This window comes from Aythya marila, assembly GCF_965140915.1.
Source record: "Aythya marila genome assembly, chromosome: 3".
Classification (NCBI taxonomy): Eukaryota; Metazoa; Chordata; class Aves; order Anseriformes; family Anatidae; genus Aythya; species Aythya marila.
The window spans coordinates 51,343,255-51,481,783 of NC_139044.1; the positions used below are offsets into that span (position 1 = coordinate 51,343,255).

Genomic DNA, 138,529 nt, shown 5'->3' on the forward strand with positions numbered 1-138,529 from the left:
TATGCATCAGTGCACAATCCATACAAGAGAATTAGCTGGCTGACATTTATTGTATATATGCGATTATATGATTTATTTGTTGTGTAAATCTTTTGAATGAGCAAATTCAGGTGCATGCCTGTAACGAAGCTCAGTGTTTAGAAAGCTTGGCCTCCTGTCTGCCTGTCTCCTTCTCTGGGGAATGCAGAGGTATCTCTGGAGCAGCCAGGCTGTTATGAAGCACTGGGATAATTGCTTTCGAAGCTCGTGCTTGGAAAACTTTTCTTCCTTGATGTGGAGTTTAATTTGCTTTTAGGGATGCAAAGATGCAAGAAATGTTTTTCATCAAATTAAGAAAAATGAAGGTGCTTCTGTAGCAGGCTAATTAGATAGCTATCTAAAATAAATGTTTTGTTTAACGCCTGATTTCTTCTTTAAATACATAAATACCAGCCAGTGTTTTAAAGCTCCTGTAGCCGTGAATAGCTCTGCTGTCCCTCACTGCAAGCTACGGTTTTATTACTTCTCCCCAAGAAATTTATTTTGCTGACATGGGCCTTAATCCAGTAAAGTGTTAAAACACATGCTTAATTTTAAGCATGCGAGGAAAGCCAGGAGAACTGTTCCTATGCCTAAATTTAAGCACAACTTTGTCTTTGGCCTAGCTGGGGCTATAGTTTTTTGGTTATGTTCTTGAGGATTGCGTGCTTTTCTCAGAACGGGCACCCTCCTGATGGAAAAACAGACTGTCATGAATTTTTAAGGTATTTTGCTATTTATCGGAAAATCTTGCGAAGAAAAATGAACCAACAAGGAAATGCTGAAAATTTTTGGACTTCAATTCATTCTTTTAAATATGTAAGTTATGCAATTTTCCTAAGAAAATTCTCACAACTCTCCTCTTCAACCTCTGCGTGACATTGTAGTAGCTGAACACAGCTGAGGCACTAGCTGATTGTTTTCATGAATGACCAGCCAACTCAGGAATTCCTCCTGATACTTTCACAGGTAGAAAGCTTTATTTTCTGTATTGTTTTTTCTACCTGTTTTGAGTGTTTTAGTTTGAAGAAGGAATGACCTTCCTTATTTCTAGTGAGCTAATGAGTTAGAACTTCATTGTTTCTTAATATCTTGCCCTGTGATACCGAAAGGTTTTTAACTGTGAATACATACAAGTGATCTTTTCCAATAGGAAAGGTAGAAGCTTGGGAGATGATGACTGAAACGCAGCTCGACTTGGAACTTGAAAGTCACACAGGTCAGAGAGGAATCTGGTGACACTGATGCAGTGAGCAGAGGGTGGCTGGTTACACGGTGAAACGTGTTCCAGCAATTTTCACTCCTGCTGGCAATCTCGGGCAGACCTAGGACAGAGTGGACCTGCAATCTGAGCTGCCTTCTCCTTACAAGGGCTTGCAGGAGATCTGGGATGAAACAAACCGGTACAGTTTGTATATAAGCTTACATGACTGATTCTGTTTCGTTACACTGGTGAGTTTTCCACCAAAACGGTGAATCCACTACCACTCTACATCAACATGAACTGTTTCTAATGCATATCAGCGTTAGAAAGCTCCAAGTTACTTTTTCTTTTAATACAGGATGGCTTAAAGGCTTTGTGCGTTTCATCTGTACCATGCAAGTTGTCAAGCACCACAGCTGAACAGAAGAAAGAATGCGGGGAATCTCCTCTGAGCTTTAATTTCACTTAATAACAGGCACAGGATTTGCTCGGAGAGTTTTATTATTGGGTGAGGAGTTAAGGTAATTACAGGAGAAGGCAGAAGGCCAGAAGATGATGGAGAAATCTAATACCAGCAACCATTTAGGTTTAGGGAGTACTGCAGGTAATTTTTTAAAATATACTAACCACCTACCAATGCCCCCCTCCTGGGGGAATTTATACACAATATAATTATTGCACCTTGTATGTTGACATTTACAATAAGATTAAGTGTATTGCAGCTTGCACTCTGGTGCTCACATTTACAAAGTGTGTAAAGGAGAAGGATTTGGCTCAAGCCGATCAGACAGAAGAGGTTAAAATCAGTAGCTGGGAAATGAAAGAGCTTTAAGGCATTCTGCACATGTTTTTACTACAAAAACATTCATGACTGATTCGAATCTGGAACAGGAAAGTTATTTGTTTGGACTTCAAGGTAGGTTTCCTGTCTCAGACCAGCAAGTTATACCTGTCCAGAAAAAAACTTAAGCCCATTCTTTGCCTCAGGTTTCAGCACAGTGTAAAATTTAAGCAAGTGGTTGAGGGGTATCCTGAAAAAAGATGGACCATAGCAAGAGACTGGATGTTTTGCTGAACCAAGACCCTAAAGAAAAGCAGAAATGTATTGTTATCATTACTTTCTACTGAACTTCCCACAAATTATAGTAAATGGTGGATTCAGGATGAAAAATAACTGATATTTCTTCTTACGTGCCTTGGAGCCTCAGATGATCTTGGCTTTCTATATTTTATGTGAGCCATCAAAAAATATTTTCATAAAAGAGTCATTTGATGGTAGCATCAAATAATACTAAATGTGTCCCACCAGTAGGTAGTGTCTCAGCCATATGTCATGTGAACCTAGATGGCTTTTTATTCATTTTGTATTCTCTTATTCAGAGCACTGAAAGATCCATAAATTGTTTATTTATCAATGATGTGCTTTTTCCAGCTTAGTCAAAAGATTGATTTAACACAGCACTCTTTCCCAGTTTTAAAACAACACTTCTAAAAAACTTCAAAATTGTTCTGGCCAGGCTAAGATATTTTCATTCAAGTGTAAACATTCTTCTAAGACACTCAGGATCGATATAAATGAATGCTTTTATTTCAAGCTATTGCTAAAAAAAAAAAAAAAAAAAAAAAAAAAAAAAGCCTTACCAAGTCTCCAAAACTGTTATTGTTTTATGTTTGTGTGTCAGATTAATACGTAGCCTACAATAATGCTTCACTTGTACCACATAAGCCTTAAAATCGAAATGCCAAGGTAGACTGCCTCTCTCAGTGGATTTCCCTCATGCCTTATCCAAATCTTGTGAGGCTGCGAGAACTCATGAACCACTAAGGCACCTCTTAATCACATCCTTATCTCGAATGTCATGTTTGCTCTCTACTCCTAAATAGATGAGCTGCGAGGAAGTAAAAAAGCTGGTGCTATCTTGAAGAAAGGAAGGGAGCAACCTGGAAAACCAGGGGAGCCTCAACAGCGATAGTGCAGCTGTTTGTGTGCTGCAGATCAACAAGGAAAATGTCAGGGCACAACAGCCTTTCCCAACTGCTCGTGTGTGCAACCCAAGCATCCAGAGTTCAAGATAATCTTTGAATAACTCGAGCTGAAACCCATTTCTTTACCAAAACATTTTCTCCTACTTGAGTGATTATACTTGTTTGTTATTTTAGGGTTGTTCATAAATTCTGAGCTCCTAGAACTGTTTCTGATTAAAGAATAAAGTGTTTTGGGTTTGGTTTTTGTTTTGTTTTGTTTCTAAACCAGACTCAGGATTACTCTGACATTTATAACAGAAGGAGAAGAAAGTAGACTATTGACATTACAGTTTCCAACACACTCTTCCAAATAAACATCAATAACTGGACTAGTGCAATACTGAAAAGAAAAAAGGTGTGTGTCTTTTAAGCTATTTCACAGAATAAGCACCCAAAGGGGGAGTGGGAAGGACAAGCTCTGAGAACCTTCCTTCCCTTCAGCAAACCTGTCCTGTGTATTGATCACAGCTTTGGTTTTGTGCTGATGCTCTGCAGCTGAATTTTCTCTCAAATCCAGCAATGTCCACTTCTGTACATTAGACCAGGCAAGTTCTTGTACTGTGGCACACGGCTGATAACTGCTAGGTAGAACAGGAAAAGCACAACGCATGAGTTCTGTGAAATAAGGTGAATTTCTGTATTCCCTTGTCACATTATTAAAAAAAAATAAATCTAATTGTTTTTACAGAGAAAGCTGTGGGTGTAACCTCAGACTGGGAGCTTTCAAAGGCTCTCCTTTGTTGTCCTCTTTTTGTCAGCCTGAAGATTGACAGACTTTCTGTCTAGAAGAATGGAAAAGAAATTGTCAGGTGACTGTTTAAGTGAAAAGTGGTGTTTTTAAAGCTGTCAATGCCACCATTTTCCATTGCAGAAAACCAAATTTAAACTCAATTTCAGGCATAATTATGACAATTGTTGTGCATTGGGTTTAACTGCACTGGTTCTCTTTTCATTTGTAAAAAGCTTTCTCAGGAGATTTGAGCACCAGAAATGTCAGTACTGGACTCACAGAATTCACTGTACTTTTGCAGAAACAGGTTTCCTGTACAAAATATTCAGAATAATTCCCCAATCTAATTTATAATTTTATTCCCTAGCTGTGAAGAATATGAACTCTGGTGAAGGTTTGAAAAACATGAACTTGTAACCTGTAAGGCCAAAAAAAAGGTAATATTTAAAATCTGCAGCAAAAGAGGTAAGGCTCTGAATCTACCGGACTGCTGGGCAGGCAGCTGCCTGTGCCTCGGTGATGACTGAAGCTTTGATTTGCATCATCTCAGGAATTACACCCAGATTTTAATATTAGATATATCCTCCTACTTCTTGTTACAGATACATAGGAGAATAGTTCTTTTCTGAATATCAGTATACAGAACAATTTTCTTAAATACTGCATTCTTTGCCTTTGGGAAGGTGATAAAAATGATTTCAAATTAGCTGCTATAGAGGAGAGAAGGGCAGTTTTAGGAACGGGCTCAGACATAGGTGCAGTGTGAACAGAGCCTGGGAAGAGAAGGAAAAGAACTGAGCAGCTCGGTCCCATGTCCCGTCGCTTAAGCACTGCAGTAAATATTGCTGATGGAGGCTGTAGCAAGGAGGCTCAGGGGCAACTTTATCGCTCTCTACAGGTACCCTAAAGGAGGCTGTAGCGAGGTGGGGGTTGGTCTGTTCTCCCACGTGCCTAGTGACAGGACAAGGGGAAATGGGCTAAAGTTGCGCCAGGGGAGTTTTAGGTTGGATGTTAGGAAGAACTTCTTTACCGAAAGGGTTGTTAGGCATTGGAACAGGCTGCCCAGGGAAGTGGTGGAGTCACCATCCCTGGAAGTCTTCAAAAGACGTTTAGATGTAGAGCTTAGGGATATGGTTTAGTGGGGACTGTTAGTGTTAGGTCAGAGGTTGGACTCGATGATCTTGAGGTCTCTTCCAACCTAGAAATTCTGTGATTCTGTGGAGCAGTGAGAGATGGGCTTTCACTTTCCTGTGGCAAATCCCTGTTTTAGCAACTGCAGGCAAAAAGAGTCAAATATTTAACTTGGTATTTAACTTAACAAAATAAACTCAGTTTCTAATGCACAAGATTTATTCATTTAAGTATACTATCACATCTGTCTGAAAGGTCAGGTACTGCTTAGCGACATTTGAAACAGTTGTGTTGGAAGAGTTGAACAGCAGTGTGCTTGGGCAGATGATGGGTAGGTCATGAATTGTCTACAGCACAGGTTTCAAAAGAAGAAGATTTGATTAATTCATCTGCACAATTACAGTGGACCAAGCCAGCTATGGCTCTCTGTGATCTGATGTTTCCATTGTGTCTTCTTTCTCGATGCCCCAGTGCCCATTTTTGCAAGAGACTACCTTCCTTTCTGGCTGTTTTGGGGCAGATACTGTTTTATTTACAATTAACAAACAAATTCCAGCAGATTCTCCACCCTCTATAACCTTGACTCAAGACAGGCTTGGTAATAAACTTTGGGCGCATGCACTTCATGTGCCATACTGCTGATGTGCAGAAGAACTGCAAACTTCTCTGTTGCAGCATATGAAAATGACTAATTCTTACTGGAATGTATATGCACGCCTATATTTCTATATTTTAGATGGGGGGAAAAAATGTCTTCCTTTTTTTCCCTTTTTTTTCCCTTCTCACTATCAGGCACGTTGGTGTTGTGTTTTCTCTCTTCCCTGCCTACTCCAAACAAAACTCGTCTCTGCTATTGCTTACTCTGTTTGACAATTTGAATGTGGTTCAGAGGGTTGTTTTTTTTTACAAGTTAGTACTTTCATTTGGAAAACATGTTTTAACCATTTCTGAAAATATCCATTGTTGTGATGTCAGAGAATATCGTTTCTTGTAACAGAACACTTAGCCTAAATTATGTCACAAATAATTTAATTCCTGTCTAATGCATGTTTGTTTTTTGTTAGTTTATGCAATTTTATATCACAAGTGTCAATTGGCCAATCTCTCAGCTAATGTCCTGTGAAGAAACTAGAGCCCTCTCATCACACCACTGTGAAGGATATTGCAACTTTTTAGGGTTTTATAGAATGACTACGGCCTAGCAGTTTTGTGGTTCCTTTCATATGCTGGAAGGCACTGGAAACCTCTGGTACCTTTGAGAATTAAGGTTGGGGACAAAAAAGTTTCTCTTAACCAATTTCTGCACAGTACCGCTGTTGTACAGGGAAATCTGAAAGTCATATAGTCGTATAGTTTCTACTTGTATAGTCATGTCTGAAAGCTGAGAGTCGTAGAGTTTCATTCTGCTACCAGTGATGAAGATTCGTTTTACAGCATTTCTGTTTCTAGCTGTACTTTGCTGACTAGTATAATGCAAGAACGAGCGTACAGACTGTCCGCTGCTGGACTGCATGGGTCAGCACCTGCTAAGAGCTGTGGGGATGAAGAGACCAAGGCAGCAGGAAGAAAGGAAATAAAGCAAGAGCGGGGAAGAGTCAGTGGTGGGACGTAACACTCCTCCAACACAAAAAACAATTGGGATGATTCTAGAAGCTCATCTGAAAGTTGTTGTAAAATGAAATGTAAGGACCGACTTGAATGTCCCACTAAAACCAAGGATGCCTATATTTCTGTCAGAGGAAAGATTTGGTCCATTTTGAGCTCTGCACGAGGACCTACAGGGCCTGCTGCTCGAAGGCCGGTGGGGCTCCTGGCCAGGTCAGGGGTCCCTTCTGTGGGTGCTGGTGACCACCGAGCTGGGCATGGAGGGGGGCTTTGGGCTGGGCACGAAGGAGGGTTTTGGGCTGGGCATGGAGGGCTTTGCCAGCCTCCATACTGAGTTGCTCTTGCTGATTTGGCATTTCGGAAAGAGGATTTTGGTGAGCGATGATGTGCGCAGTGATGGCAATCAGGCACCCTGCATGAAGCACGACGGCATTCAGAAACAGCACCGGCATTTCTGACAGAAACCCGCTCCCAGCGCAACAGCTCCGAGTCACGGCGCTGTTTGTGTTTGTGTGTGTGTGTGTGTGTGTGCGGTGTTGTTTTTTAACACAACTTTCGCGGGCACGGCACAGGGGGGGACAAGAGGCGTAGAGGGGAGGTAGCGGCACAGAGGCGGGCGGGCAGAGCCCCGCACCCACGTCCCCCGCCCCCTTCCTCCTCCTCCTCCTCCTCCTCCTCCTCCTCCTCCTGCTGCTGCTGCTGCTCCTCCTCCCGCCGCCGCTCCCGTTAGCCCCCGGGGCCGGCTCTCGCGATGCCGTGCGGCCGCCGCCATGTTGTGACACTATTTTGATTCGGAGCGCAGCAGCCGCGGGGGAAGGGACGGGAAGGGAAGGAAGGGACGGGAAGGGGAGGGGGGGCCGGGCCGGGCCGGGCCGGGCGCGACGCGGAGCGGAGCGGAGGAGCCGCGGCGGTGCCAGCAGGAGGACGGCGGCGGCGGCGCCGCAGCCACCCAGCAGCCACCCAGCCAGGACCCAGCCACCCAGCCAGCCGCAGCCCGGCCGCCCCGCTAGTCCCGCCCGCCGCGGCAGCAGCACGGACCCCGCTGCTCTCCCTCCTCCTCCTCCTCCTTCTCCTCCTCCTCCTCCTCCTTCCCCCCCGGAGCGGGACGGCGGCGGCGGGAGGCTGCGGAGCGGCTCGGGGCGGCGGGGTCCCCCCTGCCGGGCGGCGGCGCTGGTGGCGGTAGTGGCGGCGGCGGCGGAGGAGGAGGAGGAGGAGGAGGAGGAAGGCGGAGGCGAGGCGGCAGCAGCAGGGTAAGGCTCCCCCCGCCCAGGCGGGCCTGGCGGCGGCTCCCGGGGCCGGGCTGCCCCGCTCCCGTCCCGGGGCCTGGCGGAGGGGGCAGGGGGAGGCCTCGGGGCGGCTCCGCAGCCTCCGGCCCCGCCGCTCCCGGCCCCGCTGCCCCCCCGGGGCCCGGCAGGTGACAGGTGTGCGGCCGCCGGGCGCGGCTCCGCCATTTGGGGCCGAGGTGCGGTGCCGGGGGCTGCCCGGCGGGGGCTGCCCGGCGCCGAGGCCATATATAGCCTGTGTGGGGCCGGGGTGCGGGGCGGGCAGGGGCTGGGTGTAGCCGGCCGTGGGGTTTGGTGGCCTTCTCTATCGGTTTGGCCCCCCTGCGGGAGCCGGGAGCGCGGTGGGGAGGTGTGTGGGGCTTTGTCTCATTCATTGGAAGGCTTGCTGGGAAAGCCCGAGCCCTGCACGGTGCCCTGAGCTGCTGCAGGCCGGGCCTCGTGTGCTTTGTCCTGTGCTGGGCAGCACGGCGGTCCCTGCGCTGTGCCCAGGACCTGTAGGCACTTCCATCCTAGTGGCACCGAGTGTAGGGCTTTAAAAAAGGAGAGTAATCCCAAAAAAACACCTCCTTGCAAGGAGTGGGTTTCAGGCGTGCTTCTCTCGTCACCTTTAGTTTAAGGTGTTGACACAGGTTGAAATTCAGGAACCGCTTTTTTCATTTATAGAGGGCTGAAGATGGCATTGCACCTAATTTTCAGTGCTCTGACCTATATAGGTACTGGAAAGATAAACACGAAAAGTCTTTCTCTTCAACTGCTGCAACTATTTTCCATTATAACCGTAGACACTAAAATTGTACCAGCGTGTGCACTACAGTAAGGTGAGTTAGTGGCCCTATGGCAGTAGCATTTGCTGAAATCAAGAATAATTTTCGGTTTAGCCAGTGACTTAGCAGATAGCTAGGCATTTGCATTTCATCTAAATATTTCGATTTTGTTCTCTATCTGTATTGTTGTAATTAGGTTTTGTCAAAACTCACAGTTCTGATCTTGTCTATGTCTCTTGGCAAGAGGGAAGTTCCCCTGACAGATTAGGAGACCTGTATGTCGTCAGCTTCAGTAAGTTCTGCCCTCAGTTTAACAGAAAGCTTCAGTCACTTCTGAGCTCATTGAAGTTACTCATCTGTTGGACTTATAAAGGCTCATTTGCAGATTGTACCTTGACTTGGGCTGTAGCAGAAGGCTCACTGAGCTGTCAGTTAAGAGCTGGGAGGACCTGGGTCATTGCTCCTCTTGCTGCTTTGCAGGAGAGCCTGCAGAAGGGAGTGGGTGGAGCTGTTGGAGGAGGTGTTGCGACTGAGAGATGTCTGATAAAGCGTCCTCCATACCATTATCTGTGTGGGCAGTGCCATCTTCCTGATACGCTGCCCTCACGCATACCAGCTCTCAAAATCTTTCTGAAACGTAAACCATTTTCATCTAAACATCAAGAGAAGTCAAATGGGTTCTTCCTTTAAGTTTGTTGGAACGAATATAGATTTCGTGAAAATGGGCACTCTTCCTATGATGGTGTCCTGGTTGAACCTTCTCATCCAGTGACAGGATGAAAGAAGGCAGTAGTTTTTGTCACCGTTGCATTGCTTTGAGGGCTGAGGTTGTGTTGTTTCATAATGGTCTTTAGTTTTATGAATAACTGGTATGCTTTTTAAGCATTATAGAATTAAACCTGTCATCTGTTGAAGAGATTATTTTCAGCAAACTTATATTTTTTTTGCTAGGGAGCTTAAAGTGCTTTTGGCAAACTTTCTTTGGGAGTAAGTACTTTGAAACATAAAACTAGATTGCTCTTCATCCTATTGCAAGTTCCTCCCTCTGACTGCGATCTCCTTGGTTGGAAACAGTGGAAGAAATAAGTTGGTCAGATGTGACCTCGAGTTTATGAAGTGACTGTAAATTTAGGACTGAGGGATCAGGCTGATCTTTTCTGAACTGTTGCAAGCGGAATGCCGAATGATGTTGCTGTTGGTGCTTTTACAGGAAATAGAACAAAAATTCCACTGATTCAGAACTGGATTTTTTAAAGCTATACTCAAAACTCAAATATTTAAATGATTGAAGCAAAAGTTAACTTTTTTCCACCAATGTGTACAATGATTCGAGTTTTGCATTTTTTTTCCTCCTCAATTGCGTAGTAGGTTATCTCAACTCTAAAAGTATACACTCTGTATTTCAAACAGGAAAAATGCTGGTGGATGCTCTAAAACATCTGGAACCCTGATTAGCAAACTGGTCTTGATTGGATTCCGCATGCATACATGCAGCTGGGAGAGCGAGAAAGCGGTCGGTTTCACAGTTGGATAAAAGTTTTGATAAACTGGTAATTGCACTTAGAGGTTACAGTATAAGAGTTGTTTCAGTTTCACCTTCTCTTAAGAATGCCTACCAGAAAAATCACTGTGACAGTATTAATGCTGTCTCTGACATAAGGCTTTTTAGATCGTTTTTGTATGACTCTAGAATTAAGAATTTATTTTTATTGAACTGATCAGCAAGCTCAAGGTATTCCAAAGAGTGTACAGATGATTACTGCATTCTTTCTAGCTTTGTGTTGTGCTGCCTTTGGATTTTGGTGTTCCTCAGTTAGTAATCTGGTTCTAGTAAAGCCAAGTGGAATAGTTGCACATAATTAAAGTGGAGAGTTTGGTGTTGTGTGTATGTGATATCCTGATGTAACTGGAGCACATCGGTTGTTGAATGAAAGGCATCATTAAAGATGATCTTGTTGTAGGTGCAGCCAAGGTGGAGTTAAATAGTTAATATCTTTAGAGCGTCTTGGGTATCTTTGGCGGCAAGAAGTTGAGCATTACCTACGGTAGTGTGCTGAATAGTTTTGTTCAATATCTGGCCGCAGAACTTCAGTTAAAAAAAAAATCGTTAAAAATAAAGCATTTTGCTAAGAATATAATAGATGTATAATCAGTTTTTATGGCAGTATGGAAAATGTATAGCTCTTTACTATGCTGAACAGAGATGAAGATCAAATTTCACTGTGTTTAATGATGAGTGGTTTAAAACTCATTCACATCCTGGTTGTACTATGAGCAGAACCTAGTTTTTCCTTTCTTTAATTGCTAGCATTTCAGAAGGGATGTAAAACTTGTGCTCCCTTTGATATTTAGAGAAGTGTTGACTTAGCAATGTGGAATGGTTTAAAAAATAAAAACTAGCACGTCTGAAGGTTGCATGTACTTTTTTGAAAACACTTTTAAGAACTGTACGCCCATTAGTCGTGATATGGTTAGGCTTGCTAGAATTTCCAAAGACAAAACTACGAGATATTTATGATTTTCTGAAGTTAGTATTTGCGTGTTAAGTATTTAAGCTTGTGTCAGATCTAATGAAATCTGGTGTTATCTGCATGCTGACTGCTTGGCATGCTGGTGCTGCCAGCAGAGCAGGCAGATTGCCGCCTGCTTTTCCCCGTCGTTGAAGGCTCTGATTTGAGGTTCTCTTCTCTACGTAGCCGTCAGTCTTCACAAAACTTGCAGAGGCCTTTTTTTAATCTTTGAGACTTTTACACCACCTTGAAAATGTGTTTGAAATGGTCAAAGGATGCAAATAGTTATTAAAAGGAACATGGAAGTGCAGTTTAAGAAACCTTAATTATACCTAGTAGAAAATAAATTTTGGAACTTGGAAATTCAGAATGAACCGATCTCACGTGGATAAGATGCTGAGATGAGCTGGTTTTCTGTGTAACTTTTTAAAAGAAATAGTTACCTTTGAAGAGGTTGGACTTCAGTTTGTTCACTGGCTTTTACATGCGGACCTAAAAATTGAATAGAATTGGTGTTTTTGAGGATTGTGTGAGATGTTAAAATGTTGCTCCAGACAGGTCTTTGACACCTTGGTCTTCTGTTTGTGTAGATTGTCTTCAGAAAGGCAAATTAAATATGAAGATACAAGTCTCAAGCAATTATGTTTTCTTTAATCCCGTGCCTCAATAAATTTTGAGCTCATCAGCTAACTTCATTGAAGACACAATTAGCCAAGAGGCAAGGTCTCAGATTTTTGCATTTTAATATTTAACAAGCTTTCCTAAAATGGATGTCTTCACTGAGTAGAGGATCTCTTTGGGGGAAAAGTCTTGCATGAGCATATTGGTTACCTGTGTTGAGCATGCCAGTTGGCCAGTCTTTGGGGTAAGAACTAGATATGACGGGCAGTACTCCTCTTTTCAGCTGGTAGTTAGAGGGCAGGATAAGTTAGGTACGCTGTGGGTAGGGCTTGGAAAAAGGGGGCAAGATAAAGGGCATCTGGGACAGGGGTGGAAGGCGATTCCTTGGGACTTGGGAGCACGGCTAGAGCAGCGCATACCTGTGGGGAGTGAGGCTGTGCTAGCCCTGCTGCTCATGGGACAGTTCCTTGGAGAGCAGCAGCTGCCAGCCTGGGTTTACTGAACAAAAATGATGCTACAAAGGATTCTTAAGAAGATGAAGACTGAAGGGGGAGAAAAAGTATGGTACATAAGGTAGCTAGGTGGACTGCCACGCTGCTGAGGTGCCTGTTGGGTGTCTGCTGGTGCTTCCACGCATGAAACCTCTTCTGTGCCCCCGGGTCTGGCTCACTGCAGGGCTGTGATTACACTTAACCCCACCTGCAGCAGCACAGGGCAAGAATGTCCATGAGGGAGGAGTTGCTTCAGCTGCATAAGAAATACATGTTGCTCTCAAAATACTTGATAGCCAACGTGTTATTTAATTGTTACATCCGTTTTCCAAGTTTAAATGACCTGACTAGCTGCCTCATGTCAGTGTAACTCAGTCACGCCTATGTGGGCTGTCGCGTGCAGCGGTGTAGTGAATGTGCTCCCGGGTCTAACAGGTTCATCCATGACAATGAGCCATGGTAGCATCAAACTGTTTTAATGTCTGAAATAATTTGTTACTACCCTTCCAAGTGAAGATTTTGGTCTAGTTCATTGAATCTTGAAGTAGGTATTTATCTTGTAGACCTCTGTTGCACAAATGATGCTAGCCAAAATGGAAGGGAACTCACTGGCAGGCAGGTGAAATGCTTAACAGCAAACTTTCAATTCTATTTACTGCAGTGTATGTTCTTTAACTATTGGGCAAGAAGAGGCTTTGCTGTTTTCGTAGGTGACTGGTACAAAGATCAAGTGTGAACATATGGCCAGGGAGTAATTGTTAGGAAAATTCCTAAAAGCTATCACACTTAGGGCTTTAGAATGCATTTTGTTATATGTTGTGTTTTTTGTTGTTTTTTTTTTTTTTTTATATATATAAACTCATTTGTTGATCACTGTGTTTTCAGCATGTTTTACTTTTTCAGCAGTGTAAACTAACTGGAAAAAAAAATATAGGCTTCAATATCTAGCCACCCCACCAGATGTTAGTCCTTGTTACTGATCTGATGTTTCAGAAGCTGTGAGTAACGTATACATCGAGATACATGGATACATCCATCACCTATTTTCCTGCATCTATTTAGGAAAAAAAATGGGCTTTTGCTTCGTACTGAAGGTTAGAAATACAGAAAATACTTTTCCTGCGGAAGTCCTAAGTCTGATTTCCTCAGGTGGAAAAAATTATGAACGGTTTCACCTTTGTAGGAAAAAACTCACACTTCAAAGAAATGAAGTTGTATAGTGTGGCATGGAATTGCATCCTTTGTCAATTCAGGTTGTCTTCAAATCCTTCACAAGGTCCATGCCCTTGCTGTGCTAGGTATCTATTTTTGCAGTACTGTGCTGTCTTTTTGCAATGTTGATAATTTTCTTCCTGACTTTTTAAGAATCTGTCTCTGCAGACGTAGATTTTGCAGAACACAGAATTAGTCTCCTCTCGCCACCTCTTTATTGCCATCCTTTCATAATTGTAGGTGACCTAGAAAAGAGTAGATCTGTTTGTTTGTATCGTTCTTCACTCTCCCTTTCCCTTTGCAAATCTGTGGTATATACTTCACAATTCAGATGCTGGTGCCCTCTTGTTTGTGTTTGTTTTTACTTTGTTTGCATTTTTTCCTCACCTGTTCCAACCGTTCTTCTCGGAAACTCCTCTTCCTTCTTCAGAAAACAGTTCAGCACTTGTCATTCCCTTTTCAATTCTGTTTCCTCTTCAGAGTATCTGTTGCTAAGTTTGCCCCTGCTCTGGTCAGGCTTTCCTGGGAGACAAAGAAAGTGTCATGAGCTCTGTGCTTGGATTTCTTTCAATTCATTCATCTGCTTCAAATTGCTACTTTCCCTTTGTTGGACAAAGCATTTTTTTTGAAAGGGAATGGTAGGTTATTTTTGTTAGAGCCTTCTTTAATCTAACAGGTTTAAGCCGGTTGTGAACAGCAGTGGGAATCTCCTTGGGCTCAGCAAAAGTGAGCTTAAAAGGCATTTTAGGTTGATACGTACTAGTTAAATGGATTTAGTGAAAGGTGCTCGTTCTGGAAGCAGTAAGTTTCACATTTGCTTATGAAAAAGCTGCTTCGGTTTTTTTAAAATAAATGGTACCTCATTCTCCCTTTAAAAAAAAAAAAAGTGTATTTGTCAGGTCTGTGGTAAATGAGTGTTTTTTTACTTTTATTTTTTTGGTCTGAGACTGTAGTTTAAACTGTGTTGCTGGAATAATTGCCAATACTAGATTATTGTATTTTATTTATGCTTTGGTATTGGCTGGAGAACTTGACTTGGATTAGGCTCTATTGTGCAGAGCACTATATAAATATTTATTAAGGCAGTCCCAGAAGAGTTTGCAGTCCCATGAATAATAAAAAGTTTACTAAGATACATATATTGGATTAGACAGAGACGTTTAGCAAAGTGTTCATGTTAGCTTTCATTTCTTATATGCCTATTGTTAGTTTTTCAGTGATTTTAAGCAGTGCCTATCTTAAAGGAAAAAAAAAAAAGTTAAAATTGCCTGCCTGCTGCAGCATTGTCTTGAACGGCAGTAATTCATGTAGCTGTTTTGACACAAGACTTTTAAGATTTGTCTGAATGATTCATGCAAAAGCTATGAAATTACTTAAGTGGGAACTTCACCAGCCTGGGTTTGGTGGTGGCTGCTGAGGGCAGAGGTAGGTGCATCAGAGCTGGGAAGGCTGCTCCAGTTGTGACGGTGGCGTGCGTTTGTGGTACAGCACTCGAGGCCAGTCAGAATGAGAGAGCTTTTGTCTTAAATGGGTTGAATGCAAGTAGAAATTTGACAACTAAGCATTTTTTAAGCAATGTAACTGAAGTTGTGTTTGAGTTAGGACTTAACGTGAAAGTATGAATGAAAGGGGTTGATAAAGAATTGGTTCCAGCTCTTCCCCAAGAAGCACATTTCAATCTTCCTTTCCCAGCCCTAAAGAAGTACACCGCTTTTGGGGTTCCTCTTCCACAGTATCTGGTGAAAGAGATTAAAAAATAAACTGTAAGCAGCCCGAGAGCAACTGTCCTTTGGATTGGGGAATTTTCTGTTTTCTCCAGCCTCTTGTTTCAAGCAGGTAATGTGTTGAGCAGTATGGTTCAGAGAAAATACCCATTATTTGTTTCTTTTTCCTCTACAAAGGCTTGAAAACCCCTGTGGTTTCCAGGCTGAAGGGAAAATATCACTTCTCCCAGTAGTGCTTTCATACACATAACTGCAAAGGGGGAAAATATCAATATGCTAATCTGTTATCTTCACGCTTTTGGTGAAAACAGGTCTCGTCGAGGCTGTGAACACTACCAACATACTTGCATTATTTTGGATGCATGCAAGTGTGAGATCCTTCTGTAATGCAGTTGTATGTCTGCAGAGATACAGTGCGGTTATACAGGTAAAATGGTGGTAGAACTTCCTTCACTGGGGTGAGGCGTTTTATGGATGTGAAATACACCGGGTGCTCTGACTCTTGTTGGTATTTCTATGTAAATGAGTATGCTTGGAGTGTAGGTAAAAGTGCCCCTGAGGCTGCACCTTCACAGAAATAAATGGAAGAACGCAAATGGCTGTGAGCATCTGGGCCGGTCTGAGAGCTTGCTGTGACCGAGGGCTGAAAGCTTCTTTTGCTGCCACAAGTGGCTGGTCTTTGGTTTCCGCTGTCCATGAGCCAGGTCAGTCTATGAACGGGGAGATAGAAAACGAACCAGAAAAAGTGGATTGCTGTTCACATTTCTTAGGTGATCTTGTGGAAGGAGAGTCCCTCCTTGGTGCTGGCGAGCCGCTAGATCAGTTCAGCAGTGTCCTGCAACTTCATGCTGGGGGTGATGTTTCTCGCGTCAGCAGTTCTAGCATATGGATTTGCTGTCCTTTCCCTTTAGTTCACTGATGTGGTTTGTAGTTTGATCCCACAAATAACTTTTTCTGCACAGCTGAGGCAAGGAGGAAGGGATAGAGTTCTTTAAGCTTGTGTTGCTGATGAAGAAAGCCTCTCATGAAAATGCAGTCCTGAGAGCGGTGATAGCCAAGCAGCAAGGGCAGTTCAAGAAGTCACCTCTGCCAGCCTGTGGCTGTGCTGCTGTTTGCATGCTCCCTAACAGAATCACAGAAATAACACAGGTTAAAAGCTAGCCACTGGAAAAAGTGGGACAGGAACTGCTTGAACCGACTTCCCCGACAGAACAGGCGAGTGGGTTCTGACAGGGAAATCTTCACCAGTGGCCTGTGTGGGCGAAAGATGGATGCAGTAATTTCTTCTTGAGTTATCTGGAGGTAGGCAAAGAATCTCAAGTGCTTTAAACAGGCATGTTTTAATTACTGGGCTGTAAGTGATGGTGCCTGTAAGAATCCTAGCAGTCTCCTCTGTCTCAGTAAGAACGGCTGGGTTTTTCTAAAGCGTTTAGTCTGGAAATGCTGTAGCCTGGTGTTGCAATATAGAAGGACGTGCAGGTCCCACTGAAGCTGGTGAAAGCGTGGCAAATGGCTAAGCCTAACCGCAGTGAGGTATGTGAAGTATGGAGGGAGAGAGAGATGGAGAGTCACTTAGAAAAGGGATGCAATGTTGTTGATGCTTGAGGAAGGAGGTGGTTAAGATGGGATAGCAAAACAGATGTTTTGTAAATACAGTCCTGTTTCACCAGCACACTACAGAGGAGTCTTACTTGAGCTGGGTTTGAGTTAGAGCCTTCTGTAATCTCTAATGGTTATGAGAGGAAACTGGTGAACCTATTAAATTACAGTCTGCTATTCAGCTGCACTAGCGAATGTGAAACCTCAGCTGAAGATCAGTGCATTAAAATCAGTGTGTAGCTGTTCTTTCTTCAAGTTGCAGGTTTGGGATGGACTTTGGAACATCATAGGATAGTTACCAATATGGCCTGTGTGTGCAGATTTCGGGCTGGCAGATACTGAACAACTTTCTGAAACTGAAGCTTAATGTAAGTGTCCACCTGCATACAAAATGCTGTCCGAACCACAAGCATTTGAGCCTTATTTAGGTGCTGAAGTTTGCCATCACCTCTTTGTTGTTTGATTTTTTATTCTTTTGCTTTTGATTAAATTTTTGTTGCGGGCTTCAGTTTCGAGTAAATTCCCAGCGACGGAGAGTATCTGAAAGTCCAAGTACCACCTAATGGTGTTAGCAGAGTTGATGGAGCTACAGGCTTCCTTCCTGTCGAAACTGGCCAAAAGACCAGGCCAAACTGTAGCTTGTGTTTCTGCGCTGCGGAGCCAGTGGCAGCCCTGCCGAATGTTTTTTCCACTCCCCATCAATGAGCAGGGAGCTTCTTGCCAACGCAAATGAGATCTTGAGACCTGCAGCTTGACTCAACATAATATAGCTCGTGCTGAAAAAGAATGCTTCAGCTGAAAAAAAAGTCAGTGTTACACTAGCATGAGATCTTGTTAATTAAACTCCAAACCTTTTTTTTTTTTTTTTTTTTTTTTAGTATTACAGGAAAATAGTGTTTCAGCTCTGGATGTGCGACTTCAGGCTGTTGCCGGTGTGTGATAAGGGCAAGTCATCACCTCGCGCTGTCGCGTCAGTGAATGTGGCAGAATGTGTGCGGTGGCTTCTCGGGCTGTCAAAATTCACTGGTTTCAGAAGCACTTTCTTATTTCACATTTTATCATCGCACCTAGAGCTCCCAACTTTTAGTTGTGTTTTCTGATGTGAATGCATCGACCAGCTAAGGTTGGAAATCGATTTAGGAGGAGCCTGCAGCATGGCTTTGTGCACCTTTGGAATTCAAGAATTTATTGTCGCTGCCTCACTTCTGAATCTATAGCTACATGTAACTAGAAGGAACAATACTTACTTTGCTATTCATCGACGGAGGAAAAAATGCACTTTTATCACAAAACTAAAGCACAGAGGTTTTCTTCATACCTTTCTTCTTGCCAGCTCTTGTGAAAAGTCCACATCTGTGTTTTTCAATTATCCCTGCCTGTAGCCCACAGCTTAGTGTTTTTGCAGGACAAACATCAGAAAACTGGAATGGGTGAAAAATTGAATTCTTCTCAAATACAAAGCTAAGCACAAGAGTAACAAATCCTTTACCACTTAGTCTGCATTTGTTAATCTCATCTTTCAGTAGTTGGTCTACCTCTATTAGCAAGCCTCTTATCTTTGATGCAAATGAAATAAATAGATTGTTACTTCGGTGTTGTGAATAGCTATCCATACAGCCTCACTTCTTTCCCCCCATGCAGTTGTTTAATATATTTTTATAAAATGGGATCCCGGCACTCTGTAGTTTCCTGGAAACACCTGGTATCTGGTTATGCCTGTGGTCAGAAGGATACACATAGGCACCGAAGCTCAATAGCTTGGAAGCTCCGACTTGCATGCGCTTTCATATTTTCAGTGTTTAACTCGGTTGTGAAGAGATGCAGCTAATTTCTTAGTTAAGGGCTACGTGGTGGTATATCTAGAAAGCACAAAAACATTAAATAAGAGAGGGAGAATAAGAGATTAATAAAGGGAGTGGGAAATTCATTCAGAATTACTGACAAGTTAATAACATGCTACTTTAATCTGTGAAACATACTAGCTTTTTTCCACTTTTGGCACATGCTAATATGTATAAAAATTGTTGTTTCTACAATTAAAAAAGTTGGTTAGGTTTCACAGTTTAATAGTAGGTTTGTCAGTTTCAGGAAGCAGCTCTTCTTTTTGTGCTGCTAGATGATAGTGTAATCTTGATATCTAGCTGCTTAAATAATGGTTCATCTCTATGCTTTCCCTCAGCCCCTCGTCCCCTGTTTTGGTCTGTGGGTTTTTTCAGTTGTTTGGTGTTCTACCTTATTTTTGAGGGGGTGATCTTTAAATCTTGCCTCTGTTGCAGGAGTTTGTCTTCATGTATGGCATGGCAATACCTATCGGGAGACCTCAAATACTGGAGGCATTTCTGCCCTTCCCAACATACATTTCCTCATCCCTTGTTAATCTCCTCTTCCCAAATCCTGTTTGCAATGAGGTACAGAAAAAAAGTCATTGTTGTTAGTCCCTTACATAGCAGGAAGCACAGTGATGATCACATCTTGCTTTTAGAGATGCTTGGAGAAAAAGTGGCATCTTTCTCTTCTTTGAAGAAGGTTCATAGTGAAGCATGGGAAATGCTTGGGGCAGAGGGGCTGGTTTTAAAGTGGTGTATTACCAGTTCCTGGGCAGGAGATCTGTATCTTATTCTCTAAAGGAGGTAAATATGGGAAAGTGGGAGCTAGAGGTACGACTGTTTAGAGATGTCTGTTGCTTTTGGTGTGTGTGCTTTTGGTGTGTATGCTCCCTGAAGAAATGCCACAGGAACAATTAGTTGTTGGCACAGACGTGAATATTTCTAGTTGACTTTTCCTTGCTAGTGCCTGTTACCTCATTTTGTATAAGGTTGGGTTTTGCAGTGGGGGCCTTGGTTTTGTCCTTCCATGTGTTAGTTTGGGAACTAGCAGAGGAGAAAGTGCAAACAGTTTGCAGTTTTGATGACCGCCTTTCTTCCTTTCTCTCCCCTGGTCCTTGGCAGCCGTTCTGTGAAGGAAGGCTTCTGCTACCCGAGGACCTGCTGCTCGTGTGGCTGTGCAGGTGAAGCTGGCCACGTGTAAATACAGCTTGAGCTCTGGTAGCCCAGAACTGTGGCAGCCTGGCTGTAGGCCTTTTCCTGGTATAAGCTCCCTTCCTACCCAAGGGCTTTAATTCCTCTCCTAGAGAAGAGGAGAGATGGAAAAGAGGACTCGTGTCTGTACTTTTCTTTGTGGTACTGTGTTTGATAGCTGAAGAGCTTTCTTCCCTATCTGCCACCTGGAGCTTAGCTCTTGAAGGTGTCATGCCAGTCTTTGTGAGGCTTCTCCACCTGCTCCTGCTTTCTGGCTGTGTCTCAACAACTGTGTTAAAAGACAGCACAGTATTGTGTAGCTGTACTAGATGTTTTACTTCCTAAATGCTTGTTCTAGTGGTAAGGCAACGTAAAATCAGAGAAGTCTCTTCTAGTGTTGAACACAACACTACAATGCTAACACAGGGCTTTTTCTCCCTCCTCTAAAATTACCCTCAGGAAAACCAAAGGGTGTGATTTATAAATCCAAGTTGGCTCAGCCCCTTTCCCTGTGTTGGCACTGGCATTTGTCTGAGTCAAAGCTAATCTAGCAGAAAATTAACCCTACTTTTTTCCCCTCTGTTTTTGCTCCCTGAACTGGCTTGCTGCAGGATCAGATGTGTGCCAGCACTGGCTCATATCATGGGAGGGAGAGGGGATATGTTTGCTTGGGAGCAGGGGGGATGGCAGTGCAATACTGAGTTGTGTTGGAGATGTGTTCCCAGGAGTGGCTGGAGTATCTAGCCTTCCTGACACTGAAACATCTCGAGAAAATGGTGGATTAGCCAGGGACTTGGCTTGCTTACTAAGATGCAAAAAGCAATTTGATGAAGTCTGGCTTTCAATAAGTTTCTACCCAAATGCTGGATTTCCACTTTGCACTTCTCCCATCGACTAAAGAAATGATTTTGTTTTGTAAAGAGGGAAAAAGAAAATACTCGACCAGCCCAGAAGTCAAAGTGTGTTTGTGAGGTTATCCTCTGTACTCCTTGACCAGGAGAGAGTGGTGTAAGAGGTTGTTGGGAAAAGAAACCTCAAAGTTCGTGGAAGAAACCAAGATGATGCTCAAGGTGGGTCTCCAGGGTCAATGAGAAGGGAGCAGAAGTCGCTTAGTTAGTGGACTCCATGCCCACTGCTGCAGTTGCTTCAGACCTTTCCTTCTGCGTGCATCTATTTCTGTGGGAAACAGGGCATGGGAAGGCCTCGTTGATACCAAAGTGTCCTACAATGATCATATGTTTTACCCTTCTTAGTATTCAGTAGTGATGAATGATACTGTCATTTATTACGAAAGGTGGAAGTGTTTTGAAAATGTACTTACAAGCAGTGGGTGGATTTTTTTCCCTTGCTCATTAGCCTCCTTCTGCCTACCCACCTCTCAGCTGATCAAATCACTGTGGAAAGGGAGTTAACCGTGGGAGACTTCACTGCTGTGGAGGCTGCAGGACAAGGTATCGCTGGTCGTGCCTGAAGAGAGTGAGAGAATTGTTTAGATACTGCCGGGAAGCCTATAAGCTTAGCAAGGTAATGTCAAGCATTTTTCTTTAGTAATAGCAGTCTCTTTCTCGGGAAAGTATGGGTAAAACAAAGGACAGCAAAGCACAAAACGTAAGACGTGTTCTATTATTAGATCTTTGGACTTAACTCTTAATAACTCTTAATCTTGTGTTTCATTATTCCATTATATCTAAGTCTGCTGTTCTGAAAATGTGATGTCTTTGAGTAAATGCATGAAAATTTTCTCCAAATGCTTAAAATAACCAAGAATGTTTGCTCTCGTTAGAGCAATTCTGCTTTCACTTAGCTGTAATAAGAGAAACTTAGAACTGATTGCTTTTGCTATAGTCATCCTTAAACTTGAAAAAACACTTCCTATCTTAAGAAGAAAAGCACTTTACATTTTGAAAAGAAATATTTTTCTCTGATTTCTGCTCTTCTGTTTGATAGGGCTTTAGTCTGTAATGTAATTATTTTGCACAGTATATGTTAATAGATATGTGAAACACTTTATACTGACAATGTTTATTTTCTGTTTTGAAGAAATGGTGAAGCTCTTTTCAAGTAGTAAGAAATACTCTGCTTGTGAAAGGTGTGAAGGAAGGAGAGTGCTTTCCTTGAAAAGCTGGAGATCCTAATTTCGAGCTCAGAGCAAATGAGTCTTGGTTAGGTTTGAACTGCTCATTTAATTTCTTCTTTAAGAAATTAGATTTGGATCTCATGACAGTTCAGAATCCAGGTTCTTCCTTCACTTTTTTAACTGAGGGAAAGGAACTGGTTTTTCTGTTGTTTGTTTTTTTTTTTTATCATCAATATCTTTTTTTAAAAAAGAAGCCTAGGATTACAGATGTTAGTAAGAGTAGTTCTTAAATTTCTTGCCTTTATCTTCAGCAGTTAGGGGCAGTGATGCTCTAAGTATCTGTGGTCTGTTAAGGGATCATGATGATAGCTTTCAGATATTTCCTGTATAACTAGATAAATATGTTGGTAACAAATTATTTGGTTGTTCCATACATGTTAGTTTTTACCTTTAATGCCATGCATGTCGAACAGATCTCCTTTTGTTGGTATTTGAGGAAATGGCAAGTAGGGACATCAAGCTTTGTGACCGGGGGTGCTGGGAAGGTCTTCTCTGATCTGTTTGGAGCTCTGGCCGCCTCTTCTCTCAGTTATTATCGTGTACACTTTTCTTTTTTAGTTTTCCTTTTGTATCTCAGTCACCTCTTTCCTGAGCTGAGAGAATGAAACGTAATACTTCGTAGGCTGCTGGAATTCAAGTATGAGAGACTAGGTTTTGGGTCTTAAAGTCACGCTGATGTCTTATGTTTTGATGTAGATAAGAGTTTTATCAGAGAAGCCAGTAAAATTATCTTTCGAGAGCAGATGCCGTTTCCAAGGAGAACGGGATCAACAAGTCATGTAGGCACACAGAGCTGTCTGTATGGAGGACCTTGTGTTTGTGAGTAGTGCTGCTCCCAGCTGACAACAGGAATTTTTAGGCACTATACAGATTTTGTCGCTCTTGCTAGTGGCTATTTCTGACGGCCTTTCTCCTCTGTTCATTTTCCTGGGTATCCTACAAGGGGTTATGTACTTTAATCTTTCCAAACACATTTTTTAACCTGTTCCTCCAGCCTATAGTGACAGCTCTATTTCAGACTACATCTGTAACTGGTTTTGTTTTGCTGATTGCAGCGAGTGGAGCTTGTTGAAATCTGTGAAGATCTGAAAGTGAAATTTCTACTTGTGGTTACTGTTCAGGAGATGAGTGAGTGGAGAAAAGGGGATGTAGGGTAATTGAAGCGTTGGTTTCTGCATATGTTTATTCTGTGATTATTCTCGGCGTATTCTTGCTCACTAGTAGGATATGTGTGAAGAGATGAGAGGAACAAGTAGCAAAGGAAACATAGAGCCAAGCCGAGTCGTTTCTCAACAATTTGCTCATAATGTTTGGTGTTCATGGAGCTCTGGCTCCTGAAGTCAGATCACCATCTCGGAACTTGATTGTTCTTAAAACACAAAATTCTGTCCTTCCAGGCTAAAGAGCAAAGCTTGCTCATATAATTCATGGTTATAAATTTGGGTTGAGATGTCTTTTTTCTTTGTTATAAGAACCAAAAGATGTTGAAGGTTGGTCTGTCTTTTTTTAATCTTTGGAATTGGTGCAGTCTGGGTGACAGAAATGAAAGGGAAAAGCAAAAGAAATTAGGATAGGGCAGCTGGAGTAAGACTCTAGAGTGAGGTTCCTTCCCTTCTGAGCCTTTGTCTGACAAAATTCTTCGAATAGGTAGACTAATGTTACAGCTGGACATAAAACTGAAGGTCTGTGCTGAGTTTTCAACTGCTTCTAGGGTGGTTTTTACTCTCTTCCTTTCACGCTGTCAGGCAGAGGCTGTGTGGAGCCTAGGCTCTTGCTGTATACCACAGAATTTCTCAAAACTTTGACTCATGCTTTATCTGCTCCATTAAAGAGCATAACTGCTGCTTGTTTTGAATGAGAGAGAGAAAGGAATTATACTGGTGAGAATTTCTTCACTCTTTCTTTCTTGTCTGAAGCCTTTCAGAAAAAGAAGGCTCATTTCTGTTTCCACAGCAATCAGGTTTTTTTGGCTACAGTTTCATGCTTTTAAATCTGAAATTGCGAACGCTTCTGGTCAGCTTCATTCTGGTGATGACTTTGGATTAACTGTAATTTGTAAAGTTTTAGTTGTAAAATTGCAATTGTGCAACCATCTAGGTGAAAAACTATTATTCCGAAGGGTTTTCATAACTGAGTGGTAAAATACTGATCTAAGCAGAAGTGTCATGGTTGTGTTTCTGGTGCTTGAGACTTATTTGTAAATTACCATCTAACCATACAACTTGAGTTATACTGTATGCTTTGTACTTGCTTCTTGATGTGGATATTTATGATGTGGAAGCACAGAAGTGCTTCCTGATGCTCAGAGGGAACCTCCTGTGTTCCAGTTTTTGCCCCTTGCCTCTTCTGTCCAGAGCACCGCAGAAAAGACCCTGGCTCCATCCTCTTCGCACTCTTCCTTCAGGTATTCATGTACACTGATGAGATGCCCCCGAGTCCCCTCTTCTCCAGGCTGAGCAGTCCCAGCTCTCTCAGCCTTCTCATAGGAGAGGTGCCCCAGTCCCTCCATTATCCCTGTGGAGTCTCCCCAGTATGTCCATGCTCCCGTTGAGCTGGGGGCCCAGAACTGGGTGCAGAACTCCAGGTGTGGCCTCCCCAGCGCTGTGTGGAGGGGAAGGATCACCTCTCCATCTGCTGGCCACACTTTGCCTGATGCAGCTGGGAATGCTGTTAGCCATCAGCTGCCTCTGTGCAGGGGCACCCTGCTGATGATGTGTGTTCAACCTGGTGTCCACCAGGACTCCTGGGTACTTTTCTGCAAAGCTGTTTTCCACCGGGGTGGCCCCCAGCACGTACAAGTCCCTCAGGTTGTTCCTCCCCATACGATGGACTTTTCCTCATTGGAATTTATGGGGTTGTCGTTAGCCCATTTCTCCAACCTGCTGTCCCTGTGGATGGCAGCATGAGCCTCAGGTGAATCTGCCACTGTCCCCAGATTTCTGTCATTTGCAAGCTTATGAGGATGTAGAACAGGACATTTTAGTCAAAAAGGATGCAAAACCAAGAATTACAAAAGGTGCCAAAAGTCAGTTAAATGTTTGTTTTTAGAGGCTTAAGTGTCTTTAAGTGTGTATATATAAAAGCAGTAGGCTTGTGAAACCAACTTTGTTCACAGTTTATTTAAGCAGAAATGGTATGGTAAGATATTTGTTGAAGATAGCAGTAGAAGTGGTCACTTCATTTATAACTGGCAACGTGTTATTTGGCTGTTAACTCTAGTGGTCTGTGATTGTTGTTGTTCGTATAACTGGAAGAAAGAGTTCCCTCCTTTTAACAAGGGAAATGCATTCCCAACCCGTACTCTTCCTCTGCATGTGTGCTCGTATTGACATTTCCTGGTCCCTTTTCTAGACAGCTAAATTTCTTAGACAATGATACAGCCCACCCCAAAGAATAGCTTTCTGCTCTACTAGCAAATGCAATTGCCTCTGAAGCATCCTGTGAGCAGTGAACCAGAGAAAAGGTAGCGTAGAAGAGAAAGAAGAGTCAGGCCTCTTCCGATAGGTGGCAGCAGCAACCTGTGCAACTGGGTTGAGTTGGCTGGGACAGAAACATGGGGACAGGTAGGTGATAAACAGGTGAAGACATTTCACTCAGAGTAATTCGTTGGCTTTTAATGATTGATGTACTGTTAAACAATGTACAACAAAACTCTGCCTGCAAACCTGTTGTGATGCAGGACGCTGACCCTGATGACATTTAGCAAAAGAGCTTGGTAAAGGTATTTAGAAAGGAATTTCTGCAAGTGACAGTGAGCTGTTTGCTCAGCTCCCTGCTGTAGGATCTTCTGAGAAGGCATATAAATTTAGGTGCATCTAGATTACCATAATAAGATGGTAGGACTTACGTAAAAGGAAATGCGTATTTTTTGATGATGTGTGTGTGCATAAACAGGTAATACTTGTGTTGAGTATTTGGCCACATCAAAATTCATGATTATTACCTGGTCTGCTGCCAAACAAGATCGGTTGCTCGTGAGCTGTCTTGAGGAATTGCTACTGCCCAATGATGAAGAGAGAGTGCAATCTTTTTCTGGCAATTACTGATTTCAAATAATTTTTATAACACTAATTTTGGTATACTCGTCTTGAAATTCTACATTGCAGTTTGAATTAAATTTGATTACAAACATCTAAACGTAACAGGTGAAAAACATGCATTGACTCCCTGATTCTCTGAGTAGATAGCATTCAAGTATCCCATGACGGCTGTGGCACAAATTCAGTGAGAGAAGTCATAAAAGCCCTGACTTGGCTGTTTGAAATCTCAAATTGAAAGTGCATCAGTGTTGTTTGAAAAGGCACGTTTCTAGGATCATAGAAGCATTTAGGTTGGAGAAGACCTCTAAGATCTAGTCCAACCTTTAGCCTAGCGCTGCCTAGTCTACCGGTAAACCATGTCACTGAGCTTTCTTTAATTGGAGTGATCGATTTTTGTGAGAGGTGTTGGGAAACTTGCCTGAGCGTGAAGCATGTGTGTGATAAGGTACGAACTTGCATTATTGACTGTTCCCAAAATTTTTATTTTTTTTAATAAAAGTAAGCATTCGCTTTCAGGCATTAACAGCAATCCTTTCAAAAATCTGCGTGCTGTGTTTACAGGCAGGAGGAGGAAAAAGATCACATGCCAGGGATGCTCCTTTTGAACATGGTTGAGACACCTTGCACGCACCTCAACATGATATAAAGCTACTTCTGTCTGAAAGACCTCTTCATACAATGATAAACTCGAGCAGTTTGTCTTCCATGCTGTCCCCCGGAGCTGAAATCATGTCAGTGGTGCACAACCAGCAGGGATTCGTACCTCATTGTGACCTTGAGTTTGTCCAATACTTCCTTTGGACTGAAAAACTTGAGAAATGATGCAGATCACTAAAAGAAAGCCTTACTGAGGGGATGTGGTGTAGCCCTTATTGTAAACAGGGTACCTAATATTGAGAGAATAGTCAGATTATTTTTAGTCTTCCTGTTACTTTATTTATAGCACAAAAATATGCTTGCATATAAAGGTCCTGCAAATTGATGTTATTGTCTTAGCTTACAGCTGATTTTCCTCTTCTGTTGTGATTTTGTTGTTTTAACTTCTATTTTTGAAAATTTGTAGCTTCTATGAGAATTCCCAACCCCCTAAACAGTGTTTCCTGAAAAGTAGGTGGGAGCCTCCTGCTATTTCTTTATCCATTTGTGAGGTGGTATTCTTCTCCTTTGGATAATGTTTGGGTAATGCGCCTACTCGGGGATTGCCAAAACGTTTGAAGACCAAGAATGTAGTTTCATGAGCATTTCTTTCCATGTCAGCACTGGCATGAGCCGCCCTGACCTTACTGCTTATTCCTGCCTTGCCCCTGCGTTGCTCTGGGGTAACTGTTCCAGGTGGCTGTGCAGCAAAGCAGGTTGTGGAATTTACCATCAGAAAAATATTATTTTTAACCTGGATCGATTCCCTGACCGGTCTCGCTGCTCAGCTGCACAAACAGTTGTGCCAGCACAGCTGAGGGATGAGGACTGCTTAAGCTGGTACTGCAGGGGGGAAAAAAAGTGCTTGTGAAACTGCAGCCCATGGCTTAATCTGTGTTTGTAGGTGCTCGTCAAGTACAGTTAGACTACGTTGGCAAAATACTCCTCGTACAGATGCAGCTTTCATCAGTACAGTTTGTTTTGATTGTGGCATGGAGAAAAGGATAATTGTGCTTTCTTGCTTTTTTTCTCTGATTTTTCTATGTTGTCGAATTATGTATACACCACTTCAGAACATGTCAGTTCTGTTGAACATGCCTCTTGTAAACTGATTTGAGCTACTATGGATATCTAGAAGATGACAGAACTAAGTCAAGGCTTAGTTTTTTTATTTTCTTCTTTGTGTTGCCTACTTGGAATACATCTACCACAGAAGTAGTTGCTTCCATCTTTAACTGCACTGTTACTCTTCCAGATGATGACAGATTAGCAACAAGCCTTATTTTTGGAGGTGAGGGGAACAGAAAATCTTAGAAGAAATGATTATCACAGTTCTTGAGTAGATACAATGAGAAGCTAAAACCTGAAGAAGTTCAAGATTTCTGGAGATAAAGAATGGAGTTGTTGTCACTAAGCATTTACAAAGGTGGCTATGTAGTTGCGGGCTTCTTTCAACCATATTTGACTAATTGTGTAATTAATTAGCTTGTTGCCCTGTAAATACAGTATTTCATCTGTTTTATTCTCTTAAGTTGATAAATATTTAAGCTCACATGTGGCTGTAACACGGTTTTATTGTTCTTATTTGGTAATTAGTTTTTGGAATGCCTTCTGCCCAAATTTGCTTCCAATTATTGGCCTGGAATAGGCTCTAATACTTATATGACAGTGAGAAATCTTAGATTTTGAAACAAACTTCTATAAAATGTTAATTATAATCGTGTTATGTTGAACAACGACAAATCAATTGGTAAATATAAATTAGTATTACAGTAGAAATCTGTGCTTTGCGTATTCCTTTAAGAGTTTATTATCCTATGGCAGCAACTGGAAAGAGCTTTTTCTAATTATGCAAAGTTTAAGGTTTCGTTAAAATGGAGGGGGAAAAAGCAGTTTCTAACCTTCTACATTTTGTGGCTTGGAGAGGAAATACAAATCTGTTCTTTGTAGGCAGTGTTTTTGCTGATTCTTTGTAGCTTTCCTAAGCACTGAAGCAAAATTGTAATATGTGGGTAAGCTTACTGATCTGCACAAGAGTGAAATTGCTAAAATCACTGATATTTGAGAAAGTTATGCAATAGTTCAGAAGCTATAAAGAAAACTCAAGCAGAATTTCTTTTGAAGTTGGAAAAAAAGGCATCTTGAATCTATAATAACGTTTCTAAATTCCAGTGTTGTTTGGAAGAGAGTCATCTTTATAGAGTTTTAACAGTTAATAAGAACTGGCTTTTGTCTCTTTTCTGGTATAAATTAATAGACTGTGCTGCTTATTAATTTCAGTATTAATCCAGGCCTAGAAGCATTTCGTAGTTCTTCATTCTAAATTGATATAACTGAAGTGGCTTTCCATCATGATGGATTTTTGTTGTTCTTGAGTACGTTGCTTTGTTCTGTTCCCGAAAGGTGTGGGTCTGCAGCTTGCCTCTCAGGCTGGTGGTGTTACTGGCATTTATTTTTCATTTGGCTGGAGCAATCGATCCTGTTGTGACTCACTGATGGTAAAAGGGCTTGAATTTACTGTAACTGAAACAGTGAAACAAGTGTGAGTATTTCAGAATACGTTTTAATATTGTTGAATTGAATGTCTTCAGGTCTGTTAATTTCATTATCTGTGATAATCTGTTTTACGTTATGATGAATTCAGTGGATTCAGTGGAAGGCTTGCTTTGCATTTTACTTGCTTCCTTGAATGCTGCCTGTGGCCACTGTCACTAAGCCTCTATTTTAGGCAATAAAATTAGTCATGTCTTTTAAGCCTATATAGCTCTAGCTCTCATTGACGCAAACGGGTGCAGTGTGGTCAAAATTCATGCTGCAATGCCTTGAAAATTGCTCCAGATGTGATTTTCTCCCTTACTGTTAACTCAGCTAATGTGCAGGAGCTGCTGCTTCCTGCTATTTATGGAGTCTTATTTCAAGCTAATTTAAAAAATAAATAAAAAAGAGAGAGAAAACATCAAGCAGCTGTATTGGTCCCCTGTGGCTCCCAATAAAGCTGTTAAGATGTCTTGGTCAGTGTCATTAATGCTCTTATTACATAAGGGAGGGTGAGAACCCTGACTGTCTGCAGACTGGGCAAGATTTCAGAGGTGCCTTGAATTTTCTGCTGTTTGATTCCCCTCTAGGACCTAATCATTAGGACTGTTACTTCTTTTAAAAGCATGCAATGTGCCCTGATGATACCGGCATGAGGAGGAGGTGGCATTTCCATTGATTGTACACGTGGACAGGGTGCTGTTCTTTGCTGCTGAACATACATGTAGCTGTAAGGGTAAGGTAGAAAACCATCAAAGCTCAAAGAAAATAGATTCTTCCAACTTTGTTTCATAGGCTTTTGCTCTGAGGATTTCTCACGTAACGACCAGAAGTGATTGCGTGTCTATTTGTTTCAAGACTCATCAGTAGGCTTGCTGGAGTCTGTAGGATAAGAGGAAGCCACAGCATTTCAAAATGTTTTTAATCGTTTCTTTCCACATAAGGAATTAACTATACCACCTCATTTAAAATAACCAACTATTCATTTGCAACATGGTGGTAACTTTTATTTCACGGAAAGTATAGCAGTTTCCATTCCTTATTGGAAAGAAGCTGCTTTTCAAGGCAGTCAGGGGCTGGGGGGGTGAAGTTAAAAAGCCCGTCTGAAACTGTTTTTGTCTTTTCTTAGTTTCATAACAGCCAGTGCCAGTAACAACTCCTAGTAGCCCTTCTGATACCGAAATGTTCCTTCTCTGATGAGGTTTACTGTTCTCTTAACTAACTAACAGATGGCCATCCTGCCTCTATTCACAAAGGCCGAGCAAGATCCAGCCGGCTGCTATGACCTGGGGAGCTGTGGCTCCCACACTGATGGTCTTGATAGTTTCTCTGAACTTAAATATATGATATTGAAAAGTTTTTTCCACTGTCTATACTGGCATCTAAAACTTTCCTACTGTGAAAAACATTGTTAGCCATGGCTTTGATTTTTGGCATTTAGAAGTTGAGCATTTTTTAAATTTGAATTTCAAATATTTAAATGGGATCTCTGTGATGCCTACAGAGGACATTTGTCTGGGCTAGAAAGAAATTGGTCTTATTCAAATGGAACTAAATTCCACTGAGACGTGCCATGCCAATGGAGAGGGACCTAAAGGTCTCAGGAGAAAAAAATAGTTGGGGTTCACATAAGTTACTTATTAAGGATCTGCATACAGCTCAACAGTAGCAGATAAATAGTTGGCACAGAGGTTTGGATTGAATCTGGCTGCAGTGTCACAAAACACACGCAGGCCCATAGCTTTTCTCCATAGCATACTCGGTCCCACAGCTTTCATTTTTCTGTGTGTTTATTCCCATTTCAGGTTCTTAAGTATGCAACTGTGAAACTGCAAGCTTTTCTCTAGGTTCTGCACGTTGTCCATGTGTTCCCAAAATAATCAGAAATGGATTCACATGTTGAAGGTATTGCACACATAAAAGTAGAGAACAGTATTTCTATCCTAATTGTTATAGTTCTTTAGATGGCCATTTTTACTTTGTTTAGAATATAGTTGCTGATGCAAGAGCACTATAAAAGCCTCAAGTTACTTAACCTTATAAATAGGCACATTTCAAGCAGTAGCTGTGATCGAAATTGACTTCTAAGTACCTCCCATGTGTTGGTTTTCTCAAAGCACAGGCAAAAAGGACTTTGCAGACTGTACGTACGCAAGAGCACATCCGGCAGGTTGTAGATGTGATTATTCCTTTTAACCAGTGTTTGAAGATTCAGTCTCTTAAGTGTGATGGCTAAAGGTTTATGTATAGCGTTAGGATAACGTAATGGGACTTACAGGGAAGAATGGGAAAGAAAGACCCTTCTCAGAGGTGGTGAGCAGAAGGACAAGAGCCGTCATTGATTGCAACAAGAGAAATCCCAGTTACATGTAAGGAAAAAAACTGTGTCAGTGGAGGAACACTAGAGGAAGTTTCCCAGAGACCCAGTAGAATTTCCATCCTTAGGGATTTCCAGAACTGGGCTCACCAAGGTGCTGTGCACCTAATTTAAACTTCAGGTTAGCCTTGCTTGGAATGGATGTTTGGATCCATCCATTCACGTCCTTCATTTCAGAATAACACACTTAGAGGCTTTTTGCATGCCAGGTCTTCCAGTGTGCCCTAGTATGTGCTGGATGTGATAAAGGCAGATGTACCCAAGACATTTTGAGCTTATTCCGTAGCTCACTGCTGCTGAAGCGTAAAGAATAATCCAGCAAAAGAAGGATATTGTCTTCGAATAAGCTCAACATGGAAGAGGCCAGCAAGTATCATGGCTAGAGCAAGAGAGACAGGAGAATTGCAATGTCTGGGAGCAGGATGGAGAAAGAAGGAAAGTGATGTTCTCTTGCTGAAGCTTTCAGTTGTCTTGGCCTTCTGTAGTTTTATTGGAAGTCTCTAAGCGATTCATTAGTAAAGGGGTGTGTAAAGTTGGCTATTACTGCCAGGCAACTAACTCACAGTGCAGATCCCATACATCTTAAGAGACCTGAAGTCTTTTCTTAGAGGAAAGTCCAGCTCATCTTTGCAGTGCATTACGATGGTGGGCTTGAGGATTCCTCATAAGCCGTCTGGAACTTGAAGCTAGAAAGAGCAAAATCACCTAAAGATGGTTCTGTCCTTTCCTGGTTGAGGTACCTTGCACTCTGGACTCGTGGCTCAAAAGGAGGCAGCTGGCAAGCCTAGTAATGTGGGCGTTGGAGCTTCATTGCTTGCACCTCCAACCATGAGGGCGTTCTGGACTTGTTTTGAACAGTTCGTGGAGCTTTTGGGCCTGTATCATTCAGTGGATTTACTCTGCTTCCTTCCACAGAAGCAAAGTAAGCTAAATTGTTAATTCTGGAATTACTTTCAAGAGTTGAAAATCAGAAAATGTTAGGAGGTTGACTAGTCAGCTTTCATTTGTGTCAAAGCCAGTACATCTTAGCTAAAACATTTTGTAGCAGTATGTCCCTTAGGGGGGAGAGGAATTAATAAAAGACCTTAAAAATAATTTGTTTTGGTAAAAATTTGAGATTAATACCTAGAAATACGTCATTATTTTGTTAATGAAGAACAAGAAAGCTATGAATCTTAAGGAATGAACGTTACCTGTGGAGTCTTTAATCTGGGTAAGCACAACTCTGACTTTAGCAACTATTTTTTTTCTCATTCCACATACATTTTTGACATAAATCGCTCTTGGTTTGGCAGTCTGAATTGAAGGAGGAGTCCTGCTTCCTTGACACATTAAAATCAGTGTCACTACCATACTGGGCAGATGATTTGCAGTAGTGTTTTTTTTTTAATTAATCTGATTGAAAAGATATGTTCTTGAAATATGAATGCATAAAACAAGTAACTTGCTTTCTGCATGTGGAGTGGGAGTGCTTTCTGAAAGGAGTGTGTGGAAAGTAGAGGGAATACTTTAGAGTTCCTATAAACTTTTTGGATTCTTTGTGGCTTTTTGTGACATATGCATTCGCTACTTGGTGAACGCCAGAGAAGGTGTAATTTGATCATCGAGCCACGTTTGGTAAATACTAGTTTTGTGGGGACAGCTTGTTCTGTCCATAAGGGAAAAGTACACTGCCAAAATCTAAAAGCTTTCACTTTTATTTGGTTATATATTCTTTTGCTTTGGACTGCTGAAACACAGATACATGCTACTTGTGACACTAATAGCATTCGTGTTTGCTTTAACTGCAATAGTGTCTGCTCAGTAAGTTTTCAAACTATACTTGAAATCTGGCTAAATAGTTACTTTGGAAAAATGAATTTTGCAACGTTCTCTCTAGCATACGGTCAGTGAAACATTAAAATCTGAAGCGATACCCATAGCCTGATGCTTTTTAGCAACTCTTTGAATACTCTCTGGTCTGGCATCTGTGAAGTAGAATAGAAGTGCTTGTTTTCTGTTGTTGGAAGTAGTTTGAGACCTTTAAAGTTAAAGAAAGGCACCAGTTTCTCTGTAAATGGCATGCTAAAAATGATTGGCTGATTTCTGCACAAAATTTACACTGCAGGTAAGGTTGAAAACGCTAGCTGAAAGCTCTTGAAGTGCTAAATTTTGTGTTCCTTCCATCTGGATTGTAAGTGAGAATAAAGTACCTGTCTTGCTAGATGTACTTTTGAAAAAACATTCCCCAAGCTTTTTTTCTTTGGCATCAAATAATGTATATATTTTTTCTTTAGGGAAGAACATCAGGGAACAGGGCAAGCATTAGTATTCTGGGAAGTAGTTTTTCATCTTCACATCGTGGTTCTGAGAAGGGTTTTAGCTGACACTGCTTCTGCCAGCCCGGATTGCTCCTGTTGGCACAAGCATTTGACTGGCAGAGTGGTGAACAAGACTGGGAAACTGATCTAGGTTAAAATTAACATAGCCCCCCCCCCCCCCAAAAAAAAAAAAAGGAGGGTGTTACTAAGTAGACTAAGATCTATTTTTTGTAAGTAATTTAACTTCTTCATACTTCACACAAGTGTGCTTGTGCGAGGGAGGAAGTGGTATTGCCTGGTCGAGGAGAGAAAAATGGGATCTTACCCACGAGAGAAAATGGACCTTAGACTGTCCTAAACACCACTCGTCTGAACCTTGACACCATGTCTGGTATAAATCCACTTAATACACACGAGTGACTTTGATGTCAGTCACTACTGTCTCGTACTGAAATTTTTGAAATACAGGGAGTGCTAGTTTTATAGGGTTATCTGAATTGACAGGTTGATTAGCAGGACTGAGCTACAAATGAAAGCCAAGCAGTTTAAACTTTGTTTACATTTGCACTGAGATGGGAGTGGAAGGATTTGGCTTGTGGTACTGAATGCGTATGCTTTGGATGGGACTTCAGTGTCTTAAAAAGCAGAACGTGTAGTGAGGAAGAGTGTGGCTGTGACAGCTAGGAGGAAGTAACGCAGCTTGTCCTTTAACTCTTCTGATGCAGCATGCTGGCAGTTCAACACGCAGGTATGGGTTGCTGATGATCCATTTTAACACCTTGATTAATGGCTTTCATGTAAACAGGATCGCAAATTCCACCGCTGGAATTTCAAAGCACACTTGTACATGGCATTGAATGTATGTTTTTACATTCAGGTAACTGAATTTTTATGCTGCATAGGAAAGAATATGAAAGATGATATGTGAGGAGTTTATTTTGCTCCTAAATCATACAGCTCTTCACTTGTAACAGCTTGCAGACCTGCTCAGAACGGTATTGCTTAAGCTATCCTTTGTGGCTTTGGGCTTCGCTGCAAGCAGATGGTAACTGCTCTAAAGCCAGTGATACCGGTCAGACATTTTCACTTCCAACACTCTCCTTTTGGGTGGTGTTTTCTATAAACCAGGCGTTCCCAACATGGTCTGTGAATCACAGTGAAGGGTACATAACCATAACTTGTGCAAATTCAATTTGTGTGGGAGGGTTTTGTGTACATTGTATACAACCAGAAGTTGTTAGCACTGGTATGACCACAACAGATTTGAGAGCCCTTGCTAGAAAACTTTGCAGAGTGTTAGTGTTCTCTGCTTGCTTAGGTTGTGGGGTATCAGAGGTTTTGTCTCCGTGACTTGGGAAAGGTGTTGTTTCACAGGTTGGAACTGCTGCCATCCTGGAAAATGAGATCACCAAAGGGTCTGTGTTGGTAAGGCTGTTTGCAAGACGTCACCGTTCTGAAGCACAGTGTTTTGCCCAGTGAGTTACCAATTAATGCTGATGAATGAGCTGGAGTATGGTATAAAGAGAGAAATTGTCTGTGGTTTTGTTCCACTGTGTTAAAATCAGAGAGTGCAGTTCTGTGCCTGGCGTTTCTGTGGAGTTACTGCATGAGGTTGGACAGGAGCTCAGTGATGCACGTACAATCACATGTCACGTGGCTGCATTGAAATTTAATTTTTTTACTTAACTTCCTAGTACTTAAAAGGCTTATGGTTACTTGATTTGGAAGTCAGTGACTTGCAATTGGGAAGTAGCTTTGCCCGCTGAATATTTAAGTTCTGTGATATTGCTGTAGTTTTTAGGAGTGACTCTTTGTAATCTTGGAAGAAGGGCTGAAGTGTTAATTGTCACAATTGTCACTGAGAACCAACTTCACCTAGTAGGATTTAGAGTCAGTCATCTTGTTTAATGGGGTTATCTTTTAGTTTGTGAGTTAAATGCCCTCCTAGTCGTCAGCACTGTAAGACTGGGTTTCACAGTGGAAGCTGTGAGATTTGCAGTGCTGTCACTGGCTTCTGTATTGAACGGCTCAGTTAAATATTTGTCTGGGTACTGAGACACTCCAGAGCTTCCTGCTGTGAACTGAACAATTCAAAATGCACATCAGAAATGGAAATACCTGGCAAGCACTGAAAATATGGTACAACTGTTCTTGTTCATGTTCACATCTTAATTTTGAAGAAATATGATGACGACTGCAGATGGGAACAAACTGGAAAGGGCACGAAGTTCATTCTCAGACTTTCTGAATTCTGGAAACGTGGCAGTGGGATAATTTTACATTCAACAGTTGTAGGCCGCTATAAAGGAGAGCAAAATCATTGTATGTGGTGCATGTACGTTAGCACTTCAGTTTTTGGTGTACTTTCATCTTCGAATTGGAGATACAGGAAAAACAGTGATGTACTTTCAGTGATTTTTTTTCAAAGCATTTTTCATGGATAAATCTGACAGTTATTTCAGCAATACACCACTTAGGTTTGAAGTGCCTCTCTGACACTCTTCCTACTAGAAGGCTGAAATAAGTGCTTTTATTTACTGCTGAATCGATGACAGGTCCTGCTGCTCTATATAGGGTGAGAGCTGGGGTGTGCTAAGTTAGAGCTAACTGTGCCTAAGTGATCGGTGAGAAACTTTACAGCAATGCTGTAGTAATGGGTCATCTCTACAAGGGTTGTGTGGTAAGGCATAAATACATAGTTTCACAAAACCTGTCAGCTCATCAGCTGAAACCCTGCAATTGTTCTTCAGTTGAGTATTTCAGCATGGATTTGATTCTCTTAGTTGTGCTTTTATAAATACAACCTGTTTGCATCTGAGTTTATTTCTGAGAAATCATATATCTGTCTTATAAAAATAAACTGTTTATGTGTAATTTTGAAGAGGGCCTTCTTTACATTGAGAGAGCCTAAGATATTCCAGGTAGCTTTTAAAAGCGAAAAGCATCACGCTTGTTCTGTGTGCTTGCTTCCACATGGTGATGTCCCTTGGTGGCTCCTCTGATGGTAAGCAGGTGCCTCTGTCCTTGGTAAAGGTTTGAAAACTAGTTTGGGTTTGTTCTTGTTTAGTTTTTAAACTGGACAAACGCTATCAAAAAGTATTGGGAAATGTCTAGAGTTATGGTGACCTAGAAATCACAATTCTTGCTTGATCAGATGGCTGCCTCATGTAGCAAAAGAGTTTTGAAGAAAAGATCGCGTGGCCTTCGCAAGCGTAAGCTGAATCTTACCTGGTAAGGAACTATGGTGGGACTGGGGACTCCAGGGTTGGGGCTGACAGCTCCGAAGCAGCCAGCCATGCCAGGCTGCAGTTCGTGGTGGTGGGGCTAGCAGTCGGAAAGCTGTGCAGTTCTGGTTGTAATGGGAGTGTGGTTTCATGATACTGAGCGTGTTTGGAGCCAAGAGGTTTTGAGATGGACTTCTGTGCGCTTGGGCTGCAGGGTAGTCCCATTTGGCCCACAGTCAACTATTGTAGAGGTTCCTGAAGCTATTGAATGAACTTGTCACTCGCCTCCGCTTTATTGCTGCCGTTGGCAGTGGATTACTGGCAACTTCCCCAAATATCTACATCATTTTAGGGGGCAACTTGTTCAAGGAAAACTTTGATGTGATTTGGAATGAGGTCAGGTATAAAAACTAGAAATCTTACAAACTGCTCTGGAGCCAGCGCCTTTTAGAAGTGTTTTGTGTGTAATGATTTAAAATTTATGAAAGTGAGAGGATAAAAATAAACCAAACAACACTTCCATGCTTGTTACCCTACTTGTTACTGTGATCATAAGCAGCATGAACAACAGGCTTTGCACCACAAACTTAACACTTTTTTTCTGACTTTGAGGTTAAAAAAAAAAAAAAAAGCATAGGTGGGAAGGAGGGGTGGCAATAGGGGCTTAAAGTTGCAGCATGTGGTTCTGCGGTGTGCAGCAGGTCTGGTGATGCTTACAGCCACTGTGTTCAGAACTGGCATTACAATTTAGGGGTAGAGCTCCTGTAATTATGGTCGACTCAGTGTTCAGCAGCAGCCAGAAAAGCCTACAGAGGTGTTGGGCATCGTCAGTAAGGACTTGAGCAGTGTCTGTCTTGCTCCGGCATAAAGCCCTGGTGAACCTCTTGAGTACTGGGTGCTATGATCCGTGTCTCTGAGGGAGGGTATACTGGTCAACAGGTCTGTAAAGGGAATAGATGGGCTCTGCTCTCTAATTCCCTTAATCAAACAGCTGTATGGACTTGTTGAATGTGAGATTACTGTAGCAAAAAGGCTCAGGCTTTTTCCTGCTTTTTGTTGCCACTGTTGGGAGACAGCACCGGGCTAAAATGACTGTCTGACTCATGGGAATATTTCTTATGTTGTTGCGTTAGTGTGCACTGGGACCAGAGAATCTGTAAGAGACTGTAGCATCTAGTTCCATTTTAAATTTGTTGCCTAAAAACCACATTTTAGGAAGCTTTTGAATTTTCCATTTCCAAAGCATCTATAAAAAAAAAAAAAAAAAAAAAAAAAAAAAAAAAAAAACAACTAAAATGTTAAAGGAAATCTAGTGAAGTGAGTTGGAGAGAAAAACAAGCTTAATTAACCAAATATTGCTTGTGTGTAGGCTGTCATTGTTTTCAGACTACCTTAAATAAAAGTTAATCATGTCAGTGTGCATTTTCCTGCTTCTTTCTCTGATTCTTCATTTTTGCACACAGTGGTGGTCTTTCATCTTTTCTTCTCTCCTTTTAATGTCAGTGCTAGAAATAATAGGTAGTCTTCAAAATATCAATACCTGCACTTGACAGTAGAATCCTGTGGATTTGTATAGGATTTTCTTTATGAAAGCTGTGCTCGTCATAGAGGAAACTCTATGAAGGAAAAAAATGTGGAATATACTTTGTAGCTTTCTGATACTGTTAATTTGTAAAAGAAACCTGATAAAAACCACAGTTAAGGATAGGTGAATATTTGCTGCTTGAACTTCTCCTGAATCAATGAGGGATTTTTTTGTGCGTAGGGAAGCTAAGGAATGGAAGCAAATACATGGATGCATAAAAAGGGGAATAAATTTGATCAAAGGTGAAGATAATTGATTATTTGTGTAGAACTGACCTGAAAGATGTTAAGATTGAAATCTTAATGCAGGCAGGCAGCATTTAGAGGTTTTAATTGACAAAACTCCACTGCTTGGGTTATGTAATGCAATTCTTACCTTGTCTACTTCACTTCCATATGGCATCCTATGTTAAGTACTGTATTTAAGATACATATAGTGTTCAGTATTTGTTGCAGTGCGAAGCTCGTAATGGTTTTGGAAGAACAGAGCAGACAGGACAGCAAATGCAAAGTGCTGCTCTTAAATCGATGGGTATATCCTTGAGAGTAATTGCAGAATTTAAAATACCTTCTCAGCCCTCTTTGAGATACTTTTCTTTCTTCACATCTATGTCTACGGTAAAAAATTGAAACTTTTTTTTTTTTAAACAAATTTCAGAACTCTCAGATCCAGATTTTTGTTTAATATGCTGTGTGGAAAATACAGATCAGTTTTCAACCTGTTACAATACCTGCTAACAATAGGTTAAAGCAAGCGTGATAACTGTTGTGAAAGATTTTACTTTAATGAAGCCACACTCCTGATGAATTAGTTATATTTATCTGAGAAACCTCATTTCTAAGGTGCTTGTGGGTAAGGTTCGTTAATATTGCTGAGCTATAGCAAAAGCTGTGCTTTGTTAGAATCCACAGAGTGACCCTCAGTAAAGTGCCCTTGTTCTCAATTAGCTGTGTAGGCATCCACCCTCAAAAGTATGTTTATAAAGTTCCTGTAAAATCCATTAATAGAAACCTTAATGGGCATGTTAATGTGGCCAACATGGCAAAAATTAAAAGAATTCAGTTAAAAAAAAAAAAGTAATTTTTATTTGACTAACATAAGTACAACCCCCACTAACTAATTTTCCTTGAAAAATAATTGGTAATTATATCAACTGCTCATAGTTTCCAAGGAAATACCTGACAGATTAAAGCTCTAAGTATTGTATATGTGCATGTATAAAATCTTGTGGTGGGACTTATTATAGCAGATTATTGTTTAGAACAGGAGTTAAAAAGACATTATGAAATGTGTTAATATTCATTCACAGAAATAAATATTTAATAATGAGTTCTGGGGGGAAAATACCACAGTTGGAAGAGAAGCACAAGTTGGTCACTTAAAGTAGTTTTTCCAAAGGAACAGATTGTCTCTTTGAACCATAGCAGAGTTCTCCACCTTCCTCTGATTGTACTCATCATTATTTGATACATGTCTGCTGTACTGTTAAATCCAGTATGTGGAGGTGAACTCTTAGCCACGCTGTGTTTGCAATTCTGATATTTGTTTTATGGCCATGTGGCTGAATCGGTTTTGTATCCTGTATTGTACTCTGGCTTGGCTTGAGAAAGTGCAGAGCAGACATTCGGTGAATAACTGAATAAAAGTATCACTGATTGGTACGTTGGGGATGGGACTCGGAACTGTAATTGTGATAAGCTGATTTTTTTGTCTTTGTTTAGGAGATGAATGGTAAGGAGTGGAAGGTAGCTTGGATTTGTGATAGGAGAATTATTCTATTTCAAGTAGAGATACTATAAAGACTGTTGAAATGACTTAAATAACCACAGAAAAGCTGAATAGTGTGTTTATAAAAATGGAAATTCATAGAATCATAGGATATCCTGAGCTGGAAGGGACTCACCAGGATCATTGAGTCCAACTCTTGGTCCCACACAAGACCACCCAAAATTCAGACCCTGGGTCTGTGAGCATTGTCCTAACACTTCTTGAACTCTGTCAGGCGTGGTGCCCTGACCACTGCCCTGGGGAGCCTGTCCCAGTGCCTGACCCCTCTCTGGGTGCAGACCCTTTCCCTAACCCCCAGCCTGACCCTCCCCTGTCCCAGCTCCATGCCGTCCCCTCGGGTCCTGTCGCTGTCCCCAGAGAGCAGAGCTCAGCGCCTGCCCCTCCGCTCCCCTCGTGAGGGAGCTGCAGGCCGCCACGAGGCCTCCCCTCAGCCTGCTCTGCTCGGGGCTGAACAAACCAGGGGACCTCAGCTGCTCCTCATACATCTTCCCCTCCAGGCCCTTCACCATCTTTGTACCCCTCCTTTGGACACTCGCTAACAGCTTTATATCCATCTTACATTGTGGTGCCCCAAACCACACACAGTACTTCTTTCCCTCAGCCAGCTAGCAGTGCCCTGCCTGATGTGCCCCGGGACAGGGCTGACCCTTCTGGCTGCCAGGGCCCACTGCTGGCTCATGTTCAACGTGTTGTCAATCCGAACTCCCAGATCCTTTTCCACAGGGCTCTCTATTTAAATATATGTATTTAAAGTGATATTAGTGTAAGCTCTTATATTCTGTTGTTCCTCATAATCCCTTTTGCAGAGAGAATATGGGAGTCTTCTTCTCCTTCCCCATTTCCTTGGCACACATGGCAGGAGTTTCTAGTCTTCCATTTGGCAAGGGCTTGCAGGTAGAGATTAGAAAGAAAAGAAAGGAAAAGTAAGTGTGGAAGTCGATATGTAAGAGGTTGGGGAGGCAAGTTGCAAGCACTTAAGTTGTGGCACTTAGCTAATAATTTTTTTCAGGCAATGAGGATACAAAAATGTAATTCATGGGGAAAGTACTGATGCATAACAATTGTACACTGGTGATTAACTTAGGCTGCTTGTTACTGCCAGAGGAATGAGATCCCATTTAGGGGTGTTTTGTGGGTAGAGATTCGTAAGTTTATGATGTGATTACCAGTTCTAAGTGTAGACCAGAGACCTCTGTTTTCATGAAAGAAATGATAGCAATATCTATATCTGCCGTACTTTATGATTCCTGCAGTTTGGTGTAAGGAAGTCCTTGATGGAAAGTGGACTCCAGTTGGTCTGCAATTGAACTAGCAACTTGGAGTGATGCATCAGAATTGGGAAAGCAGGGTTAACAGAGAGGTTTTTTATATCTGTTATTGACCTGGTGCTGGGATAGGTGTTCAGGTGAAATAACAGGAAAAAAGCAACTCAGTATGTGGGGGAAGGTACTGCTCAAGAAGGCATGGAGGTGGAGCACAGGGAAGAAGCTGGTTGTTTTCTATTTTGAGGTAGGCATTAGGTAGGTGAATAGTTTAGGAGAGTTGGGGGGCTCACTGATTCTACTGAAGGAACAGGAGATAGAAGGTTGTTTTTATTCTTTGTTGTCTTTACGATTGCTTATCTGTTTCTGCTGTCTTTCTGCACCTCCTAGACCCATGAAAAGAAATGCCCGAAGTCCCTTGGCTGCTGTCTCAACAGGCACTTTAGCAACCTCTACTGGCCTCACATTGCAGCTTGGTGCGTTGAATTTGCTGTCATTAGAGCAGTCTCATATGTGCGGATCTGTAATCTGCATCCTTAATGCGAGGAAGTGTGCTCTTGTTCTTGCATTCATAGCTCCCTCTTAATATATATTTACAGCCAGGTTCCCAATATAATTGATTATTTTTCCAGCATTTTTATCTGTGTGATTAACACAACGTGATTCAGAGCAATTAGTTGTCTTTTAGAACCCAGTAAAACACAGATCATATGTGATCAGATTAAAACTATGGGATAGCAAGAGCAATTTACTTGGATGTAGCTGAAATATAAAGCCCAGTGTATCTTCCTTTCTGCTGTTTCTACTGACAATTTCATGAATAGATTTTTCAGTTTACTTTTGAAGTTTTGGCTCATTCAGATGGGCAATACACAGTGTTGCTTATTAATAATCTTTAAATACTCAAGTTATGCAGTAGGTTTTCCTTCAGGTAAGGATTGGAGTAGGACTTTAATGCTCATATGACGCAAGTGCACTTTTTATATGCTAAACTGCCAGTGAAGCCATATGTGGACGTTGGGCATTTTATCAAGACACCAGACACTGAGATAGAATACAAAGTGATTTGTTCTGCTGGTTTTAAAGGTTCTAGATAAACAACAAAAAAAAAGTTTTTCATGAAAGCAGTTGATGTGTGACTTTTTTTCCATGCAGTTTTTGTGGTAAGAGCTGGGAAAGTGTGTATTAATCTTCTTGAAGACAGCAGAAAATGATGTTTAGCCAATTGATCCATCAGGCAAAAGATGGAAATTATATAAATAGTAGATGCAATTTTTTTAGTACTTTACAGAGGGAATGAGAAGTGTAGAAGTTACAGATAACGATACAGTGTGTTGTGGGTTAGTTTTACATAGGTTAGAGGAACTGGGGGCTGAAATTAAGAGGTTTTAGGAAGGCGCATGTGAGGGTTTCTTTAACTGTTTCTTCTGCAGTTTAATGGATTACTCCGTCAAGGAGTGATTGGAAAAAATGGCACTTGGTATTGAACAAGTTAAATCAATTTTCTTGTGAACAAAATTCTTCATTGTTCTGGACTTGCTGTGATTTTGCCAGCTTTGGCAGTTAATTAGAGAAGCACTGCAATGCAGTTAGCGCTGATTACAAGGGAATTCTTCAGTTGCTTTTCGTTTCTTTCTGCAGAATAGTATTTTTCTTAACAGTTCCTTAAAGAAAGTGTGTCAATAGTGTTGCTTTTGTCACCACCCAGAGCTGCTTACCACTCCAAACCATTGAAGAAATAACAAGAATGTCTCACTGAGAGATTCTTGCAGTCTTTTTTTTATTTTTATTTTTTTTTTTAACTCTAAGGTATGTGCACTGCTTGTTTTGTATATCCATGCTACCCTTAAGTGGTTGATCTTAAGGACTGGTGGCAGCTGCCATAGGGTGCCTTGTGTAGTAGCAGTCTCTTGAAGTGTTTCTCTATGGCTCTGAGGTGGCACTCTTGGGTTACACAGTAAATTTGTGCAGTATTAGTGCAGGTGCATCTGTCCTAGGTGAACCATAGTCGTTCTGTGGCTGGTAGTGTTGAAAGTGTCTTTCTGCTTCTAGTTGGCTTGTGTAGGACTCTCCCAGAACCACCTTGCACTCTCTTTTCCCATATCTTCATATTGATCGTCCCTTTCCACATAGGTTTTTTAATTGCACAGGTCTGATTGGAACCAGATCTTAGAGTTGTGCTGCTCTGTCTCCATTAATGAAGTGCATGAAGAGAAGGGAAGCTGCACTTGCACAGTCAGATGAACAGAATGTGTGTGCTGGGGAGGAGTTGTATAATCTGAGTTTCCAGTTCTCACAGTCTTGGTTGGTACTAATCGTGTGTTAAGGCCTTTTGAAGTTGTATTGCCTTCAGTAGTAGAATATTGCGTTGTTACGTACACTAAAAACTGTGGGTAGGTTTGTGGTCTCTTCTCAGAGCATCTCTGAGCATTCCAACAAAAATTCCTCTCCTTTCCCGTACTTTTAATTAAATATGTATTGTGACTGTATCATAGAGGATGGGATTTATTGGGCTGAAATAATGAGCAGATGTTTCCTGGAGTATTCTTAGGACCTTCAGTCTTTGCTGTTTTATTAGCTAATGAGGTTTTTTTCCAAGTGCAGCGCATGTAGACAGTCCTCAGAGTAACATATATTTTGATGATTTTTTTCTTCCCTAGAGCTATTCTTGAATTGTTGGCAGCCAGTTGAAGGGTAACGCGTTGCAGTTTCAGACCATGTTCAGCTATTATTGGAAGTGTCCTGGTGCAGGCCAGTTACCAGCTGACTGGTGCTTCACCAGTTCGGGCCAGAGACGGCAGAAGAGTTGAAGAGGTCTTAGAGTGGAGTGATTCAGGCCTTCCGTCCTGGAAGGGCTTTGTGCCTGTCTTGTGATCCCTGCTGGAAATCACGTGCTTCCTGCTTCATCACCAGTTCTTTGCACTTTGTCTCTATCTTTCCAGTCTTAGAAAAGCCATGGCATTGCAATACATTGCACTTCATTACAAGGGGAGTGTGCCAGTGGGATTGTTGGGATTGTTGGGAAGAGCTTGGGCTGCTGGATCCAGGGGCAGCTCCTGCAGGCAGCAGCTGCGTGCTTTAGCAGGTTGGTTAGAGCTTCCTTGGTCAGGTAGGAGAAATCCTTGGCAGAGGTGGAGAGAGGGAAGGGATATGAAGAGAGAAGCTCCGCTGGGGATGCAAATGTGAGGAGTTGAGGAATGTCTTTTATGTTTGGGGCTCCAGTCACATGCATCAACTTTTTCCATAGCTACTAGTCTTCATAACTGGAAATGCAGTTTGTTTGTTTTTTTCACTGGGCTCAGCAAGATATCAAAATACTGATACTGCTTCAAGAAAAATAATAAAAGCTGATTCCCGTATTCAGGTTTGACTCACTGGTTGCTTTTGTAGAGGAAGATGGTTTCAGTGAATATATAGGGCAGATTGGTGTGGATTTTATGGTATTTTAAATCTCAAAGGAATTAAATAGCCTTGGTCCCAAAAGATAGACATTGAGCGAGCACATTGCAGCAGGAGAAGGTCCTCGTTACGTTTAGAGTTCATAAGCACTGACTAAAAATGAAGGAAAATAATAAAATTAAAAAAAAAAAAAACACTAGTCTTCAGCATAAAAGAAACCCGTGCTGTGTTGAATGTTAGCCTAATAATTCCTAGTGAAGAAAGAGCAAAATGAAAGCCAAATGAGGACAAAGTATGAGAGGAAATAATTGGTCTAAAGTAGTATCAGGGGAAATCATTAGAGATAAGAATCTGTACCCATATTGTTAAAGAGACACTGTACCAAAGGGCATGCATCCAGACAGTGTTTAGAGCACAAAAATAAGGTACTTAAGGAAGCAAAACAAGTTAATAATCTGTCACATATCCAGTTTTTATTTTTTATCCATTGTTTTTACAAAACCAAAAAAATAGTTCATCCCCTATTCTTTACCTCCCTTCAAAAAAAAGGCATAAAATCAACACCAAAATTAATTAATTTATTTTTTTAGCATGGACTTTGCTTTGTGAGAACTCCTTTGTTTTGATTTGAGCACATCTTAGATTACTTCTTTAGCCATGTGTGAGGTACTTAACAAAACCAAGGGTCTGTTAAGGAAGAGGCATCAATTCACATGTTTCAAAACCAATTTAATTTTTGGAGTACTTCTCCTGGACTGAAGGTGTTGCTCGTAGCAGTGTCCATGTTGCAGAGGAGCAGAGCTGGTGCAGTGCTCAGGGAAGGCTGGGGGTGTCAGTGGCGGTGGTGGAGCAGTGATGCCTGTTGGGTGTGAGGCAAGATAGGAGGGGAGAAAAAAGAAAAGCAGGCAGAAAAGGGAAGGAAAAAGTGAATACGTTGACAGAAATGTTTGAAGGTTTGTGAACTTAAGAGGTAAACGAGTGTTTGCTGTGGTTTAACCCAGCAGGCGGCTCAGCACCACACAGCTGCTTGCTCACCCCCCCTGCAGTGGGATGGGGGAAAGAATTGGGAGGGGGGAATAGAAGTTGTGAGTTAAGGCCAGGTTATTAAGACAGAAAAGGAGGGGATAACAACATACAAAGCAAATGATGCGCAATGCCACTGCTCACACCCAGCGACCAATGCCCAAGCAGGCCCCAAGCAGTGGCTGTGCACACCCTCAGACAGCCCCCCCAGTGTTACTGCTCAGCATGGTGCCCCCATGGCGTGGGACATCCGTCTGGCACATTTGGGCCAGCTGTCCTGGCCGTGTCACCCCCCAGCTCCTGGTGCACCCCCAGCCTCCTCGCTGGCCGGGCAGTGCCAGGAGCAGACGAGTCCTTGGCTGTGTGTGCAGTCCTTCTCTGCAACAGCTGAAACATCCCTGTGTTGTCAGCATTATTCTCATCTGAAATCCAAAACACTGCGCTGTGCCAGCTACTAGTAAGAAAATTAACTCTGTCCCAGCCAAAACCAGGACAGTGTTGGAGTTGACTACTTCGTATAAACTAATATTATACATAAATATAACAATAAAAAACCAAAGATAGCATTTCTTTGCTTAATGCACAAGTGCATTCTTCCAAACTTAATTGCTAGAGACTGTTCTTGTTAATAACATGTGGATACCATAAGCTCAGGACAGATACTTTGTATAAATGTGTTGATTGGCTGATTGTGATATGATCTTCATAATTTCTTTTTAAAAAGAAACAATTAGTTGAAGAAACATAAGTCGTTACAGGGTTATTTTCTTGCAGTCCTAATCTCAGAGGTATGTTGGGTAAAAAAGAGTAGGATATTGCTAATAAATTTTGAAACTTACAAAACACTGAGCTTCTAGCCACAATTTTCTGGTAATAAGCAGTAACAGTGAAGATAAAGGTAACTAAGTACACTCAAGCTGAATTAAGACTTTCTCCCTTTTTTTGGTGTAAACTTATTTGCTTCTATTCATGTTTTAAATAAGCAAATGCTGATCTTAAAACCACAAATTTTAATACTTTGATTAACCAAGTGCCTCTTATTCCTAATACATTTTATAAGGTCATCATTTAAAAAAAAAAAAAAAAAAAAAGGAAGCTGATTAAGAGATGTACCTATAAAAGAGCAATTTGTAAGGTTTTGAGTGTCTGAAGGGCAGTTTGTTAGCCAGAGATGTGGTGTGGGAGAACACTGACATAAAATACAGACTTACATTTAATAACTGGAGAGGGATTTTTGTGCGTTTCATTTTTTTTTTGATTTTTTTTTAATATCAAAAGTGCGTGTTTTCAGTGCCCTAATTTTTTCCTTCCTCTTTCAGAAAATGCTGGGACAGAAGAGATGAGTACTCCCTTTACTAAGGCCTAAAACTGCCTGTTGAAAAACAATCCTGACCAGGCAATATACGAATGGCCCAAGGAAGCCAGCAAATTGATATTCAGGTTTTACATGACCTGCGACAGAAGTTTCCTGAGGTACCTGAAGGTGTTGTATCCAGATGCATGTTACAGGTCAGTGTTCTGTTAAAGACCGTATGAGTAAGTGATGGTACTTATTTTAAATATTAACTAATCGTGTGGGTGTCTGCATTGAAAGCAGTTTTTTATTCTGTTTTCCTCTTTGAATGAGACAACTATACACAGCCAATTTGTTTATTTTGCATAGGGAGCTAAGTGTTAAATTGGCCTCTCTTCCATGTCTAGTCAGGGGTGGCCCGAGGTAAACCAAAGCAGCGTGTGCATGGAGACTACCATTTTTCCAATCAGTATGCTCCTGCCATCTCAAGAGCCAAGGCCAATTGTGGCAAAAAGAGAGATGCAAAGCCAACTTGAGTCCAGTGGGAGTAATTTAAGGCAGTGCTGCACAAATGCAACATTGCGTATACCCATATTTTATGTCACTTCTGCTGTATAACATCACATCAGTTACTTTGGCAGATGACTTAATAAGCCTGACCAAAGCCTGAGGAAGCAGGACATGGGGACAGCTGAATGCCCAGAGCTAACAAATGCTGATAGGCTTAACTGTTTTTGCTTAAATGTTTGCTTTGCATTTCTGGTTATCCCAAAGTACCCATGCTGATTGGATTTTGTCATTATCTAAAGTATTCAACCTTTGAGTACTCTGGATAATAGAGGACTGTGTGCATACTCATAATGATCAACACTATACACAACTTGATTGGGAGAAAGATGGCCATGAGTTCCCAGAAGCTGGATGTCACTGGACTATGGCTATGACATCCATGGCTATGATACAATTATGATATAAACACTGCTGGTTCTTATTTTTATATGTATTTTAACATGTAAAATACATATATGTACATACTTTATATAAGTATCTATAGTCACACATACATGCATATAAACGCAGTGCTGTGCCTGTTGGTACTGTTGGGAGTACAAGTGTGACTGTGTCAAGTGAATGTGTGTATTTTCAAGACCTCGTCATAACTCTGTATTTGAAATAGAGTAAGAATTTATGAAAACTGCAGTTCTTGAGAGAATTGGTTTCGATTTGCAAGAGGGCCTGTGAGGTTTCAGGCTTGCCTTAACTTTTTCTCTTTCATTATTTAGCTAAAGGGGAAATTGAACCAGACTATGGATAGCCTGGATTCATTCTCAGGATAGTACCTCACCATTTTTATATTAGCTCTCTGTAGGAATCATCTATTTTTTATAGTATAAGGGTTTTTTTTATTCAAACAAGAGAATTGCTTGTTGAGCAAGGTCAATGGAGTAGACAGTGAATGCAACAATATTCACCTTTTGGGTGTAATTACTGATTCTTTAAAAGCTGGTGTATGTCTCTTCAGAGACTCAGTCTTCATACCATTGAATAGTGATTTTTTAATATAAAAAGGAGCCTTAAAAATCATATAAGGTGATTTAACATTCCATATGTGCAATACTACTACACTAATTCAGTACACTGGAAAGTTACCTTTTTGTTAATAGTTGTTTGTGCAAGAACTGAGAGTTTCTAAGACTCACCAACATTTTTCTTAGGTTGGTGTTTCTTTGAAATTCATGAGCTCTGATCTCTTTGAATCATCTTCCAGTTATGCTACTCTAAGATAGCCTTCTTTAAAAAAATAAAATAACCTTTTCAATCTGAGAAACTTTGTACCTGAGGTGGAGGTAAAGATTGGAAAGCAGAGTTTGAGGGTACTTTTATGTGTATTTGCAATGCTTCCAGAACAGCGTCTGCATCCCATGTTCTGCCTTCTAGAAGCTGAGCATGGTAAAAGGAATTTCTGATAAATGTGGTAACAGAAGTATGCAGCATAGTAAGTACATTATCAGCAATAAGAAATGCTGCCATTTGCCTTGCCCCCCCAGTACCTGATGTGTCAGAGAGAAGCTATTTTTAAATCAGGAAGTATAATGTTGAGAGAACCCAAAAGAAGTTAAGCAGTTATGCAGTTAAAAGTGACAAGAGGTTTTCATTACAACAAAAGTTTCTTCAGAGGACTGTGAGTTGTGCAGGAATACTACACAGATACCTCAATGCTGTTCTTTGCCCGCTGTTACTAGCAATATCCTAGTATCCTGAAACCAGGGGATCAACCAAAATCTAATAGGTGAAATGTAAACCTGCGTCATCTAGGGAGTTGACAATCCTACTGCTTTCTTGGGCTGACGGCATTGAGTGTTCCTGAAAAGTTTTGTATCCCTCCATTCTTCCCAGCAAGCTTCCTGCATTCAACTGTTCCCTTCTCCTCACTTAAAGGAGTTGCTGCGACGTCCTCTCTCCCTGGACATTGTCCCCTTTTGTTCTTTTTTTTCGTCCGGGGCATTTTATAACCACCTGCTCCTCAAGTCTACATCCTCTCCTTGCTTCCTCATTTCCCTCCAACATTCTTATTCTTTCTTTTTTTTTCTTTCTCTTTCAGGGTGCCAACATTTTAAACTCAGTTGGGACATGGGCAGAGCTAAGATGAGGGGTATTGTTTTGCTGGAATATGCTCAGTTCTGCCATCAACCGGTTCTCTGATCTATAAAGAGCTAGAAGCGGTTGAAACTCTGCCTCTGCCAGCCAGAAGATGACAGGGGCTCCATGTGCCCCATTTCCCCCTTGAGTTCTCCAATTTGCTCATTGACGTCACTGAAATTTTGGAATTGATTGGATGCAGTCTTAAAAAGAAAACAAAAATTGTCCAAAGAAATGCATTCAAGTTGAATGTAAGGGCCTTGCAAGCCTGGCCTGTTCCTTTTTGGTTTTGTATTTTTGGCCTTTCTGTTAATAATTTTAATTCACTTAAGTTCATGCAAAATCTGCCTTTAAGATTTCTAGCTTGTTTTTTTTCTTTTTTTTCTTTTTTTTTGTGGCATCCTATCTTTGTCCCTTTTCTGGCTCCCTTCTGTTCTTTGCAATGAGTACAAGGCTATTGTTGTGATAGTTTCTTACACACTGTTCTGTCTTAGTGTGATTCCTTTCTTCACTACTAACTTCATTTCATTACTTTGTCCTTACTCCAAGCTATCATTATACATAAAATCATTTGGCCCATTTTAATTGCTCTCAAGACTTTTCTGCAACAATTCTTTTATTTGACTGGCTAGTTAGACAGCCTTTAGGGAATCACTTTTTTTTCCTTTTTTAAAAGGTGTCTTTTTAATGTTGTTTGGTTTTGGTGTTTTTTCTTTAAGAATTCAGAACTGCATCTGGCCTGTATCAACACATAGTTTTGGTTTTGTGGGTGGAGTTTAGGCTTGTCCTCCCACTTCTGTTATGTCCTTTCATTTTTTGCTTTTTTTTTTTTTCCAATTGACAGTCTTGCTGTGTCTGCAAATCTCTTTAAGCTCTTATCTTGCTTAAGGATGAGAGTTACTATGTGCTAGTTTAACAAAAATAACTGTTTGCAAAGCATGTAGTATGAATCACTTTCTTGCTTGTGTATTCTTTAACTAATTGATAATGTTACTACTTGGCATATGCATTTTTTTCCTTGATCACTTGCATTCTTGTAACTGGTGTTCTGTGTGTTTGGATAAGTTTGACACCTATTTAATTTTAATAACATCTGGGCCTGAACAGGTGCTCTTCTGGCTTCAAGTATTAACCTTTATTTCTTCAGGTGGGGGGCAAGGGGAGGGCACGGGGGGTGGTGTAAGAAAATGTAATATGGACAGAGCACAGTGTTCTGAAGTTATGCCACCAATGCATGTGCACTCTTCTAAAAGCCCTTATGTGGGGAAACTGTTGTGGAGCTATGAGTACAGCATTATTGAATTTGTGGAAATACAGAAGCAGGATTAACTCTTAATTTGCTTCTGAACTATTCTTTAAAAGCAAAATAACCAGGTTGTGGGAGTCATCCTATTACCAGTTTTATAAAGTAACTTTATACAAATACACGTATTTTTAAAATTTTTGTAAACAGTGGTTTAAAATATAAATGTCCCCTGGGTTTTCTTTAATTGTTTCATCTTGCAAAAGGGTAATCATGTGCTGTATGTGCATAAATTGAATTTTTTACGTTGCTTCTGAAGTTGTATACTCCTGTACAACTTCTTTGGTCTGCATGTTTCTTCTCTGCATAAGATTCACTTCTCATTTTCAGCAAGAGGTAGTGCATCACTGGTACTGAAGTTTTTGCAAGAATGTTTAAAATAAATGTGTGTTTTTATTTTGGTTTTCAGTTATTTACCAGAAATACACAGATATGCAGGTATTGTGAATTGCTTTCTGTCACTTTCTTCTCAAGCTGGAGACCTGTCATTGCCGCAGATTGTTCTGAAACTGGGAAGGAATAGCAAAAGTATTCATCCAAGGTGTATTACACTGTGTCATGTTAGCTTGTCAAGACCCAAGATGTCAGTGTCATTGCTTAAGCAGCAATGCAGACCTCTGCCCTTGATGCCAGTGATGGAGTTGCTGTTCTCAAACTAGTAAGCTTCACATGCAGGCCCCTTGTGCATGTGTAGTAGCTATGCTGGCCAACTACCTAAAGCTGTCCATATCATGCTACATTGATAACTTTTCAGTGATGATTTTGTGCATATATAAATATATATCCAACCATGATGGTATTTGATCAGTAATGTCAAACTTTCATCTGTCTCTTATAGAATAACAATAATTTGGATGCCTGTTGTGCAGTTCTGTCTCAGGAGAGCACAAAGTATCTCTACGGTGAAGGAGACCTAGGTTTTTCGGATGATTCTGGGATCCCTGGACTACGAAATCACATGACTTCTCTTAATTTGGATTTGCAGTCACAGAATGTGTATCACCATGTAAGAGACGGAAGTAGAATGAATGGAAGTAGGACTCTAGCACACAGCGTTAGCGATGGACACCTTCAAACCAGTCAGCCCAGCAATGAACTGTTTCAGCAGGAACCACAGACAGCACCTGCGCAGGTTCCACAAGGATTTAATGTCTTTGGCATGGCTAATACAGTTAGTGCTTCTAATCCAGGGCAACACCTTGGATTTCACCTAGGCAGCAAAGGAGTATCTAACTTGTCTCAACAAACGCCCAGATTCAACCCCATTATGGTAACTTTAGCCCCAAACATTCAGCCTGGCCGCAATACCCCCACGTCTTTGCACATACATGGTGTACCTCCTCCTGTCCTTAACAGTCCACAGGGAAATTCTATCTATATTAGGCCTTATATCACAGCTCCTAGTGGTACAACTCGACAGACACAGCAGCAGCCAGGCTGGGCATCTCAGTTTAATCCTATGCACCCTCAGCAAGTCTACCAGCCTTCGCAGCCAAGTCCTTGGACTACTCTTCCTACATCCAGTTCTACGCCACATACCTCATCGCAACACTCAACGCAGCCAAACCAGCAAGGCCACCAGACTTCTCATGTCTATATGCCTATCAGTTCTCCTACTACTCCACAAGCACCTATGATTCATTCATCTGGTAGCTCGCAATCCTCTGCTCATAGCCAATACAACATTCAGAACATATCCACAGGACCTCGCAAAAACCAAATTGAAATCAAACTTGAACCACCACAACGAAACAGTTCCTCTAAGTTGCGCTCAACTGGCCCTCGCACCTCCACTACTCCCTCTTCCCTCAACAGCCAGACATTAAGTAGAAGTCAGCCCACTGTTTACATATCGGCCAGTCCTCCAAATACTGATGAAGTGATCACACGTGGTCAGCCTAAGGTCTACATTTCAGCAAATGCCACAGCAGGAGATGATCAAGTTGTACGGAACCAGCCCACGCTTTTCATATCGACAAATCCTGGAGTATCTACCACTTCTAGGAATATGTCTGGTCAAGTAAGCATGGGTCCTGCATTTATTCATCACCATCCACCCAAGAGTCGAGCAGTGGGCAACAGCACCACTGCAACCTCTCCTCGAGTGGTGGTTACGCAGCCTAACACAAAATATACTTTTAAAATTACAGTTTCTCCAAATAAACCCCCTGCAGTTTCCCCAGGGGTAGTCTCCCCAACCTTTGAACCTACAAACCTTCTAAACCTTCCCGATCACTATGTTGAACCAGAGGGTATCCAGCATCTTACTGACCCTGTTTTAGCACATGTGGATAGGATCAGTGATGCACGGAAATTGAGTATGGGATCTGATGATGCTGCCTACACGCAAGGTAATATTCTTCATATAAATAGTAGAGATTTCAACCAGATTGTCAATTCACTATGTAGATTACAGAACGTGAAGCAGTTGATAAACCTTTGTGATGTTAATGTTATCTTCAATTTTAGCATTCTTCAGCGTTTCCTAAATCAATAAAAGGTCTATAAGCAAGTCGTAAATTTCTTTTTATGGCAAAGACATGCAACTGAATATTTGGAGATAATTCTTCTGTTTGTCCTAGTAGATATGTTATCTGTTTAATGAAGTGGAGTCGTAGCGTCTTTGTTTCTTTGTCGTTTTGAAGGAAACGTCTAAACTTGTTCAATTTGTCCTGATGATTTAAAGTTACAAGTCTACTGGCAGATTTTTGGATCAGTTGAGATGCTGTTTCCACTGGATAAAAATCCCAATTTGTTTTTGTGAATGTTATTTAAAAATCAAGACAAACAGACTTCAGAAGCAATTAGTGGGACCTAATGCCTCTGTTTCCTTATGTGTGCCCAGCAATAAAATGCTTCAAGCTTTGATACTTCTGTTATGTTCTAAACTGAGATAGAGGACTACTACAAAGAAAACTATTTGAAAGGATCGGTAACGTAAAAGGAGGGTAAAATGTAATGTGATACGACAACCCGATCTATTAATCTTTTTCTCCTGTTTTAATATTTTTACATGCTTTTGTTACTGTCGTGATGGTTTAGTAAGCTGCTGTGGGCCATTTGGATGAAGATGTCGAATGAGTGTTAGGATATTTATGCAGTATTCGGAACGGATTGTCAAAATCATTTCTCAGCTTATTGGTTCTTTTTGGACTCAGCAAATAATTTGGCATTCAGCTGTTTTGTTCCATGACTAAATGCGCTTCAGGTTAGACTTTGTGTAAGTACAATGATCAGGACACTAAGGCTGGCGCACATCTGGAGTACTGTAGTAATGAAGAGAATTGAAAGTGATTTTAGCTTATGCACTACTTCTGGAGACGATTATATTGTTGGTGAGAGAGTAGCCCATCCTAACTCAAGTATCTAAAGGTTAGGTGTCGAAACTAAATCATCCTAGGCGGTGTTTTACAATGTGTGAAGAATTAAAGAACTTAGGAATGGGGTTCATATGCGGATAAGTGAAACAAATGCCCTCTAGAAGCAGTATTCCCCTTTCCTTACTCTTTCCTTACTCTTTTCCTGCCTACTTTAGTTCTAGGTAACTTAAGATACCCAGAAATGAAGCAAGAGGAATCTCATCCTTATTACTGTAAACACTTACCTCCCGGGCACTCTGCATTTGAGGTGTTTGTCGGGGAAGGGTGTCCTCTCTCCTGTTCCCCTCTTCCTACTGGGGGACTGACTCATGCCAGGCCAGCCCTTCATCTCTTGTTCCCTCAATAGCAATGGCTGCTCTAGACGGACTTGCTGCCGTCTCTGCAAGCAGTGGGTATCAGCATCCACTTTACCAAGCTGAGGCGAGTTTGTGAAGCCCGATTCTGCCATGCAGCCTTGCATTCAAAAGTTGTGACTGGCTGATAGAGGGCCCAGTTGTTTCTGAAGCCAAGGCATAGACACAGTTTTTAGTAGTGTAGATGTGTGATGTGAGCTGGTGTAGCTTTTGTCTCAGTGCTGACATTGGAGAAATACCTTCCTTTTATGTCTTTCAAGAGTTTGTATAAACCACTCTCATGTTTCCCAAGTTCAAAAGTGCTTGGGACTTCTGGCATGTGTAGCTCCATTTCTGCTGTAACAAGTACAGTATTCTTTATTTTCATCGTGATTTAATCTTTTGAAAGTCAAGGCGTTTATGACTGATTTACTGGTATGACTGATATCTGGAAGTCCTAATTATTGCTTCTAGAGCTGGATCTGTTTCCTAGAGGTGGTTGGCCTTGGTTTTGTATTTTTTGTACACACTACATGTGATTTGAGTTACTTGGTGCTTTCCGTTGTAAGGCCATGTTCTCAGCTACATGTAGTTAAGCAAGGCTGCGCAGAGTCCGTCCATACCAGGTGCTTGTCTCACTTTAATTTTAGCCAAAACAGATGAGTAGTTTCTCTGGCTCTGATTAGAGAAAAATGTATTTTCATCAGCTTTTCCATTTCTGCCCCAAACGCTCCGTATCTTGGCAGGGAGAACTAAAACTGGCTTGGGGTAGAAGGAATGTGGAAAGTAGAGTTGATTTGGTGTCAAAGGAGATCTCTTTCACTTTGTTCCAGTGAAACAGATTCATAAGCATGGCCCGGCCCCGGAATAGGAGGAGGGAATAGAAGGCGTTGGACCCAAGCGCTGCCTGTAACTGTAGTTGCTTTGGTGAAAAGCAGAGGGAACTGATGGCAGCAGTTCTCCTTCCTTTGTTCCATCGTCTTGGTTTCTGCTCAGACAGAAGTACGGACCTGACTAGAGTGCCTGAACATGTGGATTTGAGCTCCTTATCAAAAGGGCAGGATGAAACAGTCATCCCAAAGAGAGGATAAGTATTTCAGGTGGGCAGTAACAGGACACAAAGACCTCAAGTCTCACCAGCCAAGAGCAGGATGGCCTCTGGCCACTAGAGAGTACTGGGCTCGCTCAGAGCCTGGAGCAGGTCACGAACACCGTCCTTGTGCCGGCGTACAGCCATGCAGCTCTCTGGTAAAGCACAGGGCTTGTCTGCCTCGGAGCTCGTCCATTCATACAAGTTACAGAATCATGAATCCAGAGAAAAATGAAGGCATTGCAGAACCGAAGTTGTCCGAGGAACTTAATTTCAATTCTGATATTGTGTAGGCACTCCAGCCTTTTCTTTTCATGATTACATTTCTGGTTTTCTGCCATGGTTTCCTCTGCTGTTCTCTCCCTGAAGTCTCAGTGGGTAGCTGAAGGCTGTCACAGATTCTTGGTTAGCTTAGCGCCAGAAATGTAGGCTGTACGATGTGAAAACAAGTAGGGTAATGCTCAAATACTGCTGATGTAGTTAAGACATACATGTTACCCCGGAATACTGGGTTATCTCTCTGCAATTGGCTTTGATGCCAAGGAAGTCACTGCTGGCAGACTTTTCTGAAGCAGTTGCTAATTGCATGTTCCTTGTTTTCGGGAATTCCAGTCTGAGATCCTGTGGACTTGCTCATGGAAATGTTGACAGCACCCATCCACTAGTGAGGTCAATAAGAATTAATAATGTTAGAAAAATCATACGAGAAGCATGCTGGAAAGGACAGCCAAAAGAGGATAAACTTCCATGCTAATCTAGTTAGTGTCAGTTTCCTGTATGTACAAGAGTATCGATTCCCATTTCTTAGGAGATTTCAGTGTGTAATACAACTTTACTAATACACTTAACAGAGATTTCAGTATGCTGTTCAAGTGCCTCACAGGTGATAAACAGTGATACTCATGTAGAAACTGAAAATGCAGTGCTCAGAAATGTTCATGCATGCAGGCATCTGTTGAATAGTGAGGCGAAACAATTATTTAGTCATTGCTCATTCTCTGTAAAGCTTTCAGCCTCTATAATGGGCAAGCAACGATGCTATCAAAAAATTATGTAATGATTTGTGGCTTTAAGTTGTTGTACTAGCTTAATTAAGTCCCTTAGTTCAATACTGTTTGGCTTTTGACTATCTGACACTTCCAGATTTTTTTCTTTAACTTCAGGAGGGGCTGGTATACATAGTTATAGTCTTAATCACCTGTACCAGGTGTATAAGTATTTATGTGGATGTACATTTACTTTGCAACTCTTGCCACCCTGTTTTTAATGTCAATATATTAATTGCAAAACTAATAACTTGACATTTTTGCACAAATCTCACTGTTTCTTGGAGCTTTAAGTTTTCAAACTGAAAAAAAAATGCAGGAAGTAAATTTCTTAAAATCCTAACTAATCCTTATAGATGTTCTTTAAAAAAAAAAAAAATAGTGATTTGAGATAAAGCTGTGCCCCGTGCTCTAAGAGTCCTGAAGTTCATTGCATCATGTGACATAAGAAAACACACAGCATTATATTTGGCTTATATATATGCATGGCAGGCATATGCGCCCTCAGTGGAGCTCTCATTCAAAGCGTTAAAAATAAAAGTGGAAAGGGCATTACAGGATAACAGAAATCAGTATGGAGTGTTGAAATTGCATGGGAAAATAAGGGAATTTTATGGAGCTTCAGGTACAGATTTGTCCTCGAGAATTTCGCAGACATTGCTACAGAGGAATTGCATTGCTGGAACTCTCATTTCCTCCACGTTGTAACAAGGAAGAAATTTGGAGAATGAAAATTCTTATAGAGTAGGGTGGAATCGTTGTGTCCCTATATTAGCTTTTTTCTTAGATACACTTAAAATAATTACCGCTTTAGATGGTCTCTTGTTGTTTAAAATTCACATTCACAGATGCTCTGGGAAAACAATTCTGTATACACTTTCAGACAGGTTATGTTCTGTACCTGTTAGAATGGGTTTCTGCTGAGGAAGCAATGGTCTTTTGTCTTCCCAAGTTGCATGCTTCCTATAATTAAGCTGGTTTGCAGCTGTTTTGTGGGAAGTGCCACTGTTTCCTTTGACATTGACACACATGTTGTCAGAGAATGGAAGTGCACTGTTCGTGCCAGTCTGCTGAATGGAGAATGCAAAGCTGGAATAACTGAGGGTGCACAGTACCCCGTTTCCACATAATGAAAACGTGAAACATGGCTGTGAAATCGGTTCAAATTGTGGCATGCTGACAGTGAGTCAAGGAGGCAGACTTGGTAGCTCTTGTGCCACAGTGACTACAGTAAAGAGCTTCTTTTTAGGGATGTCTGAATATAGAAGTGCAAGCCTGAGCCTTTCTGCTTTGTCCTGCAAGTTAGCCTGTAGAGAATAAACCGGCATGTGCCTGTGCTGCCTGCATGGATGGGATCCTATTCCTACAAGTAATGCAGAATTATATATTTAAAAAAAAAAAAAAAAAACTAATACACTTCTCCACTAGACCTAGTACCTGAATTTCCTTTAATTCAGAGATGCCCTTTGCAGTTCTGTTAAAATTTCGCTAGCTCTGATCAACACTAGGGGGAGCCGATTACTTACGTTGCTGTTCCTTATTAATAAGTACTGGTGGGGGGGATTTGTCACCCCATTATTTTTCTACAGCTGCCAAATGAGTATTTATGCAAAATTGCCAAATTCCATATGAAAGCCACCACTTGAACTAATGTCTTGTCAGTTCCTTATCCAAGTTATTTTTAATAGAAGTTTAGCATAGCAATAGCAAATGATTATTTTTCTTTAATCATAATAATAATTTTGTAATGCGTGTGTTTAAAATAAAATATTTGGGGATTTAAAATGGCAAAACAGTCACAAGGCAGCTAGGAGAAAAAAAAAAAACATGAATAGTGTCTGGAAAGTGATGTGAAAATGAAAATGCCATGGGCATCCAGCAGTGCTTTCGGCACCCCGTGCGATTCCATACTGACAGCTGGATTTGTAAACCACAGATGGGGGAGAATGTCGAAATTAGTTGTTTGCTTGCCCTTTAGGAGCACGACTAGGGGAAAAAAAAAAAAAAAAAAAAAGGTCTTCCAAAGAGGCAGTCTTATTCAAAGCCTTGCTCTTGACTGTGTGCCACGCCGTGTGTCCTGGAGATGCTCTGATAGCGCTCTTCTCGCCTTCCACGTGCAGCTCAGTCGCTGCTAACCCACAGCCTGCATCTGTAGCTCTGGCAGCTCTGAAGAGTCCTTAGGCCTGCTTGTGCTGCTGCAGGTCATGTCCCAATAACCTGGCCTTTGAGGAGCTGGTGCAGCAGTAATACCAAGGCAATGAAAGCAGAAGGGACTTGTCTGAAAGTGGAAAATAAGTCTAGGAGGAAAAAGGCTTTGTGATCTCCCTGCAAGAGTAGGGTGGGGGCAAAGCAGCCTTTGATTTCCTTTCTGTATCATTGCAGCTACGTTTCTGGCTCCTGGAGCTCATCAACAGAACAAAGTCCTTTTCCTTGCTTGTTTCTAAAGGCTGTTTGAGAGGGGAGGCTGTATTTTGAGACTACTTACATCATGATTCTCAGTCTTTAACAAAAATCTACATTGGGATTCCAGTTGCAATGCTTTTGCACTGCATGAAAGCACAGCTGCACCTTCTACTGCAGCCTGGCTTGTGGATGGGCAAATAAAGGTGCCCATCTATACAAACACTTCTAAACTGAACAAAAACAAGTGGAAAGCAGTACAGCTCTGTCACTTCAATATCTTTTGAACACGTGGCTTAAAAGCCTGGACTGAATCTGAGTAGGGCCTTGGAGTTCTCTTACACTGTACAAAAATAGTTTGGCATGGTTCCTCCTGAAGAACCTCCGAGAGACAAAGTGTGGTGTGTGAGTGAGCAAACAGCCAGGAATTGCAATGGAGAGCAGTTCTACCTGCTGAAGCTGTGGAAGGTTTCATCTTTTTGATGTGCCTTTTTTTTCCTGCTGCTGCTGCTCAGGGAAGCTAACCAGCCAAATTAGTGCTTTGACCTTATTGGCACCTGAAAGGCGCTGTGGTGAATCAAACCTCATGTTTCAGCCAGTCGTGTTTAAATGCTTGGTTTCAGAGGCAAATTTCTATCTTTTTTAAAGCCTTGTTGTTGCTATTTCTAAACAATTTCCACAGTGCTATAGTCTGCGAAGCTGGTCCACACTTATACAGTTTATTAATTTAATGGATGAACAGCTATGCAGAAGTTGAAGTGATTGAGTTTATTTAATGAAATATTTCTTTCATTTGTGTAGAAAGTGATTATTGCTTTGAGCAGTGTTGTCTGCTCATTTGGTGATATTTAACAGTACACCAATCTTTAATGAGCTAAACTCTTGTATAAATTCAATTGCATGTTCTGTTTACGTTCCTTATAGGTTTAAAAAGCTTTGGTTTAAATGCTGACGTTGCTGTCTCTAAATCAGGCCTCCTTACGTTATTTGATGTATGAATAGGAAGCAGCGATAGAAATTAGAAGCTGAGCTAATGGTTCTGCACCCCAGTTCGGGGGTAAATAGGTGGCATGCAGTCCAGCCTCTGTGATAAATATAACTGATGTTTACCAGCAGCATTGCTTGTAGCACTTTCTGTTTTGGTTTCGCTTATGTCTCTGCTATGAAAAGAACACTGGGTTATGTTCTAATCCAAACAGTAATAAAAGTCAAGATCTGAGTTCTTACCTCACATACATCGTGCGCTTTGCGGAATTTCATTCATCCCATCTCCTTTACAGTGACTGAGCAGAACACAATGCAAGAAAAAGTTTGGTGGTGGTTTCTGGTAGCCATTCATGTAGATTTGCTGGGTTCTTGAAAAAGACTTTTACAGGTTACAGCTAAATTTTGCACGGTCGCCTATTACATAATATGACTTTCTCATTGTACTTGCTCGTTGTCTGCAATTGATTTGTGCTGTTTCAAAAAATGTAATGTTTTATGGCAGAGACCTTCTTGCGAGGAGAATGGAAAAGCAATCTGTAGAAATGTTTGTCTCTATTTTCCCAAATACTAACTTTCATCTTTATCTGATGTTGTCATATGAAGGATAATAAAGTAGATAAAACGGGACTTTATGTATTGCAGCTTTACTGGTACACCAGAAGGCCAGGATGGAGCGACTTCAACGAGAACTTGAGATTCAAAAGAAAAAGTTGGATAAACTAAAATCAGAGGTCAATGAAATGGAGAATAATCTGACACGAAGGCGGCTGAAAAGATCGAATTCTGTTTCCCAGATTCCATCAGTAAGTTGAAACGTCTGTAGGCTATAAACCTAAACCACAAGCATGGTCTGTCATAATAAATTAAAGGAACAGTGGCTCCTATATTGACAATACACTACTGATAGGCAGTACAGCTAGAACTGAGCTGGTGAACAGTGTAGTTTAGAAACTGAACGTGCATTATTTAGCCATCAGCCTTTTCAGTTCAACTGTTTTGTGAAATGTTGCTTTCAATGGCAGTCACAAAAGATTTCAGTCTACAACTGAATAGTTGTACTGCTTTTTGCACAGTATTTTTTGTTCTTCATGCATGTACCAATCTCAAAGAAACTGATAAAGCTGTTAGTGCCAGATCAGCCATTGATCTGATGGACCACGGGCTCTGTTCTAACAACAATCAGGAGTTGTACAGTCAGCTCTGAAGTCTGATAAGTGTTCAGTGGGTCTGAATGGTTTTTGTAGGGTTATGATTGGACTGGAACAAAGATCATTGCAAGGGGAGGTGCTCTTATCTTCACTTCTAAAATAACTAAATGCTATCTACCAATGTGTGAATGATAACTGATGATAAAATGGGAAAACTTAGTCTAACAGGCAGATTTATTTTTTCAGCTGGAAGAAATGCAACAGTTAAGAAGTTGTAACAGACAGCTGCAGATAGACATAGATTGCCTAACCAAAGAGATTGATCTTTTTCAAGCAAGAGGTACAGTATGCTCTTAGTACATCAGCAACTGTAGATGTTGATTTTATGTTCTCCTTTCACTGTCTGCATGTATCAAAAGAGGGTGTTATAAATTACGGGTGTACATACTGCTTGCAAAATCAGCACATTAGTTTGAGTGGAACCATGAAAGTAACTGTTTTAAGCCTTTTGTTTTTGTTGGCTTTATGACTCTTCTTAATCCCATGATCATTCGTATCTCATACTTGGCTCAGAAGGGAGACTTGCAATACCGTTAAATAATAAATGCTGGAAAAAAATCTCTTTGGTCACTTGAATATCAGCAGAGAGGGGGAAGAAGTTTTTCTAAATAATATAGCCTTACATACATGTCCTTCTTTCCCATCTTCTGTTTCTGTCTTGTATTCAGCATCTCTAGTTGGCAACCAAAGTACTGTTGTACCTCTGTGTTCTTCTCTTTAAAATTTCAGATTCTGTATCTGTGTTACAGCAAATTGGAGTTAGGAGTTCCTCTAAGTATTGAATCCAAACCTGTATTATATACTACATAGTAGATCATACGGTTACAATTAAAAAAGTCTCAGCTGAACTAATAAAATGCTCTTAAATATTTAAGAGTGGGGAAGAAAGTCATATTTAAGGAGCTTGGTCAATCAGCAAAGAGCTGGGCAGTAGAAGTCAGGACTTCTGGATTTTGTTTCTGACTTCATTTTATATCGCGTATTTTAGGCAGTAAGTTTCTCTGTGTATTCTTGACACCACTAATATCTCATTCTGGTTTGCACTGACACCTTTATGTAAAAGATAAGTGAATCATAGTACTGTCTCTTGGAATTACTGAAACAAATTGATATGCTTTCCTATCTGATTTTATTTTAAAAACTATTGCACATTCTTTTCTTTTTTTCATTTGTAGGACCACATTTTAATCCCAGTGCTATTCATAATTTTTATGATAATATTGGATTTCTTGGTCCGGTGCCACCAAAACCCAAAGGTACTGTATTGGTAAAATTTGGATATAATGCTAAATATCTGGTTTGCATCTAATATTAAGTTTTTTCCTGTGATTCTAACTTAAATGTTGATTGTGAAATAGATTACTTCTGCAAGAGCATACAAATCCACCAGCCTATCATAGAAGGAAATTAACTTTAGTTTTCTGTTACTAGCTAGCATTTGCAATGACTCACAAATTTAAATGTCTAATAATTTGGTACTAGCCCTCTTGACAACGCAAAGCTAACTCTAACTGGTTTATAAGACTCTAACGACCCTTCTGTCCTTTCCTTCTTTTCTTAATAAAATCCTAATAAAATTCTTAATAAAGTCATCAGTACTGCATCTTCATCCTTCATAAAATTTAATTTTCATTTTATCTTAAGTTTCACTTTAAGTATGATGCAGACTTAGACCAGAGTTATCACTCTCCACAGAAGAATGAAAAATAATTCTTTTTGCCATTGTGATCTGTATAGCATTGTACTTCCTGAGGGAGGCTCTGTCATCTTGCAGAAATTGCAACTGGGTGATTGCTAATGAGGTGTTCTCCAGTTGAAATAATTGGCTAAAAGTCTTTGCAGTTGCATAAACAAGGAACCCTTAACTTCAGAAATCACTCTCCTCTCTTTTTGTCTTTTTCATCTCTTCACTTTTAATGTTTTCTCTTCTAAAATAGCTTAAGGTTGTTGCCTAACATGCTATGGAAAAAGATGCACTTTTATGCTTGAAAGGATTGCCGTACAGCATGACAGAGCTGGGCTTTGGTTTTTCTTTAGTGCATCTGGTTATCAGGTTTGGGGAAGAACTCTCAATATCCATTCTAGGGTTAACATGTTAAATACATTTTTCAAATTTTCATAATTTTTTGCAAAGCACGTATTTTGTAGCATAAAAAATAATTTAGACTTCTCCATAGACTTCATACTTTGAAATTTTTTGCATGTTTCCTATGCTGATTAACTTGTAAGTTTCATCGCATTTTCCTGCAACAGCTCTGAGCTGAAACCAGAAAGGAAGAAAGCAGAGTGAAGGGATGGGAAACTTGCTTTTTGTAGTTTCGCGTTGTGCCATTTGGCTGACTTACAATGAAGCTGTAGTCAAGGGGGTGGTAAAAAGCTGCCTCTGTCACTAGTAATAACTGTGCAGTTCTCAGAGGAACAAGATAGTTCTCAGTTACTGAAAAAAAATGATCTAAAAATTCTTTCCATGCTGTTCTTGGTTAGTAACTGCTTATCTTATCTCTTTCATGTCACAGATCAGAGGTCCATTGTGAAAACACCAAAGATTGTTCCAGACACAGATGAAGATGAGGGAGCTCAGTGGAGTTGTACTGCCTGTACTTTTTTAAATCACCCGGCCTTAAATCGTTGTGAACAGTGTGAAATGCCCAGGCATTTCTGAGCCAACAGGCCCGATATCTTTTGTAAAACCACAGCAAACGTACAAGGAACTATCCAGTCATTGGGAGGGCAAAAAAAAGCATATATGTGTAGGATTTTGTAAAATTGAAGGTGTGACGAGATGGTGTTTTGCTAATGTTAAATGTCAGCCCACAGAGTTAGTAATACCTCAGTGTTGTGTCACAGGCAGTTGAAACTCATCGGCTGAAAGGTAATCTGCTGAAAGACTCGGTTGCCAGCTGCCTAAACCATGTGCAGTATTACCAGTATCCCGGTAACACGCGCCGTGTTCAGTGCTTGGGTGTTGCCCATCCTCTTCTCTGCCCCGATGTCACTACTGAATTTTGACAGGGGAAAGGAACAGAGTGCTAGCGTTTTTTGTTTTCGGAGCTTTCAATGAAACACTACATGCACAGAGGAGATCTAAAAGGAACAAGGTTTAACTATTTAAACTGTTTGCTGCCACACAGTGCCTTTGAGAAAGGGAGGAATTTCACAAATCAGTGGTACTCTTTGCCTTGTCTTCCCTGAAAACATCTCTGTGAAGCCAGAAATCAGTACAATCACGTCTAAAGATGAAAAGGAAAAACTGCATGCGTTGTCTGTACAATACACACAGTGAAATACCCCAAAGCTTTTCCTACTGTACATAGCTCTAGAGCCTGCTTTAAGTGATTTCTTTTCTTCACCTTTATTATTTTCTTGTACTTCTGTATGTATAGTGTAATAGTCTTTTTGTTAACTTTTTTTCCCTTTAAGTGATTAAGCACGATCATGTCCCTTTTTTTAAGCTTTTATCTGAGAGAAGCAATGCCTTAAAATAAGAGCATTAATAAGAAACTATGCACAAAATAGCTTTCCTCTGCTCGTTCTGTACATTGCTCTTGTAAATGCTGATGATCTGTGAAGACCTGCAGATGCAGCGTGGTAAAAATGCAGGAAAAGTTGGAAGAGTTATGCATATAGTTCACTCTGTACACTGAGTTTTACGGTGGGTGACACGAGGTAGCATTTTGTCTGGCATGAGGGAACTTTTTAAACTAAGAAACTTTCAACCCACCAACAGATCAGCATCCGAGTTAAGCTTGCTTCATCTGCTGGGTATCTTGCAGACTCCTGAAGAGAGATTCGTTGGGGAAGTACACACAGTGCCAAAATCAACAGCAGCAGCATCATACAGCTTTGTTCAAGAACTTTAAATGCTTTCCTGTTTTGGCAGCCAGTTTCTAAGCCTGACTTTGTGGTGAAGTCTCATATTTATAGAAAACAAGGATAGCAATATTTAGGACAACTGAAATAAAGGCTGGAAAAGAGAAATCAAACAGACTTGAACACTGAAGCAACCTCAAGCATCTCTTTATGTTGATGATCTATTTTTTTAAGGAAAATATTCACGTGATCAGGAATGTATGTAACAGATCAAGGAAATGGAATTGCAGTACAGTGTGTATGAAAGACAGCACACAGGATCATGTAGCAGCACTTAGAGGCTGGAGGGAGTGCTAACAATGTAGCAAGAGACAAAGTAGACTGTCACCCACTGTAAACATTTGCCAGTGGACACTCATTAGGAATTTTACAAGTGATCTATGTGAATGCACAAAGGCCTTTGTTTTGAAGGCTTTGCATTTTTTTATGTGGGAAGAAAATGCCAATCCCAGGTAATTAGGCAGTAGACCCAAAGCACTTGCATTCAATGCATTTTGTTCATAAAATGAGGCCTTGTTTTTCAGCTTCATCTGCAGTTCTATGTGAAGATTGACAAATCAGTTTTTACCTGTTTATTAATAAAACCTAATTTGGATATCTTGAGTTGATGGTTTTGTGATTTAGCTGGGTAAACTGTCTTTGTAACAGATAAGTTATTTATAAAAATTAAAAAAAAAAAAAATTATATTCTAATGTTTGTTTTTTGTGATTTGTTTACTTATTCCATGCTGTGGAGTAACAGAATAGTCAACAGAGCAATAAGTATTAACAGTATTAAAAAAAAGCTGATTTCTTATGACCACAGGTTTTATGTAAGCCTTTGATTTGTCGGATCCTGTATCTTGACTCCCATGTATTGTCCATTTTAATGGGGGGCAGGAGGGATAATCTGTGCGCTTAAGGGTATATGACTTTTAAAATATTTTTCTAAATCAGAATGAACAACCACTTTGTCCAAGGTAATATATGAAATACTTTGTGTATTAAGGATTGATATGCTTAAGCTGTATTTTGTTGCAGTGTATATTATAATAGATGTGGATGTGGAGTGTTCCTGGACATGTCTTTCCCACTTGGACCTTGTCTGGACAGATACTTGGTGTATGGTACATGGGCTTTCCTGAGACAGTGATGCCGTGCCAAAAACATTCCTTAACATAAATTAATTAGCTGGATTGCCTCGATCCACCGTGTGTAAAATAATGCTTGGAGCGAGGAGAGCAATAATTTAAATGAACGAACAAAACTAAAAACTAATCTCAGCTGCGGGTGGAAAAAGCATGTTGGGAAATAGGTGAAAAGGAATTCTGCTCATCCTACTAAATGCTTAACTGATTATTTCTCTGCACTTATCTTACTGCTTATTTTCTGGGAGGAAAATAAAAAGTCTGTTTACATTGGAACTCCAGCTAGCTCTGCTAGCCATCGGCACATTAGTATAAGAGTGTATCCAGCAGCATTTTCAGTACTTGATCCTGGGATAGAGGGACAAGAGAAATGACATCTCCAGTGTCTTCTATTCCACAGCCTCTTACCTTCACCCTCGGGGGTTTGTGCTTTCTGTATTTCATGTTATGTGTGCCATTAGCTCTTGCCTTAAACTGATACCACTATATGGACATATCAGCATTACATTCTTAAATGGTAGAATTTTAAGGGTGTAAACTTTGAAAGCTGAAGTAGAACCAGACTTCACTGCTGAATTTTCCCCTTTTTCCTCCTAGAAGATAAATATGAAAGATTGGATGCAGTGAGGTTAATCTTCATCTCACAAGCATCAGTAGTTCATCTTGGATACTGATTTAGGATTTTACATTTCTGTGATGTCTTTGGCAGGGATGTCTGTAATTGTGAAAACAAATAGATGAAATTCTTTAGCAGAAAGGAAGTAGACTTCTTGGCTTTTAGAGATGCTCCTGTTTATTTTTCATGACTGAAATATTCATCATGCGGTCAAACTTCAAAATGAAGGCAACAAAACAGACTAAGAATGGTAACTGGGGTGCTGTTGCATGTCAGTTCTGTGGAACTGGTTTCAGTTCACGTTGCCAGCTTTCTAGGCAAGTTAGAAACTGCATTTTTCTTCTGCAGTCACCAGTCAATAGAGCTACGTTGCCCAGGAGTGTGGTGATATTTCAGATTAATTGTGAGATTGGGTATCGTCTGTCTCACCTAATGATTTTAAAACTGCATGACCAATATTTGTGCCTGTCTGTTTGTACTTGTTTTATTTTTGTGAATTTAAGAATCTATTTTTAATCTTGAAATACATACCTTTGATGTATATTGTAGATGCCCAGGGAGAATACATTTTCCATTTTAAGGGAAGTATCGTTATTAGTGCTGCATTTCTTGAATCAAATTCCTCTTTGTATGTACATTGGAGCCTGGATACAAATTAAAGGAAGAGTTGATTAAAGATGATGAACACGCGTATTTAAAAACCAGATGTGTTTATGCTAATAAAAATCTATTATCTGCCCTTTTCAGTACATAACTGATATGCTAAAATCATGGCAGAGATTTTGCAGTACAGTTAATCAGCAGAATCTTTAGTGAGTCTTGTGAAGCCATGGTAACTCTTACTAATATTTAGTTCTCCTTTCAGATAGCAAGGTAATGCTTTGACATTTTTGGCATCTTTTATTGATTGTTCAAAAAATACCTTTCCTTGTAACGTGAACAAAAACCACACTATTAGTTTTAAATTTCTGATTCATTCTAGAAAGTAGAATGATTGCAGTGCGTTCCTTTATCCAACCTTGATTGTGCTTGAGTAGGGTTTTTTTGTTGCTAATTTTGAGGGACAGTCTTTGATTTTACATAGTCCAATGTTCCTCATGAGGTCTATATTTTGTGCAAACTACTTAAAAATTATTGGAGAATGAGAGAACAGAAGGAGTTAGTATGAAATGTGTGAGGGCTCCAGGCTCCATGGTGAGCTCAAGTGCTGCAGAAACATTTGACAGTGATGATGAACATCAAGAATGACGTGATCTGACTAAATTTCAGCCTTTTTATTGTGATACAATTCTTCATGCTTTTTATTTGTTTTTCCATGATCAAGCAGTTCTGCACCAGTGATGTGCTTGTTACCTAGAGTTTCTCAGGTGCTACCACCTTGAGGGGCAGCGCTGGTAAAACTCGTAGAAACACTTGTTGCAGTTGGACTTCAGACATGAAAATTGCCAGCAGTGCAAGTGGGCACACTTGTTCTCATCAAATGCGTGGATACTTAATAGTAGTGAATCAAAATACAACAATCTCAGGCAAGTATAACAATGCTGCAGGCATGATCTTAGCTAAATAGTCTTTCCAGAGTCCTATTCTCTTCATTGATTTTGGAGAAGACTGAGAGGGATCTTACGTGTACAAGTATCTGAAGGGAGGGTGCCAAGAGGATGGGGACAGGCTCTTTTCAGTGGCATCCAGCAACAGGATGAGGCAACGAGCACAAACTGAAACACAGGAGTTTCTGGCTGAACATGAGGAAACTTTACTGTAAGGGTAACAGAGCACTGGAACAGGCTGCCCAGAGAGGTGGTGATGTCTCCCTCTTTGGAGATGGTCAAAGCCCGCCTGGATGCCACCCTGAGCAATATGTGATAGGTGACACAGCTTGGCAGGGGGGTTGGACCAGATGCTCTCCAGAAGCTGCTCTGTGATTTTAAGTTGCAAGTATCTGTGTTTACTTACCTGGAATGGGCCCAACAAAGGGCTGCAAAAACAATAAAGGGGTGGGGGCACCTCTCCTGTGAAGAAGGCTGGCAGAGCTGGGACTGCTCAGCCTGGAGAAGAGGGGACTCGGGGATCTCATCAGTGTACGTAAATACTTGAAGGGGGCGTGCCAGGCTCCTTCTGTGGTGCCCAGACCCAAGCTGGGGCAATGGGCACAAACCGGGGCACAAAGAGGTTCCCTCTGAGCAACAACTTCACCATGTGGGTGATGGAAGAGGCTGCCTGGAGAGGCTGTGGAGTCTCTCCCCTTAGGGATCTCCAGAAGCTGCCTGGACGTGGTCAGGAGCCACCTGCTTGGGGTGTCCCTGCTTGAGCAGGAGGTTGGACCAGGTGGCCTCCAGAGCCCCCTGCCAACCTCAGGCACTCTGCAGTTCTGTGTGATTCTGTTCAAGCTGTGTATTATATGCAAGTTCACTATAAATAATAATAAAACACTGCCATATTGCATGTGAGTGCTAATCTTGTAGGAGAAAAGTAGCATATCAATTTGCGTATGCTAACGGTACTACACAAATAAGCAACCTGAGATGCTCGTATAAACCTAGTCCTGTTTTTTTTTTATGGATATGCATTCTGTTAATGGTTTTATGTTCTGTGACTGTGTGCTGTTTTTCCACCTGTTTACAGGAGCACAGTGCCGATACAATTCTAATGTAGTTGATTAGGTAACAAACAGAGGAGAAACGTATAGTAAGCATTTTAATGTGTGTTTGTCTTAATGTTGTCTTCATTGACACTCAGCAACCATACTCGGCTTGTGACTGATGAGATTTGCCTAAATTCAACTTCCTTTTACAATCAAGAGTCAGAGCTGAGAAAACAGGTGATGGAGACGTGAAGGAAAAGGAATAAGGAATCTTGTGTCCTTTGTTCTTCATGTGTGAAAATATGTGGTGTTTGCACCCCCTTGCAAAGCATGAACTCAGATGTGGTGAGCGCAAGTCCAGAACCTCAGAGCTGGAAAGGCTGTAAATAATCAGGGAACATCGTGCACACAGCATGCCTGACCGTGAGGTCTTTTTGTGTGCTTGGTCTGAAGTGATGATACTTCAGAAGTCTGTTGGTACCAGCAAATGGGTTTATCCCATCATGGAGCCAGTCTTTAAGGAGGATTCATTGTTTTCTAGGTGGTTGATTGAGCTGATCGTGTTAGCACTCCTGGGAAAAATGACCACATATGTTTCAGGTAGAGATGTACAATATTTATATTTCTTTGCAGACTTCTACAATACAATGCTAAGTAACTAAAAACTTGATCAGGAAAATTGCCAGACTAAAAACTTCAAATAAGTAACTTTATAATGATTTTATGTTTATATTGATCTAAGATGATAAGAAAAGTTTGTGTGGGCAGAACGTCTCTAACCAGAAAGAAGAAGAGAAGAAAAAGATACTACTTCATTTACAAACACTGCTTCACTCATGGTAGCAACTCTGCATTCCTGTAAGTCTCTGGCATTTGGGGTGGCACTTTGCTGGTTTTATTATTTTAATATTTGGTCTATCTATCTGGGGTATAATGTAATTGGGCAATTGGGCAGATTTTAAAGTAACGAACCCACGAACTCTTCTTAATTTATCTTCTCCAACATTCAATTTCTCATTTTTTCCTTCTGTTGTTTAGGGTTTGTGTGATTATTTTTGTGTTAGTTGCATTTCCAGAGTGATTTGCTTAGTCTTCTGGTATTGAAGTAGAGACTTACTGGTGCCCAGTCTGGGGAGCTGCTGTTTGGAAAAAAAAAAAAATGCAGAAGTGACTTGGTTATGTTGTGCCCCTTCCCACCCCTCAGTGCACTTTGGGGCTGCTGGAGCTGACTGGGAGCCTGCATGCCCTACAGGGTAGTCAAGAAAAAAAAAAAAAATGAAGTGCCCTGCACAAGGCATTTAGCCAAAACACTTTGCTTCCCCCATCCTCTCCAAAGAATCCCCTCCTTTAAGCAAACTGAGAAACCTCTCGGACAAAGAACCTTCTGCAGTAACTGAAGCAGCAACACCCATCCAGAGCTTCAGGAGCTTCATTTTCAGTGAAGATCTGATACCATTCTAGGACTTGTGGGGTTTGTGGGCTTTCTCTCATGTATAACTGTGGTGCTTTTACTGAGGTAAAAAAACACCTCAGGAAAAGGTGAGAAAGCACCACAACTGCTTTCTCACTACACCTCCTCAAAGGAAAAGGGGGGAGAAAATACAATGAAAATTATCATGATTACTCAGTAAAATTGATTTCATGACTTACTAACAAGCTAGAGAACTAAGAAACAAAAAACTGTAACACCTTCACCTCTTCTACCTCCTTTCACCTTCCCCACCTCATGGAGGGGAAGGTAGGCTGTGGTCAGTCCCTGATGCTTTGTCTCTGCTGCTCCCTTACAGTCCCTCCCTGCCCCTGCTCCCCGTGGGGTCCCTCCCACGGGATGCCGTCCTTCCCCAACTGAGCCTGTGGGGGCTGCCCGCAGGCAGCAACTCCAAGCACTGCTCCCACACGGCTCCGTACCACAGGGTCTATCCATCCATCCCCCAGGAGCAAACTGCTCCAGCACAGGTCCCCCACGGCTGGGCTGCAGCTCCCCGCAGACCCCCTGCTCCTGCGTGGGCTCCTCTCCATGGGCTTCAGCTCCAGCCCGGGGCCTGCTCCTGCGGGGTCTCTCCATGGGCCGCAGCCTCCTCCAGGCCACATCCACCTGCTCCACTGGGGGCTTCTCCATGGGCTGCAGCGTGGAGATCTGCTCCATGTGGGACCCATGGGCTGCAGGGGGACAGCCTGCTCCACCAGGGGCCTCTCCCTGCACAGCCCGCAGGGGAACTGCTGCTGCCTGCCTGGAGCACCTCCTGCTGCACTGACCTGGGGGGCTGTAGGGCTGGCTCGCTCATCTCTCCCCCAGATGCTGTTGTGCAGCAATTTTTTCCCCCCTTTCTTATATCTGCTCTCACAGAGGCACAAACACATCACTTACTGGCTCAGCTGTGGGCAGTGGTGGGTCCCTTTGGAGCCAGCTGGAACAGGCCCTTATCTGACATGGGGCAGCTTCTGGATTCTTCTCAGAGAAGCCACTCCTGCAGCCCCCTGCTACCAAAGCCTTGCCACATGAACCCAGTGCAATAACCTGCCAAGACATCCCAAAAACATCCATGTTTTCTCCTAGTGTTTATGTTGCAAGGACTATGTTTGCTGCTAGCCAAAGAAATAGTCAAAACTTGGAGAAATAGTCGGAGTCAGAGAAGATACAAAACAAAAACTGTAAAGATCCCTCAGGTGCCAGTACCACCACAGCACCCTGAGGCCAAGCATTAGATGTATGATTGAGTCACAGGTCCCCTTTCTAGAAGAAGATGTAAAATGTTAATCCATGCCCTTACTCTTCACTGTCCCTATCCTTGCCTCTCATCTTTTCAGCTTCCCTTTCTCCCCACTTCAGTGAGAGACTTGAACAACCCCACAAGACAAGGTCGCTGTGTTTTGCTGCAGTTACCCAGTATGCACAGTGAAGACTGGGGCTAAAACTAAGCATCTTGTTTTCTCTCATGAGATTTTTCCTTCCCTCTGCTTTGGGTTAGAAATCAACTTTGTATAAGACCTGAGGAAAGAAAATACCATCTTCTGACAGACAGCTGGCACAACTACAAAGCGATTGTCGTGTGGTGTCTCTTCTGTCTGCAAGAGTCATTTGTTGGTGGCCCAACTCTACAAATTGTGATTCCTGTCGAAAGGTGGGTGTTGGGTGCCATCCTCAGGGAATGAGGCTGGAACTTGAAGGCTGGATGCAGCTAAACCTGCAGGGCACTTTGCGGGAAGCTACCCAGGATGTCTGCCCCAGCTCCCCGTCCCTTGATTTACAGCTGCAGCCAAGAGAGCCGCCGGGCATAGCTGTGCTGTGTGACGTGCTCGCAGGTGACGCAGTGCTGGTACCTCCCTCCCACCTTGACTGAGATCCCAGCTTTGTTCAAAACAGATATAAGGTAAGCAACGTGCAAAAGTATGTCTTGCATCAGTTTTGATGAAAAGAGTATCCACCTCCTGATTTATTGCCTCACGTTGTTTTCCACTGTCTTTTATTTATTTGATAATCTCCTGCCTTTCCATCCTGTTCTCTTCCTGGACCAATACCTGCATCCTGCTATCAGGACTGAACCCATTGATCACTGATTGCATTCAGGGGCCTGGTTAAAGCTTGAACCAGCATCCAGATTGCTCTTGAACATCTGTCTGTCACCCCAGGCAGACCGTGCTTTTTTTCTTGTTTTGAAAATATTTTTGTTAGTTCTCAAACTGCCTCAGTAGGCGGTAGGCTGCCATGTGATGATTTCAACTTATTAAATATCTTTCAATTTCACATGTGAAACTCATAAGACTTTAAGACAAAATGCATTAGTAATGCTTTGGAGCAGGGATTGCATCACCCCAGCTGGAAGTGTCCTCATTACTAGCTTGCAGAGTTGTGCTTCGTGATACTTCTGCTCTCTGCGGAGCTATTAATCCTGTGTTTTGGCATCGGAATGGCACACCCTCTCTAGGGGTGACAGGCAGTGCTGAGATTAGTGATTCTCTGTAGTTTGGTCACAGCTGCTGCTTTCTAACTAGTGCAGAAGGGCTTTTAATTCTCAGACCAAAAGAAAGGTGTTAGCAAGCGTTGAATTTTATGTATGTATCTATGTATATATACAAACATATAAATATACTAAAAACGTATAAATTACATAAATGATTTTTATTTTATTTTATTTAAAACATGTATACATATATATAATTTTCTGAATTTTAATGGTATGTCTCCAGCCAGGTCTCAGAAAGATGACAGTTCATTTTGCGACACAGTTGGATTCTGCTGTTACTTCCATAGCCTAATTCTTTTTTTTCTTTTTTTTTTTTCCTCTTCTCTTTTTATAAAGAGCAAAAGCATTTCTCTGCAAACGTATAAAAGGCCAAGGAGTAAGGAGTAAAACACATGAGGGAAGAAGTTGCAGATAAAAGCCTGAGGTAGGTGGCATTAATCTGATTTCTCAGAGGCTTGTTTTGTCCATCATCAGTCATCTGCCAGCAAGTCCTGCGTGATCCCCTCAAACAGCAGCTACCACTCACATTGAAAGGAGCTGGTTTCCTGGGGCATTCCCAGCCCTCCAGCCCTGCTGCATCACACGTAGCTACAGCAGTAGCTCCATCCCTGCATTCAGGGCTGGCCTGCAGGGACCATGCCTGTGGCTGGCGTGCTGCCTCCCATGCAGATGACCCGCTTTGGACATTGCTTGCAGGAGAACAGTGCTTCCAGACCCAGCAGCAGCAGCAACCTTGGGGTGTTGAAGCTAAGCCCCTGTGCAGCCTGGCCAGCTTGACTTTGTTCAGAGTATGGCTACATGTAAACATCACCTGAGTGCTCCGAAAGACTTACTGTGGGAGCTCCCTGGCAGATCTGTATGGCGTGGGATTTCGTCCCCTGTATAGCCGAGCAGTTCCCCAACCAAATTTTTTAAGAAATCAGTTATAATTGAGGCATTGTTTTTGAATTCCTCTTGTGGTTTTTGCTTGCCCTGCGGTGCTCTCTCGAGAGGAAGTTTGCTAAAAATACCGAAGCACAAGAGTTCCCCCTTCAACAGGCGTGCGCGAGAGGCACGGGGGAGGCACAGGGTGCCGCCCAGGTCCTGCGGCCAGCAGCTTCAGGCAGGCGTGGAGGAGCTGTGTGAACCTGCTCCCCAAATGCAAGGGGTGAACGTATAAATAGGAAGTGGTGGCACTCGGAATTGCTTTGGAAAGAGCTTTTTTTTTTTTTTTTTTTTTTTTTTTTTTCCTTCAATGGGGCCTTACAGTTGCATGCCTGGAATACTTGTGAAATCCCTGCTTAACTCCTGATTCACGTCTATGCGAGATGATAAACTTAATTAGGTAAAATCCCCTGTGCTCAAACAGACTGATACCATCCAAAGTACACTTAGAAAGAATGTGGAGGTACAGTTTGTAAGGCAATGCCCTCTGGACTCAAATAGAAAGCGTTTCCCTAATTAACTTCTGTCTAAGGGCTGGCAGTGATACTTACCCAATTGGCAAACCTAGTCTCAAATTTCAGCTTCAAAATACAATTGGCAGCTCAGCAAATTCATAGAATTGATCCCCATTCACACTTATTTTTGGCTTGCGTTAAGAATGTGCCAACCTGGAACTCTAAACTTAACCCGGCGTGACTTTTCCAGCGCTGCTGCCTGAAGAGGGAAGCCTGGCAGCGGCGCCTGGGCGCCCGCCAAGACAAACGCGCCTGGCGGATGCCAGCACAGCAGCGACTGGAGCCACAGGTGAGGGGAGAGTAAAAGGGGAAGCAAAGGGCGAGTTGTGTACCCTGCCCTGTTCCCAAAACCCTTTATTCAGATGACCCCAGGTTTGGGTTTCCCCGCTCCGCGGTCTGACCTGGTGCAGCAGCTCCAAAGGCTGAGCTGCTGTGTGTGGTTTTAGGGCTGCTTACACACAAAAAAAAATGCGCTGAAGTTAAGATGCAGCATGGGGTCTGCTTGGAGGAGCCATCTCCTGACCCAACTATGTGTTGGATCCCCACAGCGATCCTTCTGTGATTTCTAATGCTTGCCTGGAGCTGAGAGCAACAGTGTGGGTAATCGGACTGCATCGTGCCCCTTTGGGGTTAGCGATCTTCTTGCCCGTAAAGAACAGGGCTGCCGACTGGTTTTAGGTGCTAGATTGTGGAAGTCAGCCCTGAGCGCCGGCTCCTCTGTTTCTAGTGCTACCACATTGACACCTTGTGGTGGAGCTGGCCATCACATTTTTATAAATATTTCGTACTGCAGGATGATTGGTATACGTTTCAGATGTCAGTTGCTAGAGGTTTCTGAGATGCTTCCCCCTTCTGTTTGTACTTTTTCTTTAAACAGCGCTGCTTAAGCTCCATAGAACAAATAATAACATCAGAAAAGCCAAGTGCAGAAGCTGCCCTAAAGCAGTATGTCCCAGGTATCGTCCCCAGTTGTGTTTGCAATAGCATGGAAGATAAACAAAAATAATCACTGCAGACTATTATTTCCTTCTTTTTCTTAAACTTATCTAGAAATCTGATTCTCTGCCCCTTTTTCCATACTCTTGTTATTTTGACTTCAGTTTAGACAGATATCTGCATCTTTTTTCTTCTTCTACAAGGCTTAAATGTGTTCTGTGCAACTTAAAAAAGATGCTCTAAAGGGTTAAAGATCTTCCATATGCTCTTTTAAATGAAGACAGGGCTCCAAATCCACCATGTCGTATATTACAGAGCTAGTCATTATGAGCAAAAGGATATTCAGATGCTGAAGTTCTTATCCGAGAATGTTTCCCTGCTGGAAATAACATTTTTACAAGCTTCTGTATTCCCTTCAGTCTCTTCCTAACAGGACCTCCTGTGGGGAGAACTTAGTATTTCTCATTCTGATGATAGTTTTGAGTACCATTTATAATTGTCTGCCAATGGCTGTGTATTTCTTGGCAATAACAAATCATATTCTAGTTTGCTTCCCTGCTAAAATTTCTTCAGCGCTGCTTTTGGAGCAGTGGTCAGATGGACCACAGCTTTTGCCCAGCTCATCATGGCATTTATGCATTTGGATTCCATGAAGCTGCAGAATGTGGTATTAGTTATGAAGTGTGTTTTGCAACTTATAATTTAACGTGGTAAAAGCCTTCTCATTCCTCTGTATTTCTCCTGCTAGCCTATTTAGCAAGTGTTGGTTGGCCTTCAGTCCTCCGAGGCTGCTCTCATCTGTCTGCAGCTCTTTGGATGACAGTAGGAGGATAGCATTATTCCATTAATCTGGAAACTAAATCGCCAGGCACTAATGGTATCCTTGCCTTTTTCCTCAGTCAGCATTGCAGCTCACTCTCATTGTCAGCAGTAGCTGATACCACTCCGTACCTAGTGATCTCCTCAGTTGTTTGCAGTGTCTGAAGCGTGGATAAATTCAGTAAGGTGACGATCACAGGAGAGAGCTGGCCCCATTTGCTCTAGTGCTGCAAGTATGCCGATGGATGGCAGCTGCCCTTTTGAGGCTTCCTTTGCAGAGCAGTATCTTCTGGAGGTAAATCATACCCTGCGTACTATACAGTGCTTGTTTCTACCAGCTTGACATTGCTATAATTTTATTTAACACCTCTTTGGTCTTCTACATGAAAAATTATTTCCATTTATCTGGACTGACTGTTTTTATGCCATCCATGCTTTGCTGTCAGCTTCCATTTTATGGTTTTATTCTGCCATGTAGTGCTGTAAAACACATTTGTCTTTTATATGAAACCTATACTGTTAGTAACTCCCTCAAACATACTGTTTTGGTGGCAGTGGGAGGATAGATGGGTTTTAGGATTTAATGTAGCTAAGAGTGTGTGATGGCTGAGGTCCTGCTAGCAACCCATTAGGTCCATAGAGAAAGCTGGATGAAGTCAGCACAAGCAAATGTGGGTGTAATGTGGCCTCTGTCTCCATGTATAAAGAGTGTTTGCTGGGAGGACTGCTATAAGGCAGGATGGGAAAACAGCTTGAGCACGTCAGGGCTCTGCCAAGCCAAAGATGCTGATGCCAAGTTCAAAAAACCTTTTGTGATTTGGGCCCTGCCCCATGAAGGGCATGATGGCTCAGGGGCAGGGCGGCGCTGCCTGGCCTCGTGTGGTGCCAGTGCCCCCCAGCCCCCTGCAGGGCCTCACCTTGTCAAGGTGGCAATGCCAGTCCAGAGCAGAGATGGGACAAAAACGCCACAAACCCCCTGAAAGGTCGGCAGCAGGTCAGAACACTGTACTGGGGCTGGTGACAAACAGCACTGCTGAGTCACACCGGCCTGCACGTCCCACCAGCACCATGGCACTGAAGCAGAGGTGTGCCAGCTCCTGGCCTGGGGAAAGTCCGTGCAAAAAGTGGAAGAAAAAAAAATATATATCTGAATTGTTATCTCAGAGATAAAGAACACAAAGTACCTTTGGCCAAGGGAGGCGTCTGCTTGGCTTTCACCAGAGGGTTATTATTTTCTGGCTTGCAGCGGTGGTCTGTCACACTCCCTGAGGTGCTTACCTCTTCCTTCCTTCCTGGCAATCCAACATTTTTAAGCAGGAAGGAAGCTACAACTCCTGTCCTGCTTAAATATTTGTCATCAGTTTAGATATTTGCTTGTAAGTTGTGCCAGTTTTTATAGGGAGTTAAAATAACTCCCAGCCTGAATAACTGGCGAATACACCAAGTGTTTGATACAGAGCAAGATCACCTACTTCAAAGCCCTCCCTACGGCGTGAATTGTCATGGCATATAGGCTCACCAGACCGTTAGCAGGCTCGTGGAGAAACATTTGCTCTAGGGAAGCTGAGGGAAGAGCAGCAGGCTCCAGCAGCAGTGCTGGGCAGGGCCGTGCTCGGTGCCCTTTTCATGCCACGACCCTGCAGTGAAATACTTGTATCCAGCTTCCCCAGCCACTCACACACTGGGGTATCTTTGGCTTCCCAACTTTTGGGGAAAGAGTGAGCGTGGAGAAGGGAAGAGGCTCCTCTTCTATGATTTTTGTTGTTGTTGTTTTGTTTTTTAAGTCTTAAAATAAATTTGGCAACTTTGCAAATCTCCCTTAGGAAAGCAGCCAGGCTCCTGGAGGATTGCTCCCACTGCTTCAATCTTCTAAAAGAGTCTTGATGACCAAAGAGCAAAACACATCAAGGGCTTTCTGAGACTCTCAGGCTGTTGGGATTTATGGATTCATTTTCAACTTGGCAGCGAGAGCTGGACTCAAATGCATCTCAGCAGAGACACCAAATGGCAACAGCCGTCTATCGTGTCTGCACAAGAGGTACCTATTCCTTTCTGTTAGCAATTTCTTCCCTTACCTCTCAAGCCAGAAAGTGATCCTACTGTCTTGGAGAGTATAAAAGACTGAAGCAGAAGGTCCTGAGTCCCACATGCTTGCTCAGTGGCAAAATAACAAAACGGTTTGTGCTTGCCGTGGGCTTTTTGCCAAGGGCAGAGTTCCTCTGCAACACTCAATGACATAACGCTGCTGCTGCTCTGCCCTTGAAACACAAACTTCATGAGAAAAATCCCTCTGAGTGGATGAGCCAAGAGAAATCAAGTTCTGTTTAGCACCGAAGTCTGATTTATTTTCTCAGACGCTTTCTCAGTAGAATGCACATTCTAAGTATTTTACTGAAAGATTTCTTAGTGACTATAGCAGAAATTAATGCAAAATAAATTATTAAATGTAAGAGAGAGGTTCTGAACAAGCAGCAAATTCCAGTGCATTCTCGAAGGAAAAGGAGAAAAGCTTACGCATGTGTTGCCAGCAAGCCAAGGGCACTGTATAAAGGCATCATGCCATTTTTTTCTATGCTTTAAATGCTTTCTGTATTGAAACAGGTAACCTACCTCCATTCCAGACATAAAAACAAATGTTGGCACTGCAGCAGGCTATAACCATACATATCGCATGTGTATTTTCTGAATGTTGTCATTTGGAACTTGCTGTTTGAGCACGTGGGAAAGGCATTTATCCACTCTGCATGGCACTTTTTGAGTGTGCCAATGTGCAAGCAGGTAGCTTGGAAAGCTCTGGTGCAGGTTGTGAGGCAATGCAGTGAGCCTGTCTGGTCACTTTAATGTGTTAAAAGCAGTGTGTGCATATCTTATGGCAACTAACAACGGCTTTAGAACTTAAATACTTTCCAAAGTAGTTCACAGGACACTTTTTCCATAGTTTTGGTTTAACATCAGTTCTAATCTGTGTGCATTTTCCAGTGGATATCTTCTTGTAAGCTGTTCTGATGATCCAAAACTTATTATCTGAATGAGGTAATTTATTAAAAAAAAATAACTATTAAAATGACTATAACTAGTGGAAAATAACATGAGGAAAAAGCTATAATTATTTCTTGACAGAGTCAACCACCATATGACCACAAGCAATTCAGCTGATACAGTTTGCTTATTTCTGTACTAATTTGCTGATGAGTCTTTAAACAAATAAAAAAATAAAAAGGTGCTGGTGGTTTCCAGAAGGAAACAGGTTAAAGTAGCACCACATTCAAGATGAATCATTTGATAGTTGATAGTGTTACTAAGGGTAAATTACTTCTCCTTGGTCACCTTTTCAAAAACAAGAGAACTCAGCAAGATCTGTTTAATTTCTGTTTAATTCTTGTACTTCTGAGAAGAACCTAACCTAGAGTGTAGGGCCACAGAGTGCAGAGATTCTATAAATCTTGAGTATTAGACCTAATTATCCATCAGTGCTAAAAGGAATGGTATAAAAAACGTTTTTTAAAAAAAGCAAACAAACAAACATATTCAGAGCAAAGTGTTCTAGGTGATCATTTTACAATGTGCTAAATAATTTTTAAAACATGTCATACTGACATACTCAAACTTTGGTAAAATGCCAAAAACTTTCAGGATCAACCTTAACATTTGAATTATACCCTAAAGAAGTCAGTGGAATAATGCAGAGATTAGCAGCTTTACAGCTTACTGAAAATCGAACGTCCCAGCAGAACACAGTTTAAATGTTTGTAATCATAAATCATCTGTATAATAGCATTATGGGACCACATTTGGTAATTAAGGGTTAATTCAACAACAGTTTTCTTGTTCACTAGAACAGAGGCCCTTTAAAGTTGTTGGTTTTTTTCCTCTTTGCTATTGTCTGTGTTAACTCAAATAAGAAGAAACAGCCCAGAGCCTTCAGTCCACAGCAGGACTTACATTAACAATGACTTCCCTGACTTGATTTATGTTGTGCTTGAGCCCTGAGAAATATACCTGCAGCTGTTTCCAAGAGCTTGGAGTCTCTCCACAACTCCTACTAGTAACCTTATGGGTTCACAGCATTGGTTCATAAACGCTAGCTGCTTCTTTTAAAGCTCACAGATGCAGGGCTGCGCCCGTAGGACAGGGTTGCTTTAGTGATTAAAGCCATCAGGCACTGACGGGGACCTGAAGATGCCTTCTAGCAGAGAGCACAGCCGCATGCTAGGAGAAATATGCCAAATTACTTTTTCTGCTAGTCAGGATAAGCCTGTGAGGAGCTCTTTAATGAGACCCATGGAGAATGCCTCTTTCATGGTAGTTGACCAGGACTTTAAGACTTTGAAAACATGTCTAGTGTTTCAAGGAATTAATAAGGAACCAGCCTAAAAAACAGGCCACGGGGAGGTTCACCCAAGCCCTCCTTTCATGTCCAAGCAAGATAAATGCTGTGAACCCCACTGCTGTGAACCACAATGACTTGATACCCCATGCACCATAGCTGGTCGAGGCTTAGATGCGCGCTACTTGAACAGCCATAAGCCCTTTAAGAACACAGACAACCCTCAAAACAGCAGCTCTGCATTTGCCGGGAAGCTTAACCTGGAGTTTTCACAAGTTCCTGTGTCTTTGAATGAGTAAAGTCAAACTAGCCATGTCCTTGATGTCGGGGTACAAGGCCATGACTCGGTTCACCTCAGCGCAGGAGAACATGGTGCACAGCTCCCTGTGGATGCTGGCCGGCTGGGCGCAAGGAGGTCGTGCAGCGGGGGGCGGCCAGTAGCTGCAGTAAGCAGCATCGGGGTAAGCGTAGGCTTTCTGGAAGAAGCTGAGCCCACTGCTGGTGTCCAGCAGCAGGGACTGGCTGGGGAAGCAGCGGCGGGGCAGTGCAGACTGCTCGCCGTACCCCTGCAGCAGCCCAGCTGGAGACATGGTGGAGGGAGGCAGGAGGTGCTGCTGCTGCTGCTGCTGTGCTTGTAGGGCTGGGCAGTGCTGAGACCTGGCAGGGAGGCAGCGGCTGCTGGGCTCCTGTGGGCTCTCCCGGGGCCAGCGGTGCTCCAGGTGCCTCCAGACACAGTCCGAGGGGTGGTGGTGGTGGAGCAGGAAGGGGCTGTGCCCAAGGCCACAGCAGCCCCGCGGGCTGTCAGCCACCTCTCGGTCCTGGGGGACACGGGCTGGCCCAGCTCCACCAAACGCCTCCTCGCTGATGGAGAGCAATGACAGCTCCTCCACGAGGGCTCCTCCGTCCCTCAGGGCCTCCGGCAGCCTCTGGTCCTGCTCCAGGGCAGGGTCGGGGCCAAGGGCCCAGGCGTCAGCCAGCCGCGGGCAGTAGCTGCCTGGGGACCAGGCCGTGTAGCAGCAGTGCCCCACACCGCTGTTGGCTCCCTGCAGCGTTTCTGTGCCAGTGGCAGGGGGCACGGGATCGCCGCCTGTCCGGCATGGAGAGTGGGTGCATGGCTCCTCCTCCTTCCCCAGGCCGCCAGGCACCTTGGTCTTGGCTCGGAGCTCATCAGCGACTGACAGCTGAGCTTGGTGTGGCCTCTCCGGGTGGTAGAACTTGCATTTATTACCATAGGTGCATTTCTTACCTGAAAGAATTAAAAATACATATATCAAATAGGAGATTGTTACCAGTGCTACCATCAATTCGCGTACCCAGGGCTTCTCCCCAGCGCTATGCGGCCACAAGGCTGGGGTGAGCTCCAGCAGCACAGAGGGGAAGTGCCACTTTCCCACATGCCACTTTTGACCCCCAGATTTACATGCTGCTGACCGAAATAGCAGGCTGCAGCAGCGGAAGGAAGTTTCTGCGTGAAGTCTGACGTTGGTCTGTGTTCTGGTTGCTGCACTCGAGGGGCTGGGAAACCTACTGCTACAGAGAGCGGCTTTGAAAAACGGTGTGCAGAGATCTACCTCCGAATTTCAGGAAAGCTGTCCCGCAGTGGGAGCACCACACGCTTGAGCAGCCTCATCCCCATCTTCTACCACACTGAGGGTGCAGTAGGGAGTGCAGGCACCCCCCACAGCAAGGGAGCAAGGCCCTGGAGGAGCATAAAGGAACCCACCGTAGGGGCAAGGTTGCCACGTTGGTTCAGGAAGCACGGGCTTTTTGCTGAGGAAATTATTAAGGGTGGGTCCGTGCCGGCCTAGGGGGTCATCAGGAGGCATAAACCTGAAAAAGGAGAAGTCACAGGAATAACAGAAGTACTTTGAGTGCTGCCACAGCTTGCTGCACAAGCTCGGGGCAGGACAAGCTTGTGATGCTTTCACAGCCTGGCCTCCAGGAGCTGCATTATCCCTCCTGCTTGCCGAGCCAACAGTGCTTCACCTTCACATTAGCCACTCTTCTCATTTCCTAATAACTTCAAACAACTGGAAAGACGCTGGGGCTTGGCACAGCCCTGGCCTGGCAGCAGCCCCAGATGTCACAGTATCACTTCCTTTTTCTTCCAAAACAGCAGCAAATGCCTCTGTAGTCCCTCCACCCAGCTCCCTTCCACAACAAATCCACTTTTTTTTAAAAAAAAGGAGAACGGGGTCTGAAGCCACTCCTTAATTGGGAGCTACAGTTCATAGTACCCATCCGGTGCAACGAACATGCCCAGCATTTTCGAGGGTTCAGGAAAGCCTTGGTGCTAACAAGGCCTGCAAAGTGCTCAGACAAACTGTTTACTCATCTATGCCAGCACCTGAATGCAATGCTTCAGGGAGAAAACCGATTCATATAGCTCTGATCTGAATGAACCCTCACTCCACCACACTTCCCACTGCGCAAAGCAGGTGGGGAGCAAGGGGGAGGCAGGGAGATTGTTTATCCACAGGATGGGACTGAAACCTCCACCTTCAGGCTGCTGTTTTATTTAAGAGACTCCCAAAACTGTGTACAAAGTTTGTACAAACTGTGCAAACCAAGGAGCACACAGCTCAGTCTCATGAACACAGCACCAGTGTGTCAACCAAGACTTTCCCCAGCAAGGATGCTCAAGGGGCCAGAGACCAGTTTCTCCTTTCTCTTCTATCAGAAAGTTACGATCATAAAAGCACAGGAAGAAGTACTCTCCTGCCCTGTAGGGGTATCAAAAAAAAAAAAAAAAAAAAAAACTTAGCCAGCCTCCCCTCTCTGATTTAATTCAGTTACACTGCTAGGAAATAGAACTGAACACATTCTAGGTGTTGGGTGAACGCCCCAATTTGGATTGGCGAGAAGCAAAGCTGGTCATTAATATTGCCATTTAAATAGAGAAGTTCACCGAGAAGTGACATGGGGTTTTACAACCAAAGCTGAGGGAGCAGGAACTAAAGAAGTGAGATAAGAAAAGTTGTGATAAATTCCTTTCCCAACAGGGTTCACATACACCAGTGCTAGCCGGAGGTGCAGCAATGTTTGAGCTGTCTTGGCCCATAATGTTTAAGTTACAGATTGTTCAACAACAAACAGCAATGTTCCCTTACCTGTTACTGACAAATGAGTACATGAGCAGCCGCTGCTCGATAAACCACTTCCACTCAGGGTTTTCATTCTGGAGATCCCGATAGTGGTCGTTGGAGACAATGACTCCGTCTTTCTCATACGCAACTTTCACAATGTAGCGATCATCGTAGCAAACCACCCTCTTGCCTTTCACCTTCCGAGAGGGGGTGTACACAAGGATCGACTGCTTCTCAAGCTCTTCAAGAATGTGCTGATCTGGTGGGGTGGTTGGCAGAAGGAGAAGGGGGGAAAAAGGAATAAAAAATAAATAAATCAATTAATGGTGACCTGATATCAGTCATGCTAGAAACCTACAGGAATCTAGAGATGTTTCAGCACTTCAGGCAACTTGAAGCGGTGTGATTTTAGGTACAGTGGTACCTAGTGGTTGTTTGGCAGTTTACAAAATTAAGTATTTTATAAAAGCATCAGCTCATAAAATTTGAGGTGCCTTTTATTGATTTTTATGTCTTAACCATTAAAGGATGCTGAACTCCTGTAGTTCCCTTTTTACCCCAGTAGATGCTAGGAAGCTCATAACCAGCCCCACTGTGAGTATCACTGGGAGATAAGATGTGCCTGATAAAATCAATAAATAAGTTCTCTGCCACTGAGCACACTCTGACTTCTTGCCATTCCTGCCTCGCAGGGAGGTGGGCTGCTAGCCTTCTCAGCTGTAGACATCAAGCTGCAGGCACACATCTTGCTGATCTATTTCTGTACAGTCTACATCTCCATCACAGACCTCAAACGATGCACTTTCTTCTCCTGGTTGAGGAACCCGTGCAGCCCCTGTGTCAGGGTAAGAGGCTAACTGATAGACTGAGAGCAGTTATGCAACACTGAACACGTTTTGGACATTGACACTTTTGGATAACCCGTGAAACATATCTGTTCAGAAACAATCTCACTGCTTACTGGCTGGCGTACAAACTCTGCAGTCCTGTTGTGAGCTAACAAATTCATTATTCTTTAACTCATCTGGCAGAAACTGGTGCTTTCGAAGCAGAAGGCTTCTAAGCACTGTAACAAAGCCCAGTCTGCAGTTTTACTTGCTAGCCAGGAGCATGTGGCAATAAATTAGTGACTAATGGAGATGGAGACCTTAGACACTGTTTGCACTGTGTGTTTACAGGGCAAAACCGTACTGGATTCTTCACACCTCTGCCTCCAAACTGCACCTAGTGGTTGCCAAATTATGCTTGGGATAGTGGCCTACCTGCAATGGGACTGTCTTGTCGAGGGGGCTCCTTTCTCCAAAGCGGGACAAAAACCTTGATGTAGGTGTGCCCCCTCTCTCGGAACCAGTCCACCGCCAGGCGGATCCCCCAGCAGGAAAAGACCTCTTTATTCCCATGGCTTAAAAAGAAAACGAAATTGGAGGAGGATGGTGAGGCAAAGATTTGAGGAAGCATACAGAGGTCTCTAACTGAATCAGTAACAAAAAGCAAAACATACAGCTTTTGTGTCATTCACCAGTTTCCAAGAAAATAACCCTCCAGTCCTGAGCAAGCTATCCCGGTTGGACAGAGCCAAATACCTCCTCCAGCAGGACCACTTGTTATATGAAGAAGTTTGGATGCTTTAAGACAGAGATATTCCTTCCCAGATTTCTATGACCTGCCTGCTAACCAAATCTGCAGCTTTTATCTGCATCTAGATGGGCTTGGACTTGTATCTAGATGGACTTTAGGACTAAAGTACCAGCAAGACCTTGACCTAAGTTGTGTCAGACCCTTCACATGCCTTCTCTGATAATGGTTTGAGGACGGATTTTCTTCCAGCATGTGCAGAAACCCGTGAGACTCTCTTGCATTAAACAAAATGTGGGGATTTCCTTCTGTGGTAACAGTGACACACAGACTTTCATGTGGCTGCAAGTGTGATTGCAGGTCATTCTGCTGCTGGCCTCATCTGGAAACAGGAGTCAAAATACAGAGAAAGAAAAACTGCAAGAGGCAGGATCAGAAATATCGGGAATCTTACCCAGGACACCCAAAAAGGGACAAGCCCTCAGCTGGGATGGCCAAGGATGCCTCTGGCCCATCTTTATCTTGCCCAAGTTGGTAGATTTTGTCTTCATTGCACAAAGAGGTAGGAAACCCCCAGGATGTGCACTGTAGCAGATGCAGGCAAAGTGGGTTCTGGACAGTTATCCGTGTTCAAAACAAGACACAGAAAGTATGCCCAAGGAAAATAGATAGGGGTCATATCCCTCCTAAGTCTCTTTCCCCTTTGGAAAGTTCATACTATGTGTCTGTTATCTAAAATTTGACTATAGTGCAGTGCACGTGTAAAGGAAGGCAAATTGTTGATTGTTTCTGCACAAGGAAACAAAAATAAACTCTTCACAAAGGTCTTGAAATGGATAGACACCCCAGCAGTATCTACAGAAACCTCATCCTTGTACTTTGAGCTTTCTGGATAACATCACCACAATCTCACTCCTGCTTTCCCCTCTGTGAAACGTGGATGTAAGTGACTCTCATGCTCCGTTACTACACCTACCTGCAGTGATTGACCAGCTGAAGAAGATGCCACAGTCCTAGAAGCCTTTTTCCTCCCCAGCCCCCAGAAATTCAAGTCCAGATTCTGCTTATATCAACCTTATAGCCATGTTTTATATATATAATGGAAGTTATACTACTGAAATAGTGACCACAAATCAGAAATGGTACAGTTGGGAGGATAAAATCTGGTTGTCTATTAATAGAAATCCAGGCAATGGGAATTCTTACGAAAAAAAAAAAAAAAAAAAAAAAAAAAAAAGAGCCTATACTGTGAGCTGAAGTGCTCAATGTGTATAATCTCTATTCTAGAACAAGTTTGGTTTGGTTTTAATGGTTGGAGTTTACCAAGAACAGACTGAAAGTCACTTGGGCAGGTGAATTAGAAGTTCAGGTGACTTTCTAATTACTGCCTTGAAGCATCAAGATCCAGCACTGCTTACCCCTGATAACCAAGTACAGCCTAAGGAAGGGAATTTAAGAGCCTAATGCCAGACTCAGCTGAAGGCAAGGTTACTTTCCATTCAGTCTGCGGATAGGCTGCCTGGTGACTGCCAAATCTTCCAATTGCTTTATTACATCGGGGCACATCAATCTTTTTCAAAACCTTGCACCCCACAACAGGCCCTTGGTGCCATCTCGGAAGTGCTCCAGAAACACCAGTCCCAAGACGGGAATACAAAGGCTCGAGATGTTTTTCTCCACAGAGGCAAGTCCTTCTCCAAGCCCCAACATTTTAATAGCTCCATCCCTAAGCTGCTGCTTCTCCTGCACTTTTACTGGTGATGGTGTTGGTGATGATGTTCTTCCAGCAAGCAAACCTAACATCGCTTTTCCCTGACTATGCTGTAAATGGCCCTTCTTCTGAGAGCAGCAGACCAGAAAAATTGAAACGGGGCTACCACTCACCAAGCCCATCCCATTATCCAAAGGCAAATGTCATCCAGCTCCACTTTGGAAAGACATCCAGGACAGCAAAGCAGCTCCCTCCAGGCTGCATCAGGTCGGTATGAGCTGACAAGCTCAGGAGTCTTCTCCACTCTGCCAAGTAGTCCTTAACTTTATCGAGGCAGAGTCGGGGGATGTCTGAGAGGAGCTGCAAAACCTTCGCCTTTTTGAAACCGGGAACTACTGCACATTCCTCTAATTCCTTTTCCGTGAAAGAAAAGGAATCCATGGCAAAACACCAGCATTCAGGAATCTAGGCAGGCAAACAGCTCTCTGCCTTGCATCTTGGAAGCTATTCTTAAAAAGAGTTAAGTTTCACATGCTGGAAGCACAGGTAGCTTTTCGAAAACCATTTTGGTGGGCGTGTGGTCAATGTGGCAAGGCTGCAGCTGCTGCTGCCTTACAGACAGCGCTGTTCTCTGCTCTGTCCCCCTCTGCCTGCTCCAAAAACCCCGGGACGTCAGCAAGGACACGGCTGTGCCGGCAGAACCGAGCCAGCCACAGGTATCCCTGCCCCTAAAATGACAACAGGGTGGGTGCCCTGCTCAGCTGCTCCGCCTAAGCTGGTGCTCATTTATTTCACACAGAGACAGAAGGACCCCTAAGGAAGGTCTAGGGTGAAAATGCAAACAGACAGGAGACCCCAGGACAGCTGTTGGGTATTCCTCACTACTTGTGGGCTTCCCCGAGGATCCCCTTGCTTTCGGGAGGGATTTCTCCCTTCATCCAGAAGATGGCACAACTTAGCCTCCAGAACCACCTGCTCTGCATGTGTCCCTTTTGCCCTCTAATTAGGGGGGCTGTGGTCTCACCTCACCTCACCCCGGGGTGACCAGAGCAGGAAGCCCTCCTCTGCTCTGCTCAGAGGTGCACGGACGGGCTTGGCCCCGCAGAGAGGAAAGGGAGGCCGAGGGGAAGGAGTGGTGGATGGCCAGGGCGTCCCGGGGCCTCTGACAGCTCGCACTGCTCAGAGGAATGAACAGAGGCCAACACGCTGCTGCCCCTGGACTGCCCGTCCACAGGGAAATGCCAGCCTCTGCAGCACTGAGGGTGCTTTTACGGTGTCAGGACGCTACCTAGGAAATATAACTGGCCAGCATGGGCTGCTATCACGTTTCCCAGAAACAGAATGAATTAAGGAAGAAGTAAGACTATTTAACTCAAAAGTCAGTTATCGTTTTCCTGATATTTCTATCAAAAAATAAAAATTATATATAACAAGCCAGGAACTTTGTTAGTATTTAGTTGTAAGTGAAGACAATACAGCTTTGATTTCGTTAGGGACCACAGCCACCTGTCTTCAATTTTCCCTCTGCTTCCTAAGTAAGTGGGGCTGTTCTGTCCTCCTAGAAATCCTAGGTGCCCATCCAGAAAGGTAGGGAAACATGGGTGGTGAGCTAAAGGGGAAAGAGCTGCTGAATCACGCTGACATTACCTTATAAAAGGTCAAAATGCAGAGAAAGCCAGTGACTGCATTAGGTGTATGTATCTATGGGCTTAGAGACAGAAGGTGCCCATAAGCTGTGCCTCAGCCAAAGAAGAGGAATAAGCAGTGCTTGATATATTATACATCAAATACTTCAGTGCACCCCTCACCTGGAAAAAACACGCTTCAAGCCAGCAGCTGTACAATTCAAAAGCCACCGAGGAAGGGAGATCCCTTTCAGGAAACACAGCTTACCTCATCGCGACATTGCTGCCGTCGATCACAATGGGTCTCAAGTGACTGGAGGAATCACTTTCGTCTCCCCCAAGCCACTGTGACACCGGAGAGGTGCTGCAGGACCCCCGGGCAATGAGCTTTGGCGGGGCGGGCTGAGCCTGGCTCTCCAGAGCCTGGGGTTTGCTCCCCATCCGAATCAGCTCTTTCAGCACGTCGTCCTCCAGGGCCTCTTGGCCCAGGTTCTCCAGCACTTTGCAGATGTCCTGCTTGCTGTAGCCCAGCTTGCAGAAGAAGTCCAGCTTGCTGTGGTGCACCTCCATCCCCGCTGCAGGAGCTCCCCTGGAGCGCGGTGGCGGTGGGTTGCTAGAAGCGGCCAGCGCCATCCCAGCGGGCATCGACGCTCCTCCCAAACACAGCGCCGCCGTCCTCCCGGCCTCGTCCCGCAGGCATCAGCTTCAGGTGGGAGAAAGATCAGAAACGACAAAGCACAAGCGTTAAGGAGGAAGGCACAAGCTCAGCAGGGAGCCTAGCTGCTTAGCTGTCCCCTCTGCAGGAGCCGTCCCAGGCTTCTCTCAGCGTTTAAGCATTTTTCTGTCCCGCTCCTATTTATGCAGCGGCGGCGTGTTCCACGCGACGTGGGCCGGTCCCCGGGTGTTATGTCAGACAGGTGTCATCCTGCTGCACGAGCTCCGCGAGCCTGTCGCACACAGTCACCCTGCATGCGTGAAGTTTGTTCTTCGGACTTATCTGACAGGATATGATATAAAAGGCAGTGCAACCGGGGATTTTCAATGTGCTCAGTGTGGTTAACGAGCCGCAGATAAAAATCTAGCAAATGCTGTTGGATGGTCTCGGATGCCATGGCAACTTGACATGCACAGCAAATCTCACCCAGCGATTTAAGGAAACACACTATTTGCAAAGTAACCGGGAACTCTGCACTTCTCCATAGGGCTGTGTTTCCTGGTATATACCCGAGCGCATGCAGACAGCCTTCCTGAAAGCCCATCACTCATCCGCTCCGGTGATGCCTGAGCTAATATTTTCCTGTTGTTTTCTATTTCAGCGAGGGTTTTCACATTCGGAGAAGCAGCTTGTTTTTTGAAAGCTGTCATCAGCGGTGGTTGGAAGCAATCTGAAAAGTGGTTTCAATTTCACTTAGATTTATTGTCGAGAGAAGCGGCTAATTCAGAAATGAGTGTGCCGATGCAGCAGAAAGCTACCTCCAGCTTCTCCAGAACTTGGCTGTTTACATTTCTGCACTGCCCCGTAAAAGAAAGCGACAGGCAGCATAAGAAGCTATGGCCGGAAGGACTTCAACTTAGTGAGCAAAACAAGACACGGGCACACGTGGGGACTACTCAAACACCAGGCCAAATGCTCTCAGCTACATTTGGCACGCTTGTGCTGATGCTTCCCTCATCACCTCTCTGTGGTTGTTGGTGATACCAGAATCACGGCCGGTTCCCCCACCCATGTGTAGGACACGAGTGTGGCCGTCTCCCCTTCCCAGCAGCTCTCTCAGCACTGTCACTGATGGGAGAACAAGCGCGGGCTGCTCACATTAAGATGCAAAGTGCACGGGGGAAAAAATGCAGCACACTGGAGCTGTGAGCGAGGTGTTCAGCCTGGGAAGGAGGCAACTCCAGGGCCACTGCAGCCCGTCAGCAGTTCACTCTGTGATGGTACAAGCCAAGGATAACAGCCTCGTCGTGGCCAGCAAATGGCCCAGCACTATCCAACCAAACAACCACCTTCTGGGCTGGATTTAGCACCCCCATCCACTCCCCTTCCCAGCCCGATCTGGCCCCTCCGGGAGCTCAGAAGCTGAAATCCTCTGGAGGAGGAGATGGAGCCACCAGGAAGGTGCCGATGGGAGGGGAGCATGACGGCAGCTCCTCCCCAGGGCACTGAAAGCCCTTCCCAGGGTGGTGGAAGAGAAATCTGCACTGGGCTCAGTTAATTTAAAACTGATTAGTATTTGTTCAGCCAGGAACAGGAAAACCTGATAATTAGTTGGTAACCATACCTCGTACAACTTTGACCTTTACATCCCTACGTAGCGTTTTAACTGTCAGGTAGTTTTCTGCAGAAGAAGTCCTGAGCTATTCAAGTGATGAACAGCATCAGCAAAACAGAAAATACCTTGATCGTGTCACATGCATGAGGGGAAAGCAGTTACCACATGTACTTTCCTATCTTAACAATAGGAAGCATTTATTTTAGCTGGCGGACTCGGCAGGCTTTCCTTACAGTGCACTTCAGAAATGCGGCACGCTTTACCTCTAATCCACGTTTTCAATTCCTGTCCTGAAGATGAAAATGAATTTCCCTGCTTTTTCAGTACTGAGATGACTTCTCAGCCTTGAAATAACTGCTCACTGAGCTGAAGTACAGAGATACAACTTTGTGCCTGAAAATAGCCCAGGCCGTCAGGGCTGGCTGGGCAGCGTACCAAGCCCAGCTTTCAGGTGCGCAGCCAGCGGCTCTGAGCACACTGTCAAGCTGACACGTGCTCCCCCATTTGTTTTGATGCCTGGATTGTCTGAATAATTTATCATAAATGAAGAACTGAAATGATCGTCTGCCCTCAGGTCAAAAAGAAAATAGTTAAGGCATATTTTAATGGCCATGGCTGGTATTTTTTAACGCTGTGTTTCCATGCACCCTGCTGGGTACCGTTGGCACCAGCGCAATTTCCCACGTTAGCATCATGTTGTGTTTTGTGTGTTGGTCCTGGATCTCACCAGAAGGGAGGCACGACTTCCCCGGGCAGGTCTGCAGCTGCAGCAGGGGCAGTGACCACGGCTGCCTCCCGCACACACCGCGCAGCCCCACGCTCACGAGGGCTGCTCACCAGCACGGCCCTCCTGCCCGCACCGGGTTTTCTGCAGAGGTAACCACTGCGCTTCTGCTACTGCCTGGCCAGATGCTGAAGGTGAGTAATAGCGCGATGGCAGGGGTTTCACCGCAGAATCAGCGCGTTTGAAGCCCTGAGATGAAAGCCTCAGTCACGGCTCACGCTGCGCCCTCGGTCACCCTCCGAAAGGGAGACCTGGCGGACGATAAAATCGCCAGCTTACACTTCAGTAAGCAATCAGGAGCGTGCCCAAGTCCAAGAGGCCAGCTGGCTGCCACAGCCAGTGCAAAAAGATATGATGGGAAGGAGCCCTGCACCGCAGAGCCCAGCTTTCCCTATCGCACAAACAGGTTGTAAAATCCGATTTATGAACTTTCCGACCTTCATTTCCAAGCTGCTTAGATTTCCTCCCGTCACCTTCCCCAGCCCTCTGCAGCCCCCGTTGGGAAGCTGCTCTTGCTTTTCCCTCTGCCTATAACCACTCTTCTCACTTCCAGGCTAAATTTACCCGGGGGCGCTCCTCTCCTGCTGTGGGGTTGTGCCCCGCTCACACGCGGGCTGGGCTGCCTCCTCTTCCCCCTCGGTCCCCGAGAGTCACCCCGCAAAGTGCCTGCACCAGCCAGCTCCTTGGGCACTGCCCTGAGCTTTCTCTTCTCTGAACGAAGGGGGTTGCTTGACTTTTGGATAAATAAGCATTTTCTACTTTCACAGATTGGAGATGCACATAAACTCTCAGCAACACGACTAGGTGACTACAAAAAGATTTGCCTTTTTCTTCCCCACCCTCTCTACCAGGTTTGCCAAACGTAACGGCAGCAGCCACCCCCGGGGGCTGTACTCACGGCTGGTCCCACTCGCTCTGCACGTTACCTGTCCGAGCCCCAGCGTTATCGTCCCACCATCGGCGAGCCAGAAGCTGTTTTCAGGGGAGCACTGAGCCCACAAGGAAGTCAGCCAGTATTTAGAGCCTTTATGGCAAGGCTGATGTCAACTGAAAGCAAACAAGTGCAGCGAGCAGGTTGGAGCTCATTCTGTAGGAAGGTTTACTTCCTCATTTGGCTAGCTGATCCTTCATTTAACTGCACAGGTTGATAAACTTTCACTTCATTTTTTTCAAAAGGAAAAAAAAAAAAACCAGAGGTTCCCAACAACATATCTCTGTTCTGAGTCACAGGCAAAGATTAGTCAAGCCCTCGCTGGCAGGGATCCAGAGCACCCCAGCAGCCAGAACACGGCCCGTGGATTAATTCTGGGTTGCATGGGCAGTTTTCCATCAAGGATGCTTGACCAAGTCATCTCGACCTCCTCCCCTGACATCTGGCAAATCCCTGACCTCCAGGGACATCAGGGAAAAGAAATCGGTGTTTTTAGTAGTGCCTGGCACTGCAAAGCCTCATTCCAACACATCCACATCTGAGAGAGTTGTTGTGATGCTACAGTAAAATAGATTTCAAAAAATAAATAAATAAAGCAGCCCGTCCAGCCCAGCCCAGCTCACCTCACGGGTGCCTGAACTAAAAGCCAGCTGTGGTGGCAGGCAGTGTGTCCGCAGCCAGGACTGCCAGCCAGCCACTTCCCAACAGGAACCTGGGGTTTTTCTCCCACTGGCTCCTCAGCTCGCTGCAGGGAAGCCTGCCGAGACCCGCAGAGAGGCACAGGGAGGGTGCAGGACGCAAGGTGGGGTTAACCCTGGGACACCCCATGGCTGCAGACAGCTTTGTGGGGTCCCCGCTCCCTGCCCGCTGGCTGTGGGGCAGGAGGCAGGGTGGCCGAAAGCTCCGTGCCGGCACAGTGCTTAATGCCAAGGAGCGGGTGGCTGCGGGTCAGCCTTAGCAAGTGTCAGCAGGCCACGCGAAATAAAGGACTGGGTTTGACTCTAAAATGGTCTCAAAACCCTTTTGCTCACCAGCTCAGATAAACATTTGAGAGCCCCAGGCGGTGGTTTCGTAGACATTTCCTCTCCCTGCTGCTTCCTTGTGCTGACGAGCACACCAAATTCTCCCAGTGCAAAGATTTATTGCTTCTTGATGGTGTTGTTACGTTCAATAGGGAAACGAATCCAGTGGGAGAGGCTTTCTGCGGGGAGGACCCATTCATGGATGTTCCTGTGCCGAGCTGACATCTGAGGATTTACTGCCCCGTGAAACAACTGGGCTCTCACCAGCAAGAATTATTACCAGCCTCCGAGCCAAACAGCCTGGCTGTGCCCAGGAAGGACCGAGCACGCCACCTCAGCAGGCTGCCCGTGCAGTGCCACTGTCCCCTGGTGTCAGGCACGGTGTCATCCCCGGCACGGAAAAATGTTCTCTTGAACCTTGTAGCGGGCAGCGTCACAGCTGGCTTGGTCTCCACGCCCCAGTGAGTTATGAGCTTTGCACCAGGGAGCATGCACTCCTTGCATGAGCAGCGCAGAAAAGCGTTCCTGCCTTCGTCACCTTCACTCGCTTTCTGGGAAAATGAAACAAATCGACACAGCCGTAGCATCACAGTGACAATTCCTTAGTCCCCGACCAGTCGGGATAAAGCAAGAGCTTAATCAAACGCAGTCCTACTGCCAGGAGTGTTTTACGTAGCTCCTGGAACCAGCACCCCCCCATCCTGCCTCAGGAGGACATCCCTGGGGCAGACCCTCACCCCACGCTACAGCCCGTATCTTGGTTAACCCTCACTAAGCAGTCCTCACCATACAGTCCAAGCTACGCTCCTGATTTTAAATACGTTTCTTTATGCACTGTTAGGCAAAGCCGGGACGTTTTCTGCCAGTGAAATTCTCACTGCTGGAGGCACTGGAAACGCTGATGTTGTTGACAACCCAATATTCAGGTAGGTGAAGAGGCAGTATCCTTACAAGAGGTGTTTCTACATGCTTGCCAAAAAGACCACCTTCCCCTCGCCCCACAAACATACAGCAGTCGTGAGCTCTGCATCTGTCCACGGAAGAGGGCGAAGAGGAGAGACGTGTATCTGAACGGCGCGGCCAGCGGGCAGGTTCTGTTGCTTCTTGGAAAATTTCGATCCCATCTCCAGATCTGACACAGCAGGAACCCAGCTTGTTTTCGCCAGTCTGAAATACCTATTTTTCCTCCTGCCTTCTTACAAAAAAAGATACTGCTATTAGTCAAGTGTTTTCCACTAAGCTTATATAAAAAGTACCTTTTACAACCAGAAAGCCCCAAACAAGTTTCGAGTTCAAAAGTTTACCACTGCTCGGCTTAAGATTTCAGAAAGCTCTCGGAGCCGTCTTTCGGTTTCAGAGATTTATCACATGCTCGGTAGACCCAAACCTTAGTATGGCCTATCGATGCCTTTTAACTCTCATACCACGTTTTATCAAGACTATACTGGCCTGTTCAGTGAGAAAAAGCACATTCTGACAGCAGCCAGGCCCAGAGCTGGCACACGTCCCGAAGGAAGATCCCACAGCGTCACCGTGCCAAAATGGGAATCTGCAAGGATGCTCTCATGTTGTCAGCTCCCTCACCCACACGAAGCACAAACCAAGCTTATGCTCAAGGAGTTTTATAAGCACACTAAGGAACTTTGGGGGGAAAAAAGTCATCAGCAAGAATGCCAAGAGCCATCAGGCAGCGCACACCAGGACAAATGAACAAACGCAGGGTTATCATGAATGATTTTGGGCAACTGCTTATTGTCAGCCCTACTGGGAATGCCAACCACTGGGGTATATAATTCCTATGTTATTTCTGCTGGCTTCTGTGACACCCATGGGAGTTAAAAGAGAGCTCTCTTGCAGAACTCTAGCCTCCTCGTTTGCTTTCAGTGCCTTAAGATCAAACGCCATCGATAACGTGGTTGTTTTAGGGAGCTCATTTATGCCTTTAACCTCTGAACAGCGAGTCCAGAGCATGCACTGTTCCCCTTTGAACAGGCTCCAGCTAAGTTCAAGTGAAGAAGTGGTATTTCTGCCGTACCATTTGGGGCATTATTCTCAATATCACAGAGGAAGGCGGTTTGGTTTTGTTTTGTCTTCTAGTTACCACAAGCACCAAAGGTCAACCCCAAAACTGAGGTTGGAGATAGCATTGACGAAAAGGAAATGAGGGTAGGGAAGTGGGAGCTCTCATTAGAATACAAGCAGGCAGCTCTCCAGCTGCTGGATAAGAAGAAGTCCTGGCGGCTCCAACTGCTCTGCTAGGACAGGAACAGCAGCTTGTGCCTGTGTTGTCGGCTGCTGGCACAGCTCGTGCGTGCCATTCCCCGAAGCACCACACGCACACAGCCGCCCCTTCCCGTGGCTGCAGCCAAGTCCCGTCTAACTCACGGCACACAGCACTTCACGTGTATGCCAGGTGAACATCAAGTGTTAGCAGAGCAGCCCAGAAATGCAGTCTCCTTAAGCAGCGCTTGCAATTCAGTACTTGCCTCCAGATACTGAACTGTCTCGCTGTCGCTTATTTTAGCATTAATGTTTGAAAATTGCTGCTTAAAAGCATAAAGAGTTAAGCCCCGCAGCCTGAAGCTACGAGATCCAGCAACCCAGTGACGTTACATTTTTAGAAGCACTAAGGTGTATCCAAAACCAGACACCCGAGTTCTTTCAAATGTGCTTATTTATTTTCTTATTCTGAAGACTCTTTGGCCATCAACACAAAAGTAACTGTTCCCTTCCACATGCTATTCATATCAATGCTTAATTGTTAAGAATTTACCTGTTTTGAGAGAAGAAGCCATCATTTCTGCTGCTGAGAAGTGAGCACGTTTTCCAGGAATAGTGTGCTTGTTGTATACACCAAGATGTTTCATATTCCCACAGGTGCTTGGGCTCTAGCTGAAGCCTAGGAAAGGCGACTGAAACTCTTTGTGCTGTTGAGTCATTTTTAATCTTCTTTCCCACAAAAGGATTCTTACAAGAATCCAGCTTTCTCCTTAGAGTGGAAACTTTCCTCTTTCTATGACTGCCTGCTCTAACACCAGCTAGAGCTTCACTGCTTCAGCACCTCCACATCCTTGTCAAACTTTGCCGATGGGTTTTGATGTTCAAAATGTGCCACTGAAAAGAACTGGGGACGATGCACCAGTTCAGACCCTATTTCTGTAACAAAGCAGGCTAAAAGCAGGAAGAGCTAGAGAAAACCTACTGCCTGAGCAGCACTACTCCAAATCATCACATCCTGGTCTTGCAGAGTTCTCTGGAAATCTGATGGATTGAAGGAAGAAATCTTCTCGATGAGGACAGTGTGCAGTCCTCAGCGCCAGCCCCCCCGACATACTCCTGAGAGCAGGCTTCTTGTTTGTTTTTCTTGTGGGACAGGGGCCCAGGCATGTGCTCAGGCTCTGTACAGACTGCACAAGTCCCTGTAAGCCCCCAGTGGCTTAGCAGCGGTTAAGGAAAACTGGACTTCTAGTTCCATGCTTTGGAGCACATGAAAGATGGAAAGGAAAGATGTAGCAGGAGTGTATTCTTAGCCAAGTATACTTGATGTTTAATGAACCAAAGAGAGGTTAGATGGCTCTGGAGAACACACTCCTGTACACAACATCCTTCAGCATCCTCATTTAGTCTGGGTCTGAATATTGTAGGCATCTGGCCTGGCCTGCTAAGTCAGAATTTTCTGCCATGGGGTAAACAGCTTCTTTGTTCCCGTAACAGCAGCCCTCCTGTACGAGCACGTTAATCAGGAGCTCGCTTTCCTCATGCGGCCCCTTCAAATGCACCAGCCAGGCAGAGCAGCACTGCTGCTGGCCCTCCAGGGCAGGGGGATTTGTCGTGAGACTCCATGGCTGCCATGTATTTTATTTTGGTTTGGTACTTCTGATTGAGTCCCGTTGAGAGATATCAATCTATAAAAACTTGTTATACTGCTACAAGAGAACCAGACACTACAACAGGCATTACAGTGAAACCACAACAACAAAAGTTAAGTTTATTCACCAGACCAGACCGCCTTCGAGCCACCACACATTCCACAGAGGAGAAGAAAATACAAACCTTGCCTTAGCTTCTCTTTCCCTCCTATCAATGCAAGATCTTTCCTGCTCTGGAGAGGAAGAGGACATAGATGTTCTTAAAACATACACAAACTGAGTAACACTGTTTAAATGTCCAAATCTTGTTTACCAGGGCGAGCTGCACATTTCAGAGCCTGCTGCCTTCAGTAAGCCCCAGACTCTGATAACATCACCTGCATTCCTCTGTAGATGAAGAGTTGTTAACTGACGACTTCTGCCACCAAACCCAAAAATTATTCCCATGTACACTTGGGCAAGTGCACCGCAAGTTACGAACTCTGCCTTCCTGCTGATGCCTGCTTTCTTCTGCCTTACCCACCCAGCGTAACCGGCCTGACATCACAGCGGCTGCACACCCCGACACTACAGAGGTCAGATGTTTAACAGCGATGGCAGCTGTGCCAACTATCAGCTGTGCATCTTCCTTCTGAGAAGCATCCTCCAGCAACGCCACAGCCAAGCGAGCTGTGCAAACAGCTGAGCGGCAAGTGCAGCACTTCCATCTCCCTCGCAAGCAGCAGAGCAGCACTTGGGTGCCTTCAATCACTGTTGCACGGGATTCAGTGAGGTAAGAGCTGGCAGGATGACGGCAAGCTGCAATTTAATTTCAAAGGAAGGAAACAGAGCTTTGAGTATTCTTTGTAATAATGGTATCAGAGCACTTTTTTGGAGGGAGTGTGCACAGAACATTTCTGTCTCATGGGTCTTCTATCACACTCCTTCCTGTAAGATCTGCAAGTGCTGGAAGAGGAACACAGCCTCCTTGCAGACAGGAGGCAAGCGCTGCAAATCTCTTCACAGCGGGCAATTCATTTGATAGCACGCTTACATTTCCAACAAGCTTTAGACAAAATTCCTTATCGGAGACTCAAATCATTCCACTGATGTGAAATATTTTATTGAAACAAGCTTTTGGGAACCCAGCCTTACTCCAAGTCATACACTGGGAATTCACAGAATCGTGAGGCCAAACCACCGACAGAAGATAGCTGCTTTCAACCAGTACCTGCACAGTCATATGGCAGCAATGTTGGAAATGCAGGAAGAAAACAGAGTTTTAGTTCCCTTCTCTCTTTCTCCTCCATCATCTGTACTTGGACCTCTCTTTGTCTTTTGATTTCTTTGGACTTCCGCTTCTGTCCGCCTTTTTATCCCAGTCTCTTACTCGGACATCTTCTCTGTATTTGTCCTTATGCTTGCTGTAACTGGAGCCTCTTTCCTGGGATCGGCTGCGACTCCGATGCCTGTCTTTCTTCTCACTCTTTGTCTTCTCCCTGTAGCGCTCTCCTTCATGCTTCCGATCAGAATCCTGTTAAAGGAATCGGATGCATACGCTGTTACAGACAGAAGAGGAAAACTGTAAAGGCGTGAGGAGAACTAGGAAGAGTTGAGCATGGCTCCTCAGCTGCCTAAGGCTGGCACTGCCTGAAACAGATTCACATCTGTGATTATTTGAAAGGGGTAACACACCATAAATAAAACTAACTGCATCAAGATACATCTACAGAAAACTCTGTGGGGTACCAGTCTATTTAAATGGCCTAAAAAAGGAGAGACCAAGAATGTATTGCACATGGTGGCGGTGTCTGAGCACACACAAAATACTCTCTAAAAACCTGCTGCAAATCCAGGTAGGCAGAAATGAGGAAATATTGAATTTCCCTGGCTTTCTGCATAGCATCACAGAGGACCCTGCCTAGCAGGTTCAGAGCACAGGAGGGATTTGCTCTGGAGATAAATGTTATGTACCAAAGGAGTGTGGCTGTCAGCAGGACACCTCCTTTGCTTGCTGCCACAGGTGGATGGTACGAAACCACTGAGACAGCGTGTTAGTGAATGAAGGAGAGGTGGCTGAATTACTCACTGTGAAATGTGACACTGGTAGGTGATGACACCGTACGTGCTAGAACGACCAGGTGGTGACACCAACACCCAGCCAGGCCAGAGCAGTTTCAGAAAGACAAGATCCTTTAACAAGATGCCATTTCTCCCGTGAAGTCACTCAGTCAAAGTTTTTTTTAATAAACAGCCCTGAATTTTAACACATGAACTCCTGCTGGCATTTTTAAGCACTGCTAGGAACTATTTTGTTCTTACTATTCAATAAAGACATACAGGGAGACACAAAACACAGGAGGGGGCCTCAGATCCTGCAGGAAGGTGCAAATGCAACTTCCTATGGAGGAAGTGGTGGACGCTTTTGAATTGAAAGCATGATCACAAGTTTAGTATCAACGTATGCTCTAGCAGGTTGACACCATTTTTAGTGGGGTTTTAATAACAACACCGGTAAACACGGATCTTTATGAACTATGGAAAAGGTCTGCATTCAATTATATACTATTTCTTAGTTTCAAATACGATTTTCATTTTTCTAAACTCTAAATTTTTCTAAATGCTCGTGGCAGTAACATTCACCAGTGTATGGCTAAAATCCAAATCACATTTATGATCACGCACATTTTATTTATTTTTTAATAGTGAAAACCCTATCAGTTACAATGAGCAACATGTACATAAACAACCATAGATTTGATCTTTATCTGTGTAACTGAAAATTTCTGCTATTGCTGAGTGCAGCAATCTCACTGGTGGCCAAATATTATTCCACATCTTTACTGCTGAACTCTATTTCAGTACAGATTTTAAAATCTGAATCAACCAAAACGGAGTGTTGCTTTTTATATTTATAAGCTATTTGTAAGAGCTTTGTCCATTCATCTTCAGAATGAGGGACAGATTTCCCTACTTTAAAGAGCAACTATTTTACCAAATGTCTTACTAGTGAACCTGAAAGCCTCGGTCTCCACGTTTGGAGAAGAAGCCAGGTTCCAGGTCTCTCTGTGGCAGGGACTGAGTACACGCCAGAAGGTGGACACCAGCAGTGGAGTAGAAAGGAACAAAACAAAAACACTGCCCAGTAAAACAGATGGTGGGCTTGGTGTGCTGCTGCCTTCAGGGGGGTTGCTGCTGACAGAGAGCACGAGGAGGAACAGGAGAAACCCAGAACAACGCTCAGAACATCTACAAAGCCAACATCAGAGACGGGCTACTGGCCAGATAGAAGCAAAAATTCTCGCTTGCAAGTCAGGGCAGGGAAAAGGCTAGCGAAGACCTGAAAGTAATGAAAAATTGCCTGCACTGAACATCACAGAAAAGAGTGACTTGCTGAAAGGATTAAAAAAGCCACAGGGGAATGGAGCCAGATAAACACAATGATCTTTAAGAAGCGTTTAATGTAAAGGTGTACAGGACGTGTCTGAAGCTGTAAGTGCCACAAAAAGGTTGTCATAGTAGCAAATATGATGGCAGTCTAGACAAACAACACAGTCATTGAAGTCATTTATAGTAATTAACAAGATAAATTGCATCTTTGTTCTCAAAAAAAAAAAGAAAGTTGTATTTCCCCTTATGCAAGATTCTACCTTTTTGAAGTCTTTGGCACAGGGAAGGGTCACATTTTTAAAATGCTAAGTTACTAAAAATACTAATGGTATTTGAAATCCAATCTTTTATGCTCTGTCCAAGTCAGAAAAATGCTCTTTTCCCATTGGAAGCAGAAGAAAATTACTATTTAAAAACAGACTCTTTCTTACTGCCGAAGTCCAGATTTCTCAATCCGGGATCGCTGCCTCTTACCAGTCAACAAATGAGTGACGATCACCCCCTTTCTTAATCCAGCACTGTGCTGGTGAACACACGAGGAAAGAATTATCAGAAGAGGGGAAGAAACTGCTCTGCAAGTTCATGGCTGACTTTGCCAAAAGTAGTAACTTGCCAAGCAGCACTTGAACGTAAATCAGCTTGAAATACCAGGATACAAAAGCAGAAGGAAGATACGCCACCTCTACAGACATTAAGCACGCTAATTAAAGGTTAAAAGGAGCAAAGAAGAAGAAGAGACAGCCATTTCAGCAGGGAGATTTTGATCAAACCTCGTCAACCTCCAATAAGTAGCAAGAGCAGAAGATTAAAAATGGAAAGATCATGATCTTTTTGCTAAAATCATGAACTGCAGAAATCTGAAAGTCTGGAAGGTCCTATGTGTAACAAACACCCACTGGTTACACCCATCCTCCACAGATCCAGTTATTTTAAAAAATAAACAATCCAAGCAACCAAAAAAGACGCAGAGAAAACTGGGAAGGGAACAAGGTCATAATACAGATCTCAAGCAGAAGCAATCAAAATGCTGTGCCAAATCCTATCCACAAACCCACACAGCGGTGCAGCCTCTTGCTCCAGACCCACATCCTGTTACCTACTGAAAGCAAGCCACAGCACCCTACCTCTTCAGCCCTCTGGAAGCAAGTCAACAGCACAAGGTTCAAAAATATATTCTTAAAACTTCAACACAAAGACTGAAGATTCAGGAAACTGGTGTCAGACTAAGAAAAGGGATGAGTCAAACTACACTAAAAAAAAAAAAGGCAAAAAAAAAAACAGCAAGAGAACAGAAAAACAACTCAACATCATGGAAACTATTCAGAAAATAAAACCCCCTTCCCTTCAGTCATAGCTGAAGCTGGTAGCACCAACTGCAGTTTCGGTTGCTATAACTTCCTATTGTAAGACTCTGCTCTCTCTCAATTAAAACCTCTGACATCCTACGGGCTCAGGATGGAAGCTTATCTACGAAACACGGTCACTGCGGTCTTCGGCAATTGATTGTGGAAAGTTAACTGTTGTTTTCTTTTCAAGTTTTTACCTCAAAGGCTTCACCTATTTCCAAAATGGGGTTAAGGGAAAACACTTTGCTTGCCTGTTCTAAAAATGCTACCATTCAACAGAAAAGTTTCCGTGCTGTTACGCTTTGTGCTGGCCTCAGTACTCACACTGAGCAGTCTCCACCTCGGGAACATGCCTCCCTCCCTGCTTCTTTTATGAGCTGCCCAGATTATGACCGTATTATAAATTTAAGAAAACAACAACAACAAAAGGCAGTTTGTATATTTTATGTGGGATTTGTCAGCTAAGCTGCCTGCAAAATTCATCTGGAAAGGGCTGTGCTCATGTCACTTTACTGATTTTTTAAATTGGACTGAATGCATACTCACTTGGACTAGATGATCTTTGAAGGTCCCTTCCAACTGAACTATTCTATTCTATTCTACTCAGTAAATAGTGATTTTTTTTTCTACTTAGCTCATTTCTCCTTAATGCTCAAATCTTGACAGTAGTAACCTCTGCACCTGGTATTACAGGCATTCAGTTTCCATGAAACATCAACATTTTGACTACCTCAGGTTCACAGAAACGTGAAAATGCTGACTGAACAGGCTGCAGTGAATGACAGAACTGCTGTCTTCTGGCAATCCCCTCCACAGCCGGAGTCCTACAGCACTGTACAGATGCAAGTAAACCCACACAGAGATGTTGCACAAGTATTTCCAAAACAATTCAGAAAAAAATAAACAGACAATTCAAAGAGGCTGTGTTTCTGATTCCACATGGGAGAAAGCCAACATGCGCTTCTGGCAAGAAAATAAAAAATAGATTGCATTCATGAAATATCATTAACTTCTGGTTTATGACTGGGAACATGTGAACAACAGGTTCAAAGTGCTGAAGATCTCCTACCTTATGAGAGGCTACACTGCTTCTTCAGGACGTTTTGGCAAAAAGCCATTCAGACATGCCAAGCTTCGAAAGTCCAGAAAGATTTGGGAAACCTCTTTCATAATCAGGCACTGACATCAGCCTTCTGTACGTTTACAACCGCTGTATTTTATGGGACTTTGCACACCAGGTCCCCAGTTCAAAATCAGACTTCTTTTTCCTGGCTTACCCTTACTAGGAAAATAAACTGCTATCAAGTTAAATCATTAATGCAAGAAGAGGTGAGCACCTTGTGTTTTTTGGTCCGCTTGTCATCCTCTTCATCTTCAGAGTGGTGATGCTTCTTCTTCTTCTGTTTTTTAGCTGAGTGCGATTGACTTGTTTGAGACTCTTCTTCCTCCTCCTCTAGCACAAGGTCATACTTGGCACTGATAGCGTTGGTTAAGGGCATATTTATTACTTAATATCAATAAATATCAGAACACAGAAGTTCATGAAGCAAACAAACCCCAGTTTATCAGACAGTGAGTGGTTTATGAAGGCACACAGGTATTGAAATAATCAGCTGTGTTAAATGGCTGAATTCTGCTTCGTCAAACACTACAGCCAGGTCCCAATTCACTCTTCTTTTTTTTTTTTCCCCACCACCCACAGATCTCTGAAAAAGTTACAGCTTTCTGTTCTCTCATGCTCACCACAAGCAAAGCAGGATTGCAGAACCTGATTTAGTCACTACTATTGTCCCATTCCAGGTGCAGCAGATCCCACGTGAAACTACTTAAAACTCTGTTATGCCTTATGTCACTGCATGGCTTTACACGGGGAACATTATTTACCTGCACACAGTGATTTGATTACATTCACCTTCGTCACTAAATGAAAAAGGCAAAATGTTTAATTCCATCTCAAACACCAGATGGTTATGTGAAGTTGCAGCAAAAATATATATTTGGCAATCTTTAAGAATAAGAAGTCTTTTCCAGACTGTTTTCATAAACTCTACTTGGTACAAAAAATACATTTGACCGGAAAAGGATACTCCTGCTTTGGTTTTACCTTCTCTTTCAGAGCAAATTTTGAAGGTCTGTCACGTTCCTTCTCATATTCTTTGAAATCATCCTTGGTATACTGCCCACCTGTCCACAGAAAAATATATTCAACTCACTGCAACTAAAAAAGCAAACAAGGGATCTTCCTAACCCTACAGGGATTCATACAGTTCCAAGAAAAACACTGACATCTGGATAACAGAGTAGAAAAGGGTAGGGCAAGTCATGATTCTGTGCTTCTCTTGCTTGCAGATCTCATTAAACAAATTACGGTTTTTTCCTCAGTCACATCCAGTAGAGACACAGCATGAACAGGATCACAAAGCAGGATTTAGTAACTGGTTTAGCCCCTCTTTGATTATAGGTCATTTAATAGTGAGAATAGTCATAGGCTTTCACAGCAACAGTAATGTATCACAGGACCTGTGCTCTGGGATGCACAAAGGGAAACCTCTAAGACAGCTACAGCTCTCCATCTGAATTCCTAAGCTGTCAAAAAATCATTATGTCTTAAGAGGGGCATCACCAATCTCATTTTCCACCCACTCACTTGGCAACAGCAGCTCACAGACCGAAATGCTATTCTATGGCAACATGCTGCCATCGCCCGGTCCTACTTGAAACTGCAAGATTAACTGGCTGGGTCAGAAATAGCCCCAAATATCCACAAACATCTGAAACTGTTTTGTTTTTTAAACATACAAGCTATACAATATGCGCGATATAGAGGAGGTGAAGAGAGGAAAGGCTTGGCCTGAATGTTCACTTTTCCTTGCGTACACCCAACTGTCATACAGTGAATAATGAAACTAGAAAGCAACAAGGCACTGCCACATTAATGTTGCAGATAAGCATCTTCAAAAGCACCACTTTTGAAGCTTGAGGTAGGAACATATGATTTACCTGCAAAAATCTATCTGTTGAAAGGCAATCCATGGTGATGCAATTTTTTGTTTCTGAGCTAGCCAGTACATGTAGCAGTAGTGAAGAGAAGAGCTAGAAACCTTGTTGCTCTGTTACTATATTGCCAGGGAAATCTACACCCTGGAAGATGAGATGATTTAAGCTCTTAACAATTGCTTCTCTTTACATAAATACTTACCGTTTAGGAGTCATGGCTTTTCTTTGTGAGGGTCAAAAATCACATGTACTTACCTTTTCCTTTCCACTTAATCTTTGCAACAGATTGGCTAAAATCCACATGTATCCGTCTGTCATCTATTAGCACATTGTCCATTTTGAAATAGGCTTTCTCACAGTCTTCCTCCTGACATTAATGTTTCCAGAAATTTTTGAGTCATGATTATATCAAAGAAGTATTCCACCAAAGACCTCAAACACAAACTCAACTGCTCAGTGGCATACGTTTCCCAATGAACACACCACACATGGTATTTTTCTTAGAATTGCGTAAACCACAACAGTTCATGCATTGTGTCGTTTCAAAAGAAATAGTTATGCTTTGTCCCAATGTAAACATTTAAAATTACATTTTTTTCAGTTCATTTCACCTCTTTAAAAATTTGCCAGGGACAACAGCAACTAACAAAAGTTCCATTTTAAGTACACAATAGGCTAACGGAACGTGTTCTTGCTTGTCCAGTGTTTTCCAGTTTTTCTCACAGATTAACAAGATTATCAGAAAGTCTCTAGCAAGAAGCTATGCACCATCAAAAAGCTTTTACGAGCAATCACACTGTATGAGCAGCATGTGGATAAAGCTAACGCAATTTACAACCCCAGTAAGTACTGTAGCACAGTGGTGTAGACACCGATCTCCCTTCTTTCACATTCCCTCCTCTCTTTATGCAGCACTACCCCATTTTCTGCTGGCATTCCTTTCTTTTACTCTTCCTAACTGTTTGAAAGTCCTAATGTACTCAGAAAAACACAGTCCTGCTCTAAACCCACTGGTTTCAAGACCAGCTAAGGCCATATTCATATCGTTTGGCTGAAAAAAAAAGATTTTTGACTGATTTAGGACCTACAACTTCTGCAACTCAGTCAGTAATAGAAAATGGTAGCTACCCCACACTTGAAGATTTCACTCTTCTCCTTTAGTGGTAGGATACTGAAAATGAACCTTGATAAGCAGAATCTACATCCAACACAACTACAAAACGTACCTTTTCAAATTCAATGAAAGCATAACAAAGAGATTCACCAGTCTTCCAGTCTCGAATCACTTCACAGCTGAAAAATTGGCATGAGATCAACATGTCAGTGCTTTCAGAGCAAGACTCACGTAAGCATTGCTTAAAAGGGAGAGTAACTGTTTAAGAATAAAAGAAACAGAAAAACAAACCTCAAAGGTATTTTAACACTTGATTCTGAGACCCTTACTGATACGGGTGTCGCTACACAGGAAAAGTGCACGGGATATTACTGAAGTAAGTAATTTTAACACTTAGTTCACAAGTCCTTAACTTGAATTGTAAGCTAGGGATGAACTGTAGCACTAGGAACAGAACTGTATTGGATTAATGAAAAAATTATTTCCCAACAGTACTGCTTGTGACTAAGTTTTTGCCTTTCACCAATAAGAGACAATAAACCTCACATTCTGTTTTTACAGTCATTGAAGGAAAGTTTAAACAGGCAAATTTCTCTTCTTAGCAGGCACACTGCTAGCAGCCATCTTACCAGGCAGTTCACTGGGGAAAAATAAAAGGCCTGAAGTATTGGATCAGTAGAAGTAAAATGGGAATAATTAGAGTACTGCATCAGTATTACCAAACTCATATACAGCACCAGAATTCTGAATACAGTATGTTGAAGGAGCTCAAATAGGCAACAAATGCAGTAAATAGGGCATTCATGTGAGACTTGAAACTCCTTCAAGCACATTAAGCAGCTGACATATTAGGATTTAATACACAATTCAAAAGATGATCAAGACAAAAAAAAAGGGGGGGAGAAACTGAGTATTCAGACAAGCTGTATGAATTCTTTGCAGCAGCCACTAATTAAGAGGAAGGTAGGACTGTCTTATGCAAGGACTCTTCCCTTTGTTGAATTATTCAATCTATCTAAAAGTGGAAGGTCTGCAAAAGAGTTTATTAAACAAACTGATAAAGGAAAAGAAAAGGTGTAAAAAGATCCCTACAACATCCAGAAATTCTGCTCCAGTGTGTGGTGAACACAGTATCAGTCACACACACACACCCTAAGGAGTGCACAAACTTGTAGGAACGTGACACAGAACTGACTTAGTGGGCATATGAATATATAGGACCTACCCGAGACCATCGGAATAAACCTAACTAAACTTCTTTGAAAGGGTCAACGTGCCTATGCAAGATAGTGAGTCACTTTTGAAATCCCCCTGGAAATTCTAAGAAACTTCTGCACCAGTGTTTTAGTGAAATTAAGCAGTAATGGCATAAGAAAGATCTTTTATCGATAAAAATGTGCAAGACATGTATTGATAAAAACGTGCAAGAAGAGTAGGATTCTAAAATCTGTAAGATTTTTTTTTTTTTATTAACTTGCTAATAGTACAGGCTATAAAGCATTTATAGCTCTAGGAATAATTAGAAAAGGTGTTGAAAGCAAAGTGGAGAATACCCCTGTGCCATTCTAACTCTGTAATTTCTTTAACACTGTATGCAGTTCTGTTCCTCTCATCTCAAGGTGAAAACAAAAGAACAGAAAAGAGCTGAGAAAAGGGAAATGAAGCAAGGCAAATTCCTCTACAAACTATGCTGGCTTGTACTCTTAGCCAGAAACAAAGATGATTTGAGAGTATATGATAGAGAGCTGTAGGAAAGTAGGTTTCACTTCACTATCTTTTGATACCAGCATAGGGGAAAATCAGCTGAAACTACTAGGAGCCAGGTTCAGAGCTGAAGAAGGCAGCAGGCATGGGGAACACCTTAACAAAGAACACACTGAACGCTAGAAATGTTTACCACTTTATCCCAAGCTGTACGTACTCCCAGGGAAAATTAAGACACGAAGACTGTATGTAGCTCGTGTAGCATTTGAACTGTAGATCGCAGAAAGGAGGGTGAGGGCAGGGGGCTGGGAAAAAATATTCTGTATGTCTCCCTTGTTCCACTTTCACTTAAAGTCACTGCTGGAGACAGGATATTCAGCTAGCTAGATGTGACCTTGTATCACCACCATTGTCATCATCTGCCCAGGGATAAGCCTCCAGAGACACCAGAATACTACTTAACAGTCCAACCTAAATAGACTGATGGGTATAAAGTTCAGTTTCAACAAAGGTTTTCTTCTTCACATTACAATAATTACCTTTTAATTGGACCAAATCGTGAAAATATTATCTCCAGGTCTTCATCCGTGGTCACAGGATTCAGTTTACAAACAAACAGCACGTTTTCTGGTGGCTTGACTTCTGCATCTGGTAAGTCTCCCACCTGTGGGATACAAAAATAGACTTTCATCACTTCTGCCTAAAGTTCTCTGTGTTTTACCGCCACAAGCACACTGACAACACATCTTGTGGATGATTTCAGACAAAATCCTATCACAAAATCAAAACCAAGCACAATAGTTTTCTCCCTCAATGTCACAATAAGACTATTTTCTAAAGAACCTAGAAACAATTAACCTATTTGCAATTCCACCACAGGGATTTCAGGAAAGTCACAAATACTTTCCCACCTTGCTTTCCCTGTTCATAACTTAACAATACTCAGTTCTAATTGATGAAAAGCCTCACTTTTTTTTTTTCCTTTTTAGAATAAATGGTGAAAGTGTGATTTTTAGAGCCACTCTGTTTCAGAAATAGAATGGACTGGATCCATTCTTTAGTTTCTATCTGTACCTAAGACAACTTCAAACTGCCTTGAAATCTGGCAACAACTATCCTAAATTTCAGTTCGCCCTACTAGATAAGGATGACAATTACACACCTTTGTTCAGATAGACAAAGGGAGGCAGCATTCATGCTACCTAGGAGACAACGCTTGCTTACAGTATGCACAACCTTGATTTTTGCAATCTCAGATCAAAATTCCCTCATCAGAACCAGCAATCTAAGTTCCAGAGGAAAACACAAATACACACAACACCTCCTGTTGAATTGCAGCACTTCTTTACAAAACCCGAATAAAAGACTAGTGATACACAAACAATTTATCTCCACCTTTTACTTAATATGGTAATAAAAAGGTAAATGTATATTAGTGTGGTAACAGGAAGAAGCAAAGTAACACAAGTAAGAAACAGATTCCAGAAAAGATCTTAAGGACACAACGTGCTGTCAGAAATGTTAGTACACTAAATTTTTCATCTCTTCAGGTAAAGGTAAATACAAAAAGATGTTCACCATCTCCAGAAGAATGGCACGAGTTTTCGCTTCTTTTTCTGCCTGAACTTCTTCTATTTCATCTGCAGATCGTCCTTTCAAGTCATCAATTTCTTCATCTGCTCCTATTCTGCCACTCTGAAAAAAAATTGAAGGGAAAAACTATTTAATAGCAATCCATGGCCAAAAGATTCTCTCATTTTCCAAATCTTACTTGGATGCCTTCTGCCTTCCACTTGTCCCCCCTTCCGTAATACTTTCACAAAGTATTAAAGACAGATTCTTATTTTGACCAGTCTCTGCTGACAACTAACAGGGATCTGTTTACTTAATTCTTTCTTCCAGCTTTCCCCAAGAAGCTGTCACAAATACTCACATCTAGCTGCTCCTTAGTAGGTTCTGGTGAGCGATCAGGAATAGACAAGCCAGGTGGATCATCAAAGGGATCATCTAAAATTACTGTATGATTTATCCTAACAGGGAACAACATCAAGACCAGAATCAGTCAACAAGCAAATAAAACTCTCTTTACCCAAGTAATAGGAAAGCAGCCCTGCTGATTCTCAGTTATATCATAAAAAGCCACACATACTTGTAAATACTAGAATCAGTGCTTTTATAAAGGCAAGGTAGGTGCACATTTTCTTATGATTTTTCTTATTTTAGTAGCTGCTTATTTTCTTATATACCTATTTCCAGACTAATACATAACCTAGTAACATCTAATATCAAGTAATGTTGCACTTTTTTGCTGCTAATTCCTTCTACTACATAAATCTAGAAATCACAATTAAAAGAATCATACAAATGGAATAAAACTTCTTAGAGCAACTACATTGATTATTTTGCTCAAATTGTCTTATAATTTAGGTTGGACAACATTTCCATGCCTGTTCCTGCAAGTTCACATAGGTGTTAAAGACTCCATGAAGATATGGAGTCCATCTGAAAACACATGCCTACACAAATGCTCAGATTTATGGCTTGCAACTTGTATCAACTCACGACAGACTTCCATAATAAATACTACATTACTTAAGAAGAAATTCAAGTTCTTGTAAAGACAGAATCATACAGCATTTCACCAAGAACACTGCAGTAAAATAGTATTTTAGATACCATGTACAAGTCACCTAACATTGCCATAACGATTTAGTTTCCAAGAAGACGGATGTGTTAAATTATATAATCCTCCAAAATGGGAAGCCAAATGCAGTCACACCTAATATCTTGATATGGGATAAAATCCTTATCCACAAAGGTTTCGTTAATTGTCTTCAATACGTCCATGCCTTCGGTCACTTCTCCAAATACTGTATGCACACCATCAAGGTAATCCAGGTTTTCCCCTGTTGTAATGAGAAACTGCAAAAAAAGATACAAAATCAGTAACAGTGAATGGAAAAAAAGAGGGCTTCAGTTTTACCTTAGGAGAGATAAAACTCTCACTGGAGTCAGAGGAAAAAAAACTCTTCCTAACTTCTGCATTCTTAAATGTAAATGCAAATATCACTGCTTCTTCCTAAAAAAAAATCCTACCAACAATTTCATACTTCCAATGCAGAGAAACAGGAAAATTATCTCTGTATATTACAAAAAGCTCTAGCTGGAGCAAAATCACATTTATTGTTTTTTAAGTTGTTCTTTCTTCATGAAAAAAAATAATAATTCAAATGTATGGATATTTCATGTGACGCATTTTAATACATGTATATAGAAGTGACAATGCATCTAAAATAATTATTGAGAAATTGTATTGTTCTATGAGATTAGAGCTTTAAACATACCTACAGAAAAAGCTTTGTGCACTTGAACAGGGAACAACATCAATTTCAGAAACTGTTTTACAATATTTTTTTTGGTGTGGGAAGAAATAAAACTTGCACTCAGATAAAATTATACATTTACATTGTCTTAATGCACACTTTAATGTAATCATACAGAGAACGCTGTGATTTCAGTTTCCAAACTCAGATGAAGTTATAATTGTAAAGTTTTAAGATTATTCTAAAAAACAAGTTCTTCACTTTTCATATCCATTTAACTACAGGATTTGTTATTCCTTAATCTTACTCTAAGATTATCAAAATCACATAAAGGTATTAACAAAAACAAACAAGGAGAAAAAAATGAGAGGGCTGAATTTAACAAAATTTATAAATTTGAGCTAGGCCAGGATTTTAATCTGAGCATCTCAACCTCTTTCTTCTCTGTAATCAAATACCTACTGGCACCTGGAACACTACAAAAAGTATTTACCTAAGGCCGTTTTTATACGTGGCTTTTGACCATCTTACAAGATGATGCTCTTGAGATGACATCATTATATATTGTTATACCCTTTTTGCAAATTCAAGGAATTTTCATTTTTCTTACTTAGACGTGCACCTCCAACACTGCATACTGACCTGTGATCCATGCTGATCGCTGCCATTGTTCACCATGGACACGGTTCCTTTTTTCTTGTGCTTAATTCTCGGCACTTTTTCTGCTTCAAAAAATCTGGCTTGATCACCATACAGTTGACTGAAAATACATGGGAAATATGTTATCAAGCAAGTAAATATTTAAAAGTGAGATTAAAAAATGCTGTAAAACAGTAAATGCAACTTTTTTCTTTTTTTTTATATCGGCGCAATGTGCACATTTTTATCTACCAGTACAGTTATACAGTTCATTTTATATTACAGATAACAGATTTTTCTCTGAAGCATTTCAGAGGTTTTATTTTATTTTTTTGTTTGTTTGTTTGTTTTTGTGAGGGCTTGTTTCTGGTTTTTAGTGCAGCATACAGTATTTTTCTAGGGCCTGAAGGGAGTACAGATTTTGATAAGGGTCCATCAGAATAAATTAAGCCAACACTTTAAAAATGCAACAATTTATGCTTTCAATTTCTCTTTCAAGACAAACAGAAAGCCACTATTATCCGCGTATAAATTAAGTTCATCGTACATGCAGGACTGCATGTACTTTATAATTTAAGACACATAAAATATGACAAATCATCAAAACATTTTTTAATTTTTGAAGTCTATCCCTGATTTTCACCTTACTCCATAATTGACAGGGGCATGGTCAATACATAGTTTTGCCCAAATATAAGGAACAATGTTGTGTTTGAACTTATTTTGTTAAGCATGTGTAGGTCTTTACGAAGATTCAAATTAAAGTTTGCCTGCATCAGTTTCCTGGGTAGCAGGAAACCCCAGTTCTGTGGATTTCAGCAGTAATAAACAGGTGGAAATGACATATTGCTGTTCTCCATGCTAGCAGCAGAAGAGTATCTGCAACTCGCTTATCACATTTTCCTTCCGTATCTGCCATACTACTGGGCCTCAGAAGAAGACCAAAACAATCCTTATAACAGAAAATAATGTAAAAATAAACTTGATCTACTCACATGCAGAGACAGCTCAGGGCTGGCAAGCATGCCTACCTATACTAACATCTCCCTAGCTCAATTAAACTGCTTCCAGGATCACAACAGTTCCATGTCCCCAAAGGTTTTCTATTTTAAAGGCTCTGACAGACCAGAGTTACAAATATCAACACTGGTCTAACAACACTGGCTCTGGTCAAACTCAGCTATTTATCTGTGTGTGCCACGTTCCTCAGCACCCCAGGCTTTTAGTTCTACTATGCAATTTTAATTCTATTTTTAACATTATTTTTAAAGGAAACATACAGAACACACGGACTTTGCTAGGTTCCACTTTACTGTTTGAACTTCTTCAGCTTCTGTGTTTATGACTATTAACATTTTCAACAAGTCAATTTTTAAGGCAACACGGTTGCTTTCTTGCACACAGGAAATCAAGCATAGCCTCTGTGTTCCCCTCTTGCTCAACTGAACATATTTTATTATAAAAATAAAAGCAGTAACAAACTGGTCATGATTGTGCCTTCCGTGGAGCAGTTAGTTATGATACTCATCCTACAAAACCAAACCTAGTTACTTGCTCACTTTTAAATAAGCAGACATTTACATACAGCCAGTTATAACTTTGTTTCTAAGGTCAGAGATAGAATACTGTCCAGAAAAAGCATCTCAATGGTCAAGGACAGTGTAGGAATTAAAAAAGCATTTGGCTATAAAAGCTGAAGAAGCTTATGCATCATTGTTACTCCCCAGCAGTAACTCTGCCTCAAAAGAGCTGAAGACAAGCCAAGCGGACCCTTTGCTCCCGTACGATGTCTCTGCTATGAAGCGGCACAAACACGTTTTACTTACCAAAATACAGATTCGCCGCCTCGGCCAGTCCCCATGGGGTCCCCAGTTTGTATAATAAAGTCCCTCTGTCACAAAGCAGAATATGTAAGATGTTGCTGCCGTGTTTGCGAATTTAAGCCAAGAAAAATACAGAGAGAGAACTGCGAATACTCACCTGCACATTGTAAATGAGGCAATAGTTGTAGTACTTGATTTTGCAGAGCTTCAGGAAATTCAGGCAAGCTGCAAGAAAACACGCTGCCGGTTACCGGAGGGGCTGGCGGACACGGTACGCACGGCTGTAAGGGGATGCCCCAGGGGCTCAACCTTCCCCCCTGCCCATCTCCCCGTTTCCATCTCCCCGTTTTCAGGCCCCCCGCACACGCCGCCCCCGGGCGCCTCCCGCCCGCAGCCCCGCCGAGGCCCGAGGCGGCCGTGCCGGGCCGTGCCGTGCCGTGCCCAGGCAGCCGGCGCCCCCCAGCCCCGCTCCCCATCGCAACGCCACCCCGTACCGCGGGGCCGCTCCTCCGTGTACAGGTCGATGACCAGGTCGCCCAGCGTGGTCTCCAGCAGCACGGCCATGGCCGCTGCCCGCTCCCTCACGGCACGGCACGGCCCGGCACGGCCCTGCCCGCCGCACGGCCGCCCTCTGGCGGGGCGGAGGAGGAGAAGCCGCTGGGGGCCGGGGCTGTGAGGCACGGCGGGGCGAGGGGCTGGGGGGTCACTGAGCAGCTCCAAGCTCACCCGGTCCAACCACCCCTACCACCAGTGTCCCCACTGACCATGTCCCCAAGCACCACGTCCAGCCTCTCCTTGAGCACCCCCAGGGACGGTGACACCACCACCTCCCTGGGCAACCCGTCCCAGTGCCTGGCTGCTCCTTCTGAGCAGAAATGTCTCCTCATTGCCAGCCTGAACCTCCCCTGGTTGCAACTGGAGGCCATTCCCTCTGGTCCTATCACTGCGAGAAGAGGCCGACCCCCAGCTCCCCGCGCCTTCCCTTCAGGTAGCTGCAGAGAGCAATGAGGTCTGCCCTGAGCCTCCTCTTCCCCAGACCAAACACCCCCAGCTCCCTCAGCCGCTCCTCACAGGACTGAGTCCTCCAGGCCCTGCACCAGCTTCGTAGCCCTGCTCTGGACACAAGCACTGTCACCTCACGGTTAGGTTATTAGTGGGTTATCTGGTCCAGTGCTTGCCTGGAGCACACTGCTAGGCACGGCTTGTGGTGCCATGGGTGATGCTGAAAGAGCAAACAAACAGAATTTACTCCCTTTTAACTGATGCCATAGCATGTGCTTGGTGTTACATGATACAGCTGAAATAATCTCATTGCCTTCAAAGCACGGGATCCCATGCTAAGAATTTCAACTTGACCTTGACCTTCCTTATTTTTCATAGTAATATCAAACCATGTTATGCTATGTTGAAAATAGAAATTTAATGCAATAATAGAAGTACATTTCATACTTATGTCATAATACTGCTATAAGCACTATGCAATATTTTCATAAGGCAGTGTATGAACCAATGGCTTCATATTTTCATAATATTGATACATTTCTCCTTGGAAGTAGTCAGGCATTGGGCCAGGTTGCCCAGGGAGGTGGTGGATTCACCGTCCCTGGGGGTGTTCAAGGAGAGGTTGGACGTGGTGCTTAGTGGCATGGTTTAGTGGGTGACATTGGTGGTAGGGGGGTGGTTGGACCAGATGATCTTGGAGGTCTTTTCCAACCTTAATTATTCTGTGATTCTATGACTTCAGGCTGCACAATTTTCATCTCTTTCTGGGTGAAGCCCTGGTACTCACTGCACAATGAGTCGATCTGAGTCACAGATCTCTTGCTAAACAATTTATTTCCTATTGCTGAATCTGCCAGATTAGTGACCTGAGTTGACAGTGATCTGAGTACAGTAAAAGGGAAGCAGTGAAGGTGAGGGAGCAGAAATGTGCAGTTAGGAGTACAAAGAGATGCATGTAGGTAAGAGCAAGATCTTCTCCTTAAGTACCAGAAAAAATAGCATCAGATAACCATGTTACAAAGTGCACCTTAATAAAAAGCCAGACAGGGAATTTAAATGGGTTTCTGTTCATCATTATCCTGCTGCATGATGGTCCTGGAAACTAAGTGGGCTGGTCCTGGGACCAAGTCTGCACTTTAGGAAGTTGTATTTGCATCCTTGGTGTGCTAGTTTTCAAAGCTGTTAGTGCTATCTAGCATTTTGCAGTGTTGCAATGTTTCTGTGAGTTTATTCCCAGTCTGTACATCACTCCTGAATTGATTTAAGACTGTTTTTAAGCCATCCTGTGTGACAGTTATTGACAGAAGAAAGCATTATAGCACACATTTATTTACTCTGAAACTTTAAGAGGGACTTAAACAGCACATCAGTTTTATGCAAGCCTGCGCTAACTGAAGTTTAACTATTGAAGATGGAGAATATGAAGATGGAGTTTAATTAAGTTGAAGATGGAGACATTCAAAGACGTTCTGGAAGGAACAGGTATTCCTGAATTCCATTTCAGTGAGATGCTGAATTCCTTGAGGTGAGCTGATAACCCAGCTTGAACTTTGCTGAATCTGTAAATTCGACAGGTCAGCGAGCCTTGTTTCCTTGTACTTTTATATGCTCTGACACCATTAACTTTTATGCCTTTGGTACATTCAGTAAACATGTTAATCATCATCTTAACACACAAAACACTGGAGCATTGTAGCTTGCTTTTGTGCATTTAGGATTCACCAGCCTTGTGGGGACATAACCTCCAGTCGGAATTACGCATGGAGTGCAACACGTAGTTAGGAATGTACATAACTTAAACTTCCTCCCACCAGCACAGGCAAACGACTGCAAGTACTAACAAGAGTCTCATTCTTGTAGCTACCATCCTGTCCCCAGAGACTCTTATGTGCCCCTTACGAGACTGGGCAAAATGTCATGTTGGGGAGCTGATGTGTAGATTTTTGCCTCATTAGATTGCACAGTGAACAGATCCTTCATCTGTTTCTTTTAATTTACTGCACATAATAGATTTACAACAACAACAACAAACAAACAAACAAACAAAGGCAGGTTTAGGACAGATTTAAGAGAAACTGTGTGATGTTAGAGTGACACTGGAAATCAAGACATCTGTGCTTTTATTCCTCATGCATTACTGACTGGTGTGATTACAGGGAAATCAGCTGACCAATTTTATTTTTTCTAACCTCTAAAATCGTACTAACTACTGTCAATAAATGTATTCAGTGATGACATATTTGAGGTTTTCATGTAGCACACATTTCGCAATATGAAAATTTCCCTTTCCAACGCCTTGTACCTCATGCCGGATGTTTGCACCAGCGTGTCACGACGGCACAGCGCACATGAAATAACAAACCTCTGGTTTTCATGCTTTGTGTCCACTGCCGGCTGTGTGACTCACAGTGCAAGATGAAGCGGGGCCACAGACTCCTTCACCCACACGTTATTGCCGTGTCCCGGGGGGACTAAAACCTCCCTGGGGTACCTGCTCGTTGCCACCCTCGCTGTCGTGAGGTTACCCGGAGACGCAGCGCCTTCCTCTTTGCCCGTGGCTTTGAGCGCTCGTCAAGTTTCCCCCTCGCCTGCTCTGAAGCCCTCCTGGATCCCAAATAACACCACCGATAAGCACTGCCGAGCCGCGGGGGCCCTTCTGAGGGGAGCCCTGAGCAGAGGGACGGCTGCAGCCGCCTCCCTCACCCCATACCCGGCTGCAGCCGCCTCCCTCGCCCCATACCCAGCTCCTACCTCCTCCCCTCGCCCCACACCCGTTTCCTACCTCCTCCCCTCGCCCCACACCGCCCCGTCTGGCCGCCCGTCCCCCGTCCCCGCCCCGCCGGCGGTGTTTCACTTTGTTTTCGTTCCCGGGTCGCAAGATGGAGGCGGCGCGGGGCCGGCCCGGGCTGCTGCTGCTGCTGCTGCTGCCGCCGCTGGCCGCCGCGCTGCTGGGCCCGGCCGCCGCTCCGCAGCTGGGCCAGGTACCGGGCCGGGACGGGCCGAGCCGGGCCGGGAGGCTCCGCGGAGCCCTCCGGGGACCGGCCGGGCTGAGGGGGGGCTCGGCTGGGTGGAGGGGGGCTGTGCGCCGCCACCCCTGCCCGCAGGCAGCGCCCCGCCGCCCGTAGGCGAAGGGCGAGGGCAAGGCTCGCTGCCCGTGCCCGCAGGGCGCCCTGCGGGGGGGGGGTAAATGCGATGTAAAATGCCCCAAAAAGAGCTATAATGGGGGGTGGGGGGGTATTTGGGTGCGGTGCGCGGGGTGCCCGGCCGAGCCGTGACGACTCGCTGCTCCTCCCGCTGTCTGTGCCCGTGAGTGGGACCCGCAGGCGGGTGGGGGTCTCTCGGCACATCGCGGGGCGCCGTGCCAGCTGCTTTTTTCCTCGTTCAGAAGCCGGGCTGTGTCCCGGTAAGGTCCGTTTCGAGTTAAATGTGGTGGCTTTTCGAGGAGCAGAAGGACTGCTGTGGTGCTGTGCAGGGATGTGCTGAGGGGGGATGCAGCGATGCGCCGTGACGGGGGGAGCTGTGGCCTCGGGGCTTACAGAAGAGAACCGGCTGCTTTGGTGCCTGTGGTTAAGTCGTGACTAAATATCTTCCTCAGACCCTAGAATCGTGACCTGCCAGCTGTGAGATCCCACAGAGGGAAGATGGGGTTCGTAGTCACTTGCGTAGCCATTGCAAAATCGCTGTCACGGGCACGAATTTATTACGGCTTCTTTTCCTCCAGAGCTCCTGCGCTGGCATAACGCCATTCCAAGGCAGCCTGGCGCAGGCCCTGCGCTGGCACATCCTGTGCTGCAAAGCAGGATCCTGGGCTCGCTTCCTGGTCCCTGCCTCTCCTGGTGAGCCTCTGAAGGGAGATGGGCTTAGCTCCTCAAAATGGGGATCTAGGTCTTCAGAGATCTATAGGCATGCACCTGTGCTTGAAGTCAGGCGCACAGAAGTACGAGAGGGCAGAGGAAGCTCAGGTACTTCGTGAATCCCCCTCTGAGGAAAGGAGAGCGATGTGGGATTGGGCAAGCAGAAGTAGCAGAGGGATATAATATAAACCTGCACCATTGCTTACCGTCTTCCATCCAGAAACTGTCATTCTTTCACACCAAAACTTCAGCTCCGTAGCGTTAAAGCTATTTCCCACAGCGGGCAATTATACGAGACATAGAGGCACATCTGCTCATGCTGTCTTAGGGTCTGAAGGTGTGAGTGAGCGTGGCGCAGGGGTGCCTGAGTTGGTTACGTGGAAGCCAGCTTGGGGTCAGAGGTAGGGTAGGTATGTTTCAGAGTAAAGCCTGTCGGAGTAACTGGGGTATAACACCTGGTGAGTACAGCCGTGCTATTTGCTTGTGGGGACAGGTTTGTCCTTTCGTGCTGTATTACTCAGGTGGTCTGCCAGCAAAGTTTTTGCCAGTTTAGACATATCTGCACCTTTTTAGCTTTATAGTGGTGTGGTGGTGTAAGTATGTGGAGAAAAGCTCTTTCAAGAGTCAGAAAGGGAACATGCACCTCTACTACTTTTTTTCAGTTTGAAATTTTAAAATATATATATAAATAAGAAGTCACATTTCCTTCTGCACTGCTTCTTTCCGTACGTACAGGATCCTGTACGATGTAAAAGGAAGAACATGTCTTGAAAGAGTTTTGAGTAGAAGAGTTGCTCTTGTCTGAGCAGGAGCTGATTTATATTAAGTAGCCTGGTAGGAGAAGAAGGGAACAGGCAGAGCGGGAATTCAGCACTCATGGGCTGGCTTCAGAAGCAACGAGCTTAACAACTCATGGCATGGGGGCAGAAGGATCTTTCCTCAGGAAGGTTTGGGACTGCAGGTGGTCTTTTAAGCTTTTCTTTGGCTACCAGGACTGTGCACTCCATAATCCTGGGAGTACGCTGGCAGAATACTTCTGACAGCTTCACATTTTGTAGTTCTTGTGCATTGTGTGAAAGTTTACCTCCAAGTTGATGTCCACGATGTTACAAAACCTGTAATGGAAGGATTGAGGAAAGACATTGGCATTTTGGAATAACGTGTGTGCAACCGCGTTTTGTAAGTCTGAAACACTTTTGTTGAGCTCCGGAATGTGAACGCCCCCCTTGTTGTGCAATACTTGTCGTTTCTTAAATAAGCTGTTTTGAAATCTAGGCTTTTTTTAAAAAACGTTAGCATATGTGTTTTAGCTTTGCTTTCTCCTCCTGAAATTTGCATGAGCAAATCTGGATTACAGAGTGATTGATATTAGGCATAAGTTTATATAAAAAGGCATGGAATCGTGCAACAAGATAACCGATCTTTGTGTTAAAGGACTGTACTTTTCTGATGCTAGGTCAAGAATTAGATTTTGTGTTGTAGACTATTTTTAATGTGCTGATAAAAGCTGGCTAAAAGCACAGCGGGCTGAATGCTGTGATGTTTGTTTGCTCCATTTGTCTCTAGATAATTTAGATTTAACTGTTTACTTTTGAAAAGGCTTACTTACCTACTGGAATTTTTTAGTGCAGTTGCTTGAAAAACATTTTTTCAGGCTGTTGTTGACTGCAAGAAACCTCTATGAGGATAGATTGTTTCGCAACAGAAAAAAGTCATCTTCACTCCATCAGCCCTGTGAGTATGGATTCGGTGGGTGTAATGTATTTCAATCAGAGAAACTTTTAAATTGTGACACGCTGAAGTATTTCTTTCATAGCGTTATCCCAGGTTCCCTACTAACAGCCTGGCACATGTTCTGAGCTTTATAGTTAAAAGGCACCACCACATCATCTTTCCATGTATATTTGATTAAATTAAAGCAGTATGGTGCAACTGTGTCCTGATGATGTGAGACTAAGCATTCACCTTTAAAACTCCTGTTAAAATATTCATAGCATTAGTTGATTTAATAGGGAGAAAGCAAAGGCAATTAGTTCTAGCAACATATGAGGGGCAAAGGAAGGGATAAGCAGTGTTGTACTATGAGTCATGGCAAAGCGAGGAAGCTTATTTTTCTGCTTGTTCAGAAAAGTAAAGAGAAGCAAAAGCATCATTGTGTTAGATTTGTGTACTAACACGGATAGTTTAGCTTCAGTTACTTAAATACAGGATTTCATTGTCATACCCTAAATATTGTCATGCAGTTTAATAACATCAATATTTGTTTGAGAAGATTTTGTACTAAAATCTGGTAAAATGTGAGGGGCTAATTATCGTCCTGCAAACTTGTCAAGGACTGCACCATGCCTATTTCCTAACTCAGCTGTGCCCCATGGCCTGCTAAGGCTTATCCTCCAACACAGCTGTTCGGAGCCTGGTGAAAGAATTAGAACAGAGCCTAGATTATAAAAAGAGAGTTGCTCTCCTTGGAGCCAGTTCTCCATATGGACTCAAAGGGTATGAGTTTGGATGTTAGCTGTTGGTTAGTTTGAGCACTCTTTCCCACAGTCTCTTGTCATATTTATGAAGAGATTTTAGTTTTGTCCGTTCCTTGCCCGTTTGGCAGCCTTCCTTCCCTTCACGTCTCCATGCTGCAGGCAGGATGTCCCAGCTGTGCCTGCGAGGGGATGCTCTGTGGGATGCTCTGTGTGCCGCCCGCCGTGCAGCTGGGCCAGGCGCTGGGCCATCTGCTGCCAGCGCTGCCCACTCCGCTTCGCCGCCTGCCAGCGCAGACAGAGCCTCGTCTGGGAGCCTCAAGAGAGAGCAGCTGTGCCTGAAGTGGGCTGGCTGCTCCTGGCTCGGTCAGGAGATGGGCTCTGTGGGAGTGATACAGGACTTAGCAGTTACCCTGTGCTGGGGGAAGCTCTACACAGCACCGCAGCGCGTACCTACTGCCTGCCAGAGGTTTTTTCATGAATCTGTAGTCAGATCTGTTTAAAGTTCCTGAGTGATTAGACCAAACGGCTTTGTCTTGTGTGGCATTTTTCATGAAAGGCTGGGGTTTGGTGAAGCGTTCTCTGTAGCTTTGTGTGGCATTGGTGTGGGGAGTCTTTAAGAGCTAATGGATATTCCCTTTTAAATTATGTCAGATGCTTTATATATTCTTTGTCATCTTGTTCTTCTGCTACTGCTGTATTGTGCTGCCCCGCTTACCCCTCCTGGGTTCTGTCACAGCACATGGCTAAAGAGAAAGGACTGGAAAATGATTGCTGCCTGCTTATCGCTATTGATTCAGGTTCACAAAAATCACAACATTGCTACATTATTACAGCCATAGCGTAGCTTTCCAAGAAGAGAATGACATGCATTTGTGGTGGAAGTGCTGTCTGCTTTGCAGGTCCTGTGGCCGTTGCCACTGTAAATGTCACTGCCAGAGCACTAAAACAGCAATGAGAAGCCTTAGGAAAACTCAGGAGGCCCTTCTACATCCTGTAATGGCATTAAGAACGATGGGTAAATTTCTAGTGTAAATTGGAGAGTTTGGTGTGAAGGTATGCGCCCGCACAGCGAGGGCTAAGGTGCTGTGAGCGATGGGGTGGGTGTCAGTGGTAAGTTGAAAGCACAGCCTGATTCCTGGGGACCTGAATTGCTTTGTGGGGCTGTCCTTCGATTCTGACTCTCAAAGAGCAACTTTCTCAAATATCCCAATGAATGTTTTAAATTACAGGACTGTCTGAGACTTACATGAACATTCGTGATATTGTTAATATTCAAAAATGTGTTGTAAGTGATACAAACAAGGCTTATACTCATAGTTCAGGCTTCTCCAGAACTCAGAAGAGCAATATTGTGGATTACGGCACAGGGCCCATGTCGTGCACTCAGCGGCTTTGTTATGACAGGATTGGCTTCGTTGTTTTTGATACAGGAAATAAATGATGTGGAGTTACTTACTTTTCTTAGTAGTGAGGTGTGTAGCTGTAAGGCATATCCGTAAAGATGTAAAGTGCCTTTTTTTGTTGTTTTCTGAAGTAGTGAATTGCATTATGCTAAGACAATCAAACGTTTTCTGTGTTGAAATTAAAGGATGTTTGTTAAGTCCGTGAGTCTTCACACCTGGAACTGGAAAAACGGTGAGATGGTCCCAGATGGGAGCACTTCCTAACAGGTGGGGGTGCACCACGCAGAGCCTGCTGTGGGCGAGCCCCCTGCCCCACATTTCACTGTGTTTGGCCTGTCTTGTGGCTCTTGTCCTCATGTAGGCTCTGTTATGGGGTGTGTAGGGTCGGGGAGGTGGACCACAGCAGTTTGGTCACAGTAGGCCCCGCTGCGTTTTGGGTATCAGTTTGCGAACATTTGGAGCAGGAACAGTTGAAAACTAGTTATTTGTTAACGCCGAAACTTTGAGACCTGCTTGAAATGTTTCATACCAAGTCTTGTGAGACTGCTTGGGCAAGACAAGAACACGAGGACAGCTCAGGAGCAAGTGCTTCTAGCCTGGAAAAAATCAGATAGGCCACTACGTGTATACAGAGTACGGGCAGTCGTCAGGAGAAGAAATTGTTGGCTCCAGGTGGGAACTGACGGGCCACGGGGCTGACAGGAAGGCAAGACTATGAGTTCTCCATCGCTTGTGAAGGGTCATGGTGTAACATGGTGTAAGCTGTGGCAGAGGATTGATCTGAGCCCAGAGTTTTGGGGCGGCTTAACGAACCCGTGCCGCTGAGGGGCAGAGGCAGCTCCAACACGGAGCCTGTCTGGCAGCTCGGGCCTGCAGGGTCAGCAGTCCCGTGCCTCTTCTTGTCCATTTCTTCTTGTCAGAAGAAATCTTCTTGTCAGAAGAAATAGGCAAAAATGTTGAAATTCTGCCCATTTAATGAGCTGAAACGGCTTGCTGGCTTGGTGTAAAGGAGAGGGAAGGATGATATATAAGAGGCCTGCGGCCTTTCTGTGGCAGAGGCCTCTAGGTCAGCTCAGCTGTCTTACTTGTCTGCATCCTACGTTCTACTTTTTGTAAATTTGACAGCATGGACATGTGCCACCTAAATATTTTGATTTCTTAAACATGTAATAAACTCTTTGAGTGAAAGCTTTAAGTACATACCATCATTTATGACCGTGCTTTTGGATACTAAATCAGCAGAACTGGCAAGTGACTTGAAGAAGATGAATCCCCACACGTATGTTTCACCTTGGGCATATGGTGCCCAGTTGCTGAGCGTATCTATTTTGCCCTCTGCCCTTCATTATCAAATACAGCATTTGACTAAAACAAAGAGCAGGGGGATTTTCCTCCTTTTCAGTAGTAGCTATCTACCAGTCATTTTCTTTTTCTAGTAATCTCCGTGAGTCACATCGCTAGTGGTGAAAGAAGATTGCAAACTGCTTTCTGCGTAAAGCAGCTCAGATTTAAAGCTCAAAAACTGAAGGACTATTAAGACTGCTGGGAAGGTCCCTCCTCTGGGCCCTTTGGATTCCTATCAGGCAGAAAATAGTAGGAAGTCTAAAAGTACAGCTCCAGATGCTCAATAAAGTGCTAAACATGTAGGGGATTTTTGTGTTAAATATACAGCATTCTTAAAACATGAGGAAAAAGTGGTTTGAGGAAGTTGCAGGATGACAGAACAGATCACATCCTACTGTTATATCATTGACCCGCTTTACATATTCGTTAATAGACCTCCATTTTTCTAAGTAAATGGATAAGTTTAATATGAATAACTCAGATTTGAGTTTTGGAGAAAAGTCAGTATAAACACCCATTTCCTAGGAGGGGCATAGAAAAAGAGATTTTCTTTTTGGTCTCAGTGGCCAGAGAATTTTCCTGCTGACTTGACAAATGTATCTGAAACATCAGTGGCAAGTCATTTCGAACCAAAGGAAATTACTTTATTTTTTTAAATCTGCACTTTTTTTTTTTTCTTTTTTTTTTTTTAATTTAAATCTGTATCGGATTTAAAACCATGCTTGTCATATGAAGCCAGATTTCTGCTGCTTTGGGTTTAGATGTTGTTTTTCAGTTTGTGATAGTTCTGGCTACCTCAGTGCACCGATTAACGCCCATTATTTTAAGGAAATGTTAATACTGGAGCTGTACTTGAGAAGCTCTCTGTTCTGTGCTGTGTACTCTGAGTATTTCCTGCCTAAAAATCCCAAATGGAAAGTCATTCATTCTTGCATTTTAAATTTTCATGAGTTCTACTTGCTTTTGAGACACAGCTCAATTTTAGTTGTTTAGTGTGAAACTTAATTAAACTCAGTGCTAAAAAAAGGTGCTGAAGACACAGAGGGGAGTTTTCCAGAGGAAAATTAAACACAGATAGAATCAATTAAGATTCCCAAAAGGCAAATGGGGACTTTAACATTATTTCTGTGTAGATGGCTCAAGAGAGCAGTGTGGTAATCATTACCTTTGTCTGTGTTCAAGAGAGGTTTGTTTCCAGATATAGACTTTGTCAGAGCTCAGATTTGGGAGATTTGAGGTCCCATCTGCAATAGAGCCCCTGAAATGACAAGGATGAAGTGAGAGGACCGAATGAGGGAAACAAGAAATTACAGTAATTGAGGTTGGAAAGAAGGAAATAAATCCCTATTACCTGTGGGTTTGGAGGAGTCCTGTGTGGCATTATTTGGGAATGGTAACCAAAGAAAAAAAAACAGGAGTATTGTTGATGCTGACAAAAATGAGTGTTCTTTAGTATAGGCTAACATGTATTACATTATACTTCATCTTGAAGAGTAAGTGGAGTGCTTAATGCTCTTTACAGGGACCAAGAATCTGATTTTATCTTGCTTAATCAATTCTGTTTCAGTTAATATGGGAGACTTCCACTGTATCCATGCATAACAAGTTCTTCTGAGAATTTTGGTTGGTTATTAGTATCTCTATTTTAAAAGTGTATTAAAGGGGAAGCAGTCATTTTATCTCATCAATACCTTCGATTTTAAAAGAGGGAAAAAAAAAACACCTTACGTGGAACAAGTAAGCATAGTCTTCTTTGCAAGGCAGAAAGCCTGGCAATGTGCTCTGGGACTGGTACATTGCCATTCTGTCAGGATAACTTGTGAAAGTTGCTTGTGGCCTGTAGCTGCTTCTGTGTTTTCTCATAGAAACTTACATCTCTTTTCATCATTGTTTTCCAGGAAACCATCAGAGTCGATGTTATGATGTTGAAAAGCAATGGAGAATTTCACAAAGGACAGGTTCGTCAGTTTTTTCATTTATTGACTATGTATGCAATGAATTAATACGCAGCGAAACGAAGTCCACATGCGAATGCAAATATTTTGTTTTGTCTGACTTCAGTCAGTATTAATTACATTCCTCTGGGAACAGAATTGTGGCATAGGGGCAGGACCGCACACTCATTCTGTCTGTCTGTCTTTCAGGTTGTTTTTAATATCACCTATGCTAATGGACAGGTATATCTAAATGATTTCCCTATGAAAAGCGGGGTTGCCCACATAACGTGTCAAACAGTAATATGTGAGTATTCTCATTGTTTTTTCCTGCTGTATTTTGATTCCCTGTTATCTAGTAACCAAAGCTTCCAAAGTCTGTGTGTTCTCATACCCTGCTAACTTCAGCATTGTAGAAGCAAGTCATTTCCCAAATTACGAGAATTTTGCTCCTGATGTGGGTGGAAAAAAATCTTACTATCTTGTTCTCAAGTCACATTCATTTGCTTAAATGTAAATGGTTTCGTCTGAAATTGAGACTGCCTCTCTTTTCAGAAGAGTGTTTTGCACTACAAGCTAGACAATGTAAACAGAAGGATGCAACTCCACCCTGCTAATGGCTGTGTCCCGAGGCTGGCTGGCATACATCCAAAAAGGGATTCAATAGCACAAATATGAATTAATGTTGGGAAGACCTTTTAATTATCTCATGCCTGACTTCACTGGACAAAGAAGTTTCTCCTGGATAGGATATTATAGCACAAATTACTACAGGTTTGCTAGTGTCCTTTAGTGGGGTTAAGGGCTTCAGATGATCTTGAAACTGCTATTTTTAACACTGATTCAGTGCTATACCTTTTTGTGAAAGATCAGAAAGCATTGTGATTTTTGAGATACACAGAGCATACTATATAATTAATTAAGCAAGAGCAATTAAACTAGTTGATTTAAGCTTCTGTTGTATCCAGAATGATCTTTTGATGGATCAGGTGCAGCAGTCTCCAGCTTGGTTTCTAAGGTCATCCTCCTTTTACATTCAGAAGTTTACTTAGAGGGTACTAATGCTTTTTCTAAATTGCTTCTCTTAGCCATGACCTTGTCTCTTGAACCCTTTCTTCCCAAATGTCATCAATTATTAATGTGACACTATTTCTTTTCTGAAGTGGGAGAGCCGTAATTTGCTCATCTGTTTTTTGGGATAGATATATTCCTATTGCTTCTGTGTTCTCTATCCTGTCTAGCATAGGATAGAATTTCTATCCTATAGATAGATGTCTATCCTATCTAGGACAGAAAAACACGGCAACGTGTCATTTACCTACCAGACAACAAGTGCTCCTCCTGTCTGTTACCTGTAAAGTGACAGTTACAGTATTTGCTAACTAAATTATCAATGACAGATTCAGGTAATGTTTGTAAAAGGTTGAAGGAATTTTGAGATACTCGTTACCTGTTAACAGAGTGGAAAAAATGCTCCTGATTATCTGTATGTAATAACAAAACTGAGCCAAAGATTCATGCCCTTGAACAGCAGAGACCAGATCTCCTGAACAGCATTCTCCTGGTGTTTTTCCACCTCAAGTTCCCACAGAGTCATGTTTAGGTGGGTGAGCATCTTCAGCTCCTATTGCATGTAGTGGGGACTGAGCAGCCTTACACAGACAGGAAAGGTTGAACACAGGAAGCCTCAGCTGCTTGGGATATTTGTGGCCTTGCTCCTTTCATGCCTGCTTGCTGCTACAGTTCAGAAAACACTCAGCAAACAGGTCAGTACTCCAGCTTACACCTGTTGGGAGCAGCCCCTCTTTCTTTCCTGGGTCTCAGTTCCCCTGAAGGTGAGGCATGGTACCTGGGAGAAGGATACTAAGCTCATGGAGAAACATGGACAGTAGTTCTGTGTACGAGTGGAGCGTTAGGTTGTTGAATAGCTGAAGGCTTTTCAGTAGGAAGAGAGTTTGAGGTGTCACAGTCCCATGTGAAAATGGTGAGGAGTGAGGGAGGTGCAGAAAAATACTCATGAGGGAGCCAACACTTGTCTAGCACAAGCAGTGTGTGTGGGAAAGAGCTGAAGAGCTGGAACCCAGGAGCAACCTGTCTCTGGCAGCCACTTGAAAGAAAGGGCGATGCATGTCACACAAATATCTCAAGAAGGGTGATTTTGGAGAGTGTATTTGTTTCAGTGTTGAGAGGAAGAATGTTATATGAATCGAGATGTTTTTGCAGGAGGCTGTCTGGACTGTGGCATTGCTCTTATGAACTCCTTTGGACAACTGAAATAAGAAAGCAGTAATAGTGGAGCCAAAGGGTGCAGCTTAGGGTGCTTCGATGCAAACCTCAAAGGCCACATTGTTTGTGAGCTCCCTCACTTCGGGGATCGTACAGTGCTGCTGTTGTCTGCTGTGTGTATCATGAGACTGCTCTGAGTTTGATTTGGTGATCTGCTAAAAACCTTGGCATCTGTTCCCCAGAGAACAACTGCTCATAGTAGCAGTTACTGGAAATGTTAAGGACACCAGCCTAGTCCGGGCTTTGATACAATCGCTAGGACATCTCTGGTTTAGTATAGAATAGTTCAGTTAGAAGGGACGTACAAAGATCATCAAATCCAACTGCATTTGATTCATTTAAAACATTTGAAGCGCTTGCAAAATAAAATGGTGAATTCCCAGCCCCAGCTCTAAAGAACTGAAATGAAAGGGAACATGCTTCCTCGCTAGCTATTTCTTCACTAAAACCCAGCTCTAGTGGTCCTCTGTGGTTGTAATGACTTTCCCACGGAGATGCTACCTGTGCAAAGGCACATGTGCTCTATGTTAGAGTTGCATCTGTTCGCCCCATGGAGAGTTCTGCTTTCTGGCTGGGATGGTTTCTCTTTGAAAACTGTGACGTTGTGTCCTAACAGTGGAGAATGGAAGCTTGGGCAACCCAGCAGATCAGCAGCGCCTGGGAACCGTCAGCGTCCGCATCATGGTTCACGAGTGGCCTTTGGCATCCAGTTCTGATTTGCAGCTGATTGTCATCCAGGAAGAAGTGACAGAAATTGATGGCAGACAGGTAAATAAAGATAATGCAAAAATAAAAATAATACAAAAAAATAACACTTTGTTTTGAATTTAGGAGAGGCAAATAGTAACCAAGAGTTAAAAGGTTTATGTGTAGCTAGCACAGTACTGAGGAAAATGATACCAACCTGTGTAGTAGCAGAGGTGTTTCTTGAGGAGAACTCAAGTTTTAATGCTTCTGTTCTTATTTTAGTAGCTAAGAGTTGGATGATTTTCCATTAAGGTTGTCAGAATATCATTAACTGTCGCATACTTTTTCAAAATGTGCATTTATGCAAGGAAAGTCAAACTCACAAGCAATAATTCAAATAATTTCAAAGTAATGTACAATATTAATAAAAGAGGCATATGTTCATTCTGAGTTTTTCCCCATTATTTATCCCAAGCTAACAAAGCATTTCAATCACGTGGCTTGCAGCAACAACAAATGAAGCAGGTGGGCTTGTTGAGAAGGACCATCTGAGGACTTAGCCTTAGGTTATTGTGTATGTAAGCTAATTGATTGATTTGAATAAAAAACTTGATGTTGAACACGGGTTTTGAGATGAACAGAAAAAAACCACACATATCTATCTGATTTGCACAAATACTGGTGAACATGAGGGGCTACAATTGCAGCTGAGCTTGAAATGTACAGAGCCAAGTTCTCAAAATCGCCTGTACGCTGTAGTTATTTTTCTAACTAGGAAGGTTCTGGATAGAAGGAAAAGCTGCTGTCTTATATTCCACTGCGTTTTTTTTATAGGAGGAGGAGGATAATAACAGTGATCTTTAATTAATGGCATGCCCAGCATGTAGTACTTTTCACAGCTCTACATCATGCCAAAATTTTACTCTGTTCATGAAAATGATGATCCCACTGAGAGATTTGAAGGTTTTGTTTCATTTTTTTAATGAGGTTCTTATCCCACTGTTAGTTGGATAATGTGCTTTGTTTTATTTTAGCTGTAACACAGTAGTGGAGCTGTATTTCAGATCTCAAACTGGATATCAAAATGCATATCAGGTTTGCACAGGCACCCGGTGAGAATGACCAGAAAGCTCATGCTGTTTTCTTCCTTTAAGTCAGAAGCTTTCCATCGTTCCCCTTAGTTATGAGCTGACAGTAACAATCATCATCTTCATCGCATTGTCCTGCACATTAGGAGCACAAGGAGACAGTTGGCCTATGGCTCTGAAAACACAAGTGAAACTGAATTGTAACCCATATTCCTTTCTTGTAGAAATATCTCTGCTGCAGTTCTTGTTGTAGTCACAGACATTGGATTTCTGTCAGTTCTTGGCCTTACACTGCAGCTGTCGATGCTAGTAGTAGCTATGCTGAGTGTCTTCTGTGTAAATGAGGCCTGCAGTGATTGTTCAGTGAGGTAGGTCCAGTGCAGTGCTGGAGGAGGAGGAAAACTATTCTATTTTACATCAATGTGTAATAGAAGAACTGAATATATTAATAAACAGTTTCTCTACACTGCATTGTTGCCTGCCCTGAGTGATACAAGTTCAAGGAAAAGGAATGTAAGTTTAAGGTAAAAAAATAAAAGCAGCAATGAGTGATCTCAGTGGGATTTTTTCACTTGTATGAAAAAAAGCAACACGACTGCAAAAGCAGAAGTGTCAGTCTTGTCTCAGCAGCACACTAAATGTTCGTGTGTGTCCTTTTACTACATATATCAGCTTTCTGTGCTTTCAGATGCCTCCCTGACAAGAAGAGCTATGTAAGACTTGGTTGAGAGCCCATGGATTGAGTGCCACACGTTTTTGCAGGTCGAGGGAGACCCAGTCTGTTTAGCCTACGTTTTAATGTGGCATAGGCTGTGGAAGCATGTTAAGTAAAAACAAAGAATACTGACTCATGTTACAACATCTGTATGTCTCAGTCATAATGGCTTGGAGTTTTCTGTCACATATTGGTTTTCTTTGCCAGCCTACTTCATCCTAACTGTAAATTCAGTCAATTTAAACACAGTATGTTTGCCTCTCTTGCAGGTTCAGCAGGAAGAAGTAACAGAAATAGATATTTTAGTGAAGGACCTGAGAGTACTTAGACATTCAAACTACACTGTCCCTTTGAAAGAGAGCATGCTGTATTCCATCCCAAGGGACAACGACATGCTGTTTACACTCCCCAACCTCTCAGGAAAAGGTATCTCTCTTAGCTGTTAAATAATATTTTTAACCATAGTTAACACACTGCTGTACAGGGCAAAGGAACAACATTATTCTTGTGTTTTGCATAGTAAAATAGTTCTGGATTAACAGGGAAGTATTTTTTACACCTAAATTCCACTCTTCTACATCCTGGTTATTTCATTTTGTTTTTAAATCTGTTCTCTTCTGAATTACTTGGTGCTTGTAAACCTGCAACCCAGACATTCACATGAATAAATTTATCTCTTTGCTGTTATGGAAATTTCTGTAAAGCTCCCCCCTTTTCCTGAGACTGAAAGAGAAAACTGCAAAGGAAATACCTGTCTGGGTCACTTCCAAACCAGAAAGTGGTTATTAAAATTGAATTACTTTAAAGCAAGAGAAGCTACTGGATACCTTAATCTTATTTTGGCTTAGTTTAGTCAGAAACTCAAGGATTTCACAGGAGATTAATATTTTTTGTCTAGTTAATTACTTTTTAAACCTGGTGACAGCTGAAATTTTGCAGCTAAGGGCACATCTAAAGGCTGCATTGTAACACTGCTGCTTCTTACCAAGTTCACTGCTAAAGTTAAAAAAAAAAAAACAGTTTTTTAATTAAAAAAAAAAAGTTCCTTCTGTGATCTTCCTGTAAACTTAGGATAGTTGTACCGTAAAGATAGAAAGGCAGCATGTCTTCGCTTTCTTGATTAGAGAGTCAAATTAAAAAATAATCCTCCCAGTAAATCCGTCTTTTCTTCTTTAGATATTCAGGACCCACTGCAAACCACCAGTCAGTACCTCATCCGGCAAGCAGAAACTACAGTGGATGAGGAGACGTTACCTGGCAAGCTACCAGAGACCCCTCTTAGGATAGAACCTCCATCTTCGTACAAGGTAGGGTGCATTTGGTGGTAGTGTTTTAATTCTAGCAGCATAGCATGGACAAAGCAGACGGTTCATCAATATTACAGTTTTAGGGAACAGTCTTCCTTCACTATTTTTAGTATTGTCTTCAGCAGCATGTACAAATACCAGGTTTTCCTCCTTCTTGGATATTTACAGAACAAACCACATAACAGCATTGTAAGGATTCAGATAGGAGGATTTTCCTTTGCGTAAAGGCCAACCAAAACATCCGTTTAAAGATACTAAGAAGGTGTGTAACATTCCTAGACCTTCGTCTTTGGACCTCTATTTTTCATTTGAAAAAAAGCAACCTGGCATATAATAACAGATTTATCGAGGAAAGAATTGCCGTTCCTGCTTAGCCTAGTAGGTGACTTCTTAGATGACTGTTTTGCTGCTTTGTAGTTGTTGAAGGACAGGATTCTCAGTTGTGTAAGGTATCTAACACTAACTGATTTCCACAGAAGTCTAAGAAATCCCCGCAGCCAAACACTAAGAACAATAGGCTGTTACAGACAGATTCTAGGAAACTGTAAAAACCAAGAAGAAAAACAAAGCAACACCATTTCTAAATTACCCTGTAGCAGTGAGAAATTGTGGGTTTTTACTGCAGCTGAAGTCAAAGAAGTGTCTAAATCCTGAAATGTTGCAACCTCACAGATATGTCATGAAAGTAGATTGTGATATCTTATATCTTGTGATATTATATGAGCCTATTTATAATGATTTTGACTCTTGTTGAGCTCCAAATGACTTTTTTTAAAAATACGTATTTTTTTCTGGCATTGCTTAGAGGCGAATGCTGGCCACTCTGGGAGATGAGCCATGGGTCTCACCCCTAAGAAACACAGTAGCAGCTTGAGAAGTTTCAGTTCCAGATGAGGTAGAGTTAGGCTCCACACCCTCCTTTGTGGCTGAAAGAAACACATTACAACATTACAGTATGCTGATTAAAGAGGATGGCAAAAATAGTATGCTGAAAGTTACCTGCTACCCCTCGCGTGGGCTTCTTTCCCTGCTCTTACCTATAGTTAGGTAATCATAGCTACCCTAAGCCTAGGCCAAAATAGCCTATCCTTCACCTTCTTTGTTCAAGTGTCCCTTTATTTTCCCTTTCCTTTCAAGGGACTCCTCCAGGATGAATCACTTCCTCAAAAATTAAACCTCCAAATAGAGTAATTCAGTTGGAAGGTACCAAACTTTGTAAAAGAAACAGGTTTGAGTCACCAATCAACTCCATCCTGCTTTTACATATACTTCAGCATATTTATTTATCTATCTATCCGTAAAGTTATCACCGTGCAATGTGATTCAGGAGTGGCCACAAAAACTGCACCTGCTTTGTTTTGCAACCTGTCTTTTTCTATCTACCTGCTTGGTTGTAGGTGATGTGCCAGTGGGTGGAAGACTTGAGAAAATGGCTCTGCAGATTCTGGTTTCGATCTTTACCCATCTTCTTTAATTTGATGGAAGTCATTGTGGTTGGAGTCGTGGGAGCAGCTCTCATTCTGAAAGTCTTAAAGGTGATTTTCCCTTCCTGTGAAAACAAGTAAGTAACTTCTGCATTTTTTTTTTCTCTGATGAAGACAAAGCACTACTAAAAAATCTTTTAATTTAGAAACAGACTTGTTGTTTAGGAATACTGGGGCAACAACTGACTAAGAAGGCTGCCAGTAACTTTCCATTCCAGGCGGCCTGTTGATGCATACATACTTCAGAGGAACACAGGCAAACCTTTCATTGGAAATGTCTTAAGCTTGGTTGTCATAATGCCAAATTTTTATCAGATTTTCTAAGGACTGCGTTTTGAGACACCATTAACATAGCTCCAAGAGAGGAAGGTAGAAGCTAGAGCTAAACCATTCCAGTCCTAAATCTTTCATATTGACTAGTATAAGAGTCATTACTGTAGCTATGAAAGGTCTCAAATTTGGCTTTGCAAATTTCTCCAAGTAGGATCTGTCTGTATAGGCAGCTTATAAACCATAGGAAGTGGCGGTATCATTCGTGGCAAAAGGTTATGGATCAGGTTGGTTGTCTGTGAGTGGCTTTATTCACTCAGCTGGGATGTTTCCAGCAACACACATATTTTTCAGAGAAGCAAGTTTCCCAAACAAGGCATGGAAAGATAAAGTGGTAACTGTAGCTGAGAATCAGTATAGGTTTAGTGCTGGAATGGGCAAGCACGAACGTTTTTAAGCAACCCAAGTCAATTCAGCAAGCCCTAATCCTTGGAACCATATGTTCTTTCAGGAGAAATGACTGACAGCAAAGCGTGCATCCTCACTCTGAGCAAGCACAGCTGATATTCTCAAATCATACTGACCAGCTGTGCTTCTGAAAAGCTCTGAGCGTGGTTAATTTATGTATCTACCACGGGATAAGAATGGTCTTGGTGCTTCCAACAAAGCTAGGAAAACGGAGCGTTGGCAAATTGAGAAAGCAGATCCCCATGACACCTCACAAAGCGTTCCGTCAGACTGGAGTACTTCTCTGACTGACTTGTTAGAGGTACAGAAAGCGAAGAGAGTTCATAGCGCAGCAGCAAGTAGCTTAATACTGCCACGTGTGAAGCTTTGAACTAAGCAGAACTAGAAAAAAAGTTCTAACCAACGTAGTCTGTTCAGCCCAGTGCCTGACGGTCCGTCCATGGCAGAGGAAGCACAGACGAGAGGAAGCCGCGTGCAGGACTTTCTTGTTCAGTTGGAGCACGTGCAGCTTGTGCGTGGCTTGTCAGAGCAGTCCTAGAAGCTGAAAAGCTGGGCAGTTTCAGGCTACTTTGAAACTGATCTGACAGCCTACGCTGCTGCTAGTTCAGATGCACAGACTGGGTCACGGGACCCCTCTGAAACAGGAGCAAGCTGTAATTTTTAGAACGCAGCATTATTTTGTCTACTATTGTCTAATGCCAGGTAATCTTACCTTTCAGAGGCATCCTTCTGCTGGATCAAGACAGCTTTGTACCTGTGATAACCATCAGCTTGCCTTCAGATGTTCCAGACAGGAAAAGCAATTTAGATGAGAAAGCATGTACTTAATACTGTGCTGACTTTGGAGTTCGTTTTGTTTTGTTTTAATTAATGAATTTTTAGTTTACTTGAAATTTGGCACTTGATCTTAACCCCTTGTTTCCTACAAAGAAAACTTACGTCAGTTGATTATTTGGCAAAGGGACACAGGCTGAGGCCCAGAGCTGACTCCCCTGTGCCTCTCCATAAACATCCAGCCTTTTTCAGAGCTTCAGAATAAAACATCTTTCTACCCTGAGGGTTACCTTTGGTTTTAACTTCTGTGAAGTCACTTCTCGCGGCTCGAGTCAGGATGCTGGCTGCCTTCACACCCACAGATAAACCAGTTCAGCTGTCCTGTAAGTAGGGAGCTGGTGAAATTCAGGGCACCCTGAAGTCTCCAGATAGCGTTCTTCAGAAAAGGACAGAGGAGTTCCACAAGCATGACACGTGCCTGCAAGCTGAAACAAAGCTGCCCAGCCTGGGTTTGTATCTCATAGGGTTGAGCGTGCCTTGCAAGGGAAGTATCACTACCAACATCTGTGTTGCTTGAGTACTTTGACGTACGTGCAAAACAAAGCTTAAAAAAGGCAGATTTGTATTTCAAGCACTTTATACTTTTATGGCCCCTTTCGCTCATAAAAATTGTTGGCACTTGTAACGTGGCTTGTTCACAACGTGCTTTTTGTATTTGTGACAGCAGTACTGCGCAACATCCCAACACCCCCCTAAAAATGTACAAAAGTACTGGCTTACTAAGTAGGCTCAGTCTTCCCATACTGATTTGTACTGTTAACATTTTTCAAATAAACATTTAAATTGTTTATTAGACCGTGGTTATGTGCATGCCTCTTTTGCTCCATAGAGCAGCAGTTTGCAGAATGTATTAGATCCATGGCACTATTTGGTGGTGGTGGTGTTTGTTTTTTTTTTTAGTTTTTAATCGTTCTAATTTACAGAAGACGCTCAGGCTCAGTGCCCTCAGGGAGTAGGCCCCTGACCCTTGCCAGCTGTCCAGCGGTGGCTGACAGTCCAGAGTCACACGCAGCGCGTTCCCTGGGTTCTGCTGCAAGAGCCACCACAATGGTAACACGACTGTGTAAAACCTAAGTGGTGCTGGAGCTAGAGGCACCTCGACTAAGAAGGAAATTTGGTGACAGAAAACATGACAGGTGAAATGTAAGAACTCTGTTAAGACCAGCCCAGGGATGGTGACTGCACAGACAAGAATTGCTGAAGCAAGCCTTTAACAAAGCCCTCTTCCATGTATGTGGAAGTGTTCCTGCCACTTGGCACAAACAGACCTAGCCACTTCATTACCACAGTTCAAACAGAAGCACTGTACAAGGCTGAAAATTAAGGAAAAAACGAGGGAGTGGCCAGACAGCATAGAAGAATTTTTCCTTATTGCACAAGCACGGGATGAATTCAGTACAGATGGAAATTGAGCAGCTGTTGGCATGTGCTCATTGCATCCTTACTTGTGAAACTATAAACCAAGCACCTGCACAGCAACATGATTTAACGCTGGTCTAAACAGCTGCGATATAAAGGAGTGGTTAAGCCTGAAGAAGTGTTGGTACTGCTTCACAAATTAGCTGCTTTCCAGACTAAATAATCCTCTTTTTTTTTATGGATTGTGTTCTACAAAGTTACAAGGCTCAAGGAAAGAGATATTACCATCAGTTGCAGGAAATTAAGTGAAAAAATAGTGTAGATCTTAAACAGAAGCTCAGTATTTACCAGACAACACTGCTGTGCTACAGAGCCGGAGCTATCGTCTTAAAGAGTGTTAGTGCCACTGTTCTGCTTTAGCAGGTCCCTGGTTTTCCTGAGTCAAAAAAATTTCCTGCCTCCCGGAGGAGCGCTAGTTTAAGCTGGGACAAGCCTGAACCATTTTGTAAAGCAATTTAAAAACTCCTTACCGTAGCCAACAAGTTGGGAAAGGGCAAGAGGCCTGCGCACCAGTTGTGTTGGGTCACAGTTTCCAGACACAGGAGTTAGAAGCGATTTAAAAACAAAAAGTTACTGTAGGAAAGTAGTAGGGTTTTTTTCTGGTCAGTTGGCTGGTTTGTCTGAGAGGCATTTCTGGGTTCATCACACCAGGTCCACCACGGGACTCAGGCGCTCTCAGCACTACCTGCATCTCCGCGTTTTCCTACCGTGCCTTGTCACCGGGCCAGCGTGAAGCCCCTTGTCATTGTGTTGAGCTGTCACTCATGACCTAGCGGTGAATTTTAAGTACATTAACAAGATGTTCGTGATAATGGCATTTATAGAACTGTGTGCTTGGGGCTCCTTTGCCTTCCCCTCTGACCCCTGGTTTTCATTACCATTTGCCCTTTGCACCTGCCTTGCAGCACCTGGAGAGGCACATAAGCTCTTTCATTCAGCACACGCCTGCCAGCTGAAACAAGTCTCCGTGTAATTTGACTCATGGGCAGCACGGTGCTTAGCTGCAAGAACCGCAGGCAGCAGCGCTGAGAGGAGCTGGCTGGAAGGAGTGCTTCCAAAATAATGGGTATTCTGAAGGAGATGGACAGAAATCATGGATGTTTCGGTTACTATGACAACTGTTAAAATCTAACGTTATAACCTAAATGGTCACTGTAGAACCACGCTCA

At 42.8% G+C, this 138,529-nt stretch overlaps 4 protein-coding genes and 1 long non-coding RNA gene across 11 annotated transcripts; 2 read left to right on the forward strand and 3 right to left on the reverse strand.

Moving 5' to 3' along the window:
- The first annotated feature begins 7,578 nt into the window (after positions 1-7,578).
- On the forward strand, positions 7,579-68,203 carry TAB2 (TGF-beta activated kinase 1 (MAP3K7) binding protein 2). Of its 6 annotated transcripts, none has more exons than XM_082756924.1 (8): positions 7,581-7,963; positions 8,710-8,814; positions 47,560-47,749; positions 52,316-53,828; positions 61,355-61,515; positions 62,107-62,200; positions 63,096-63,176; positions 64,437-68,203. In XM_082756924.1, exons 3-8 carry the CDS (start codon positions 47,648-47,650, stop codon positions 64,580-64,582), a joined length of 2,097 nt encoding a protein of 698 aa, XP_082613050.1. In that variant the 5' UTR covers positions 7,581-7,963; positions 8,710-8,814; positions 47,560-47,647; the 3' UTR covers positions 64,583-68,203. The 6 variants fall into 6 exon arrangements, with proteins under 6 accessions (XP_082613054.1, XP_082613050.1, XP_082613051.1 ...); XM_082756925.1 differs by lacking the exon at positions 8,710-8,814 and adding an exon at positions 10,171-10,310; XM_082756923.1 differs by lacking the exon at positions 8,710-8,814.
- LOC309876527 lies at positions 11,158-22,873 on the reverse strand. Of its 2 annotated transcripts, XR_014317186.1 has the most exons (5): positions 22,460-22,873; positions 21,256-21,401; positions 18,165-18,776; positions 13,982-14,116; positions 11,158-13,839 (listed from the first exon to the last, which is right to left on the reverse strand). It is a non-coding gene; the product is annotated as an uncharacterized lncRNA (long non-coding RNA). The 2 variants fall into 2 exon arrangements; XR_014317187.1 differs by lacking the exons at positions 11,158-13,839; positions 13,982-14,116 and having other exon boundaries at positions 14,151-18,776.
- A 12,435-nt stretch (positions 68,204-80,638) lies between the features above and the next one.
- ZC3H12D (zinc finger CCCH-type containing 12D) lies at positions 80,639-93,717 on the reverse strand. The gene is made up of 6 exons (XM_082756590.1): positions 93,578-93,717; positions 89,866-90,300; positions 85,949-86,088; positions 84,711-84,945; positions 83,324-83,430; positions 80,639-82,846 (listed from the first exon to the last, which is right to left on the reverse strand). The coding sequence occupies exons 2-6, from the start codon at positions 90,240-90,242 to the stop codon at positions 81,870-81,872; spliced, it is 1,836 nt and encodes a 611-aa protein (XP_082612716.1). The 5' UTR covers positions 90,243-90,300; positions 93,578-93,717; the 3' UTR covers positions 80,639-81,869.
- Positions 93,718-98,566: 4,849 nt separating this feature from the next.
- Positions 98,567-115,404, reverse strand: PPIL4 (peptidylprolyl isomerase like 4). The gene is made up of 13 exons (XM_082757528.1): positions 115,283-115,404; positions 114,946-115,013; positions 114,792-114,856; positions 112,969-113,086; positions 111,783-111,925; positions 110,937-111,033; positions 110,582-110,698; positions 109,543-109,667; positions 107,412-107,478; positions 106,441-106,552; positions 105,276-105,372; positions 104,526-104,664; positions 98,567-99,986 (listed from the first exon to the last, which is right to left on the reverse strand). The coding sequence occupies exons 1-13, from the start codon at positions 115,350-115,352 to the stop codon at positions 99,762-99,764; spliced, it is 1,443 nt and encodes a 480-aa protein (XP_082613654.1). The 5' UTR covers positions 115,353-115,404; the 3' UTR covers positions 98,567-99,761.
- A 3,097-nt stretch (positions 115,405-118,501) lies between these two features.
- GINM1 (glycosylated integral membrane protein 1) lies at positions 118,502-136,741 on the forward strand. The gene is made up of 8 exons (XM_082757396.1): positions 118,502-118,771; positions 126,767-126,826; positions 127,013-127,109; positions 129,705-129,856; positions 131,848-132,004; positions 132,755-132,885; positions 134,283-134,446; positions 135,827-136,741. The coding sequence occupies exons 1-8, from the start codon at positions 118,670-118,672 to the stop codon at positions 135,933-135,935; spliced, it is 972 nt and encodes a 323-aa protein (XP_082613522.1). The 5' UTR covers positions 118,502-118,669; the 3' UTR covers positions 135,936-136,741.
- Positions 136,742-138,529: the final 1,788 nt, after the last annotated feature.

What these genes read in the sequence shown, in the direction of transcription:
- TAB2 (XM_082756924.1), top strand. Translation starts at nt 47,648, where the DNA reads ATGGCCCAAGGAAGCCAGCAAATTGATATTCAGGTTTTACATGACCTG. An exon ending in TATCCAGATGCATGTTACAG is followed by an intron (nt 47,750 to 52,315) that starts GTCAGTGTTCTG and finishes TGTCTCTTATAG; the next exon opens with AATAACAATAATTTGGATGC. An exon ending in TGATCTTTTTCAAGCAAGAG is followed by an intron (nt 62,201 to 63,095) that starts GTACAGTATGCT and finishes TTTCATTTGTAG; the next exon opens with GACCACATTTTAATCCCAGT.
- GINM1 (XM_082757396.1), top strand. Translation starts at nt 118,670, where the DNA reads ATGGAGGCGGCGCGGGGCCGGCCCGGGCTGCTGCTGCTGCTGCTGCTG. An exon ending in CCGCTCCGCAGCTGGGCCAG is followed by an intron (nt 118,772 to 126,766) that starts GTACCGGGCCGG and finishes ATTGTTTTCCAG; the next exon opens with GAAACCATCAGAGTCGATGT. An exon ending in CCCCAACCTCTCAGGAAAAG is followed by an intron (nt 132,005 to 132,754) that starts GTATCTCTCTTA and finishes TTTCTTCTTTAG; the next exon opens with ATATTCAGGACCCACTGCAA.
- ZC3H12D (XM_082756590.1), bottom strand. Translation starts at nt 90,242, where the DNA reads ATGCCCGCTGGGATGGCGCTGGCCGCTTCTAGCAACCCACCGCCACCG. An exon ending in GGCAGCAATGTCGCGATGAG is followed by an intron (nt 86,089 to 89,865) that starts GTAAGCTGTGTT and finishes TTTCTTTTTAAG; the next exon opens with CCATGGGAATAAAGAGGTCT. An exon ending in ACAAGACAGTCCCATTGCAG is followed by an intron (nt 84,946 to 85,948) that starts GTAGGCCACTAT and finishes CCACCCCACCAG; the next exon opens with ATCAGCACATTCTTGAAGAG.
- PPIL4 (XM_082757528.1), bottom strand. Translation starts at nt 115,352, where the DNA reads ATGGCCGTGCTGCTGGAGACCACGCTGGGCGACCTGGTCATCGACCTG. An exon ending in GATTAAGTGGAAAGGAAAAG is followed by an intron (nt 105,373 to 106,440) that starts GTAAGTACATGT and finishes TTCTGTGGACAG; the next exon opens with GTGGGCAGTATACCAAGGAT. An exon ending in AGCGGACCAAAAAACACAAG is followed by an intron (nt 99,987 to 104,525) that starts GTGCTCACCTCT and finishes TTCCTTTAACAG; the next exon opens with GATTCTGATCGGAAGCATGA.